The sequence below is a fragment of the Lepisosteus oculatus genome, chromosome 29 (assembly GCF_040954835.1).
Source record: "Lepisosteus oculatus isolate fLepOcu1 chromosome 29, fLepOcu1.hap2, whole genome shotgun sequence".
Classification (NCBI taxonomy): domain Eukaryota; kingdom Metazoa; phylum Chordata; class Actinopteri; order Semionotiformes; family Lepisosteidae; genus Lepisosteus; species Lepisosteus oculatus.
Window position 1 is genome coordinate 6,037,745 of NC_090724.1, and position 124,828 is coordinate 6,162,572.

The 124,828-nt window shown below is 46.1% G+C and overlaps 1 protein-coding gene across 2 annotated transcripts; it reads left to right on the plus strand.

Annotated features, from left to right (window-relative positions):
- The first annotated feature begins 9,716 nt into the window (after positions 1-9,716).
- insrb (insulin receptor b) lies at positions 9,717-111,616 on the plus strand. Of its 2 annotated transcripts, XM_015365480.2 has the most exons (22): positions 9,717-11,100; positions 40,388-40,936; positions 81,767-82,085; positions 88,462-88,601; positions 89,280-89,424; positions 90,373-90,587; positions 90,988-91,114; positions 92,094-92,344; positions 93,049-93,216; positions 94,490-94,688; positions 96,000-96,035; positions 98,851-99,131; positions 99,708-99,847; positions 100,590-100,749; positions 101,013-101,112; positions 102,018-102,085; positions 102,404-102,633; positions 103,202-103,312; positions 103,962-104,121; positions 104,527-104,656; positions 105,083-105,217; positions 105,757-111,616. In XM_015365480.2, exons 1-22 carry the CDS (start codon positions 11,022-11,024, stop codon positions 106,109-106,111), a joined length of 4,098 nt encoding a protein of 1,365 aa, XP_015220966.1. In that variant the 5' UTR covers positions 9,717-11,021; the 3' UTR covers positions 106,112-111,616. The 2 variants fall into 2 exon arrangements, with proteins under 2 accessions (XP_015220966.1, XP_015220967.1); XM_015365481.2 differs by lacking the exon at positions 96,000-96,035 and having other exon boundaries at positions 9,718-11,100.
- Positions 111,617-124,828: the final 13,212 nt, after the last annotated feature.

The following is a 124,828-nucleotide window of genomic DNA, read 5'->3' on the forward strand; positions in this document are numbered from 1 at the left end:
ACCTCGATTGTGAGTGAGCTAGAAGAGGGGTTTCAATCATGTGCGGTGTCAATTGGTGCAGGGGGGTTTGGGCTGGCTGGAGCTCGTGGGAATTCAGGAGCGCTTGCATGCTTGAGTGCGGGTCGTGACACCAGCTCATCCTGGCTTGCTCTGCTCCGGGTGCCAGGGACTCGGCCGTGTGACAGCTTATCGCGCCGGGTGTGTGCACTGTATTTTCCCACCTGACCAGGGCTTTACTGTCCTCACAGGCTGCTTGTACTTTGCTGTGCCATTAATTTCTATTTTTTTTCATGCCGTGCTTTCCCTATGGGTTCATCGTGCTGTACTGCACAGTCCTGATCGTGTCTCTTCCTCCACGGCAACCCACCCTAGCCTTTCAGAAGCATCATTACTGCTCCAGTCAGTCGGTCCCCTGCTGCTCCTACAAAGCAAACGAGGACCTGAAGTCAGACCCGATTATAAATCCTTTACTAAGAACCTGAGAGAGCTAAATCTGAGAGGGGGCAGATCCTTCACCATCAGCCCCTCTCGGGAAACCAGATCTCTGCCTGTTGATGTTGGAGAAGCAGCTGACCCCTCCTTCCTCTAATCTATCTAAAGAAACATCTGTTCTCTGTAAATTTGACCTGATATTGTTTCCTACCCGTGTCATGGTTTTTTTTTCTCTGAACGATGTATCATGGATCATTACTGGTTTCTCCTCCTGAAACACCAGGATCGCTTTTAAAATAGAGACATCACAGTGTAAATATTTAGCATATGGTATATTCAGAACATTTGTGAATTATTAATTTCCTGAACTGAATGCTTTATCGGTCTAGCGCTAACCTCTTATTTATGGATCTTTATATTCCAGTGTATGTTACTTGTTCTCTCTTTAACATGTCCACTTACAATGTTACCTGGCACAATACCCTGAAAAAGCTCTTTAAAAAACAACAACAAGTATACTGATTGGTTGGTGTTCTTTGCAGGTGAGTCGTGCAATACAAAGATTTGAAATCCCCCTCGAATAAACTGTGATTTTCAAGACCCAAGTGCCCTGCCACTAATACGTTCCTTTTATTCTGCAGACACACGACAATCTGAGGCAGACAGGATAGAAACCAGCGCTGGTCCATCACCTTCACCACTTGGCCACGACTAGTGTTGGCTTACTTGGTTCAAGTGGCTTTGTGTAGCTGGAGTTCTGAGTCTTAACCAGGAGATTGGCAGCATCAGTTATGTAAGATAATGGGTGACAAATCATGGATTGGACTCACAGGCTACCTCTGAACCAAGCACACTGCCCGCAGCTACTATGTACCCTTAGCAGGAATGTGGAGCAGCTCCAGTCATCAGCACAGGAGAGCAGCCTTCATCAAGGACTTTGTCAATAGTCTAGCAGGTCTACTATCACTGTGTTTGAGACAGCCTTTTTAACCAAGACATCTTCCTCCAGTGTTGTTTCATTTTAGAGGACTCGGGGGGGCAGCAAAGGTTTTTGAAAAAACACAAAGTGGATGGAGGTCTCAAGGGAAATGCAGAGGAACTCTATATTCGTAGGTGGGGCTCTGTCCAGAGTGACGGAAGATGCAAAGAGAGAAAGAGAGAGACCCAAGAGAGGCTCTTGTGCTTTTCTGTTCACATTGTCTTTCTCAGGGACCACCGTGAACATACAGAAACAAAGATTGCGAGGCACTGGTATTGCTTCCCGATCCTTGAGCTATCCCAAAGTCCCTGGCTTTCCTCCTACTCTGGGCTCTTAACGACGTGAAGCAGTGGTTCACTTAATTAGGTTAACACCTCCGCCATTTCCAGGTCTTTACCTACTGAGAACTAGAAGGGAGGTGAAAAGAGGCCAAAGGGTTGACTCTCAGGAATACAGTCTCAGAATTGTCGACCGCAGTTGTTTCAAAGGCAGTGCAACAGGATTTCACCCTCCTGGCCGGAACTGAAGAGATTGTGACCCAGTAGAAACCAAAAATGTTCAAACATGTTGGAGTTACCACAGGAGACAGCTAAAGAATTTCCAACGGCTTATATACAAGTAAACGGATCTCCTGGCAGATAAGGGGACGAGGCACGTATTCTGTAATTTTCCAGCTTCTCCGACCTTGGTTCTCTGACTAATGTTTTGATACCCAATAACACTTGTTCCTGCTATCTGGGTCTTGCACTGCTCCTTTATTCTTTCTCACGCACGTAATTAATTTTTACCACATAGACGCCTTTAACCCTCTGCCTCCTCAGTCTTCCTGAAACCCTTCCAAGGCACATATGACACCAGGTAAACGGCAGGACCCCCCCCCCCCCGAAAAAAAAACAGAGGTAACCGGGGCAAAGCTCGAATTATGGATGGTGATAGGTATTACACTAAGAAAGCAGAAGAAGAGGGGGGAAAAAGACGGGATGCGTTTCAATGCAAGGAAGCGGCGAAGTATACAGAAACACTGCAGGTCCTGGGAAAGGGCTGCCAGCGGCTTCTGCCAGGAAAGAGTCTTCGTTATTTTTTCTGAACGTTTCCACTTTCTTGCGCGTTTTCCTTCTACCGGTGACTCAAATGCAGCGGGTTCCCACGGAGCGGCCGGCAATTTATTGCGATCATTTCAACGCGTTCCCCGTGAGCACTATTATTGTTTTCTTATGGGTTTTTTTTTTAAAAAAAGAGAGAGGAAGCCTGGGTTTTCACGCCACGGTCGTGGCATACTGGTGGGCTTGAGAGAGGGTGGATGGAGGATGTGGCTGGCGGAGTGTGTGCGAGAGAGACTTTGGGAACACATTGTCTTCGCTTCTCTGACACCTACTGACTCAGTAGCAAAACAAAACACAGAACGCTCGAGGCTCCGGTCTTTTGTTCTCATTTTTATTACGCCTCTGTCCTTAATTGTTTAATTCTTCTTTTTTTTTCCAGCTTTCCATCGTCCAGGCACCAAGAGTGAACAATGAGCTCCGCGGCTCTCTTTATTTATTTCCCGTCTGAGACCTGACTAAGCCTCCACAGGTGTATTTCCCACTCTTCTGACGCAAGAGAACATTTGCAACGCGCTTGTGAACTTCCTTTGTTCCATTTTTTCTCAACCAACTGATGGGTGCAGGACACTTGAAATTTATATTTTTAAAAGTGAGCTGCGGTCTGCCTTAAAATGGTATAAATACGTGGCGAGGGATAACAATTTTCGACATATGCACAAACATATTACGGGCAATTAACGGGCTGCTTCCAAACCTGTTGTTTTCCTCTCTTAATTGTAACTATCTCCCCAATATTTCTGCAACAGCGCCACCCACTTTGGAATCGCCAATCATGTACATTTACAAACACCTCGACCTCACACGGCAAAAATAAGGAACCGAGGGCAGAATGGGCCGGTCCGCCCCCTCCCTCAGCCATTCAGCTTCTGACACGTCACAGGATGAGCCGCCCCGTGCAGGAGCTTCGACGTGGATTGGAGGAGAGGCACGTCCCTCACCGCGCCGCCGGCCTGTGCGTCTTGACCCGAGGGGTTGCAGGTTATACGCCATGCTGTCGCAGACCGATCCAGCTTGTAGCTGTGTGCGCATCTCGGCGAAACAAGCCTGGCTCCAACCTGGACCTGGCTCCAACCAGCCTGGAGCGGGCGAGAGCCTTTACCCGTCGACCCATACGGCACCGCCCCCCCCACGTTTCAATGTTTATTTGACACCTGGCTCACAAACAGTTAAACCCTCCATAAGCAACGTAGGTAAATCATTAGAAACGTATAAGAAAAGTGTGAAAGGGGCACGCGTGGGGAGCGCGTCCCATCCACCATGACTGGGCAGTGCAGTTGCGAGCATCACGAGAGGGTGCGTTTTTACCTTATCATGATGACGTTCAGTTTGACTGTGCCCTGGACCGAAAACACAAATCAGAAGCACGCTATGCGCCGATACCTGTCTGTTTCCGGCTGCCAGACATGGGTGACAGCGGTAGCAGATGCATCTGATGCCAGGCGGCGGTAACTGACGCTGATAACCATCACGCCTGAACCAGAGCGGTGTAGCAGGTGCGCATTGCTGGTCCTGTGCCGCCCACCCCCCGCACCTATATTACCGCACAGTGCCCCGGGACAGCAGGGAGTGCTTATCCGCGCAGCTGCTTGCGGAAGTCAGAAAACACAGCGCAACGGGCTTTGGCCGTCTGGGCTTTTGAAAGACCACATCAGAAGCTCGGTTTTGTACTTCTGTTGTTATGGTTGTCAGTCAACACCGAGCTGCAACTTTTGTTTTAAGAAAAATCAGCTCGCCTTGAACTATTTATAGATTTGTTGGGTTTTTTTAAAAAAAAAACACCACATAGCCTCTCAAAGCCTGTGTCATCTTCTGCCTGTGTCACTTCTTATTTTTGTCTCTTGTCTGAACACCCCTAAGACAGATCTCTCTGGAAGTAGGAGGATCGCATTTATCTTATTTTGAAATGTGTTTTTGTCTGGTCTGAAGAGTCTAGGCTACGATGCCTGTGGTGTGCACTAATGTTGTGTCTGCATTTCTCCCATCTGTATTCTTCATCTTATTGCCATCTTGGCCAAGGGCAGACAGCCTAACCTCTAACCCACAGGCCTGATGCTAAGCCATTACATTCTTCCAGGATTAAACTCTTACGCATTTACAGAGATCGTGCAAAAATTATGCAACATTGTACATTGTCCACATATGCACGTATATAGTATGTTATTAAACAGCGTAGTGGAAAGTTTATTTTTTGGTATGTTTGTTGAGCTAGCTGTTTAAATTTGCGCTTTTATATTGTGCATTGGTGCAGAGGTTAGGAGTGCTGCCGGGTAGCACTGGGGCCCTGGGTTCAATTCCAGACCTGAGGTGCTGTCTGTGTGGAGTCTGCATGTTCTTCCTGTGTTTTCTCCTCTGGGTGCTCTGGTTTCCTCCCTCAGTCCTGAAACATGCTGGTGAGTTCATTGGCTTCTGCGGAAATGAGCCCTGTTGTGATTGTTTGTGTGTGTGTTTGTCATACGGCCCGGTGTCCTGTCCAGGCTGTACCTTGGTTTGCACCTGTTGCTTGCCAGGATAGGCTCCGCCTCCCCGGCAACCCTGAATCGCAAGCAGCATTTAGAAAAGGGATGGATATTAGCGCTGAATTGTTCCCAGTAGCAAGCAATTCTTTCCAAATTCCTACCCCAGCAGGTATGATAGATCTTTGCAGTATCATGACTCGGGCCTAGGTATATTCAGTGAAGGCTCTCCTATGCTGCTCGTGTGGCTCCTCATCCATGAATGACCCAGTGCCCTCAGTGAGCTCACACCATGCACGTCTGGTCAGATTTAGAAAGGCAGTGGGGCTGAGGACAGTGCTTTGTGTTGTGCACATCCACAGCCTCTCTCCTTTCAACATACCGGCCCTGCAGTTGGACCCCTGTCTGCTGTAACTCTCATGATCACAAGACAAGGCCGCACAAGAAGGAGAGAAAGAATGCCGTCTGTCAGAGACAGCCTGTGTCCCTTCATAGCTGCCCAGCCCCCAAGTCAGCACGATAATTTCTGAGGCCGAGAATTGTCTTTTTTTAGCTAACCTTACTTAACCCCATTCTGTTATTCCCAGCTCAATTGCTATGATTTATCTTCTTCCACTCCACACGCCTGCTGTGCTGCGTCTTGTACTGACACCTCTTGGTGGTGGGACTTACTGCGGTAAGGGGAACACGGAGGCCTGGCTGTGCACTCCCAGGTGAAAAGGATCTGCACAGATCTTTCAGGAGCTGTCGGCACATCAGCGGAAACTGCCCTGCGAGGTTATAGATGCAGGAGAAGAAAGTTTAAACACAAAAAAGTACGTCAGATCTTTTAAAATTTCAGAAGACAAAGCCCGGGCATTATTCAATTCAAAATAGTACAAATCACATTATTATTATTATTATTATTATTATTATTATTATTATTATTACTCATAATAATTATCATCATCATCATCATCATCACAGACGGTTGGGAAATCAGTGTTATGTCCAAAAACAGCTGCAAATAATGTAAGTCAAAAGACTGTGGCCTCCAATTATCACGTCGATCTGTGGGTCATAATTATACAACTCGCGAACTGAGCCTTCCCGCTTTGAAAGAAAATTGTGTACTCTCCATTATTTGTCCTAACGTGGAGGCTTTAAACGGAGACGGTGGCACGTCCTCTTTTGACAGGCGGCGTGATGAATCAAGCTCCTGCCGTCCCTGACACAATGACGAGGGAAACCTCCTGGTGAGCTCACAGCCACCCTGTCCTTGACTTTCAGGTATTGTTGCGGTGCCCTTCAGATACCCATGGCACACGCACAGCGGACTTTAGGAATAATTGCACACTCCTGTTTATTTTGAAACAGAAACAAAGCTGCATTCTGTTATTGCACTGTAGTGATTATAGGAGCAGGTAACTAAAGACAATAAGCTTGTACACAATGTCTACCATTATCTGCTGTTATGTCAGGAACTGGGTAAATGGTGTTTTCACTACTGTCCATCATTCTTCTAAGCTGACACAATGCACGTATCTTTAAAACATGCCTTTTCAACTGTATGCCTTTTGCCTCTTGTACAGGAGAAAAGACGTGAGCCCTGTTGTTGCGATGTGGTGGTTTAGTAAATGTATCTCTCAAATTCAAAGCTTGCGCTCAGCATTCTTACCCTGGGATGTTCAGTACAGGAGGTGTATCGATCGTTACCCTCCAGGAAGACTAGCTGGTCTTGTCTGAATCACTTCTAAAACGGAGCAAAAAACAAATGCTTGCTCAAACTGCTGTCGGGCTGGATCAGAATGCAGATGTTCCCTTGTTATTTCATCACCACTTGGCACACAAAGGGTTAGGGTGATTACGTGAGGTTGGTCTCAGTGTGAAGTGGGTGTTGCTGCCAAGTGTTACCTGTGCCCAGGGGATTGTTACTAGCTCCCAACGGAAGTGGTTGAAGGATGTCTCGTGTTTAATGGCCTCAAGGCGTGAGAACATTCTTTCGGATCCTGACAAACAGACATTTAACCAGACTGGAATCATATGGAAGGACATGAGAAAAGGCAAGCCCTGCCGCGGAGTGAGCAGCGTTAATAAAGAGCAGGACTCCTAAGTGGCTCAAACAGCAGAGGCACTATTTCGGGGGGCCTCCCGAAACAGACCGTTCGCATCGGGTTCGAGTCGGGGCTGCCGAGGTGCAAAAAGGCAAATGTCTCTGACAAGGGCGAGTTTCAGAGGAGTGTCCCGACATCACAGCCCCAACGGGTGCTGTACAGAGGACTGCAGCAGGAATCTAATTCCAGATTGGTAGAATGCAAAAAAAAAAGAAAATAGCACCCTTCAGATTTCCATGAAAAGTAAAAAAAATAAAATAAAGGCTCAGTAAGATACCACACTTAGCATGCATATACTGTAAAAACTATGGTTAGAACAAAGGTTCAACATCTGCACTGCTAATTTACATTTATATAGTGTTTTTCACCCCAAAAGACTTTTAAGTTTTGGGGACCTGCACCTCTGCCACCACTGCTATGCAGGACCCCGTTCTGTGGCAATGGACTGTCCTTCTATACCAGCACCCCCAGTAATTACCCCTACTCACTTGAACGGCATCATGGGATTGTTAATGACCATGTAGTCAGCACCCCTGTTCAGCATTTCATCTGTAGGACTGCACCATGTCAGCTTAAAGAGTGCCCCCTACAGTACTACTTACAACAGCAACCTGTTTTTTAATCAGAGGTCTCTCATGCCAATACTGGCCAGCATATTTCTAACAATCAGCTTACAAGAAAATAATGCTGCTGTCACCATCATTATCTTGATACCCACAATGTGAGTTTTATTCTCCCCTGTTGTTGGTATTAAAAGTAGCAGCAGGTGCCTATTGGTTTGAAATGCCATTAAAACCTACTAAAATTTGGAACAACTCTCAAAAGCTAGAATTAGTTCTTTGTGAAGTTGTCACTTGCTTAAAAACTCCTGATGACTGTCAAAGGGCAGACAGACAACTGAGTTTAAAAAATATCTATTTGTTAAAAGGGAAATAGTGATGCGTATAGCCTGCAGGCTGTGGAGAGTAGGTCTGGGTTGTTTTGTGGTGTTGCCCATTGCAGGTGAAGATTTATTTTGTGCCAATTGGAGCAGCTGAGACAAACAGTCCAGAGAGCTGAGGCTCGCGATAATGAGAATGGAAAAATGTTTCATTTCCAACCAGCCCCTTTCCAAGCTCCCATGTAAACAGCAAAAAAAGTTATTTAAGGAAAGCAGCCTCTTATTCAAGCAACCTCTCAGCCAAAAGATCGCAAAAGCAGACACGCAGTGACCTGCTTTATTTCAGGAAAGTTCTTCTCTCACATATGAGAAACACACGGGACAGATATTGTGGAAGCGCTCTTGTTTTGCAGAACTCAAAAACAGCTTGCTGCAGGGGCCAGTTGCATATTTATCCACCAACAGAAAGAAGGAACCTTACTGATATAAATCTTATTTTGTCAATAAAAGCAAATCTACAGTGGAACACGGACTGCTATTAACGATTTGTATTTCAACAGCCCATTTAAATACAGACACACAATTAGATGTTTGGTGACGTTAACCTTCCAGCAGACAAAGGTGTTACTTACAGGCAGATCAGGTGCCACCTCCCAGCCCACTATAAATGAATTACTTTTAAACAAGGAAGTGCGTGACAGGTAGAACCATCTTCACAAGCATTTCTGTACCACTGGCAGAAGATCACACCCCTGGCAACAACAATCTGATAATCCCAGCACACCCCTTTTCTACCACGCTATCTGTGACAGTGATCGGGCACTTCTTAATTAGCGTTAAAACAAAGATCGCATCACAGACCCTTTCTCACACGATCATTTGCTGGATTTTCACAGCACTAAAAAACAGTGCCTCGCCTATCTCATTTAGTGTTCACTTTGTGTGTGTTTTCATCTGCAGGTCTGAGCCCCTCTCCTGCTGACCCGAGTGTGCCCAGCAATATGGAGTTCAGTCCCGAGAACAGAGCTGCCTTACTCCTGTTGCAGCACATAGACTAGTGTTGGCACTATGGGACTGACAACCGAAATATAGGTTTGGAAGTAGTTCAGGTGGGGAGCTGCGTCAGCTTGCGTGGTCTGCAAAGGAATCAGTAATAGGTTTATTCCATGCTGAAAAGAGAAGAGAGAGCACACAACGTTTCGCCTACAAAGCCTTCACAGCCGAAACGTTGTGTTTTCTCTCTTCCCTTTTCAGCATGGAATAGATCTATTGCTTGTTCTTTTATAGGTGTTAAAGCAGAGAATCAACACACACACACATATATATTACTTTCAGCCACAGAAATAAGAAACAACAACTAACTATCTAGCGTATGGCCAATTACCTTTGCTAAATCTATGCAAACTGGGCGCTAGAATGAGTATAGGATGTTTGGAACCCAATATCCTGCCCAAAGATGAGACGGGTCCGTTTCCGTTTTGTTTTTCAAGTGGGGCAGCCGTTCAACACACCACGAAAGTCGAGCAATTACCGGGGGGTTATGCTAATGAAACAGCATGCGTTCAGGTTGCACTGATGCACTGATGTCATTCCCCGGCGGTTCCACCCCCCTGAACATACTAAACATACACCCCCTCACCCCCCCCCCCCCCCCAACTCCCACTCGTTTCTGCTGACTCCAGGTCGTATTTTTTTTTTAGGCTGTCAAATCCAGTCCGTAGTTTGCGCCGTGCCTTGCGCCAGCTGACTGGCAGCTCTTGTTTACTGGCAGGGAGATACTGAGAGACTGAAAAAGGGGGAACTTTAGCGGAGAGAGAGAGAGGACGAGCGGTACTGCAGATTCGGGGGGGAAAAGAGAAGTTTTTTAGCTTTTTTTTCCGCAGATTCGCTTGCTGTCGACGCGTGTTTACCTTGCTGTCGCGCTTTTCGCCGTCGTCCGAAAATCTTTTCTACAGCCTGCTTTCCAAAAAAAAAAACCACGAAAGGTAAAATAACCTGTCCGGGCTCAGATTAGCCCAAAAAGACGAAGACGAAGAAGCAGAAGCAGAAGAAGAGAAAAAAACCAGTGCGGGGAGTTTTGCACACTCCAGAAGCACCGTGCGTTGTGTTTTTTTTTTTTATTTGTACTGTTAAGTAACTATCATACATTTCCATTGTTTGGGACGTGTTTTTTTTTAAGACTCTTTGGGAAACTCGCCAAAGAGTTGAAAAGGAAGCTGAGCGAGGAAGGACGTTTTTACCGAAAGGGAAAAGCAATTTTTTTCGGATTATTTCCTGCGGAGTTCCTGTGATGTTTATTTTTCTATTGGACGTTGTAACACTATTTTCCTGTGATACGGAAAGGGCAGGGAAGGAGAGGGAGGTTCGGGAGGAAATAATCGTGTATAAAACACAGTGAAACCGGGGATTAAAAACTAAACGTTTTTTTTTAATTTTCATGTCAACAGTGCGAGAGGAGGAGAATACCACGCTTTATAAAAGGACAGAAAAATAAAAGAAGATCTTTGTATTTGCAAGTCAAAATAAACAGTTGCATCTTGCAGAAAAGCAACAGCTAATCCAGGAATTTTCTTTTTTTAACCTTTTGAAGGAAACCCCAGCTTTTATGTGGGTATGAGCGACTCGCTACCCCTTAGGGTACCTCCTTATTAAAGCGGTTTGCTGGTGGGAATTATTTTCTCGACTGAAGGAGGATTTTGTCAAACAAACTTTACCCGATGAAAGTGGACGACTTGTATCACTTGATTTAAAATGAAGCTCTGGGTTCGCCAAAGTGCTGTCAGAACCCAAGACCACATTATTTGATGCAAATCTAACCTGGCGAAGTAGTAAAACAACAAAAAAAGTTAATACATATTTTGAGTATTAAAACGCGTTTAAATATTCCCTCACCCCCCTTTTTGGGGGTGGTGTGGTTTTGTTTTTTTGTTTTTTTGTTTTTGTTGTGTATGAAAACGGCTTTCAAGCAAGAATCTCTGATTTTATAAACGATTAAAGGAAAAAGTTTTACTCAATTTTTGGATTTTTTCCCCTTTTAATCTGGCATTTTTTGGTGGATTTAAGGACATCACTGGGGTCAGAATGCGGTTGGACACCCCGGTGGTTGCTTTCGTTACTTTTATCTGCGTTTTAAGCAATTGCGGGATATCGGATGGAGAAAGTAAGTAAATCAAAGCTTTATTTTCCATTTAAGGATGGCGTTGGAACTCTTTCGCTGCGACAGTGTACAAATGTGCTATTTATATCATAAATCAGTTAAATCGTTAGAGGGTTTTTTATAGGCCTCGTGTTTTGTGGAACTGCTCAGATTGTAAGAAATGCAAAATGTATATATTGTTTACACCTAATTTGAGTATTTACGTAACGTTTTAAAACGCGGTTTTTGGTGGGAGAACATTTCCCAATACCATTTTCTTACGGCGGAATAAGTCAAATTTTAAGTGTTTTTTTTTGTAACATTTTTAGTTTTTAAATATTTTTTTTAGAGAATTATTATTATACGATTATATTTTGAGGCCTGCTTGCGCATACATGAGCCCGAAGGCTAGATTAGCCTTTGTCGCGGGAAGAGGGTGGGATATAGACAGCGATTCTAAACTTAAAGGTCCGGGACTCGTCTGTCCGCCTAGGCCTGTGTTCACGTTGAACTAATAATGCAACAAATGAGATTCAGAAGTCCAGTGTTTTGTAGGATTACATGTGACCCGGGCATACACAAGATGTGGTGCGTGCTTATTTTTTTTTCTGAGCATTGTAGGAAAGCAAATAGTTTGTCGTGTTTTTATTATGGCATTTTAATGTATATTATATAGAAAACTGCGCAGAAAATGTAAAAGAGACCACCATTTTCAGTTGGTAATCTTAACCCTTTTCCCCTGTTGGTCAGGGTATAAGCCATATAAGTCTATATAAGGCACAGATTTGACCGAAGATTACCGTCATAAAATAATTAGCTCACACGCACACACTAAGTTTTGAAGAACCGCGTTCATTTTGTTTATGCATTTCATCCACTCCCGACACCCTGCTGATACACTGCACTTTGACACAAAGTACTCTGTGCGGGGGCTTAGTGTATCTCTGGGCAGTTGGTGTGGGTCATGACAGTTTCTACACTAAATTTTCATCTGCTTTTCCGACTTATTTGATATGCAAAGCAAGAGGTCGATGTATGCAGTAAGCGATTCTAGATAAATATCTTGATAAATGCATGCACGCACAAATAGGATACTTAAAGATTTTGGTAGCCTAGAACATCACGACATTATGTTCCGCTGTTCAAACAGAAAAACAAAATCTTGTACACACCGATTTCATAACCTATACTGTTCTGTCGGTCACAACCCAAAAACAGTGGAAGACTAATGCTGACTTTTCCGTCGTGTGAAGTACCCATCCTATCTAGATGTGAACGGATGAAAATGTATACAAAAAAATCACAGCAAATGAATTTCCCCCAACGTTTTTATTGAAGCTGGATTTATTTTAAAACCATAGAGAGTAAAAGTCAGCTTTTGTGCAACTTCAGGTGAATGCAAAAGTCTTTTTAAAACGTTTCATTAAATGATTCAACAAGTATTGAGGGGAGAAAAAATTAACAGGTGTCTGGTTCTCGTTTAAAAATAACCAGCTTTTAAAAGAGGAGTCGGCAAAGCAGCCAACCCTAAAGATAACTTTATAATAAAAACTTTGAACTAAAGATCGATTACTACCCCGTGTTCCAAATTGGCAATAATAGAAGTATACGTGTCTGGAGATGTTTTCATGTTTGTGCATCATTAATCGATATTGTGTCAAGATTATCACTCAAAACGAGCGTTGTTAGAATAGAAACCAGCTATTTTAACGAAGTGCACTGCTTGTTGATTTTTTTTTATATTGAAACAAACTTTCTCAAGTTCAGAAAAGGGCAAAATGTAAAGGCGGCTGTCGGTCAACTTTAAATTCCCCGCATGATTATTAGGGATCTTTTAAAAACAAATCTCTAAAAGAAAATTTGAAACTTGCACCTTTGGTCTAGTTTATCTCCCGAGTTCTCTTAAGAACGTTTCGAAAACCGCACAGCCTGTATTTTTCAGATCTCCTTGGAGTCCTGTCACAATTTGTGGCTTTCGCAAGTTAGGGAAACTGTCTCGATTCAGATAACAACGCGTGTAATTCTGAAATAAAAAGCATGTACAAAATGATTAAGTACTAATTACTCGACAGCATCGCCATGTGACATTTCTGTTTGTGGTTTCGGATGAACTATTTAACAGGCGTTTGTGTGAGGTTACTGTAGGTTAGTCCCACAAAATACTTCATCCAACCGAATTTGGCACCTCGCATTTATTGCGAGTAAAGTTGATCTTCTTTGAGAATTAAATATATGAGCAGTAATCGTTTCAAACGTATTTTAAAAAGCGCTTAGCCAGATACACCCCTCGAATTCAAACTCCTAGTATTCTTGATTTTTTTTTTCATAAAACGGTAAAATTCGTTCAGTTAGTAACTAAAAGTGTAAACACCCTTTCTAGGAGAGATTTGGGGAAAAAAAAGGAAAATATCATTTGATATGCTTCAGTAAATAAGTAATCCATCATCCTTTCAAGTTGGCGCGTTCGGGGGATTCGGTGTCTAACCGGATTAAATGTAAGTATAAATAATTACATGTAGCTGAGTGATTTTGACATAAATACACTTAAAGTATTGTTAACGCTTAGTCAGCTAAACGGTAATTCATCTAAAAGTTAGTTTCTGCAATAGAAAACTGCCTGTAGTTTCATGCAGTGTTTTCGATACATCCCCAAGACATATTGTCCGGGTCAACACCGTTATTGCATTTTAAAAGAGGGTTTGTGATGGTGTGAGCGATCGACATTTTTCTAAAGGATGAATGTTACATGCTAGAATATTTTAGGAAAAGGTCTCAGAAATGTATGCAGTCACGCCGCCTGTTTGCAGAAACGCGAGTCGCAGTTGGCGATTTGAGAGGAATTCAAACTTGTTAGCTTAACGCGAGTTAAAAACGGAGTGGTGAGGTGAAAAGGGGAAACTTTAAACCTTCTTTCAAAGGTGAATATAGTTGCTGTTTTTTTGTGGTCCTGTGCTTTTCTCTGTTCTGACAAAAGCGGGGCTTAATCCATAGAAGAATTTCAGTTCCTGCCATAACCGGATTTTATTTTAAATCCACTTCCAAAGGCGGCGGATATTATCTAGATTGATTTTCAAGCTTTCGACAAGTAAATGCCGTGTGGAAGTTCTTCCTTGCACTCCCTCAGAAGCCGTTTACTTTCAATATACATCCTTGTATTGTATATTTTCCCCCTCGTACTGTACCTGAAGTAAATTTCCCCTTTTGCAGCTCGGCTGTCTGGTTTTTGCTGTGACAGATTCAGTGGAGTACTAGGTCCAGGTTTTGTCCTGAGGTGGTGGTGGTGGGATAAATGCTGAATTTGAATCGAATTTATTTCTGACAAGCATACATCAAAGTTTTTTTTTACACGCACAGCCATTACTTTTCACAACTGACAGAAACAGTGTTGATTTTTGAAGACCCATCCTAGACTGCACTAAGACAGGCTCTGTACTGGCTTGTTGAACCCCTATTGACTGTGAACTGTTATCCCTTCGTAGCTGTACTGTCTTTGTGTCTTAAAATAAATGACCCACGTTTTTAACACTCGTACAATATTAAAAACTGATTAAATCAGTGCTTAGCCTGTTATGCAAATACTTGTATGTCTTAAGAGGTTTGGTTTGTGTGAGTCTAAATTAGCATGCCTCCTCAGCAGAGACTTGTCTTCCTCCTTGATTTTCATATGCAGCATTGCTTTTTTTGAAGGGGGAAAGTATTTATAGTACCATTGTGTGAGTTGGTGTGCTACGTTGAGCTGCACACAGGTTATTAAACCGACAGGAGGTAAGTAAAGTTGGTTTGGACTTGTGTAAATATTGTTGGAGTGACTCAGCAGCATATTGCAATAGGTGAGCTCTTAGTGAAGGTGTTTAAGATGCAGTGGCTAATGTTTGTAGCAGGCATAACTGGAATACCTGAGTGTTTTGGTCTTGACCTGTCAGGACACAGTTTCTGAGTGTAGGGTTGCTTATGTTCTGTTTGCGTTTAAGGATGCAGTTAAGATCTGGCGATTTGCATAGCTTATTTTTCATTTCCCTCTTGCACCTGGTTAAGTGGTTCAGTTTGTTCTGACAGCTTTATAGGTGCTGTACAGGCTCTGTGCAGTGTGGCCACAGAAGGTATTTTTCACAGTTGGAAGACGGGCATCTACCTCGACAGTGCTTGATTTCTCAACTGTGTGAAGCTGTCACATGATCCCCTGTTCCTCCCTTTTTCTGTGCTATGAGTCTATTGGGGAAACAAATTCTAGCAATGATTCTTGTTCTGCTCCTGTAGGTATGCCAATGGAGACAGTATTTGAACAGCATGTTGTTAGCAGCTCTGCCTGTCTCCTGCTCACCTCCACGCTCACAGGCAGGGAAGGTTTAATAAAAACAGTTGCTGAGGTTAAATGTCACCTTAGTGACATTTTAAACATGAGTGGTGAAACTTAGAATTGGGGGAAATGTTTCTGGACAGCTCTTGTCTGCCTGCTTTCTCATGGAAATTATATTAACAGGGTACCAGCTTGATCCAAAGACTCGGCACGTCAGTTGGTAGTGATCTGCTGCCAGTCTGTTTTTGTTTTTTTTAATCCTGCCATTTGTTTATGAAGTTTTTTACCCTGCTACCGTGAGAGTTTACTTATAGGTTTTCTGTCTTACTTGAGAGCTCAGGGTCATGGGGGAAGTGGCTGTAAGCATTACACAAGAGGGGGCATAATCTGTCAGGTGATGGTAAAGGGGGTTATTATAGGAAAGACTGCTGTAGCATCAGCTCTGCAGGTATGGCTAAATGTTGTCCTTGCACTCAGGAGTGAGAGCTCTTCTGCTGGGAGCCTGGAATCCGATGGGCATCAGTTTTATTTAAAACGCAGCAGAAGCCCTTTGCTATCCACATTGTGTGATAAAGACGGAGAGCAGCACTATTTACAGATTTTAACATTCAGGATGTTTCCTTTTTAAAATGTGAGAGCAGAGACACGTGCTGTCCGTCAGAAAAAAAATGTCCTTTTTCGCAGCGAAACCCAAGCTTGCAATACAATAGGATACATTGAATTATCCAGAATTACATCCAGAAAAAAATGTATTTCATAATTGTTTAAAGCTTACCAATTATTTCCAATCATCGTTTAGAGAATAAAGCCTCATGGAAAATCATTGTTGAACAGTCTTTTGGCACAGGTGTCTTTGAATAAAAAGCTTGTTTAAAAGGGAGCTTGGATTCCATCCATCTGCTTTGAAGTATAGCAGTGTGTCTGTGGATGTAAGTAAATGATTGCGCTGATATTGACACCAGATATTAAAATCCTGTTTGTGGTTTCCTTTGAAACTGATGCATAACTGAGGAAATACACTTGTATCTCACACTTATTTGGTTGTTTGTGTGTTTGTAATTCTTACGGAGTTTAATGTAGCTTTAATGGTCTTGTGCCAGTGGCTGGACCTGAACTGGGAAGTCATTTTGGCAGGATAAGGCAAGATGTTCATGTACGTTTGTAGGGAATCTGTCATCGTGAAATCCCGACAAAACCAGAATAGTTTCTCAGAGCTGCTCTCTTATAGCGTTCATATCTGTGCCTTAACGAATCAAGCTATCTTTTATCAGCAAAGAAATGTGCTATTACATTGCAGTCGTTTTGAAGAGGGCCACAGCTCAAGAGCATCTCTGCCACGTTTTGTGTTGAAAGAAAAGAGCTGTGTCATTCTTTTGAAAGCACAACGCTTTTAAAAACGAAGTGCGTAGTGTACACTCAAGTCAGCGTCAGATTGCCCCAGTGTACTGACTCTACTCGAGAGGAGCTCCTTAATTCCCAATTAAACACACCAGCAGCAGAAGAGTGTTCTGAAATGATCGTGATCTGTCATTTAGTGCGGTTATGAAGTGACGTTTGAGTATGTGCTGTTCCTTTCCTTGGGACTGAGCCATTCATATTCAGTAAATCCCAGTTAAAATGTACTGCTCGTTCCTAATGGGTATTAAGACTTTCTTTGTACCGTTAGGCTGTTTTTGTGATCGGTTATATCTGTTAAAGATATCTCTGTAAAATCTGTGTGTGTAATCTTAAAGGATCCCCTTTCTTAGATCTTGTCTAGAGAGATGTGCATGAAAGAGGCCTTCAGCTGCATCAGTAATATCTGTGCAATATCCTAAAAGTTACCCGAGTCACCTTGTGTTCTTGCAAGACTGCAGAATGAGGTCACGGAGTTAGGAATACCGTTTCTGGGAGTTTGTTCATATTAGGTCACATACAAATGCTATTTGTCTTGCCAAGTCATTGCATTTTCTCTTCTTAGCAGTTTGGGTAACATTTTCCAGTTTGACCGTTGTTTGTGCGAGAGTAACCTCTCTGTTCACAAAAGTAACTTCTTTTTCAAAAGACATCTGCATCAATGAAATCGATTAGGTTGTAGTCCCCTATTATGGCGATTAATTATTCAAAGACGCGGTCGCCGTTCATGGCCCTTTACATACAAATGCCTAACTGGTATTTGTGTTCCACCTGCTGCCTTACATGGGACAATTGATTTCTGCGTAAACGTTCATTTTTTAACCATTGAGGAAATTGTACATCAGTGAATCGATGAGTCCTCACAGTGAAATCTTTGGTTATTCCTCTCAAGAAAAACATTAATGAGTTAGACAGCCCCAGCCTTGAGTTTTGCCTCCTCGGCTTAGACGAGTTCTCTTTCTGAAATTTGCATGGCTTCACAATGCAGACTGTACAGTTAAGAATTCAATCGCCCTCCATTTGGGTTTGCAGTCCTTTTGACCTTTAAAACAGGGCAGAAATGCTAACAGGCAGGCATTCGTCAGTACGCAGCGCCATTAAACTCCTCAACCCAGACCCTCTGTTTCTTGTCTGCCTGTGATGGATTGCACAAGCTGCTCGGCTTTGTGGCTTTTAGAGAGCCGTTTACTTTCTTCAAAGGGGGCTTGAGAGTATTACTACAGAGCAACACCTTGGGCTGAAGGTTACACTTGAAATATCAAGTCGGCGAAGGAGGCGGCGTGGCTGGGTGGGGGGGGATTGAGCAAAGATATGCGGAGAGATGCAATAGCAGCTAGTGCCTGACCTTGCAGTCTGATCAGACAGAAACGCGTTGTGCCGTTGTCGGGGCTGGCCCCCTTCTCGTTCCTCCCAGGCCTCCGAGCAAGCCGAGAAGAGGGAAGTGTTCTGGGGCCTCGGCACAGGCCTCTCTCGCAGCCTGGCGCCTTGTCAGTCCCCGGCAGCGGAGACCGCGTGTTAACCCATCCCTGTGTGCACCCTGTACATCTGGATGTTTTCAGAATCAGTTCTTTCTCCTGAATACAGGGACTGCACGTGGGCTTCGAGCTGGCTGTAGTCACCCTCTGCCTACGCGTGCACACCTCCCAGTGCCATATGGGATTCCTATGGTATTCCCCTCCTTTAGAGTGTGTTCCTGTGGAACGGCTTCAGCCAACCTGGCCAGATTGGAGAAGGACTGCCGCCACACAGCACCTGACTACCCTAGGGAGGTCCCCTCCCTCCTTCTCCTGCAGTAACTCTTCTCTTTGGATGAGCTTATGCTAAAAATGGGGATCACGGAGAGCCAGGTTCAGAGACTGACAGGATACTCTTTTAGCCTGTTGTCCAGCCTCAATGTGTTTACTGTTCCCTCCAAGGTAATATTTAACCTCTTGAGTTCTAACAGTTTAGAATAGATTTTTTTAATTATCATTGGCAGTAATGTTGCTTGGTCCTCTGAAGCTTAAAAGCTTGATAAATGAGCACATTCATTAATTATGCTACATTGGATGGAAGGAGGACCTGCTCAACCTTGACCCAGCTGTGGCCTTTATTGGTCAGACCTTTTCTCCAAGGATGGAAATAGGAGCAGCTGCTCTCGAGTTGAAGCCCTAAATCACTCCCAGTGCATTCTGTCTGGCCCTTTCTGGACTGTGAGCTCTCCAGAGAAATTTCTTGATGGCCTCCTAATAAATGCATGTATCTGTGGCTTGTGTTGTCTCCTCCTGCTGAGGAAATAGGCACCAGTTATCTATAGGAGAGCAGGTTAAGGCATTCTCGTGGAGGAACAGGATGTCTTTAATCACCTCCAGTTTTTAACAGTTTCTGCCAATTCAGGGTTGTTTGGGAGCAGTAGGCACGAGGGACACTAGTCTGTCGCAGTCTTTAATTGTATGTTAATTGGTCATAGGCATATTTGCAAATTTGCTTTCAAGTATTAAAAGGTCAGAAATGATGAGTGATGATCACACCTGTACCAATTTCTCAGTTTTAGAACTAGCCTGGTTCAGGTGTGCTGCCTGAAATATAACTGGACCTATGCAGAAGGGAAAAAAAAAACTCATTGTGGGAGTATCTAATAGTTTTTTTACCACCTGTGTCTGTTCATCATTAGTTGATCAAATACTAATAAAAGTTATTTAATAAAGATTAATCTTATGTATGTGAAGAGGCTCCACAAAGTTCGTTATGCTAAAATTCGGAAAGGTGCCCCCTTGAACCAGTTTATTGTTTTAAACAAGTAACCAGTTTACCAATTAAAGTTCTCAGTTAGCACTGGGGATTTAGAGGTGTGAATGAAAATCAGCAGAGACCATGTTCCTCCAGCTGTATTGTTGTATGTATTAGAGCTGGGCCGATATGTTGATCCTTTGATTGATTGAGTAATATAAAAACCATTGCTAAACAGAATCATTTCTTATCCTTGGAGTGAGAGCAGTAGAGGATAAAACTGCAACTAGGCTTCTGGTAATGTGTTTACCCTCCTATTCTTAAATTTGATTACGGTAATTTAATATGAGGTTTAAAGACACCCCACATACTATACATACGCACATCTTCTCACTGTGCCTTTTTACCAGCAGTAGCCAGAGAGAAACATGCAGTTCAATTAAGAGTATGTAGCTTTTGAAAATGGTGATTCTGGTCTCGCTCAGTGTGCCAGCCGTTTATGATGGTCTCTGAAAGCCTCACCGACAGTCTGCACACCCAGCTTTCCGCCTTTGTATGCTGGAATCAGAAGCTGAGACGTCTGGCTCTCTTGCTCCTGGCCGGCTTTGTCAAAGCACAGTTTAAAATGGAGACAAGTCCGGTTTAAGAGCTGCAACGTTTAAAGGACGTTTTTTGCACTACTCAGTCCTCATGTGGACCCCACTTAGTTATGGGGATTAAGTTAACACTTGCATGGCTGTAGTACTGCAAGTGTTCCAATCAGTGAAGTGTCTGCTGCCACTTAACCGTTATTGATGGCAAACCTTAAGTCTTCAGTGTTCATATATCCCCCATCGGAATGGGGGGGAAAAGAGGAAAGGGGGACTTGGCACTGTGTGGTGATGAAATTCTACTGTATTGGTCTATAAATATGTTGTGTGGGGAGTTAGTAGGATGGTAATGTGCACTGTACAGGAAATGAACTATTGTGTTCTTTTCCTAAGTGTTTCCTGTAGAGGTCTAATCTCCCAGAGTGCCTTTTTCAACATCTGTAATGGTCTTAATTTATAATCTTGTATCCAAGTGTGTTAGAAAAGCTCGACAGTTAAAAATAGCCCCCTTTATTTAACTATATATCTTGGCTTAAGACAATCAGAAAAAAAGCTCAGTTTTTGGCTCTTATGACATGAGTTTGATTTGTAATTAAAAGAAAAAGTTTATATTTTGGTCAAATGAACTAAATTCTCCAAGTGCTCATCTGTGTTTACACAACTTATTCCATGGTGGGTGGGTGGGGGGTGTTCAGTCATGTCAGTTTTAGTTCCAGGTTTGTTTCTGCTTCTTCTCTTTAGGGCAAGCATGGTGGCATTTCAGCTGGACTTCCTGTGCTCCATAGAAATAAATGCATTGAAAACATACACAGTTATTGTGACATTTTGGCCACTCTAATCCCTGTATGTTAATGCACACAGGCTGTGTTTTGGATTTAAACAAATGAGTATAGTGAAATGCAATTAAATTGCTGCTAGTTATCCTCCTCTAACCTATTGATCAGATGGTTAGCAATAATTATTTAGCAGAACCTTCCCCCCCCCCCACACTGTTTGAATGAAATCAGAAGGGAGACAGGTGTGATGTTTTAAACTGTTTTGAAACTCTTGGGACACATTAAGGTTATAGAATATGAAACCCTCATTATCTGAAATCTGTTGCTTTCCAATATCAGAGTTGCAGGCGTGGATAGACACTGCAGAACAAGCTCACCTCTCAGCTTACACATCCCTTGGTTTTGGTGCAGAATTGAGTGGCCCTGAGGCAGTGCCTGATTGGTTACATTTAGATGAAGGACAGTCATATGACTGAAACATAGACCTTTGACTTAGTCTCCTCTCTAGTTAATCACTCTCTAGCTCATAGGTTTTTGCAAAGGAAAAATACAGCAATTGGAAAGGCCCGGTTGCAGACGTAGGATTGAGTAAAAGCAATTGAAAATGAAAACCATTGAGATCTTAAAAGCTCAATCATGCTGTTAGCCATATCAAAAGATTATCCATCTGAAGAGTGAGATTTGCCTTGCAGATGAGTCATTTTTGCTTTAGCAGTGGCTAATACATGCAAGGACTGTGGTATGTCTTCACTGTTCCAGTTCTCACTGCAGAAATGAATTCGGTGCAGTTAAGCAAATACAAGATTTCTTTCCTCCCTAGTCATCCTTGTGATGATGTATGAGCAGCAGCTCAGCTGTAGCTCTGAGCACTCAGTCAATAAAATCTGTATGATGCTTAGGGCTTTTGTGGTGTTAAACCTTTTGACAAGGTTAAGAGGGTGACTGTAATTTGTTTTACTTTGTAGGTGAATGTAATTAGGGTAGTGTTTATTCCCTGGTTAAAAAGGTTTTGCAGCTCATATTGGAGATAATAAGGCAAGCCCATAGGGAGATAATTACGTGAATGCATGTCAAAACTGTTACATTGTATAGCCACTTCTGAAATGATTTGATGCATGTAAGGATTTTGTTAAATGAAAGCAATGTTTCCATTTTAATATTTAAAAAGGGACTGTTGTTTTCAAGTTACTTTGTCATATTCTTGCAATATTATTTAACACTGCAGTAGTTAATGGATAGGTGTCTTTCAAAAATTGGGAAGCATGTCTTTTTAGTCAGAAGCACCTACATGAAGAGAGAGGCCTACACAGACAGTTCTGGATTTTATTAAGTGGTGCACCTAGAGAGCATAAATAAACAATACAAATCTTACAGGATGCCAATTTAAGGTTAAATGTGGAAATTAAAAGCATTAGGCAACTAGAGGCTCAACTGTTTTGGAAGGGATTTCTAAAGAATGGACAAAGAGCAAAATGAGTTCCAAACATTGTGAGAATGGTGATTCGGTTTGTGCATGGAGGAGATCGCAGTAGAAATATCTCCAATCTGCTGTTTGTGTGTCAGTGTGTTTCTCTGGCGAAGAGCTGGGTCAAGCTTGAAGCACTCCTGGGTCATAGATAAGTACTGCTGGTTTGGTGCCTTTTGACTTTGCTGTGATTTAGTTTCTGTGCGCTGCATTAGGAAATTTCTCTCGTTAGGAGCTTCAAGACTTCATTTGACATACACTCCTCTTGAAAGAAGATGTTATTGAAGGTTCCATCTCTATAACGTATCAGGAAGATTTCAGCGAAATAAAATCGTAATTCTTTGCCACCTCAAACAGTGCATAGCTTTTTCTTTTTCCTGTGTTTCACACTCTTTCCCTTCTTGGACTAACATCAATGTTTTTGCAACAAAATGCTCTTTGCCTGACCTCTTCTCTGATTAAGATGCACCAGAGATAAAAGATTCTCTTGGATTTTCTTTGTGAAGGACTTGCAAATTATTTTGAGTGCCAAAAATAGTGTGGCCAAATAATATGGGAAATAAGGGGAAGAAATGTGGTTAGCTTGACTAGCACTGGGGAGACAAAATGCTGAATAATTACTAGGCAATTTCGAAGACTTGTTTTATCTGTACCTTCTGGATAATTGAGAGGAACCTACATTGGATATGGTTTGTTGCTTGAAGAGAAGTGAAAATGATTGCTTGTGCTTGGGGCGGTGTGGTGGCTCTGTGGCTAAGGATCTGCGTCTGTGGCTAGAAGGTTACTGGTTTGTATCCTGCGGCCAGCAGAGGAATTCTACTCCGTTGGGCCCCTGAGCAAGGCCCTTCACCCCAGCTGCTCCAGGGGCGCCGTATAAATGGCTGACCCTGCGCTCTGACCCCCAGCTTCTCTTCCTGTCTGTGTGTCTCATGGAGAGCAAGCTGGGGTATGCGAAAAGACAAATTCCTAATACAAGAAATTGTATATGGCCAATAAAGTGATCTTACTGTAAAGGAACAGTCATTGCACCTGTCTCTATGTTGGATGGGTTTTGGACAGATTGCTCTTTAAACTGTGTGTGCCCGGTCCCTTTTCACTGGTTCTGTTTTCAATGTCATTGAAGAACCTTTTGAGGAAAATGGCTTTGAACGAGGCAGAGTAGCCTGTTGAACCTCGGCTCTCCCTCTGAAAGTGTTCCGAAGTGCTGGAGCCCATTTGTGGAAAAAGCCGGAGAGGAGACGAGCTGTTGACGTTTCAATGAGAGAAGAATTTATGTTTGTTTATAGAGTGCTAACCCTGGCTTGTTTGTTTACTGGCCTGTTAACTCACCAGAATGGAGCTGACCTCCTGCCTGGCCAAGATGGCTCTTTCATGTCACAGTCTGGATGTTTATGTGACAAGGTCAGGGGTCAAGGTGTCACTTCTGTCACAGCAGGGTGGCTGAGGGCAACGTAGCAGGATTCCGGCCCACTTTGGCACCTCTGCTTCAATCTGTTTTAATTACAAATACGGCTTCTTTAATGCAAAAGTGACATCATTTTTAACGATCAGCCTACGAGTTGTTTTTGATTGTTTTTCTCAGTGCCCTCCTGGTAAGTAACCGATACTTGAGTTTCTCTCTTGCCAGAGGTTTTGTTATTGACAGCCAAATCGGACTGGGGTGAGGTTTATCGCAGGTTTGTCATTCTGTACCTGGTATCAGAGGGCTTTAAAACCCATTTCGGGTTTTTCAGCTGCAACCCATCGTCTTGTCTCAAAAGTCAGAACGCGAGCAAGTCTGAGAAGCACCTGTCGAAGATGGCAAAAGCCTTCAATTAAAGACGCTCCAGAACAAGTTTTTGACAGCTTGTCTGGAAAGGGGCTGTGTTTTAAGGACTGTCTCAATTTATTCTCCTCTGAGAAGCTGATCAAGTTTCAGTGATTATGTACCAGTATACCGCAGAAGAGGGGAGGGGGACCTCCAGGAATTCTAGAAAACGAGCTTTAAACCCTCAAAGCCCATTCAAGACGAGCCCCATTAATCTCTCTTCATGAGTGTCAAAGAAATAAAACCGATGCTTGTGCGCCCTGCGAGCCCACACAGCATGCCTGCGCGGTGAGTCATTGCAAAGCCAGTCTTCCGCACGAAGACCTGAAGACACCTGGACACACCTGTCGGAGTTGTCTGGAGCCTTAGATCTGGGGGGGTGTTTCAGCTCTGGAGAATGCAAAGGATGCGTCTGATCCCTGGGTTTTGTAGGCTGTTCCAAAGACAATTCGGCTGCTATCCTTCCCAAGTGAGAAGAATAAACCTGCAGCCCCCAGTCTCTCTGGCTGGGCTCAAAGATGGAAAAGAAAATCCAGTTCGAATGCAGTTGGTCTGACTGTGCCGACTGGATTAAACACAACACGGTCGTCCTTAACAGGACTGTGAGGGGAGAAGAGAAAGAAAGCAAAGATGTTGTCATCCCAGCCGTCAAGCACAAGGCTGAATCGCTCCTTTGAGATCGCAGACGTCAAGGTGAAGGTTGACTCCTCTGCACAGGCTATTCATGTCGGCTTGATCATGATTTTCAGGAGCTCTAGTCTTACATTCAGGTGAATAGTACAACCCCTCCCCATCACTGCTAGATATCCAGGTGCACATGGGCTGAAGTTTATGCCGTTCCTATCATATGCACAACATGTACAGCCCGTGCAGAGCTGTTAATCCTTCCCCCGTACACTGTGTTTTAAAGGGCAGGCGTGAGAATGGCACTGTGCACGTTAATGGTTTTTAGAAAACAGTGGGAAAAAAAATCCCACTCTGTTCCTTTAGATATCAATTCGGGAAGCCAGGGTGAGATGCTTGTTACTGACACTTGACCTCTACGTGTTGTAGAGTGCGGGCGATTTGTTACTTCTCTGTACCTGGACAGGGGAGGCTAGGCCAAGAGCTGGGAAGTGCAGTGGGAAGCTGGATATGAATTTTCCTTTTGGAGGATCACATGGAAGCCATACAGTTTGTGGGCTCCCCAGATTCCCCAGTGCTCAGTTAGCTCAGTTGCAGATTTTTTCGCAATGTGCATCAACAGTAAAGTATATCTTAACAGCACTGCTGTTATAAACTGAACCTTTTCTCGAGGGGAAGGACTTTTTACACACCAGCTTTGCACAGCGCAGTGCTTCCAGAAATAACATGAGCTGTAGAGGCTGAGAGCAAAAAAATCCCGCTGGATGTCACGCTGCGCTTGTCAGGCGTGGTTAACAAGCACTTTTAATAAATGCATTTATTTCCTGACTTCACAGGGATCATTGCCACTTTCAGAAGGACTGCTGGTGTCGGCTGGCATCTTCTGTTTTGTTAAGCAGTCAAGTGCGTTTACGCGAAGAAGGTGGAACTTTCTACCCTTTTCTCTTAATTTCCAGGAAATAATAAATTAGTGTATAGCTTGGGGAAGGGTCTCCTTTGTTGTGGTTCCTCATTCCCTCCTCTTCTGTAGCCTGATCAGTCAGCATAAAGCCTGATTAGCCCACTGCGTGCTTGTGCATGTTGGGCAAATCATTTTGGTCCTGTTTTTCCTTGCAAAACAAATTGTCTGTTCAGGCTTCCAGCAGTGTTTTTTTGTGGGGGAGGGAGGGCAGTAAGGTTTCTCAGACCTGATCTTCGTAAACATCTGGGTCTCTCAGTGCAGTTATCATGTCTGTGTCCAGCTGCTTGGAAAGGAGTGTTGGAGGCTAACAAAATGGCACCTTTTCAAAAAAATAACTTATAGAACCAGATGTACACGGTCTAGTTGAGGACAGAGTGGCCTGTTTTCTGAAAGATAATAAGCCCGAGGTTGGTTTCTATGGCAATCTTGTCAGCTTTTCTGTCTCCTCAACAAGCCCCACTTTTTGCTAGCAGGTGAGGCTCAAAATCTCTCAGCAGAGTGACGTTATTTTTATTTTCCTGTTTTTCCTCTAAAGGGCAAAGTTTTTAAACCGCTGTGTGTTAAAACTGCAGCAGATGCAAGATATTTGATTAAACTATAGTAAGCCAAAATAACCCTCACCTTCTCGTATACACTGGTGAATGCTTCAGTCAAATTAGTTACGTTGGGTTCAGGGTATCAGGGGTTGTTCATCAGTAGAGATTGATCACCATCATATTGTTACTTGAAGACAATATAAATCAATTTCTTAAACGTGTAGAAGTGTTATATATATATAATCACCTATTTGAATTAATTGATTCATAGATATTTTAATATTAAAATGAAGATCGATGCCCCTATGTTGTCTTCTTTGCAGCTTCTGGCACCTGTGGGGAAAAAGTTTGTAACCGCGTAATGTTATTAACAGGTCTCTAAATTCAGAACTCGGCCACAGTTATTTAGATTGTAGTTTTTTGCTAAATGAAAAGTGGGTCTTAAAATCCTGTCTCACTGTGATGCAGTGTGGCGCATAACGATCTTATCCCCGTTTGACTAGCGCAGTGTTTTTTTTTTGGAGAACGACGAGTTACCCGTTAGGATTTGGGTGTAATAACATCAGTGAAGGAGTGATGCTGTTTTTGTCAAGTGTTAATAACCAAGGATTTACTGTCGGTGCGGGGAGGGGGTGATATTCAATTATTTTATAGATCCACCTAACTAGCTAGAATAAAGCAGTGGAGTGAGGAATACCTTTTTTGAGCATGTGGAAAATGTTATGTTGCGTTTTGATCATTTTGGAATGTAATGCTCTTGGATATTCACAAATAAATCCCTCCCAGTCCTTCTTGGATATCAGTCATTTAACATGATCAGAATGTTTTCTCAAAGTCTAGAAACTGACAGTTCATAAAGTGTGTTCATTTTTTTTAAAGCATAAGGCAGTTGAAACTATTCTGTAACTAATTACTCTACACTGATAGGCTGAAAGAATTTAATCTTTTTAGTCTTGGATAAAGACTAGGATGAAATCTAACACAAGTATTCAAAATCCTTAAAAGCACTGACAAAGTCACTGAATTAACATGAAACACAAACCAGAGGACACAAGTGGGGAAAACCAAGGACAGCCAACTCTTTACTCGGAGAGTGGTGGGTGTGTGAAACAAGCAGTCCAAGCGGGTTGTTGAAGCAGGGCCTTCTTTCGAGAAACAGCTGGATGAGATCCTTGGATCTGCTAATTAAAAGGGCTGGATGGGCAAGTGTCCTCTACTTGGTAAATGTTCTTAACCTCAGTATGTTTTATAAACTACATTTAATTATTGCATTTTTAATGCATTGCGTCATAACGGATCTCATCTTGGACAAACGCAAAAGGAGATAAAAAGCCGGTGGTTGCTTGGAATTCAGAACCAGAGAAAGTCATGCAGAAGGGCAGAACAAAGCATTGCACTTTGTTCCTGCCTTTGTTTTTGCTCATAGCTAAAGCAAGACGTTTCTGCAAGGAGTGTGCTTAGTGGCGACTTTTCTGCAGCGAGTCAAAATACTGCAGCCTGGCAGCTGCCAAATCCGTGCCACACGCTGTGGCTGGCGCCACGCCACGGAGGGAATTGAGCTGTGGTTTACAACGCCGTCGCCGAAACACTCAATCTATTGTTGATGATAAAAACTCCATGTGTAGAGATCTGGCTGCTGCGCGGGCGCTGCTGCTCCTCCTGGGGTGGCTGTTCTCCGCCGAGACGGTTGGGACAGAGCGGCGGGCACGCTGTTCACCCGCCACGCGCCAGCCTCCAGGGGGCGCTGATGATGATCTTGACGGCTGTCACGCCGTCGGAGGCAGTGCCCCAAAGCTGATCCCGGCCACTTTAATTTGCGAGCTTTTAAAAAAAAAAAAAGTAACGAGGCTGAGCTTCCCAAACTGCTCCTGCCTCGTCCTCCTCCTCCTCCTCTCAAGAGCTCCTCCGGTCTCCTGTTTTGTTTTGTGTCGTGCTGCAGTCAGGAACGACCTGCTGTACTTTTCTGAGAAAAGCAAGTAAATAAATAAATAATAAAAAAAAAGCTTAAAGCACAAGAGGCTTGGCTATAACCTCTCTGCCCACATTCAGTTTGGCAGAGGTGCTGCGGTTGGGTTTTGACCAGATGCCGTCTTTGGAGCCTGAAAAGGTCGTCATAACCTGCACCCCCCGGGGCTGGTGGCGCAGGGCAAAACCTTTGATTGAATCTGGAATGGGAAAAGCACCCCCTAGAAAGGGCCCATTTCGGCCCCCATGGGCGTTTGCCAGGATGGAGAGTGTGAACTGGCGCTTTTCTTCATCCGGCGAGGAAGTATTGGTGCTCCGTGTGGGGAAACCAGCGGATCACTTTCTTTGAATTCTTAAAGCCACGATTCCCACATAGGGAGGAAAGGCAGAGGAAGAGTTGCGTGAGGTTCAGTTTGTTAACGCTGTGTGAGCGAGTGACCTTTGGCCCCCGGAACCAGAGACTAGGGTGAGCACCCCCTACAGGTCCCGCTGACGCCTCTTCCAGCAGCAGCCTTGGCTTTCCCAGGAGGTCTCCCACCCAGGTACTGGCCAGGCTCACACCTGCGGAGCTGTGAGTTGCAGGGTGATATACCTGCTGGCTTCTCAGAAGGGGGGGACACAATCCTGTCTTGATTCCCAGGTCTCTGTCCTTGTAGGAGACATTCAAGTGCAGGAACTGAACAGACCGAACCCGTCGTGCATTTTGGGTGCAATCCGAAAACTTTTGCAAAGGAGTGGGCGGTGGTGGGGAGAGGAACACGGGAGAAGCAGGATCTTAAGGAAATAGAGCCGGTTCCTAAATGGTGAGAGCAGCCTTAAGACTCCGACCACAGCAGGGGCAGACTGTGGCCGTGTGGCGGCTTTCCTTCAGCTGGCGGTCTCCGGACCAGACAAGAACCCCATTAAAAGCGACCTTTTATTTTTGTTTTTTTCCACGGCAGTGCTAATAAACTCCAGGCTTGGGGCTTCAGCAGCTCTTACTAATGCAAGTATTCATTCTCATGTGAGGGGCTAAAAAAAGGACTGATGCAAGAGTCCCCCCTTTTTGCTTGTCCTTCCTCATTTGTTAGCTGGAGGAGGGGGATTGCATCAGTTCAGCGGTCAGCTACTGCTTTCTTTTTGCCCCTTTAGCGCTTAACAACCTGCTATGCTGTCCTAAATGTCACTCACTGTGCAGTCCAAATGTGTTGTGCTATTTACTAATTTATTGGAGCAGTTATTTTGGATGCAGTACCTTGCTCCCAATAGCTACAATGGGCACAACTGCTGTGTCGCAAATTGGATTTAAACCTGCAGCCCTTAGAGTTACTCGCCCTGCTAGTTTTTCCCCTGCCCTTTTCGAAACTGGCCATCACTGGGTCGTCGCGTCCCTCTGTGGGATGTGCAGGCACGGCTGGGAAGCTGAAAAAGACAGGAGTAGCTTGTTTAAAAAAAAAATTTCCAAAGAATGTCCGAGAGACTGTGGTTGCAAGCATAATAGGCATGAGTTCTGTGCATGTAACTGGGCACGTGTGAACAAAGATCAGTGCAGCAGTGGAAAACTTGATTCACCGTGCAGACTGGGGATGCTCCTTCTCCCCTGCGTGTGGGAACCCAGCGTCCTGGCGTGCCGTTCCTAGAGATCTTCATGCAGTTTTATGGAGACGCCTGTAAACCTCATTACCCTGTAAGAGTGATTGATGATTGTAGCGTTTCTCAATTGTTTTCTTTTAAGAAAAAAACGTACAGACCTCTTCAGGAATCTGCAGCTGTTCCGATAGCACTCCAGTAGAAGTCAAGAAGAGACTTATGGCTTTTATTTTCAAGCACCTCTTGCTAGTCAGTGGCAATAGGCATCGGTGTGCTCAGTTTTTCTGTGGTGTGTTTAAATATTTAAGGTTCTGCAGGGCTGGGTCAGGCCTTTCTTCACTGTATTGAGATGTCAAAAAGCTGATTTGAAAGATGCTCCCCTCTCCCGCAACGTGGTTTCTGTGGGTTTGCCGTCGAAATAGGCCAGCGAGCACACCGTTGCAAATCTTCAGTTTTATCTCCTGGGTGTCTCTCCAAAGAAGTAATTGCATTGGCGGCAGTTTGCAGAAACGACAGGAGCCGCACGCCTCCCCGCTGCCTGTAGTGGTAATCTTCGGGCTGCGCTTTGTCGGAGTAAACAGCTGCTCTGGCTCGTGAGCGCTGCAGCCCTGTGCCCTGACTGTCAGCTAGCGGACACGCTGGGCTGTCCCACACCGGTCCCCTTCACCTGCGTGTGAATGGATCTTCATTCCCTTGTCCCCCACTGTAGATCCAACCTAACTGGGTTGCCAGCACGCCGGGGGAGCACTTGTGCAGCAGGCTTAGCTCTGGATTATAGTGCCTCCGCTTGCCAGCCGGTGGAATGCCTAGGGGGAGACTGGAAAGGCGGGGGCGTAGGTCAACCCAGGGCACAGAGGACAGAGGCTTCCATTGGCCCTGGCAAGTCCTTCTGGAGCAAGCCCACAGCCTGCCTCGGATTTGGCCTGGGAGCTGGCAGAGGCATGCAAGCCATCGGAAAATAGCCCCTGGATTGCAGTTCATGGGTCTGATGGCACGCAGGGTCTGATGGCCTTAAACTGACCCTCGGATGTATTCCAGCTCTTGCTGAAGGGTTTGCGGCATCCCCTAAATAAAGCACATACCCTCCTCAGCTTTTCATACTGTATTTTTTTTTTTAAGGGGGGGGGGGGTTTAGGTGTTTGAATGTTTGCCCTGTTTCCTGCACGTTACTCTGGGACTGCTCCTTTAAAATGCCAAGAGAGGGACAGAAGTATGAGGCAATCTGTAGCATCTGCAGGTGTTGGTGCCTCCTCCAGTCTCTGGCTCAGTCTCTGTTCTCTCTGGCTCAAGGCAGCTTGCAGCCTGTTTCCTGCCCCACAGAAAAGCAGGTCAGAGACCACAGTGGGCCTTCTTATTGTTCACCTAATGGCAGGAATTCAGCAGGCCAACCTCTGCTGAATGTCCAAGAGGGTAAAATCACATTTGTCATTTCTAGACTGTTTTCGCACACTTGTACTTATTTTTTTCCATGCATTTTTTAAGGAGCATTTCATTGCACCCACTGTCTGGAATCGGTTACCTGCTTCCCCTGTTTTTTTTCTATTTGCTAGCTTCTTGCTGCACTTTGTTATTGAAGGAGTTTTCTCTCCAGGTTGGGTTTTATTCTAACCAGGGGTGGGACATGGCACAGATGTGGGTTGTTCTCAGTCTGTGTGTTTTCAGCACTGTTCCTCTGTGCGCGTGTGCTGCGTTTCGGGCTCTGGCAGGGAAGAATTCTCAGAAAAGCTCAGAAATTATTCCAAGGAAGGCATAAAGGAATGAGCTGGCAAGTGATGCAATATCAGTGCCATATTAAAGAGGGAGAAGCAGAAATGTTTATTTGCACCTTTTTAGTTTTATACGGTGTCTGATGTTTGTACATTATGGTGAAGTACTTTGGGGATTATGGTGCAGGCAGCAAGGAGTATTAAATCTGATTTTAATTGGGGAAAATGTATTTTTTTCCAATTGAAATTTGAAATGTCAGTGAGCAAGGGGAATACTGCCTTTATTCTTTGGTTTCCTAAACAAACATGTGCTTCTAGATTTACTTTTTTGCCAAATGATGGGAAGTTTCCTCCTCGCCCCTCCCCATTAATGTTGTCGGAAATCCAGGGGGCAGATGCACATTGGTTTTCTGTGTCTGCCCCCTGCCTACAGTGAGTAACTGCATGCAAAAGGGAGCTCTTTATATGGATGAAAGGTGTACAAGTCAGTGTCGTGCTGTCAGTGTTCCGCTGATGGAGAAATGAAACCAGCATCACTCCTGTGATTTAATTTAGGTTGTCTCTTGGCTGAGGATCTGACAGTGAAGTCCTTGAATGTTGCTTTTTTATTGGAGCTTCAATCTGGAATATTTGGCAGGTGTCCTGTATCTGATTACTGTACTAATTATAAATAGGCTTTCCAGTGGTTTTGAATGGGAGGCTGAGTCAATGTCAAAGTGTTTGGAAACTGATGGATCTTTTTTTTTTTAATTCAACGGCACTTCTTAGATGCTGCTTAAGTTTCATTAGCGTAACTGAAAACCGAAGGCTAGAAATGTTTTGTGGCCTGCATTCTACACTCCAGAAAAGCAACATGTTTAATTTTAAATAACTGCTGGATTTTCAGTTAACTTGATTGCAAATGGAAGTTGTCTCAACCTCTTGCCCCACTTTTAATAATGCATTGTATTTACATTATTTTAAACAGCGCTTGAATTCGTTTGTAATTGATTGTAATTTGCTGCATTGTTGACTATGCCCCAAGAGTGCTTCTGAGAATTACTAATTGCAATGCGTTCCTAATTCATTGTTTCTGAAATGTAGACTGTGCTGTATCATTATATAGAATCGGTTTTCCGACTGCCTGTTTGTTTACAAACCTCACTTCTGTTTGCCGATCGGCTCAGCTCTTCTTTTGCATTAAAGAACCTGTGTGGTCTTGCCCAGATTGAGCTGCAAGAAGAACCGGACAGCTTGAGCTCGGCCATCAAAAAGCCAATTATGATCCTTAGGACATCTCATTTGCACTCAGGTTCAGTTTCATGGATATATGATGTGCTGCTACTGACCGCCCCCTCAGCCAGCTTCCTGGATCCCCCTCACGAGCTCCAGCGCCGCACTGCTTCCAGTTTTCAAGTGCCTGTTACCGGTGGCTCTGACCGTGTTAAATTCTGAATCGGGAATGCGATGCTAAAAATAGTGTTCCAGCTGAAAACGCTTGCTGTTTGCCGAAGGTGGGGCGTTTGGTGGACAGGACTGCAGACAGGGCTGTCCGTGGGCTCGGGCTGACTGGGGCTGGCCTGGTCTTTGGTCTCTGAGAGCAGCTGTACCCCCCAACTGCTAGATGAACCAACTGCTTAGGCTGTAAAGGTGGGCAGATTACAGCAGGACTAAATCGGGTCTCGTCCCTCTTGTGCGTGTTTATAGCTAAGCCCAGGATGGGCACCTGGGCTTGCACTGGACTCTTCTCATTGCTTCTTTGTCTTTCTCTCCTCCTCCCCATCTTTCCTCCTGCTTCCCCTTCTCCCCTTTTCTCCTCCTTTCCTTGTTTTCCTCCTCCACTCCTTTTCCCCCCTCGACTCCCCGATATGGAAATGCCCTCGCTCCTGAAAAGACTCGCGCTGGGGCTCAGGTTACACTGGGATTCCCATTCATGCATGTGATCTCCAACTGCCTTGGAAGCTGTTACGTGTTGCTTGGTGGGTGTGTGTGTGTGTGTGGGCGGGCGGTCATGTTACTTCAGAAATGTCCCGTTAATTTATAAGTGCCTGCGTGTAAGGGTCATTGTTTTAAAGTTGAAGCCCCCCTCCCCCCACTCTCGCCTCCTGCATCACCAGCACACTGACACTTGCCTGTGTTGAATAAAAACGTTATTTTTATAGCGGATTTTTTCTGAAGGCCACCCTTTCACAGTGACTTTTAGAAAGCCGGCTACCCTGTGCGATTTAATTTCCCCTGCAAAGATTTGTCTGTTCTTGCTGCTGCAGGTAGGTGTGGAGTTTGAAACAACTGTTTGCGCTGTGAATGCACGGCATCTGTGTGGAGATCGACGTGGCTGTTGGTGCTTCAGTACTGATCACAATGCAGAAAAGTCTAGCATTCATTCAGCTGCGAGAGGCCAAGGACTTTGTTTTCAGCCACAAAAGAGAAAATGTCCTGTTTATGGCTAGTAAGAATGATTCAGCCAGTCCCTCCCCAGCAGTGAAGAACACCTAATTAAATTCCAGTCAACATCAGTGTGTGAATATTAAATTAACTCACCCCTGTGAGACAGCTCTGTCCTTTGGCTTAAGCGCAAATGTCCCTGCTTGCGCTTGTTTGCAAAGCCGAACCGCTTTCCGGAACTGGCCTTCTGTTTACAGAAGTCATTTAAAATGAAAACAAATCCACTAAGGAACGTCGGTGCTGAATAATTGCTGCAGGTCATGTTGACACCGAATGCAGTAGGCTGTCCGAAACAACATCCCAGAAAAGCCAGTTCAGTAGCCTGTGTGGAAATGGCTCGGTTAACTGGCAAACGGTTTGTGCTCAATGCTGCTCAGTCTGATTCCAGGAGTTTTTCCCCCTCTAAAAAGATCCTTCTATTTCTGGGTCTGAGAGGCTATATACAGGGAGCAGACGGTACGCAGAGTGCATCCAGGTTTGATGTGTAAAAATAGGACCGTATTTTTCATAGAAATTTATGACCAGGATAGGGTTTCTCTGTAAGAAAATGCAACCAATGTAATTTTAAGTTGTTCACTTCACTAGCGTTTTCAACGAAGCTAGGCGGTTTTCCTAACTGCATAGAAACCACTTTTCATCTGATAATGCTAAGCAAAGGTATTTAGGTTCTGTTTCTCGGAAGTTACCCAATCCCGAATTAGGAAGGAAATGATATTGGACCTGATTACCATGTACAGTCCTTAGTCTGTTACAAGACGACCACTTAACCAAGGGCACTGTGCTAAGGCAGTGCTTTTGCCAGCTGATTCTTTTGCACTAGTAATGTCTGTTCATCCCTTGAGCAAAACCCCACCATGCATGGACCTTTTCCCAGCTTGTTGAGTTAGAGAGTTATGTTGATTTTATGTTCTTCAGAACATCATTTACACGGGAGAGAGGAGGCCCTTCAGTGTATTTTGCCCATTTGGTAGTTACAAGCTTATTGATCAGAGGATCTCAATCCAGTGCTCTCTTGAAAGAATGGGTTCTTTATGAGCTCAGTGTCCAATTTAAAATCAGCCGATTTTTCATTAGTGTGATTGTGATTACCGCTGGGCAGCATGGTGGAGCAGCGGTTAGCACTGCAGAGCTGGGGCCTTGGGTCCGATTCCAGACCTGGGCTGCTGTCTCTGTGGAGTTTGTGTGCTCTCCCTGTGAGGAGCTGACGTCCTGTCCAGGGTGTAGCCTGCCTTGCGCCTGTTGCTTTCTGCGACGGGCTCTGGTTCCCCCCCCCACATTCCTGAATTTAAAGAAAGGGGATAAAAAATGGGCGATCGGATGATTTGCCCATCCCCATCAGGAATGGGGGTGGGGTGATGGTGAGGGTTTTGGAAAGTTTACAGCTTCTGAACTGAAGGACAAGACACAGAATGTCACTGGCAGCTCCGTTTTAGCTGTTACTGATCGCTGTGTTTCTGAGTCTTCATCTGGATGGCTGCTGTGGGAGGGGAAGTCAGGGCAGGTTTGGAGCAAGGCCGCCAAGCACGTTCTTAAATTCCATTTTCCCAGCCTGAGAGACAACCCTCCCGTTTTCTATGGAATCTCTTCTGTGAGACCGTGCAAAAGCTGGAGTTAAATGCAGTGCTCTGACCCTTTAGTTTTTTCCTCTTGACCTGGGTAATGTAATTCCCCTGCCAGACCTGCCAGATTCTGGAAGGAATTTGCTTTGATTAGAAAACACTTCAGGATTCACAAAGCAAAGCTCAGTCGCTCAGCCCACGTTGCATGTGTGGTGTAAGTTCGGCTCTGAAATCAATGTTTTGGAATAGAGGAGGCTTTTGTTTTTGATTAATTAAACACAGCTGTACAAAGGGCAGCAGGTGTGGAGTTTCTATCCATTATGTGGCTTGGGGTGGCTTTTTTTATCTAACCGTTGGTGATTCCATGGCAAGGTGTGTTTCTTACATTATCTGGGAGAAGTTTTGCTTCTAACACTTAACCAGATTGCAGCGACAGGCCCCTAAATTCAGGCCAGCGTTAGCTATCTGCTGAGCAAAAACAAGCTTCAGTTTTGGTTTCATTGTCTTTTATGAGCTATTCTTGGCTCTCGGTGCTGTTTTTAGAGGCTTAATACTCTGAGTAGCACTTCTCCTTGGCTGGTGAGTGCAGCCTGTTTGACTCGGTCCCCCAGGGCGTCTCAATGCAGCGCGCGATGCAGAGGCTTGGAGCGTCAGCTCTTGTGTCTGTGGGGGAGTGGGGGGGCAGGCTGGGAAGTTGGGGACCCGAGAGAAAATAGGATGGGGGGGCATATGACCCCTTCTAGTGTAGCTTCTTGGCTGCAATTTGCATAAATCTGGAGGTCAGGTAATAAGCCAGCGCTCTCTGAACTTCAAGCCAAGTCCTCTTCTGAATCATTGAACATGATAGGCTGCTGCTCGGCCAGTGAGTGTAGATGGTGGGGCTCGGTGCCAGAGAGCACAGAGCAATGACAGAGCTGTCTAGGGAGGTCCTCCATAGGCCAGCTCCACAGGATGGGTGACTCTTGCCTCAGGTGGTCTCCCTTTATACTGGCAGCAGTTCCCCCTTTCAAGCAGTCCCTGTCGGTGACCCGCAGCTCTGACTGGTTTCAGATGTCATTTCTCAGAATACGACTGAAAAGGCAGATCCAGGAATTAAGGAATCTCTTGATTGTAGGGCTTGAATTAAGTGGTTAGGGGCTGGAGGGGGGTGATTTCATATAAGGCAGATTGTGCATGCCCAGAGTGGGTATTCCTCTGAAGTGTGCCTCTAGCTCTAAAGCCAGCTGATAGATCCTGTTCTACCTGGGCTCCTCAAACACAATGTGCAGTTCTGTAGCAATGCAATATGAACCATGTGTGGCAGGGTTAGATGTTGGCTGAACATAGATGTTCTTTGCTGGAATATTAATATGTAAGCTGACGAATGTAACTGTCACCACATTGTAGTTTTGTTTTTCATTTTCAAGAACTTTTCCTACCCTAAATAATTTAGCTAGTTTAAAATAACTCAAATATATGCATTAATCAGAATGTAGCATTGATGCTTTAATCATATGCATTATTAATATGTAATAGCCAGGGTATCGGCTTCATCCACAGGAATGGGCAGCTTGTTCCAGATCCCTACAACCCTTCGTGTACAGAAGCGGCTCCTTCTCAGTTTTCAAAGCACATCCCTGCCATTTCCACTTGTCATCTGGTTTGTGTTTCCCCGTTGATCCAGGACTTGCCTGTTGGTTTGATGTTGTCAATACCTTTGAGGGTTTCGAATTCTCCGATATGTCCCCTAACAGTCTGTTCGGCTTGTGGCTAAAGAGGTTCAGAGTTTTGATCCAAGTTGGAGCTGGAATGGAGACTGGATTTTTTTTCTATGCAATGTGCAAAAGAAACAGTACTGTTTTAAAGTATCTAACTTACTTGGTTTCACTACGATAGTTTGTGTATTTCGGGAGCACACACACTCAGATTTCTTGCTGTGGGTTGGCATGTGTGATTTAGCTGTTTTAAAGCAGACTGTCCCTTGTGAAGGGAGTCAGCACCTCACACCAGCCGAATAGATTTGCTCGAGAAGAAAAGACAGCTTTTTTTCCTCCTTCCAGACTGTGTCTATGGTAACAGCTGAGCCTTGCTAGCCCATTTAATCAAATGTTTGGTTTCTGCCGACTTTGTACTATATGCTGCATTTTATTTCCTGTGTTTTTGTCTGGTGTCTAGTTGTAAAAACACACGTATGAAATTATGCTACCGTGACCGTGAACTTTACACCTGCAGGAAGTGTTAGATTGGTTTGAGTTTTCATGGGAGGAGCAAAAAGTGATACAGCTAGTGTTTTTTTGTTTTGTTCTGTGAATTGGAAGCCCAGATATTCAGGATCATTGAAGTCAAATGAACACTGCACATGGCAAGGATCAATCTGTAAGAGGTGACCACAGGGTAGTGTAGGAAGATTCACTTTCCTGCCTCTCTCAACTGGCAAAGCCTCGTCGTTTAGTTAATTCTGCAAAAAAGTGCTGATCAACAGTTAAACCTAAAGAGCAGCCAGAAGAATTTGCATTGATTAATCGCTTCACTCAGTGTCATTTTAACCCTCACCCGGAAAATAGTCTGAATAATTTGTTCTTGCAAATCCAATGCGCTTTGGCAGCTGGGGGTGGATATTTGTTTAAATATCTAGATTGGCGTCCTTTCCTGTCGACGCCGTTGATCTGAAAAGTCAGACCTGTTCCCTGTTGTGCGTGCGCCCCCCCCTGTCCTGGAGCAATCTCTTGTCTGTTCACACTTGCCACGGCTTGTTGCCATGGAGCAGTGTTGCTCTTTTATGTTGTTTACCCGAATAAGTCTTAAGGGGCTTGATGTAACCGTATATTTGTTTTTGTAATCCAAGGCCTCGTAATTGTGAGCAATATCGTAACACCGCCATAGTCGGCTTGCGACATCATCTCCACTGTTTGATCTGCAGCCGTTGATCTACGCCGCTCCTGCTCTAGTTTAAACAGAGCAAACCTAGTTACCGATGACCGCATACAGTACGTGAAGGCGGATGACAGGCAGATCTTTGGTTGTTGCACAAACATCCCATCTGCCAAAGGCAGCGACAGACAAACATTTTCTTTCCTGTCTAAGTGGCTTTACGTCCTGCTTACAGGCTCAGTCCGCAGCCGAATTGATTCCTTGACCCAGGTAAGGTGTGCCCCAGCAAGTGGGCAGCGGTGTGGTGCGGCCAGTGAGGTTCTGGACTTGAGACCAGAATGTTGTGGGTTCGAACCCCCTGGGTCTGATACTGCCGTTGTCCCCTTGAGCAAGGTGCTTCACCCAAATGACTCCATAAAAAAATCTAGATGAAACAGATTTGGTTGCAAATGAAATTGCGTTGGATCAAAACGGCAGCCAAATAAAATAAGGAGTTAGTTGTAGTTGAAAGTGCCGTTGGGTCAAGCTGTGTCCCTGCAGGAGGTTGGAGGTGTTGTTTGTGCAGATTCAGAAATTCAGGATCATTGCTTGCTGTAGTTGCACTACGTTGCAACTTGGAGTCGGCTCAGTGTTGTGTTAGTGCTGGCAGAAGAATGCACCTGGGGAATTTGACTCTTCTTTCATAAGGCTTGATTTGTTTCACTATGAGACCGAAATCATATCTGAAAGTCCTAACGTGTTGGCGGTTTTAGTGAGCGATTGATAGGGTTAGAATAGGGCTGCCCCAACCTGACTTGTTTTTCAAGATGATCTTTCCTTGTATTAAGCCCTTCAATGGGCTTTTAGCTGGCTTAATTAGGCCCCATTGTAGCACCTGAAAAGGCTGTGAATTTGAAGATGGCTTATTGAGTTATAAGTGACTTTGTTTCTAGCCATCAAAGAGTAAAGGTTTTTTTTTCAATTAAGTAAATTAGTAGTTCACAATTAAGGTTTTTGTAAATGGCTCAAAAAAGCAGAAGGCACTGCGTGGGGTGGTGGGGGGACTGCTCACCCAGGGAGATGCTGTCTGACAGGCTGAGAGCTCCGAGACTGCAGCAGCACAGGTAGAGCTTTGGCTGGTGGGGTTGTCTCCGTGCAGTGATGGCTGTTTCCTTAGAGACCACACTGACCTGTCGGCTCCCGCCTGCAGGCATCACAGAATAATTCACTTATTAGGGGAAAGCGGCCTTTACCATAAGCACAGAATTGCTGTAAACAGCACAGCCCTGCCGTGTTAGAATGAACAGTCTCAAGGTCTAGTGTCTGTTCTGTTACCTGCAGGATCAGCCTGTCGGCGCCTGTGATTTTACTCTGGCCTTTATTACATTGCTTGACCTACATGTGCCGTCTAATTTCTTACTGACAGAAAAGTCAAATGAAGTAGCGGGGCCTGTAGTTTTTCTTTTATAAATCGTTAACCTATTTCTCTTGGGTTCCAATCAAAATAAAGAACCAATTGCAAAACGGATAATATATTTCTTAAACAAAACCCGAGTCACCACTGCTGTTTATTGGTGATCCATTGGCTGTAGCTAAGCCTGGCTGGTTTGTGTCCAGTATAAACTCTTCCCTCGAGCACGCAGAGAGGCTCTTGTTCGGTCAGGGATCATTACAGTTGATTGCTTGCTTGGGCAACGGCGTGGAGGAATGACGTATTTCTTTACGCAAAATGTTTTTGCTAGAATGCCTCCTGGAGTCAGGTGTTATCAGCCAAGTATCTCTTTTCTAACAGTGATGTACCCATAAGAGAATCCTAGAGTATGCTCGATGTATTGTTTGAGTACTGACACACAAGCTTGTGTGCATAGGTCCATGTATGGCTTTTTTAACTCTGACCTCATATTTTACAAAATGCTTCATGGGTTTTCTCAAAGTTGAAAATGGAGAGAGCTTTGGAGGGGAGTGGCGGGGTAAGATTTATACAACTTGGAATGCTTTTAGGACTGTTTGATGTTTTCATCTAAAATAATTGAAGCCTGTCCAGCCCTGTAAAGGCAACAGATTTTAACATGATTTGGCTCCTTTTTTTTCCTGCGCAGTTTGCAAGAGCATGGACATCCGCAACAACATCACCCACCTGCACGCCATCGAGAACTGCACGGTGATCGAGGGCCACCTGAAGATCCTGCTCATGTTCAAGACCAAGCCGGAGGACTTCCGGGGCCTTCGCTTCCCCAAGCTCACCATGATCACGGATTACCTGCTGCTGTTCCGCGTCTACGGCCTGGAGAGCCTGCGGGATCTCTTCCCCAACCTCACCGTGGTCCGCGGCACCAACCTCTTCTTCAACTACGCCCTGGTGCTCTTCGAGATGCTGCAGCTGAAGGAGATCGGCCTGCACAGCCTGATGAACATCACCAGGGGCGCCGTGCGCATCGAGAAGAACCCAGACCTTTGCTACCTGTCCACCCTCGACTGGTCCAAGATCCTCGACTCCGTGGAGGACAACTACATCGTCTCCAACAAAGATGACCGCGAGTGCGGGGACGTGTGCCCGGGCACCGCCAAGGGGAAGACCAGCTGCCCGCAGACCATCTTCAACGGGCACTTCAGCGAACGCTGCTGGACGCAGGACCACTGCCAGAGAAGTGAGTTGACCTGCTTTCTTGTTTTCGGTGCCCCCCACCCAGATGTGTTTGTTTTATTTACTTTAAGGCCCCCCCTGCACTATATAATGGGCAGATGGGATTTTGAGGGTCAGAGCCTAGACAGCATTGCGCTGTTGGTGAAAAAAGAGACCTTATGATTAGATTGAAATCTATACACAGAGAGTGCCAATGCTTTTTTGCTGGCATAGTCACTCCCAGCATCCTTTCTCTTAGATGAAGCCACTCTCTGGCTGTATTTAATATACAGGGGCCGTAGTTGGGTAGCAGCCAGCCCTGCTGCTCCCACGCTCTTGGAGCTTGGGATCCACTCTGGGCTCTGGTGCCTTCTGTGTGGAGTTTACACGCTCCTCTTTGGTCGTGTGGGTTGTCACCAGGGTTTCCACTCCCCTTGCACTTTCCCAGGACGCGCGGTCTAGTTCGGTTCACCTCTCTGAACACCACCTCCAGAGCACCTGGAGGAACCGTGGAGAGAACATACGAACTCCATGCGGACAGCACCCTAGGAATTGAACCCGGGGCCCCCCAGCGCTGCGAGGCAGAATGCTAACCCCCGCTTCACCAGGCCGTCCGTGTTGATACACACCTGCTTCAGTTTCCGAGCGTTAGGTTGTGTGTTGCGAATGCGTCTCTGATCCCCTTCAGCGAGTTGAGGGGCAGGGCTGTGCAGGGAGGCGGGGGGCAGAGCAGGGCAGCAGGCAGTGGCCTGGCCGTGTGCTGTCCTTCGGTCACAGAAGGGCAGGAGGCAGGTACGACCCCCCCCCGCGGCGCGTCATGTGATTAGCACTAGCTCAGTCAAGTGGTGTGTCCGAGCTGGCGCTCTCGCGGCAGAATGTGATGAAATGTTTCCCAGCCAGGGGAGGGAGGAGGCTATGCCAGTGCTCCGCTCGAGAAGAGGCTACTGAAGGGGGAAACTCTCCGCGGAGGGAACGTGCCCCCCCTCCCCTTTTACTTCAAATCACGTTGCAAGACCACCTAAAGTTATTTGCAGACGTGAAAAAAAACGGCCTCCTCGAGTCTAAATTTAGTTGAAAATCTTTACTACTTGCTGGAAGGAGTGAGTGTTCAGTGAATTTAGAAGCACAGTTGAGTTAAGTGTTTATTACGCCTCTTCTGGACTTATGGTCGCAGCGCTTCCACTGCGCTGCATGTGTTAGGATGTATATATAAATGTCTGAACACAGATGTGCATGCATAAGCACGCTGATTTATTTTGAAGTAAATGTTTGTTGGAGTTTTTGTGGGTTTTTGGACCGACCACAAAAGCACTGTACCGCCGTGATTCCTCCAAATTACTAGCTTGCAGAACGAAGACAAATAACCGCATGTTGAGCTCGTTATTGCATTTGGCTGCAGGTTAGCTCCCAGATGAAATGCTTTCTGAGATTGTCTCTGGTGTTTGTTTTTGGTTTCGCAGCGCTCTGGAAATAGCAGAGTTAGGGAAGACGAGTCCTGTAATTTAGTTTCTTCAAGAGCCTCGAGGCCGGAGAGACCACTAAGTGCTGGACAATTAGGAAAACATCACTAAACCTGCGGAGCGGGATTGTCCGAAGGGATTTGTTTTGTTTTGGTTTTCGAGTCCTTCGTTTTTCAGGACATCTTTTCAATGATCAAAGTGGAAAAAGAAGAAAATGGCAACATCTGTATTGTTTGTAGTCGGCTGCAGTGTTGCTGAGGCTTGGGTTGCGTCAGGCTGATTTCCAGGTAACACAATGTTGTAGATCTGTCTGGTTTACTAAACTGTGATACAAAGCTGTAGTTCTGTTGGGTTTTATGAGACTTGAGCCTTTGTGGCATTTCTGGTTGATTATATGGAAGTGGAAAATTCTTAGTTGGGTGTGCGCTAGTGTAATATTCTTGGTTACAAGGTTTGAAGTGGTGGGCAAATACCTTTTATAAACTATTAGGACGTGTGTGAGGGGTAGGATTTCCAGCACAGTCTCCAGGCACTTCTTAGGATAGGAACACGCGTGCAGGGAAGTGTCTCTTTGGACATCAGAAATGGTAAATAAGAATATATTGGACCAACTGGGCATACTTCAGTTTTTTTCCAGGAAGGTAAGCCAATAAATGAAATGCTCCAAAATTATGCCAGCTCTTGAACAAGAACTGTACTATCTCAATAAATGCTGCAAAGTCTTCATTTTAAAAAATTATGTACACTTCTTTGTGACGTTTTCATTAAAACCTATTAGTGTGAAGTGTTGGAGTGGATGACATCTCATTTTAAATAGATGATCCCCATCATTAATATTTGTCCCTTTCTACACATCCTTTAAGCTAAAAGGTTGCTTCTTTTGTATTGTAAAATTGAGATCCATCTAGATTTAACTCTCTTCTTAAAAAACAAATTGCTTAAATTTCATTTGGCAATCCCCAAAACATCGTTCCTGAGTTAAGAAGTAAAACTGAGTGAAAAGGACAGAATAATGCATAATGTCTGGGACTTACTGAAGTGGATATATGTCTCTCTTTGACTTTCACCTGCAAGCTTTTAAGTAACTCTAAAGCTTGAATGTTGAGCTGTTACTTTTATTCCGATTTATCACCCGTTGACGACCAAAACCCTACGCACCAGGACCGAATGTTCAAGTTTAATCCCAAAGTGTCTTTCCCATTTGGTTTGATGGCCCCTTGCTGTTGTGGCTTTCACCACTGGGACTCGGTGTTGGCAGCCCTGTCACCGTGTTAGTTACTGCTCTGCGAGAGGTGGTGGCTCTGTGGTTTGCAGGGAAATGGAGAGCACTCCACGGCTCTCAACCGACGAGCTGTTACGTGACCTCACGAACCAGCCTTCTAAAACCGTGGCAGGATGAGCCGTGACGCGAGCCGAAGGGTGAAGAAGATGAATCCGAGTCCCCTTCCTCTCGTGGAGTTTGAGCGAGAAGAAGAAAACGGACCGGTCTGATAAGAATTGGGCTTTCTCCTGCTGTGATGGCTGCCAGGTGGCTGTGGAAGCTGCATGAGAACTGTTGTAAAAATGTGGAAGAACCCCTCACAGAAACAGGAGATTTCTTCTAAATACGTAGGGAACAACCTTGGAATGACCTTTGGCTGTGATGTATTTAAGGAGACTAAAAATCCACAGTCATATTTATTTTAATGCTTGTGGTGGGGGGTATTAGTGATTACTGAAATGTGTATCGTTCACATGGCCTGATTCTAATCATTTTGAACAATGGAATTGGCACTGTGCTTCGTGCCTTTTCTTGCTTTGTTTAGCCGAAATCCCTGCCTAGTGGAGTGAACGGACAATAATCCCGGAAAAGCCAAGGGAGCGTGCACACAGTTCCCTGGGATTGGTCTTTTTCAAGAGGTTTCCCACATCCTTGACAATGAGAGGAAAAATAAAAAAGGGGGTGAGAGTACAAGAACCTGATCCCCAACCCCCCCCCCCCTTCAGGATCAGTAATATCTTTCCTCTGGCACACCAAGTGCTGTTATTGTGAAGTGGCGTTTGAGTGTGTAGACATCAGCTCTTGCGCAATGCCAAAGTTTTTCAGGTCAAAGTTCAGCTGCAGAAGGCTGTGCTTATTTTGGTGGCTTTAACTCTGTTTTCTCCGCCACACATTCCTAGGCATCTCTCAAAGTAAATGTGTTTTACTAGAAGTCTAGTCTTGGTGAAGAAAAATGACAAGTATGTACCGTTACTGCTGTTTTTAGCCCGTTATGCTCAGTCTTAGTTTTGGGAACAGTTTTCATTCTCTGTTTTAAGTAGGAGAACAGTACAGTAGCTTTGACTCACTTGTGGATTGCTCTGCAGGGTTTCTCGCTCTTTTTAAGTGGCTTGTGTCTAATTTCAGTTCACCTTCGTTTTCTTCCTTGAATCCCAGGAAACGTAAGCGATGGTAATCCCTATCCCTTGAGCCACAAATCTCAACATCATGTTTACTGCCAAAAGAAAGTATGCCAACTCTCTCTCTTCAAGGTGCAAACGGCACTGAAAAATTGCAGAAATTGGTACATGCAGAATGTTAGTTTTCTTCCAGTGCCAAGAAGCAACTGGCACTCGTGCACCAATGCATTTTGTGTAGACAACACGCCAGGGTCTGGCCACCAAGGAGAGAAGCTCGTTCACACAGCGTGCTGGTTCTTGGGTCATACCCGACCAGCACCACATGTCCAAAACGGCTTCCCGCTTCCTCTCGGGGCTGAAGTGAGCCGGGACAGGAGGCGAAAGGACATGTGTGCTGGCGATCCAGTTCACGGGACCTTCCAGGGCTGGGTCCCGAGGGGCCACCTCGACGTCTCCGCTGCGGTCATTGACATCGGCGTGCGCTTCCCCGCGAGGTCCGAGCCAGCCAATTTATGACCTTGTGCGCCAAGTGTTGGACCGTGGATTCGCTCCGCTTTCTTCCCGTTGTCAAGCAGGACGGTACGAGCGTAGATTTATGCGCGAGTCGCTGGATACAATTGTATAGCTCCAGCCGCCCATTCCTCGCTCCTTGCTTCTCGCTGTAAATCTGCAAGGCAAGAGGCCTGGTGTTCTCTCTTCCTTCCCTGCTCTATTTTTATTCCCTGTAATTAACTGCTGACATCTTCAGACTGTAGTTCAGCAGAAAACCAGGGAAATGCATCGATCTGAAAGGGGGCCAGAAAACTATCCTCTTGGGCAGGTGTACCTTTTCTCTTGGGCTTTGGCCATCTCGATATCGCCAGCTTGTGTCCGCTTGGCCACAGCTGCTTCACTGTCAGCCTTTTGCAGCAGTCAAGGCAGAAGAGGGTCAGCCCAGAACAGTTCAGGGAGCATCAAGCCGATTTAAGAGGTTTGGCTGGAGAAATCTTATTCCAGAAGCTGAGATTTTTTTTTTCCCTCGCATTCAGAATGGTTTGACTCCACGTCAACTGGCGTGAATATGGAAGACAAGTTCAAGACCGTCAACGAATATAGTCTTCAGCTTAGAACATAAGAACAGTTACAGAGGAGAGGAGCGCATCTGACCCATCTAGTCCATTTGGTAGTCAGAAGCTCGTTGGGCTGATCTCACTTATGCAGTCATTTCTAGAAAGAAGGCAGGGCGTCACCTTCCACAGCTTGTCTGGGTAGCATGTCCCGGGCTCCTGTAACCTGATGTGAGAGATGTGACTCATGGTAAACATGGTCATGTCTGGATGGCGATGCAGTGGAGCTCAGGGAATTTCTCTTGGATTTTTCTCTGCAGACCTCGGGCTAATTGCATTGACAATTACTTGAACAGTGGATGAATGGAGTTTCTGAAATAGCCTTCACTTGGAAAAATAGCACAATGCAAGTGTGTAAACCTGGAGCTGGAAACCAACAGAACCATTGTTAATGCACTAAAGAAAAAACAACTTTGCACATGGCGAAGTGTGGCAGGAGAGAGGAACTGCAGTCCTTAGGGCTCTAGAGGCTGCTTGCCTTCTGCTTCTTGACTAGTGATTGCAAAGCAGGTGCCCTTTTGGGCCTGTCTCATTCTCTCCCTCTGCCTGCTGTGGTGCACACTCTCAAAATTTGTTTTGCTAGAGATGAAAAAACAACCTCTCCCCCCCTTTCTCTCACCGATGCGCACCAAGTGTCTGGACAGAAACATGTTGTACCCTGCTCGACGCTTCTAAGAAAAAAATCTTAAGCACTGGGCTCAGGGGTTGAATTAATCCCGTTAATCAGAGTGCACATTTCCATCCCCCTTGTAAATCGGAACACTGGCTTCCCTCATCCCTGTTCTCTCAGTCAGGCACTTCACCTCTCAGCTCGAGTACTGAGATGCATGATGTTCTCGATGCAAGGTGGTGAAAATGCCGCAACAAAAAACGGAGGCTGTGTGCATGTGAGATACCTTTGTTACACCCCACGTTAGGGACACAGAAATCATAGCAGTGCAAACCCAGGGCTGAAATCCAGCGTGCTAAAATCTGTCGTCCCCTGATCGGCCCTGAATGATCGGCCGTCTTTTAAAGGTTGCAAGGCTTTGGATCAGAGGTTAGCTTCTAAATATGGGGCGTCGGTAAAATCTTCACCCCTCCTGGATTTTCATCTAGCGGGTTGGAAACTGCAGACGTGCTCAGGGGATTAATAGTTGATGGAGACGAGCAGGAAACGGCAAACTGAAGCAGGGGAGCCTCAGAACTGAAGGACCGTTGAAAGCTGTGGCCCCGATCACCATGGGGTTGCATCAGGGACCCGGGTTCGACTTCTTTTGGAAAGCCCATGTCCTAAGTTGCAAGTAGACATTATTTCCTTATAAGAAGAAAAATATCAGTCCTTTCAGCACCTTGGGGATTGTCATGCTCCTAGCGAGCGCTTCTTTGCATTTGGCAGGTATTGGCTATACTAACGACATCCCTTCCAGTGGCTTTCTGGTCCTCAGCTCTTCATCTTCGAGATACTGGAAGCGGGTACCCATGACAGGATCATGCCGTGCAGGGGCCTTGGGCTGGATGTCCGCAGGGGGCTTCCTCACCTCCGGTATGAGCTATGGCAGGAATGACAGGAATTCTGAATGTGAGCAAGTGGAGTTACTCAGGGTTCTTGTTTCGTGTCGGATCGCCTGTTGCTGAGGATTTTCATGGGCTTGTTTTTGTTCAGACTCTCCCTTACAGGATTTCAAGAGAACTTTTAAAGGCCGAAACATTAGTAATTTCATCTTGAGAGAAGTCCTGAGTAGATCAAACCAGCAATTGGAATTAATGGCGAGCGTGGGTTGCGCTGTATGACCCGGGCATCACGGGTTCCAGTCCGGATCTCGTCTGGTTGGCAGACTTGAATAATGTCACAGCAGCAATGCGGTGTTGAGGTTTAGGATATGGCTTAGTCACCCAGTGACACTTGGATCCCTGAGATGTCCTGGGGGCCTGCAGGCTTGAGGGAACTGTACGTCGCCATGGAGCTTGTAGCGTTCAGTGGAGCAGGTCTGCACTTCCTTTGGGTAGTCTGGGTCTCTTATTCATTTTAATATTATTGGTGGCAAAATATAATGCAAAACATTTCTTGAATTTGGTTATGCACATAGCCTGCCCTAGAGCTTCCCCGTTCTTTGAGAGCAGCCTTGCTGCTGAAGGTGTGCCACTGCCCAGAAGCCCTTTCCCTTCCCCAGCATTCCCTCTAAATCCCTTCTGCAGCCCCCGGGAGACGCCGGAGTGGCCTGCTGACGTGTGAGGGTCAGCTACCTTTGATCTGCACTGCCTCAGCATAGCGCAATGCTGCCTAATTGACTATTTCTGCTGAGCAGGTCTTGTTTGATCTTGTTGTGGTGTACAGCCGCTGCTGATCACTGGGGACACGGCTCTGCAGTTCACATCAGCACTCTCAACAGGTCATGTGCTTGGTATGTGTTGTGAGCAGGAAAAAAACACATCACTTTGGCTGTTAAATCATGTCTGTTCTAAACCTTTTTTTTCCCCTTTTGCCTAATAGGGGGCAAATTAAACCCTGTATCTGGAACTGCTGTTACTAATTAACCATTGGCTAATAAATTGCACATTTGTTGAGCATGCTTTTTTTTCCCTCCCATCAGTCTCTGCTTACATCCCCTCTTGTAGATGGGAATTGCCAGGCTTGGGCTGCTCCTCTGCTCCTCTTACTCATTTTGTGGATTATCGTTTATCTGTCCCTTTACTCCGAGAACAGCCCCTTCCGCCTGCCCCGCCCTGCCCGCTTCGCTGTTCGATGTTCGTGGAAATAAAAGCAGAGTTTTGTTATGGCCTCCTGGAGATGAGAGGAGAAATTCCGCTGGTAAAAACCATTTACAGCCCCAAACGTGTCATATAATGTCATTATAAAATGCCCAAGGCCACCATGTAGGTGCAGTTACCAGTGAAAGCTGTTTCACTGTCAAAATAGCTGTGTGGGATATATTGTGAAATTGAGCTGCAGCCGAATTCAAACAGGGCGCCCCTCTTTTCTGGCCTTTACTGTGAGTATTGTGAACAGTTTCTATGGAACATGCTTAACATAACATAACATCACCTTATTAGCCATATACAATTTCATTCATTAGGAATTCGTCTTTCCATGAGCCACAGACACACAGACAGGGAGAGAAGCCTGGGGTCAGAGTGCAGGGTCAGCTATTGTACAGTGCCCCTGGAGCAGCTGGGGTTAAGGGCCTTGCTCAGGGGCCCAATGGAGTAGGATTCCTCTGCCAGCTGTGGGATTTGAACCGGCAACCTTCCAGACACAGCCACAGATCCTGAGCCACAGAGCCACCGCTCCTATTTTTGCTGTCTTATTTGCAGTCGCAGGCGATGTGACTTTCAGAACTTGAAACACTTTCATGGGGATCCCCTCCACCACCACCACCACCAGTGTGTACCCCCACCTGGATGATGCACCAGTCTGCTCCCCACACACCAGCTCTCAGTGGGGAGGAGAGCAGAGTGATGAAGCCAGTTCAGTGATGGGAATCATAAGGAGGGAATCATTAATTGGTAAGGGCGAATGGGAAATTTGGCCAGGACACAGGGATCACACCCCTACTCTTTTCGAGAAACGCCCTGGGATTAATCATGGGGGCCTGCTTTGTCGTTCTTGTCCGGCAGGGTTCTGGCCTCGCTCTGCGTGAGCGTTGCTCCGGTTCCGTTTACAAGAGCCCCCTCTGCAGCCAGTCGGTTCACTTTGCCCCTTGGTGACAAACACCATGTCAAAGACGTTCTACTGAGGAGAGAGAGAACCTGCAGTAGGAGTCGGTACAGCTGGGCAGTGAAATTGAGAAATGAGCTTAGGCATCAGGGCACAACTATCAGCTGGTACAGTGCCAGGGGATTACAGCCTCTCCTCCTCCTCTTTCCCCAGCCCCTCCGTTTTGAAGTGTCCCACGCTGGAATGCCCATGTGTCCTGGAGATGGGAGTTCAGTTACGGGGCTGGTGAACTTTGACACACACTTGAAGTGTTTTCCCTCGGAGGGGGGAAGGCGGCTTTGACATGGGCCTTCTTTTCCATTTCTTTCCTCGTTTGCTGTGTTTGCTGCGTCGAAGCAGCGTCTGTGGTCGGGCCTCGTCTCGGGCCGGATTGTCCTTAGCCAGAGTCCCGCAGGACTGCGTGGAACGCCCGCAGGCCGTGCTGTTCGAGCTTGGATGTGACTGGGAGATTAATTCACGTGAAGGCTTATCTCAAATCATCTGGGGGTCATGCCGCTAATAAGAAATATTGACGTGGTGATGCGATGCTGTCGTCTTCGGAAGCTGAAGGTTAGAATTAAGGCCTTAATATTCAGAAAAGTGACCTTGGTGTGAATGGAACACTATGTCCTGTGCATTTACACTCAGTCTTGTTTATAGTTTAGACACTGCTTGCCAGGTTGCTTGTGTTGTACGCAGACTTTTTTTCTTTACTGCATTTGGAGTTTCAGTGCACAATTGCAGAAAGCAAAAAAAAAATCTGAGGCTTGCTTGCTTCCCCGGCGGCTGTTTGTGTTGGGGTTAGGAACATAGATCGTATTTGATTAGCGAGAACAGTCTTGTTTTTTTTAAGAATGGGTTTAGCAGCTGCAGTTCCCCTTCCGGTTTGCTGTGCGCTCTGCCTTGTGTGTACACTGCCAGCTTGATTGTACTGTTACAGTAGCTCCCATTCATTAGCAGCAGGAAGCCCCTGGGGCATCTGGAAGAGGCTCTGTCCTCCAGATTATCAATGGCAGCTCTTTAAAATGTTTATTTGCATAGCACAACTTGTGCTGCGTTTTCCTACTCTGCAGCGCGTAATTGGCAACTCCCTAGAGTCACATTGGAAATGGCGATCTTGTGATGCCAAAGAAAAAGAACACAGGCTGTTTTTCGGTGTTTCTTTTTTTTCTGTTTTTCCTCCCAGCAGAGTGGAGTCATGGTTAGGTCTCTAGGACCTCAGGGGAAGAAGGTCATGGGTTCAAATAACCGAGGAGGGACTGCAGATTCATTGGGTAAAATGCTCCGCTACGTTACTGGGTACTCTTCAGGTTTTCGGTTAAGTAATCTTTAAGGTTTGTGCATCTTCCAGGAGATTATTATTCCCCTAACTTTATAATACTATTAGCAGCCTGGCTTTAACCCTCATCTCCTACTTCCTACTTTCAGGGTGTTTTCTTAGACTTCTGTTCAGAGCACATGGCCAAAATCGTCACGGGGAGGCAGCAGGTTTTAACTTTCCCAAGTAGCCCGTGTGACTCAGTGGTCACTGGGGTCCTTCCCCTGTGGGGTATCAGAGTGCTGTCCGGTTTTCTGACCAACAGTGTACAGTGGGGACACGCAGAGTGACCATGACCTGGGTATCTGGCACCTGGCTGGTGACTGAGATATGAAACGGCACAACACTGAAAACAGTCTGAAATTGTCCTCTTGACTGACTGTCATGTACCCTGTAAGATTTTATATACTGGTCTTATTGCCTATTCTGGACTAGAGAGATTTAGTTCCTTTAACCTTTCTTTATCTGGCAAGCCCCTGAGTCTCAGAACCATTTTAGTTGCTCTCCTTTGAACTCTTTTGAGCACCCTGATGCGAATTACATCTTTTTGTGAGCTCTCCCTAGTGTGCTGTGAAGCTTGAGCGCGTCTTCCCTTTAAGTCCTACACGCCGTTGCAATATGAAATGCATGTGCTGACTTGTTTGTAAATGGTTCAATAGACAAAACGTCTGTATCCAGATCATCCAGAGGCGTGCTTCGGGCTGGATTTTTTAAAAAAGCCTCCAAGAACACGAGGGACTGGGATCTGCGCTACGTGGAGGAAGCCGATGCAGGGTCACCATGTTTTAAACACTGCAGACTGATGCTTCCCGCTGTGCAGAGGTTCCAGATGTCTCAGGTTTGCAAACCCGAGGGAGACTGCCCGGCAGCTAGCCTGGCTACGTGGGAAATCGTGCCGGCTTCCGTAAATCCCAGCCGGGATTTGTCTGACTTCCAGTATAACGGACGACAGGTCAGCGAGAGTCATTGCAGAGATGGTACCTCTTTTTTCTCTCTCTCATTCCTCTTCTCTCTCACTCTGTTCCAGCAGTGACCTGGCTATAATCGTGTTTTGCATTTGCCACTGGCAGTGGTGGGGTGGGGGGGGTCAGTAAATTGGCCTGGGAAATGCTGGATTTGGATGTCCTGCCAGCTCACCCAGGTTTCCTGAACCAGGGCTTCCAAGTGCAGCGCAGGGATAATTTTACGAGTGTCCCTTCCTTCGTTTCCACACCTGTCCCTTTGGTGCTCCACGCCCCCGCCCGATTGTTTTGGGTCGTAAATCCCAGCCGTGTGATTTTGGCAAGGCTGTAGAATACAACAACACCGGCAGCAACATTAATATAAAAATAATTAAAGCAGCCTTAGTAACAGACAGCTTCCGGGACACAACAAAGTTTTGGAGTCTTTGTTAAGGAGAAAAGTCAATGAACTTTAAAAACCTTTGCAAGTGCCTTTTTTTGTAACTTGAATCTAACTTTGCTCTGTCCCTTGGCTTTTTGCTGTCATTGTTTAAGCTGATTATTAGATTTTGTGTGTGATAAAGAGGCAAGACTCATTTTTGGTTTAAACATTGACTTTGTTAAGTGTACTTCACATTTTTTTTATTGTATTGTTTTTCTTTTTGTGAAGTTGGTTACTGATATTCGGTTTGGGCTAGAACAAATAAGGACTTCAGTGAAAGTGTTTTCCTCCTTTCATTGTTGAAAACGCACCTATGTTCTGGAGACCTCAATGTTTTTAGGGTTTTCATTTATACTAAGTTGTTACTGAAGTTGAAAACTGTGAACCCATGTGTTTAGTTATGTATTTGTTGTCATTTTCATCTGCTCAAATTTGGAGATTTCATTGCCTATTGTATATAATAAATGATTGTATCATAGTCAGTTTAAAGTCTTTAGCTTGTTTGTTTATGACTGCTGATTATATTAATAATAGAGTGGAAAATGACCATCTGCTTAGTTGATCTAGGCGTTGTGATGAGGTGAGGATTTAGCCATGACTGATGGTTTTTCTCTCCTTGGCAGTTGTATTGTGACATAGCTCCTCGCTGATCTCAGTGCCACCATCATTCCCCCTGAGACAGTGCCGCCTGGATACAGTACATCCTCCTGGCAAAGCAATAAAGGTGTGCGGAAAAAATGTTTCCAGGTTAAAAAATTGGGAGGAAAATAAGACATTTATAACACATTTATTGGATCTTGCCAGAAATCATAGACCTTGCAAAACTGCCGATTCCATGACCTCCAAGCCAGAATCGTAAGCCCTAATCATAAGGAATAACTGAGTGCGTGCCGGCACTGGACCACAGCTGGGTAACCTGTGCTGTCATTTAAGCTTTGGATGCACCTGCAGCCTGAGAGTCATTTTCAGTCTTCAAGGAACCCATGGGAATTGCAATATATATATATAAAACAGTCTTCCTTGCAGGTCATACACAGATGCCCAAGCTCTTGCAGTACTTGAGTAAGTAGCAATGCATTGTTTTTTTTTGGGGGGGGGGGGGGTGAGTGCTCAGGTTAAGGGTTAATAGGGAGAAATTGTTCTTTTTTTGAGCAGTTAAGAGCAGTCTTGCTGGATGACCATAGCTGTTCAAGGCCGAGGAAGGCTGAATTAGTCAGTCAAGGGGTGGGGGAAGGGAATTCAAATTGACAATGTTGTTGTCACACTGGTCCTGTGAAAAAGGAACAAGTTGTATCCAGGTCTAGGGTCTTGTGTTGGTGTGACTGAATTTCCCCTATAGAGTTTCTCCCATCCGTTCCCAAGGAATGGGAAAAGGGGTGTTTTTTGGAGCCTCTTGGCCTCTGTTCTCTCTCTCTCTCCCTTCCTAGCTGGTGCTCCGGTCTGAGACGGCCAGACGAGGAAGAGCAGTCTAGTATTAATAACCCCGGGTGCTTGTGGACAGCTCTTGTTTTCCCCTGCTGCTAGGCGACAGGGGAGCAGCCCGTGATGTGAGCTGCAGTGCGAGCGCGGGTCGTTCCCAGCACAGAGGCGCTGCCCCCGGCCCCCCCCCCGGGTTCGAGCTGCGTGCTGGAGGAAGCGCTGGCGCCAGGTCAATCTCGGCGCGCAACAATAGTTGGTCAAAAAGTTCACAGAACGTGCCTTTCGATTATTTCCTCCCATTGTTGAGCAGTTCCTACTTGCTCGTTCCGAATGGACCCACTGGGAATGTCGCTGGAGTCTGGGACTGAGACGGGGCCGAGGTGATGCTGTGTTGTGTGCGCCCCTGGGAGATTTGTGCACTGCAGGATATAAGGAGAGATTTTGGTGTTTGGGGGTTCATGCAGAAGGAGGGGTTGTGTAACGAGAAGCATGATCAAAACATGTCCCCCAGCCGGCGGGGTTAGATTTGTTTTCTTTTAAGTATCAAATGACCTGCTGTGCAAATGCTCTCACCGGTCATCAAGGGGGTCTTGTGATGGGCGCACCCGTTAAATGACTCTGCGAGTTACTAGGTCACTGCAGTTGTTTTTAAGACCAACAGATAATGCAGTAGGTCATTGGGAAGGGAAATGGTTGTTGTGCGTGTAATCATTGCATTAGAGATGGTGGCTGTCAGTCCTAGAGCGGTTTCTTTTTTTTACTTCAACTTTGTAGAGCTGGTCTGTGGCGCTCCAGGCAAGGAGCGACTGTCCATCTTTCACCAGAAAAAGACCGCACCATCCCGTTAAGAATCTGGCTCTTCATTACCAACAGCTGAGGCAAGAAATTTAGACTTCCTCCGGCAGGCAGGCTCTGTTAACATCCGGGAGCCCGGTCTTTTGACGTATTTCCACGTCCAAGGTGAGAATGCTTGAAAACATTAATGTTGCAACCTGGCTCCGCGTACCAGTAACTAGAATGAAAAGGACGCGTCGCCTTGCGTTGATAATGTGTGATCGAGCCTTTGGGTAAACGATGTCTGATGCCTAGTAGGAGGCCCATCTTTTTGTCCCTGTGGCAAAGGGATGGTTTTACACTTCCTAGCATGTTTGAAGGTAATGCGTGCAATTTGTGGAAGAGTGCTTTGAGCTGGAACATTAATGAAATACAGGGGAAATAAAAACAAACGAGAGAAGTGAGAAGTTTTGCGAGTCTTTAGATTTTGCATGGCTTTCCTACCAGGCAGTGCACACAAACATGGCATCGGTCATTGCAAACGCCCCACTCGCATATGAACGATTTAGAGGTTCTCTGCCCTTTAGGATCTCTGCTTTTCCAGCCCTCCTCCCTTCTTTTTGCATATATGTAAGTGGCAGGGAAAAATTTGCGTGCACAAAGTCGGCTCAGTTGAACTGGGGACTTTGATGAGCAAGAAACGCCTGATCAAAGCTGCTTCCAGCTGGGGAAGTGAGCTCGAGCCAGCTCTCTCATGAATAGATAGAGCCTCCTCTGCAGTTTCACGCCTTTGGAAAGGGACCCCAGCAGGCCCTGCAGCCTTCTAGAAGGTATCTGTGCAATCGGAGCCGCTGACCAGCTCCTCAAAGTGCGCAAGGCCCATAGATTGTGAAGTTACAGAGTAGAGGCAAAATCAATGTTGGGCGAATATTTACAAGGATGCAGCACACAGGAAAAAAATGCAGCTGAAGCAGCAGTATTTGAATTCTGCTGAGATAAAAATGCTTCCAAAGCAACAATTACAGCCGCTTTGATTCTTCATTTCAAAGGCTTCCAGGCTTCCTAGGCCTGATGTAAGCATTGACCTGCACTCAAACAAAAAGTACAGTTTTCCCAAGATCCCTTTTGGCATCTTTGCTTGATAATGGTGTTCAGTCACTTTAAATACAAAGCAAGAGAAAGGTCTTGGAGGATTTTAGAATGCTGGCCCTTGTTGAAGGCTTTCTGACAAGCTGGGCTTAAATGTAGCTTGTTTCAGTGTACCTGTGAGGTCTGTATTCAGGGCAAACCAGGTGTGCACTCCATCCTCTGACGTGTTGCGTTGCGCAGGGCGATAATACCCGTCCCCATACCCTACCACGTCTCCCAGCCAGCGAACCACAGGCTTCTCCAGCCTGACTGTACATGACTCGGTGACAGAAACCGTTTCAGGACAGCTGGAGCCCTCACAGGAGAGTCTGCTCCCTCACGTTGAAAAATGTGTAATTGTGGGCTCGGCACCTGACTTGAAGCGAAGGGGGGGGGGGGAAACGAGAAATACCTGAAACCTCGTCTGCGATGGGGGTCAGCTGAAATTATACCTGTAGCGAAATAAGTGTCTGCTTCTGGGTGTTCTGAGTGTTCAGGGCCGGCACGTGACCGAGTCCTTTTCTCTTTGCTCCTCCAACCGTTGTGCATAAGGGCAAAGACGATCATTAGTCAAGTTCTGCTCGTTATAATTAATCACACTTGCATAATGCTTTTCCGGACACTCAGAGCACTTTACAGGTAATGGGCAGTCCTATGTAGCCCCCACCTGGTTGATGCGGTGGCAGCCCAAGTGCTCCAGTACAGCTCCACTGCCAGAGCTGTATTCTTAATGGTTAAACTGCAGGAACCTTCATTTTGGAATCTGAAGCATTTTAAGCATTTTACTAAGCTCCTGTTGGCATCATGGGTTTGCTGCTTTTCTCTTTTAAGCTCTAGTCATTTTTGGTTTGTTTGTTCTCCTCACCCCCCAATAGGCGTTCTGAGACCTAACCCTGAGCCAGTTGCAAGTAGATCCCCCCCCGTTCCTTTTCTGTTTGTAAGTGGTGGTAGTGAATGTCGACAAGGCACCCAAGATGTCTGGTCGCTGGGCTGCAGTGTGTGCAGGTCAGCACACACCAGCACAGACTATGCTTGCCCAAACTGAGCCCATCTCTGCTGTTCAATTCCAAAAGCCCAGATCTTTGGAAAACCTGTGAAGCATGTTTACAGAAGCTTTCTTACTGCATAAGCACTGGAAAGCCAGCCTAGTCTCTTTCTTCCTGAGAGCCAATCCTCGTGTATCCCTCCATCTTCCCACTTCCTTCCCATCAGTATTTCTGTCTACAGCAGGAGGCTTTCTGTCTGAGCTGGGAGAGCACTAGCCCAGCCGGAATTCTATCAGTTGAATAGGTAGTAGATGATTAGTACAGGTGTTGCTAATCTTTAAAAACAGGTTACTCATCGGTCTTAATGGAACAGGAATCTCCTGAACCAGGGTTGGAGACCCCTGGTCTGTGTCTGTCTAAAGGTCTCTTTATATTGTAGGAGCAATTGTACATGCATTTGTAATCATGATGAAACTAGCTCCCATTCACAGCTATTAAGTGCGCTATCATTAGTTGAGTTTGGAAATGCTTTGAAGCAGAGGTTACTTTATCTTCTAGTGGAACAGAAGGCGTAAATACCACTAAATCTAAGTAACAAAATTGTGTAGTTTAGAGTTTTTAAAGAAGGGCACATAGCTTAAATGAGATGGTGTGAGGTATGACTCAGGCTTGTGCTGAGCCTGTTGAAGTGACCTCACCCCCCCTCAAAATCCAGGTGATGCAAAATCCTACCGGTCTAGTGAGGCTGAGTGACGTTGTTTGCTGTGAGCCCATGGGCAACTGACAAACTTATGGAAGAGCAAGGCAAAGTTGTGTGTGTGAGCCGGATATGGGCTTTTGTCTGTAGTTAATCCAAGTGCAAACTCTTTCCCCAGCCTGCAACAACATCCGACAAGGTTCAGAACACTGCTAATGTCTTTAATCCCTGTGCAAATGTCACTATAACATTTATTGACATCAAAGATGAGGGGAAAGTCTTCTCTTAAATATTATTTCCTGCAGTTGTCTTCTGAGATGTCAGGTCATACTGGTGGGTGGCAACATTGCTGTCCTTGCATATCCATGTCTTTCTCTCAGTCTGTATGTTGGCCTATCGATCTTTTTATCCCAGAGCCTGTACATACCAAAGGAAACTTCTTTAAAAAAATGGCATTGGAAGGGTTTGCCGCCCAGAGGTGCTTGGAACTGCACTTACAGTACGTTTGAGTGCAAACAAGGAGAAGGTTTGAGAAAACGAAGCGTCTCCTCCTTGGATCCAAGGAGGGTTAAGTGGCATCTTTCTTTCCTGGCTGCGCTGGTGTTGGGTTGCTGGGAGGTGTGTGTGTGTGTGGGTTTGGATCCCGCGCACGCAGCAGTCAGGAAGATGTGGCGCGAGTTACGTCTCGGTTCTCTAGAGAACGAGACCTTGAGCTGACCCCCCGGCCCTCCGGGGGCAAAGCGCTAAGCAGTTTCCCATCCGGTGCCGGACAGTCCGGCTTGAAAGACATTCCAAGAAACTGTCGCTGTTGGAAGGGGGGGGGGGAGGAGGAGGAGGGCAGGGCCGGCCCCTCACGTGGCAACAGAACATACTTCTGACATCCTGGAAATGAATATTTGTTTTACCAACCAAGTGCCCTCACTTGAACAATAGCCGTCCAGCAGACGAACCTCCACTGTCTTCCTAGGCTACCTCCTCTGTGACAGCCCCCTTTCCTGTACATGCCCTCTGACCTGTTCCACTTCACTGTTTCATAAATAAGATCAGAAGCCAGTCTACCCTGCTGCGATTTTCTCCGAGATATCCGTGGCAAAGAGTTTCCATGGATTTTTCCCTCCGTGGAGGGAAATGGCTGACAGACATACCCATGCTTATTGGAATGCTTCTCTGAAGAGCAGTGTGTCTTGCACAGGTGTCACCCATGTCGGTTACCCCAATGTCCAGTGAAGGATGACATTACTGTGGCAACTCTCCTGAAACAATAAGAAAAGTCTCTTTGCTTCCATAAAAAAACAAACCAGATGGGATCAGGTTAGGTCAGCGGCCTCACTGGCAGATTGGCTTTCTGAATACTAGTAGAAATGTACTGTATTTGAGCTTTTAACATGAAACTATAGAAACTTGTTTCATGATATACATCTGTCCCTTTTGACAGAGACAGTGCGTGTTGATCATGGCACCGGAGTTGTGAATTACTTTGGAACCTTGTTCTAATGAACATTTTTCCCCCCACCTAATTTCTTTCTGGCTCAAGCGTTTGCCGGTTATACGTACTAAATCACTTTCACCGGAGAGAAACCTGTGCTGTTTGGGGGTGCTCTGGCTGGGGTGTCAGGTTCGGTTGGGCACATATTGCTGTCAAGTGTGGGGACCCATCAGAAAAAAATGGCCTTTTTCACAAAACAATTGGAATTGTTTTCAAAAAACGCAGAAACGATGTGTTTTACGTCTACTTTCACCCTGTGGGACTTTTTTCATTCTGCTGGGGTCCTGAACAGGTATGAGAAGTGCGAGTAGCAATGGAAGATCCCCACTAGGACCGGAAAATGGATGTGTAGAATGAGCTCACCTTCGCTTTGCCTCTCTCTTCCTGCTCTTGCACCCTGTGTCTCTTCCTCCGTTTCTTCTCCCTCTCCCCCCCCGCCCCCCCCTCTCTCTCCCTCCCTCCCTCCCTCTTGCGCTGCGGTATGCAGACACGCTGGAATTTCTGGGCCTCGAGCATGACAGACCATACATGTCAGGCCCGGCTCATGTTACTGGGAAAGATGGCTGCTCTGTTAGTTGGGGAGGTAGGGAGGGGGGCGCTCGAATCGAAGAGAGGGCAGAGGAGGAGCGACGTGCAGGTACAGCGCCACACCGCCGCGCGCCCTGGGCCCAGTGCCTCGGGCAGGTGCGAGGCACGGTTTCGCTTCTGGGTGATAATTACGCATTCTGGCACATTCCTGCATCTCAACAGGTAGGGCTGCTGCAGACGGCCGTCTCTTCAATTGAATTCTTGAGATGACTGAGCGCTACTCCTCACCTTTGCTGGGCTGCCATTGGCCGTTCCCCAACGGGTAATGAAAGAGACGGAGAGGGGAAGGAGACAGGGTGCCGTCTCTGATCGTGATGGGTGATAGTACCTGCGGGGGCCGGGAGGGAGGGGTGAGAACGACAGGGAAGCAGAATGTCCAGGAACAACAGCTTGCGGAAGACGACGTGTTCATGTTACTTCAATTATATTTTTTTTACCTGGTGGCCACGGGCTCAATTCCGGTTCTCCCTTTGTTTGTGTGAGTCTCCCCCCGGGTGCTCCTTCCCCCACCCCACGGTCCGGAAACATACTGGTAGGTGTGCGCGCCTGGCAATGGACTGGTGCCCTGTCCCCACCTGGCATCCACTTCTTGCTGGCTTAGGGGCCAACTCCCCTGGAACCCTGAACTGGGAGAAGCGTTGAGAAAATGGAGAGAGGGTAGAAGGGTTTCCTCTTAAAATGGTATTTAACTAAGGCATTCTGAGTTGCTGCTTATTTGACAGTATTGAGGATAAAGCTGGGTCGCTGGGGACGACCTGTGAGGTGTGACACCTCTCGTCTAGAATTTACTCCTGGCATTTCCCCGGGACATCGTCACAAATGACCGGCAGAGGCTTGAGCACAAAGGAACAGAACGTCATCAAAATCCACTGGCCCGAGCCCGGTTATTCTGACACGAGATGTAGGCGTAATGTTTTCAGTCTCCCCTTCAGCTGACCAAATTTGAAACCAGTGTTACCCAAGGGGATACACCTACATCACAGTACAGGTATGCGAGTGCTAAAAGCTAATCGCACTGATCCATCCACATTAGAGGATGTGCATGACGCTCAGCTCCATATAGGTTCCTGGGCAGATGGCAAACCACCGACGCCCTGACTTTGTGAACAGTTAAGAAAAAATATTCATCTACCAGCTCTGTTCTTCTGAGCTCTCCCTGCCTGTCTGGGCCTAATCATTTATTCACAGGCGACTGACTGCCCCCCCCTTGTCATGGGCTTGGAATTTTAATTGGGAACCAGCACACGGCCGCATTCCAGTAGGCATTTGCAAGTCTTATGCCATCTTAACATGCACGCGCACACAAAAAGACGTCTCGCAAGAGTCACTTACCAGTCTTGGCTAGAGGAGCCTCGGCAAAGGCATGGGGCAGCTGAGGGAGCCGTGAACAGGCCTGGTGTAGATATTCATCATCGGGGGTCGGTCCATTCGGATCCCAGTCTTCCTCCGAGAGCCGGGAGCTGCTCTTCACTCCCTGGCCCAGCTGGCTGGAGGAGGCAGGCCTCTTGCTGGGTTTCCCGGAGGGGTACGTGCACGAAACCCCTGTCGCATTACCTTTCAATGTGGTGACGATTCTTCCTTGGTACTCTTTCCATGAAAAAAAACAGCTAATTCTTGAACCTTGCCTTAGTTGTGCGTCTGTTCCCACAAATTTGAACACTTGAAAAAGCCCATCTTTTTTTTTTTTTACCAGAGAGTCTAAAACTTCCATGTCCTTGTCACACGTCGTGCTGTTTTTCTTCTTTATTGTTTCCGGTCCCAAGTGCTGGTGCGAGTCTGTGCTCTCTCAGTTTACACTATTGTCACAAGCCCAGCAATCCCTGGGCCTTCATGTGATTATCTTCAGCCCACAATACATTAATCACATGAGGGAGGACCTGCTGGGAATTACCAGTGTCCCAGTAATGCTTAAACTTGAGGCCTGTGCACATTTACACAGTTTCCCCCCCCCAGGGAGCCCAAGACTAGAGAAAGCAACAGAAATCATGCACCGCCTTGTGACGATGAGAGCTCGGCTTCTAATTTTGGTTTTTATTTTGTTGGGCGATTTGGCACAAGCTGGGTCCCTGCCAGGAATTGTCAAGGCTGATGACAAATGCTGTTGCCAGCGTGACTGGAACAGTCTCAGTTTCTGCCCCCGGGGGCAGCAATAAAACCTCTCACTATAAGCCGTAAGTCAAGACGAGGCATGTGCACGGCAGTGGGGAGAGAGGGCTGTTTTCTTCCGCACGCAAAGGCGCAGGTTGGAAGGGAAATGTGCTGGCTCTGCCTTGGAACGCCTGGAGCTGGAAAGGTGTTCCTGCGCTTTGTCGCCTGTAGTTTGAGCTCTTGAGGGTAACAACAAAAAAAAAAGTGAGCACGGTTCGGTTAGGAAGGCTTGGCAGGTGATTGGCTGGACGCGACTGCTGACTGTCACGCAAAGTAATTGTGTAGTAGCCTCTAAAGGCCAGAGTTAGTAGTATGTTGCCGTTGTTTGTTTTTAATGAATTTTGTTTTTAAAGTTTTGCACTTTTCAGCATGCGGATTTGTCACCGGCCAGGTCTCAGGCCTGCGTTTAGGGTAAGGAGTGTGTGTCCACCACAGCGGATTCCGAAACAATTCCCATTGTGTTAGGGATTCTTAGCCTGCCGTCTTGTGGTTGTTGTCTCAACCGATCTATGGAGAAGTACTAAAAGTTTTTTAAAAAAAGCTTACTGGGGTAGAGAGGTTGAGAGAGCGGTTAGCCTGTGGATCTGATGGGCTACAGCAAATGTTTATTAAAGCGAAAAGAAAACATTTGAACGAATTGAGAATGTCATTGAAACACATTCCTTTTCAGAGGAATCTCGGCTGGGGCTCAGTTGAAGCCTCGCACGTGTAACAAAAGAAGGCGGCTGTTTGGCTGTTTGTTATGCTCCTCTTGTGCGAGAGGCTGTAAGCAAGACCGGAACAGTACTGGGCCTCTTTCCTGCTTTTCACCCGTGTTCTGCGAGAGGAAGCGTCAGGTGTGGTTGAGAAGGTGCACCTGGGACAGGTCTGGCTGGGTTTTTGTGATCCGCCTTGAAGTCCACCCCCCCCCCCCCCACCCCCTTCAGGAAGGGATAGTTAAACATTGAGGTTGTTGGCTTGACACTGCAGATAAGGACTTGTTTTGTTTCTCGGCCTGAAAGCAGCGCCGTTCTCCTGAACGAAAACAACGTGTCAGGAAAGCACAGAAAGAACAGCCTCGGCTATTGTCGTCCGCATCTGACAACTCTGTTGCGTGGCAACTGCAGTGGAGGTGATTTAGGGCTTCCCTTGAGAAGCAGTACGAGCCGTTCCACCTTTCTGTTAGACATGCTTGTTTGTTTCCTGACGTGCCCATCCTCTCCCACTCCTCCTTTTTCCCCTCTCATCTCGGGCTGCTGCTGTTGTCTGGCTGGGCTGATCCAAACGTTTCGGACAGGAAGACTGGAGAGCAGTGCGAGCACTCCTGCACCCAGCACCTCACTGTCAATCCCAATTCATCCAGGAGAGGCGCGCAGATCGTAGGTGCTTTGTGTGTGGCTAATTTGCTTCCCTACTTCCGTGCCTTGAGCGTGTTGAGCTCAATGAGTCTACAGGAAGGTCTGATGCAAATCTCTTACGTCCCTTTAGGGTACATTAACCCTGTCACTGTCCTCTGCACTTTTCCATTTTGTCATTATTTAAGTAACTCCTGCTGCGCAGGTGTGACCAATGCTGGTCGCCTTCCTTCATGCGGAACCCAGTGCTGTCAAATGCCGATAGCATTGAATTAGCTTGCGTGATTGATCTGGGGAAGACGCCGAAAAGGAAGCGTGCTCTGTGAGAAGATGCAGGCTCCCATAGTAAGCAGGGAGAGGGTTCGCTCTTCTCTGCAGCATAACCGTATTACCAGCTTAACAAGCCCTCCCTAATGAAATTTACTGTTCCATATTTGCTTCCTTATATGCTACAAGAATGTTGCTTTTTATTGATGGGAAGTGAGATGGATTCGAGTTAAAATATGAGCGTTGCAGGAAAGAAAAACAGCAGACCGCTGACCGCAGTCACGTGTGTGGACTGTCTGCCTTCAGTAGGTAGGAGGCTGATTTTTGCATGACTTCTAACTGCTCGCCAAAGGGTGTACCTGCACCCTAATACCCTACTGTTGCGTTCTGGAAATTCTCCCCTCAGTGTTTTTAAAAGGGGTGAAACTGTCAGATCTGGTCCCAGAGAGATTTACTGCCGGCGTAAGGACTCCGCATGTCGCTCATTCGGCGTTGAAGCGGTGAGATGGCTGTGGTCCTGTCCCGTCTGCCTTTCTCCGGCCTTTGCCGACGCCACAAGCACGGTCGTTCCCATAGGAAAACGTTCGCAGACAGACGCGCTCCCCCCCCCCCCCCTGCCAGAAGCGGGGCGATTAATTGTCGATTAGCACAGCGCATGGTTAATTCTGCCTTTGTAAATATCGGAGGTTGGCTGTGGCCATGCTGATCGTACCTTTCGGCTCCTGATTCCGTTCACTACACTGTCTCAGCCCACCCACCCCAAGGGCTTGAACAGTAACTCACGCAGCTTTGGTCACTCCATAGCGGTGCAGCAGCTAATGTAGTTTTAATGTATCTGTTGCAATCGCAGGCGAGCTGGACCCTAGGAATGCTCTGCTGCAAGTGTAGTCTTGGCCGGCAGCACACACTCAGCACTTTTTCTCTGAATGTTTTTAAAGAGTATTTGCCATTTCCATTACCATTGCGTGTGGGGGCGACAACGGATGTATCATTTTAGACATAAAAGCATTTCTCCGAGATGTTTGTTTTACACGGCCTTGGGGCAGAGGAGTTGATTACAAAAGATGAAAAAGTCCTAACCGGAGGGGGAAAAAAACACTACGGAAGATGGTCCTTCTTTATTTTGAAAACCTCCCCCCCCCCTTTAATGTACAGTATTGGCATTAACTTATTCGTGGTAACAATGTACAAGTGATTGAAACATCCTTCCCTTGTCCTTCCCTGCTGTTTCCCACAGTACTTTCTCAAGAAAAAAAAGGAAAGGGAAAAATTGCACTCCATCATTCGGCATGACGCATAGCTGTCGCTGTGGCGGTGTCTGCAAATAGCTCAAGCTGCACCTGCGGGACCTGGGAAGGCGGTGTGATTCGAGCCCAATCTGGTTCTGGGCTTTCCTCTTCCCCAGCGTCACTGGGCTCCTGGGTCATGCTGCGTGCGCCATTGGCCTTACCGCTTCCTTCTCGGGGCGCCACCGCGCCCTGCTCCCCTCGCGGGCTGGGCTGGCAGGATGTGGGGGGGGGGTTCGGTCGGGTAACGTCACAGTGGCTGCAGATCCGCTGACAGATGCCCATTCCGGTGCCCAGATGAAAGCCCGGTCTGGGGCAGACAGCGCGGAGAGCTTGCCTGCCAGCTTCAGCCTTCCGTCTCCGGCAGTTCTCAATAGCTGCCCTGGGACGCGGGGTGGGTTACTGTACTGCGGCCTTGTTGTCCAGCAGGCACCTCTACCCCTCACCTGCTCTGTCTGGCTGTGGCAGCAGATTCTGGGGGTTTTCTACCAAGCTCTGGAGCGTTGGAGGCCGGCAGAGGATGGTAGGATCTGCACAGGCCCTATGCAGGCCCTAACCCTAACATGCAGTGTAGCTTTGCTTTTAACTGTTGCTGTTGACCTGCTGTTTTCCATTGCTTGGGTAGCAGAAGAGGTGTTTGAAAACCAGGTTTCTGTTATGCATTAGGGTATACCATCATCATTGAGAACCTGCCTATTCCTAATGGCTGGATAACCTGTTCTCACTACCCACCCCAAAAACTTAGTGCCTCCTGTCCTGGTTGGAGGATCTCCTCCAGCCATATCTGTAACCTTTAGTACTCCCATGTGTCAGTTTGTACCTGAATGATGTCCTCTTAAACATTTTGTAATATCTTTATTAGTATAGTCAGTAGAGGCCTGGATCAGGGCTTGAATTGAGCCTAAAGTAGCTAGGTTATGGACTTCAACAACATGGCTGTGTTCTTGTCCCGGCTTCCACAGCCCAAGCTGAAGCTGTTGAAGCTGAGTTACAGTAGTTGTGGCAGGCTACCCTGGCACTGCCGTTCTTAATTCTGTCATGTCAGCCAAGGTCTCTTCAGATAATGTTTATCTTACCCAGCGTGACAACTAGTACCCCCCACCCACCCTCCCTGCCTGCTTTGAAAATCCTGCAGCACAACTGTTTTCCATCCTTCTTGAAATTATTCCTGTTGGCTGGAGAGATCCCCAGTTCCTTTGTACCAGGATAAATGACCTCTCCTACTGGGATTAACAACACAAATACTCGGGGGATAACACGTACCTGCCATGTTCAAGATCTGTAGTTTATCGCTTGCAAATTTGTCTTGTTTACTGGTTAGTAATTGCTGCTGTTTTTTATCGGACTAATAAATGTGTTTTTCAGATTTGAAAGTGATGTCCACACTCTTATGTAATCCCCTTTATTGATTTGTAAGCGCATTGCTTTAACTCAGATGTGAAAACAAAACCAAGTGCACAAGGGGGAGGGGTGCTGGCGTGCACTGCCGTTCCTGACTGCCTGCAGTTGCAAAGAAAATTTTACAGTTGGGCTAGGCCAGCCCCCCCAGTGCCGATGTGTACAGACTGTGTTCTTCCGTTGGGCCAGGGAGTGTGTACGTTTCACTGGTGAAGCTTTTCTTGGTACAACGGTAAAACAAATTCACTGGAATTTCCATTGAAGAGCTGTGTTCCTAGAACCTTGTTGTACTTTCCCTCTCTCCTTCCTGCTTGCTCTGTCCTTACTCACGCGAGGTCTGTTCCTCTGTCAGCATGTTGCCCATCTCTTCTGTCTCTTCCTCTCCCTCCCTCTCTCTCTATCCACAGGGCTTGAACAGGTCAGGTGACTGAGGGAGAAGCACTTGTTTACCAGCTCCCTGTAGGTCGGTGGGGCTGCAGTTAATCTTTAACATTGGGTGGTACAAGCTGGTGTCTGTCGGGATAGCACAGAAGGAGTGACGCTATGAGTAAAAGATTAGGTCCACGGGCTGCTTCTGTGCTGAGAGTTTTCCTCTCGACTTTCTTTCCAATTAATACGAAACATCTGGAATCCTAATTAAATTAGTTCAGACATCTATTGTGAAACAGGGGTTTTCCTCCTCTTGAGTTCATTCTTCAGGAGAAAAGGAATTGTTCAAAAGCTCTGAGTGGGTTATCATTCTCAGGCATATCACTCAGGTACACACTAGCTGCACTGTAGGTCTGCAGTAGCTTGCAGTATGGTACTTTTTACTGCAGATACTGAGCAGGAGTTTCAATATGCAGTTCCCCCTAGATTTTTAACTACATGTACAACTGTAGCCCTTGCTAAACTGCTATATGCATGAGCGCTACCCATGCCTTTTTAAATGAACAGAAAGCCTCGAGCAGTGGGTACAAAAGGGTTCTTATGTGGGCTTAGTCCTGACACATGTGCTGCCTTGTATTCCTCTGGAAATTGTTTTGTGCTGCTGGCTTGTTTCTTTTTTGATCTGAAGGACGAGAACAGAAGTAGGGAGGTCTGCCAGCACTTAATCTGCTGCACGGGTGCCCATGTCCTGTTCACTTGTTGCAGGCTGTTAGCGAGTGCCACTCAGCATCCCGAATCGCAAGAGCCTGGCTGCCGATTGGTTTTCCTGCAGCTGATAGTCATGGAAAAGATTATTTAGCCGTGTTGAAGCTGCGGACATGCTCCTTATTAACTCGTTAAGGTAGCTGAGCTGATGAAAGTGTGCCGGCAGACCTTAATGCCTCCCAGGCTTCCTCATTTCTCCATCAAGTCCTTTCAGTCAGCCGCAGCGAGAAACCCCTCCCGAGCAGGCCCCTGTGTGCTGGCAGGTATAGCTCCTCCTGTCCCCTCGCTCCATGTCCACACTGCTGTTAGAGGAGAAACTCTCACGCATGTTGCAACCGAAAACAACCTTGATCAAATACACAATGAGCTGGCTTTCCTGAGCAGCAGCAGCCTGTGGTGGGTTCCAGAATATTTTTTTGTTTTACATAGGGACACTTTATTTTAGAATGCGTTGCTGTGAAATGAAGTATTAAAAGTGGGAACTACTGTACCTTTTGTACACATAAGTACTGCTTTTTTATCACTGTTTGTTAAGTGCGAAAGCAAGTGACTAATGTTTTCCATGGAGCTAAAACACCAACTGGGCAGGATCCCATTAAATATTTTTTTCCCCTTCCCTTTTAGAGCAGAAGCAGTTCTGCATGTCAAGAAGTGCAAACTAAAAGTTCCATTTTTTTCTTCAGGTTTTGTCTCTCTGGCTTTAGGTCTGAGATTTTGTAATACCCCTCTCTCTCTGGAATTGGGAATGGCTAGTTGGTACCCGGCTCACCTTGTCCTTGTGCCTGTGTGGTTGGAGGGGAGGACTGGGCGCAGCGACCCCTGAAACATGCATTTCCTTCAGTCTTCCACCATCTAGTATCCTCTCCTGCTCTGCAGCCCTTGTGGAAACGCGGAGACGATGGGGGGGGGGGGGGGTTACCCTAGTCATCTGAAACCCACACCAGCCCCCCTGGGAGAGCTTGATCATGTGGGTGCGGTGACCTAGGTCCCCTGTTGGCAGTCAGCCCATAGCCCATGTAAGTAGTCCTGCCTCAAAGGGTGTTGATTCCCTGTGGAGTTGGCATGTTCCCCCATGTTCCTGTTTTTTAGCTCTCCTCTGGTTGGGGAAAGCCAATGGAGGAGGATGATGATGACGACCATAATAACGATTCCTTTCATTTGCATAGTTCCTTTCATCCCAAAGGATACCACTGGCCTTTTACAAACAGTAGATCGGGCAGAGATGTGAGAATGTTTGCAAATCCCGCCTGGCAAAAATCTTTTTTATACTACAGTGGGCTACATGTTGCCCTTTGGGATCGGTTAAAGTTGTGGAATGTCATCTTTGCGTGTCTACAGATAGCTAAAACGTGGACAAAGCTACATGTTTCTCAAATAACTGCTTGAGGGATCGGAAGGGGGTCACTGCGGTTATTGTGTTGTGTGGTGGTGAGTGATGCAGGATGTTGTGACAAGGCTGGAGCTCAATCGCTGACCTTTCCCGTTGGGTGCTAGAGCTTGGGACACCCACACCGCCTTCAGCAGGAACAGACCCTTGTCAGAGCTGCCAGAGCTTCTCTCTCGCCTTGTGGGCTGTCTGCAGGTCTGGACAGGGCTGGACTGGGAATGAAGGCACCTGCTGTCTCCAGGTTTGTTTTATCTAGTCCGTGCCCATGAGACAGAAGGAGCTGTGGCCATTCCCAGCCTTCTCAGAGGGTAGATAGCGACCTGTTAGACGAGTGGAATAACTAACATCCAAGCCTTCCTGCTCTTGGGACACGAACCTGGTAGCTAACAAAATGATCTCATCAGGCTTCATCAGGCAAGGGAAATGTCAGCACTTACCCCGCAGATAGCACAATTGATTTATGGAGATCAGGCCTGACCAATGTCTGAGTTTCCAACCCGAACAGCTCGATGGTGAGCTGCTTGAAACGGCAGCGTTGCTCAGCTACTGTGGATATTGGTCTGCAGGCTTTTTTTTTTTTACAGCAGTCAGAAAGGCAAAATTGAGTGAAGTAAAGGAGATTGCTCGGATGCGTGCCGCTTCGCGTTTGGGCTGCTCTGCTGATGCTTTAGCAGATGCTGGATTTACGATGAGGTCAGGGGACAGCGAGGCCTGGGGCTGGGGATTGAAATGTGGAGTAGGGGCCTGTTCTGACGGAGAACAGGAGGTAGAAGAGGAGATGAGAAAGGTTAAACGCCACGCTGAACAGGACAAACGGCAAGCTCATCTTGCGCGGGGCTCTGTCGCACAGCTGTAGAGCAGCCTATAGCTTTCGCCAAGACAGGAGCTACTGCCTTGCTGTGCTCTGCTGGCACCAAGCCACACTGTCTGCGACAGTCTGTGTTGTGAATATGAAGCAGGCCGAGCAGTCCCTCTTGAGCGCACACAGTGCCATCTCGCTGTTCCTGTGAAGAACGTGCCCAGGCTCCTGTGCTTCATACTGTTTCGCAGCGAGGGAGTGTCCTGGGCTCTGCATGATCAAGGCATCCTTCTGAGCCCCCTTGACATTTGTTCTTCTGGGCTGAGCCAACTCGAAAATGAGGGGAGCCCCTTCTGCTGCGGTGTATCCCCAAAAGCTGATCTGTACGTTTGGGGTCAAGCTGTCCTGAGGCTTTGTGAATCTGGCTCAGCCTTTCCATCTCGGGATCGAAGGGGTACCCCTTCTTCGCGTCCCCAAAACGGCACGACCCAATTCTGTCCAGAGCCGAATGTCCCGCCATTGTTCACCTCCGATGCCCTGGCAGTGCCGAGTGCCTTAGCTCGGAGTCCAAGCCGACACGTTTTTCTACCCGTTTCCCATAGCCTCAAAAGATGCTCACGCTTAAAACGGCCGCACCGTTTAATAATTGGCTGGAGTACTTACTGTGTGTGCGTTCCACAACGCTGCTTTTTTTCAGCGATGGGACATGCTAGGGGTCAGGGGTTAACAAAGTGAAGGGCACGCATTTAATTTGAAAGCGTTTCAGTCACTTCATGCAGCTGTTGATCTCTCTGGAAGCCTCATGGTATTATATGTAATGTAGTCTTTGGCTGACAAGAGATACATGCATGTCTTTTGTGTTATTTTCGTCGTCTTCATCTCTGCCTTTCATCACTTTCTGTTTGCAGCGAACAGTTTTGTGTGTTGCTATAATTGACTGTTGACCTAAACCAGCAGTGGCTAACTGAATTATACTGTACTAGGGGTCAGTTGTTTGGAGTCTTCAAAGGGCCTGTGGGCAATTCAGGCTAAAATAGGCCATCTGACACTGCGGGTAGCAGGGCTGGTCATTTTAGGAATTGCCTCTCTTGGCTGACTGCATCTATTTCTGGTGAGGCAAACGGTTTGAAGCCATTGCTGTGGCCCTGGTAAACGGAGCCAAAGGTTGAGATGGACACAAGACACTGTGTCCCGGTCACTCGCTCGTTTTTGGTGGGGGGTTTTTCTCCGAAGTGTTGGCAGATAACCGCAAATGAACTTCTCTTGTTTGTGTTAGTCCTTTTAAATGCATGTGTTTTAACTTTGTATGCAGCTGTGCAAAGGTCTTGGAAATTTTGAATAGCTCTTCTCTTTTCACTCTGTGTCTTTTCTCCTTTATGGCAATATGACCCATTTCTGATGATCTTATACTGACCTTCTGAATGCTTTATTTTTAAGATAAAAGTTAATCCGGAACTGTATTATCGTACAGAAAATTGATATTTTGCTGTATAGAAATGAAGAGCAGAGAAAGGGATTGGAATGATGAGGCGAGTTTCATATTTCATTGGTAGATGTGATGGAGAAGCTACTTAAGCACCTTATTTTGCCTTTTCATATATAGTTCTTACCTTGCTGTGAGTTTTTAAAGGTTCTTAAAGAAGAAATCTGTGAGAGTAACAGATTACTTAATGACAGGCTTGTTTTTTTTCCACCCAAACTAAGCTGCATTAATACAGTTGTTGTAGAAGTACAGAGCTCTATTGGAGTATTGAAGTAAACTTTTGCTGCATCTGCTGACTGTGTCTAAGATGTCTTAACAGTTTTACACATCAGTGTATATCACCCAGGTGTTGCCAAATCTGGCGAGATAATGAGGGACAGATGAGTCATATTTGTAAAGGGAGCAGCACAACTAGGTGCCCTAAAAACGAGCACAGTGTTTTTGAGAGAGCTGCGCCAGAGCCACACATGAGCTTTATTTACTAGAAATCAAGTGAGTGAGTGGCTTGAATTGAGATCCGGCGAGCTCCGGATTGGTCAGCTTTGCAAAAAACAGCTTCACTGTTGCGCTCACCTAAATGAACGGAGCCTGAGGACGAGTTCCTTTGTTTTTTCAGGGCAGGGGCAGTTCGGCCGAGACCTATACAGGCTACTGAAAGGGACAGCTGTGTGCTGCATTGTTGCCCTAGCAGCTTCTGTAGGGTGCGGTCTTGTGTCACCTGGCATGCTAGAGGTGACGTTAGCCGTCTGCGTGCATGACCATAGAGCTGTGATGATGTCTGATGGCAGAGGATATCGGGAATTGTAAATAATTCCAAAAACATCAGCTTGGACAATGAGTAAGAGCAAAGATGAAACACACAGCTGACAGCAAATCCTGTTACCTTTCTTTTTCAGTGGCTAATGAGTTCAGTTTCAGTTACTGGGAACTTTGGAGGAGTAATATATCCACCTATCCACCCAGATTGGTTCTGCATTTGCGGATCTTTTTGATTTTCCCTTGTGAAAAGTGGCCTGTTCCTCTAATCAAGGATGCGCATGCTCTGCCCAGCTGCAGTCACTAAGCCAGAAACCTCTGTGAAGCAACCTGCTGCTCAACGTACGTTAAGTGCTTCTTCACCCTTTCGGCTTGATGGGATTGGGCTGCATTAGAAAATCTTCCTGTTCTGCCTCCAGATTTCCCCCTCCAACAGATTCTGAAAATTGCTTAACCCGTAAACAAGTTTTCACAGAACTGCCTGCCTAATGAGAACTGATGCGTTTTGCTCCAGAAAGAAAATTTCTTCTATTTCTGCTTGTTGTGTACTGTGCTTTTCTCTAATGAAATAAAAACTGTTCGTTGCGCTCCATTTATGGTGGTTAAGACCTAAGCACCTAAGCTGGGCAGTTGCACAGTCTGCTAAATGGGACTGTGCTGATTCAGTGTACTTGATCAGTAAAACACAAAAACTATAGGAAAACAGAAATCACAGACATGTACTTAGGTATCCTGTACCTGTGTTTGTCATGAGGAAAATAAGCATTTTGTTGTACAGCTAATTAAAAGGCAGAGTAAACAGCCGGAAAGGCATGTTCTGTTGCAGTGTTTTTGTTGCTCACTTTTGTCATTTTTTTTCTTTTCTCGGTTTAATCTGTTTTATTTGTCATGCGTTTTTCCAATTGGGAGTGAGCCTCGTCGTCGTACACAGTGTTATGCGAATGAAATGTCCATCTCAGCCACTTGTTGTTGAGTTTGTTGGCAAATGCGGGAAAGAGTCTTGCAGAGACCACAGATTGAGAGGAGAAGGGTGGTATGGGTCTTGAGGTTGTTGGAGAGCAGACAGGAGGAAGAAGGTAGCTGGACAGGGAGTGAGATCTCTGGCGATCTTCGATCTCGATTGGCCAGAGCGTGGGGAGGGGACACCAGCTGGACCAGCAGAGACAGAATGTAACTGCTGGTACAGTGACCACTCTGGGATATGGAGCAAGCCACAAACTTTGGAAAGAAGCATGGGCTGCTTGTGTTATTTCAGGCTACATTTGCTGGGCAGACAGGAGGAGAGAGTAGCCCAAACTGCAGAAAGGCATTGCTGAGGTGCATTGATTTTTTTTTTTTAGAAACTCTGTAATGAGATCTAGTGGTTGTGGTTTTATGGAAGAGCTGAGGAGTAAATAATTCACAGGGCTGGAGTCCTGTGGGGGTGGGCAGGGCCAGGCAGGCCAGAGCTCTAGCACAAAAGGGGTTCCGCGTTTACGATGTCAAAGTGCGCTTCCGGGAAGGATGCCTTTCCCCAAACAAATGGCAGCTTCCCTGTCACTCTCTGGGCCCCTGGGGAACTGTGCCGGCGCTCTTTCCGCGTGCGTGCTGTTGGAGCTGTGCTGCGGAAGGGAAAAGCTGCAGTAGAGAAGAATCAGTGGGCCTCCCTAGGTGCTGTTCGCCTTTTAGCTTCAGATCCACAGTTTCTTTTAAATGTCCTGAATGGTTGTGATGTAAAGGATCTTTGCTCAGCAGTGAGGAGGAAAGGCTAGCTCCCGAATGGTCTCAGCGGTGATCATGTCCGTACCACATGCTTGACACTTGCAAGTCTGCCTCTCTCCTGCATGAAATGAGAACTGCGTCCCTTTTTTCGTCTACATCTTATTGGGCACGCTTCTTTTTATATTCGAGGAAGTCGGGAGACGCAGCCGGTCAAGAGATCAGCATTTTTACCTTTCATCCAGGCATTACGAGCTCAGAATCTCAACGAACCTAAAAGTCCAGTGACGGGAGAGGTTTCTAAGAAAACCGCCTAAGAATAATCAAGATTTAAATAAATGCCTCAAAGAATTTGCAAAGCTATTGACAAACAACCTGGAGAAGCCCCTTCCCCCTGTATAGCTTATTCAGGGGTGTAAGTGATGTGCTGATATCAGGGCTCATCCCAGGATGCGAGCCGGTCAAAGCTATCACTGACAATCAGCTCCATGTCCTGCAGTGCACGTGATCACAGATTAATAACTCTTAAAAGCACAAGACCGGAAGAGGGTGCTTTAGGGATGCAAGCTAGAAATTGTAGTAAAATTGTAGAGCTTCTGATCCACTGTCCTGGCGCCGACGTCTTTACGAGTCAGCGTTTTAACGCTCTTGTGTCTGTGCCGGAGTGGCGGGAGTGCGCGAGAGAGGAGGGGGCAGCTAGGAGGAAGTGGGTGGTCTGCTCCTAGATTCCTGGGAGTCAGGTCTCCCCAGGCAGTCCGTAATCAGATTGGAGCTCTTCGGCACTGGGAACACTTTAAAAAATATATATATATTTTGCCTGCATCTCCACATGCCCGGTTTCCCGGGCTTTGTTAAACAGACACCTACCAGGCACTAGTTTTTACTGTGTGTCTTGTTTGCACCTCAGTTCTCAGCAGCTTTCCACTTCCTCTTTTGGAATAGTGCTGTTGCTTCCCTTTATGATCTCATCCTCAACACCTGCCGGAATTTGCATCAGCGGACAGTTGCCTCCTGTGCAGCTCCACCCCTGTTTGTCATCAGACAACACCTGGTCCTGTGTCCTGAACCTTCTTTTCACCCGAGGTGAAGTGAGAAAAATGCAGACAAATCCGCTTTCCTCATCGGGTTAGTGCAAGAGCTGTTGCGTTATACTCGGTGCCGTGCTTTTTACGGGCTGGTCCTTTGCCGGTGATTCACACAATATGGCCGAGCAGTGAATTCGTCCTCTGCGGGGCATTCCTGCGATTCTCTTGGCTCGTGACCAGTAGTGTGCCAGAGCTGCTGTGGTTCTGTTCCAGAAGGGCCCTTTGCCTCCTTTTTCCATCTGTGCAATTACACATGGAAGTCAAATGCTTCGAAAGCCGCAGAAGAGATTTCTGATGACATTCAAGCTCTGAAAAGGCTTATTAATGATCCCGGAAACCGTTTTTCTATAGTGTTCTCAATTTGGTTTTCATGGTTCTTGTTGCTGAATTCCTAGTTTGTTGACCTCTCTGTTGTAAGTGGAATAAAAAAAACGTTGTTATCTCTCAGTATGTTATTCTACATGTACCTATAACTGCGTGGTATTGTGTTGGTGACACTGTTCTGTCACAGCTTTTGAGTTCTGGGATCGGTTGTAGACTAGAGCACCATCTGTGTGGAGTCTGTGTGTTCTGAGTTTTTTCCAGGTGGTTTTCTTCTCACCTTGCAAGTTCATTGGGGTCTGTAGATTGTCCCTGCGTGTGTCCTAGTGATTGACTAGTGTCTTGTCCAGGAGTGTACTCCTGCTTTGCTCTGGGAGTGGCTCTGTTTCAGTAACCTGAAAGTGCACAGACGTGCGATATTAGCACCTGGTAAGTAAAGTGGTAAGGGAAGAGTATCATGGGTAGCGCTTACGAAAGCACGCAGGGCAAGTTGAAACAGTAGATAGCTACTGTTGAGCTAAGAGAGGAGACGTCTGAGACAAAGTGAAAAAGTTTTTATATAGCCAACCGCTCAGCTCTGCTTGGGGTGCTTGGGTTTGTGAAAAGGCATTTTAACCTCCATTACCCGACTGTAATTGAGAATTGAGTGACTCGGGCACTGACGTTTTTGAATCCGGGAGAAAACCCAGATCACTCATGAAGAATCCGAAGGTGGCCTTTTCCACAGTGTAAGAAAAGGGAGATCAGGATAGTGTGTATTCACCGGGCGCCCTGTCCAGACCTGGAACATGGAGCTCTTATTCAAATTCCTGTTTAAAAATAAATGATGGATGCGTGCGTATCAAATCAAACAGGACAATACACCACTGTCAATTATTCTAAAAAAGACTAGGTTTTTGCTATCAATGCTGTGATGCACAAATTCAGATTGTTGTGTGTTGCAGCGTTCTACATAATGTTAAGTCCCCATCTCCTTAGTATTCCTCATTCCCCTGACGAAACAAGGGCAGAGCAGTAGAGGTTTTTCATTATGAATGTGTCCGCAGCAGCATGTGGCGTGAACATGACCCTGAGTGCTCTGCCCAGTGCAGACGTTACACAATTGTTCACATGCTGTCATCAAGGCCAAACGATTGAAAAAGAATGAGATCTTCAGCTGTCTGAATGCACTCTCAGGGTACTTTTGTTTATTGGGTAGACCTGTCAAATTCTGCTATTATAGTAAATATATATGCATCTATACAAAATATAAGGAGACTTATATTTGGAAGGGCTTTTTTCGGGTGTTTTATTTAACAGCTCATCTAATGGGAAGTTCATATACTGTGTGCTCCTAGTAATCCATAACTCTGTCTGCGGGCAGCAGATACTGTAAAAGTCATTACTGTGCTGGCAGTCCAAGCAGAATACAGAGGCATATAATGTAGGTGCATCTGTAAGCGAACTGGCAGTTAAACTCAACTTTTTAATTCCTTTGCTTGTTGCTGGATCAGGATTAAAGCAAAAGGCAAACAGAACAAAATAGGCTGTTGAATCACAGTCTAATAATTGACATCTGCATAATGTCACAACTTTTAATACTCTTAATTTATCCTCCCTTTAATGCATGCCTTTTTGTGCTGCTGTGTTCTCCACAGAAGGTGTGTGTTTCATGTTTGGATCGCTCTGAATGCAAACCGCTCCTGAAGCCTGTTCAAGCAAGTATGGAACTGTTACTATCTCGTTTTGGTAGCCTGCAGGAAAATTTTACTCATTGCAGCAAAAAAAAAAATGAATGCAGTGTTAGCTTGGTGGGTGCCTGTTACGGAGCAGGCTAGGCGTTCACGGAGGCTTGTGAGTCAGTGTGGTGATGTCTTCCTTAAGCACGGGCTATCTGGGCTTTCAGAGTGTACAAATGGACATCAGCAAGGGCAATCGGGACAAGAAAAGGCAAGCAGTAGTAGTGTGCATTTTTAAATTATTCAGGCTCATCTTCGACACAGTAGGAGGGATTATTTTGGTCCCTGTGGTTGTCATGGCATTTACATTGCTTTAATGTGGCTGACACTTTTATTCAAAGGGATTGTGAGTTGATCCCCTTTCCATAGCTGGGTAACTACTGGAGTAATCCTGGTGGAGTACCTTGCTCAAGGGGGCAACAGCTGTCTCGCACTCGGGATTTGAACCTGCAATCGTCCAGTTAGAACTACTGAACCCTGACTACTGCTTCACACTGCTGCCCTGCGTCTGGACGCTTATTTCATCTGTCCATATGTCCCAGTGGATAATACCACCGCCTCCTTTGTAGCGCACGTTTGCTAGTTTGAGGTACCTCAGACATGAAATTGATTCAGTGTACCTCATGCAGCATCTTGCTAGTTGTTCGTATCGTTAATTTTCCATGCTAGGTTGCTCCCTGCTCCCTCAAACGTTTTGAGTATGGGAATCCCTCCGAAGTAAGTGGGTACGCCTGTTTCCATAACACTCACCTGCACGTTCCACATGACTCCTGCTCTCATGCCAGTTTGCTCCTCATTAGCGTTTTAAAACCGGGAGTGAGACGTTGTGGGAAACCGTTGAAAATAATTGAGGGCACCCAAGGTGAGAATGGCCGAAGAGAAAAACAAGACGCTTTTGCCTTTTGCAGCATCTCGCAGCTCTAACTATGACTTGAACATCGCCAGTGTCTAGCGCCTCTTCATTTCTGCTTTTCCTGGCTTTTCATGTTTTTTCTCACTCATTTATAAAAATAGTATTATGGAGTGCTCTGAGCCAACTTCTTGTTATTGTATATACAACGCCAGACAATGCCACTGGGTTAATGAATGGCTGTTTTGTTTTTCCTACGTGTTTTTTCTTATTATTTCTTCCGTTAATGATGGCAGTCGCTTCAGCTTGAGGGGTGAGGCTCAGGTCACAGGGGTTTGATAGATCCAGGATTTTAAAAAGACAAAGATGGGGGTGGATTTTTGGATTAGGTCCCCTGTGAACCCCAGTTCTCTGTGCCATGCATGTCATGCACACACACAAATGCCACCTCCAGAGAGTCAGAATTGTCCATAGCCCCATAAATTGGCTCCAGTGCCTAGTTCTCATTGGCTGCCCATTGCAACATCTGTCCACAGCTGTCCTGTGGAGAGCAGCGAAGGGACACCCGTCCGTGCGGACTTGGCTGAGATTCAGAAGCTTTGTTTATTGGCTCTTGATTATTAATCAGCCCCCCTGATGGCGTGATCCGTTCATGGAAATATTGTCAACTGCTGTTGTGGGATTCGCGGCTTTGAAGCTCTCTTGGAGGGGCTTGCAGTGTGCTGTGGAGTGAAGCATGCATCTCCTCAGGTACCCCCTTCACGTACAGCCTGGAAGACTCTCCGAAGAAAGCATCCAAAAAGGGCTCTTTAAGGTTCCTTGCTGAATCTAGCAGGACAGTGAGCTAATCTGGTTGTGAAAATTAATTCAAGCATGGTGCAATGTTTTGTGCAAATAGTTATATATATATAATACTGTAGAGAGTCATTCGTAGACTACACTCACACAGTCTGACATAAGCAGTGTTCTGTATTTGAGGGATGATATGTGCATGATGCAGGCCATGGACTACTGTAAGCACTCCAGCATTATCTGATAGCTTCTCACTTTGGCGCCATCATGCAGGGCCTGGTGTTCATTTGGAAGGAAAGTGTTCATACTGCCTGGGCTGCAGCAAATGACGCAGTGTCACCTGTCATATCGACAGGCGCGCCTTTCTTGCACGAGTCTCCTTCTGGCCAGCAGGCCTTCGCTGCCTCCTTTCTGGGGAGAAGGGCTGAGCTGGCACATCTCAAGCAGCTGATCGGGCTGGGTTTATCTTCATCATTCCTTTCTGTGCCCTTTTTGGATGACTGTGCATTTCGAATACGGTGTTTTATCCTTTGATCTATTCTTTTTCTTCTAACTTGCAACGGTCAGCACTTCTCCATTTTTGAGGAGACCCTAGTGTAGTGTTGGGATCCATTTATCTTTTCTTTGTGGAAATAAAACCGTGGGTTCTATCTTTAATGGTCAAGTGTAAACGGATCAGTATGGCGGTTGTGTTGAACTGGCTCTAATACCTGTTGTGTAGTTGGGCAGCAATGTGACAGAGGCGAGAGCTCTGGACCTGTAAGTGGAAGGTTGAGGGTTCAACTCACAGGTGATATTTCACTTTGGATAAAAGTATCAGCTAAATTAATACGTTTGCTGTAATCAGAAATTTCTGTGCAGTATTTTCCAAAACAAAAAAAGCGCAGGTTTTTGCAGACGCAAAGGATGTTGATAAAATAATAGTGTAATGTTGCTGCTCACAGAGCACTAACCTTTAGAGGAGTGGTTTAGTGTTGCATAAACAGCTTATAGGAAAAGTGCTGGTGAAATACATTTTCCAGTATTTAATTAAGCGAAACATCCCTATCACTGAACTTGGCAAAAAGGTTATGTGCTTCCAAGAAACAGTCCAGCGGTTTGCTAAATCCCTTTAATTAAAGAAAGTGATGTGGGGGTGGCTAATGGAGTTGTTGTTGTAGAAGATATTAACAGGATTGAGAAGGAGTTTTCTTACAGATTAAAAAGAAAAATTCCCGACAGTCAGCGATAGGTGTTTTTTTGTTACAGTTTGTAACCACTTTACACAGGGAAAACAAATTAGCAGGGAGATCAAGATAATCCTTTCACTTAACTCTTGCAGTGTTTTTTCCTGTAGACAGTGTGACTCCGTGTGTGTTGTGTGTTTTGGGGGGAGGGGGTGATTTGAGCTCAGGTTCCTACTATCCGAGCAGTTTTTGCCTTCATTTATTCTTGTAACGTGCTACTGCTGCCGCTGTCTGCTCCCTGGCTGTTTTACAAAGACAGGCCCCACGCCGGCAAGGGTTAACGGCGGGCTGTTTTTTTTCCAGTGCTGAGATGGAAGAAGCCATTGAATGGGCTGCCTTCCACAGCCAGCAAATACATTGGTTAAGGGTGAGGGCGGCGCTCCTGTCAGCGCTGTGATCTGGCCTGGAGTTTTCCAGGGATCTGGAGCCCAAGTGACTGGTCACAGCTTGCAGACAGCCTTGCCTGGAGAAAAGGCTGGGAAGCATGTGGCATTTTGTTAGTGTGGTAAAAAAGAGAAAGAGGGAGAAAAAAAGAAGACAAAACAGCTCCCAGACAGAACACACGGGACCTTTTCATGAACTCTTGTCCTGATGTGCGAGTTGTGGTCTCTTTGTATTTGTTTATGGGCTTTCCCCACCCTGTCCCTCTTTCCCTCTTTCTCCCCCTCCTCCTTTAAGCTAACACCCACCCAGCCCCCTTCCTCCCCGGCTCCCTGTGATTTGCAGACAGGCAGTGCGACGGCCGTCCTCAGCTCTGGGCGAGAGGGAGAGAGGGGTCCATGTTGTTTTGCTCCTGCAGGGGCTGACCTCACGTCACATGACTGAAGGCTTTCATGACACTAACGAAGCTGAACAGATCTGTCACTGAACTGTGAGCGCGGTCTCCTGCTCCAAGGTCTCGGACTTTCAAATCAGTTGCGCACGTACAGTCCCAGGACAGGCTTTTGCATATTTCCCCACACACCTTCCTGTGTAACTTTACAAATCAGGCAGCCATCCATTCGGGTCTTGATTACTTACACCTCCATACTCAGCCCTGAGTTTGACTTCACCGTTGGGCCTCAGTGCTCTGCTCAGTGTGAGAGTGTTTCATGTAGCCAGGTAGCATGGTCCCGCCAATGACGGCGACTTCACTGTGCATCTCTGTTGTTTTTTTTGTTTGCTCTGGTCTGTTCGGACTTCTCCTCACCCCACTCATCGAAGGGTTAACCTCTCGGATGGTTTAAGAGCTGTGTTTCTTTTCTGTCCCCCTCTGCCTCTCTATAGGGCATTTCTCTTCCTACAGAGAAACCTGAGCTCAGCAGTCAGTCGAAAATATTTTTCTTTTCCTTCCTCTCCACGTTGCCAGCAAGCGTTCTGTGGTGAAGGAGATGGAACTTGCAGTTGTAGATAAGGTGTCTTACGATAAAGATAGTTCAGGTGGGGAGCTGCGTCAGCATGCGTAGGCTGCAAAGGAACAAGTAATAGGTTTATTCCATGCTGAAAGAAAACGCAACGTTTCTGCCGTGGAGCCTTCTTCAGGTGTGAAGAACACCTGAACACCAGATGTGAAGAACACCTGTGTTTTCTTTCTTTCTTTCTTTTTTTCAGCATGGAATAAACCTATTACTTGTTCCCTTACTATAAAGATGCATCGCTCTGACTCTTTAGGTCTTCATTGTTGTTGCTGTGTGCCATTTAATGACGCATTGATGACGAGTGAGCAATCTATAAAAATGGCTTCTTCAAACAGTGCTATTTAGGGACCCAACTATGGTGGGATTATTATTTTTTTTGACAAGACACGCAGGGATATTTTATCACTCTGAGCTTCTGGCCCCGTCTTGAGGTTCCACACCATAAAACCTTTTTCACAACACTGCCTTGTAACGATTGCCGTATCATCCTTACAAGCTTCATTCATTTGGAGAGTGTCAGGAAAGTGTGTGTGTGTGTGTGTGTGTGTAAGGGTTGTCAAATTGTGATGTCCGATTTGTGATCTGGACAATTGGAGGTTCCCACAGTAGGTTATGGCTGTCCTGTTCAGGTGGCCAGGGTGGTGGGCACATTTCAGGCAGTGCGTTTAAAATCTGGCAAGAAATCGCAGAAGTATGATATCATTTTTGTGCAGTGAACCAGGTAAGCGTTTGCCTGCTGGTAAACAAAAGCACTAGTGCCGAAGCTCCTGGGGCTCAACGGGGTCTGGGTGTTTTAATACACGCCTGCAGCTTCAGTATCGCAGCAAGGAGTGCTAACCTGTTTTGAGCAGATCTCAATCTTCAAAGGACCCTTGGTGACGTATGTTTTCTCTTTTACCTGCTGCAAAAGATAGCTTTTTCCTTTATAGCAAAGCCAATCAAGTCCAAGCGTCTTGTGACCAGATGGAGTTAATTCGGGGCTGTGAGCGTCTGCTGGTCAAATTAGTGTGTATGTGTGCCAAATATATAATATACATATTAGCTTTATGGATCACCATCTCATCTGCCGCATACCGATGCAAGAAATCTGCAGCTGCAGTCCCACAAGCAGTTCAGTTACATGAGCTACATCCTTATATCGCACGGTGGCGCAGTAGAAAGCATTGCTGCCTCACGGCGCAGGGGCCCTGGGTTCAATTCCGAACTTGGGGCGCTATCGATTAACTCAGGGAGGTTAATCGCACGTGATGAGTAGCCCATTTTGTTTCAGCTCCAAGAGGGCCAGCCTTGCCCGCGCCTGCAGAATTAGCTCGCGTGACGGGGCACGTAAAGATGGCCGCTTAACCTGCTTTTGTCTGTTCTCTCCTTCCTCCCAGCATGCCCCTCCAGTTGCAAGCACCGCGCCTGCACCAAGGAAGGCCAGTGCTGCCACGACGAGTGCCTGGGCAGCTGCACGGCGCCGAACGACCCCCGCAAGTGCGTGGCGTGCCGGCGCTACCTCCACCAGGGGGCGTGCGTGGACAACTGCCCGGCGGGATCCTACATCTTTGAGGGCTGGCGCTGCGTCTCCTTCAAGTTCTGCCAGGACCTGCACAACAAGTGCAAGCAGGGCACGGGCTGCGACGAGTACGTCATCCACAATGGAGAGTGCATACCCGAGTGCCCCTCCGGGTACACCACCATGAACTCCACCATGTGAGTGCTCCGCCCCTCTCCTGTGCAGGCCTTGCGTTGATCGAGTCACTCCTTTTGGGCATTAATCTATGAGGATAAACTCCCTGCGTCCACTTGGAAGAGAAGAAAGGAGACGAGCTGGCGCTCGGGAGGGTCCTGTAGTCGGTATCCGAATAGAGCCGAGACATGCGATGAGATCGTTGCTCAGTGTAAACGTAACTCTTGCTGGCACATGGTAAGATATGTTTGATAGAGAGAAAAAAAATGCACCCCCCCTCCCCCAGAAAATTGAGGTGCTGTCTGGTAAAATCAATCACTTTCTCCATTCCACAAATAATCTATTAACACTTGTTGGTGTTACAGTGTGCACAAGCCCTTGATCAGCCTTTGATTGCATATATACATCCTTGATGTATAAGGTAGGATTCTTTAATCACAAAGGGTTCCACCTCCTATCAAATTATGATTTATAAATCGTCTGAACACCCTTGTATTTAAAAAAAAAATAAAGTAAATGCGAATAAATCGTCAACAATATGAATGTTATAAAACCATTAGTTTTTCCAAATTCCAATTTCAAATTGAGTTGACTTCTTATAGAAAAGGCTTGAAATCTCATGTTCAGTCCACAAAGTGTCAAAGTATTGAGATAAGAAATCCAGCAAGTCTCCCTTGAAGCATATTCTCATTATCGCCACTCTTCCTAGAGTTGTGAACGTTTTCAGTGCTCACGCACCAATACCACCACAGGAGAGAGTCCATGATTCACATCGACATTTAATACAATTACGATGTTCAGATATTGTTTTCTAGCTGCTTTCACTGGGACTTTTTATCATATGTCATTTTTGGCTCAGGCCTTTATCAAAGTTGTCATTTACAAAGGTTGCACACAGGATAAGGCAGTGTATTATGAACCGAATATAAAACCATGCAAGTGGAATTGAGAACAGTATAGCATTTTGCATGAAGTGAATGCGGCGCGGTGGCGGTACTGGTGAGTGTAGCTCCGCTAAGATGACGGCGCAGCAGCAGTGCCATAGTTAATATGCATTAATAGTAATAGCGACTTTTTCTTGGTCTTCTCCGCAAAAGGGAATTCAGAAATTGAAGATGTTATGGTGAATCCAATGCAGGGAAACGGGCTGGCAGTCAGACTGAGAAATGCCTGGATTAGCATAATGATTTGCTTGTCAAATTTGCGATAATCTTAATCGGCTTAACGAAGGATCATCCATTTCATTTACATAATAAAAAAGTACAGCTACAACATTTGCTAATCGGTCTCAAGGACGTAATTCGGTCTTTGTTTAGGGTTGCTTAAGTTCATCTCAAAAGTAGGCTTGTGGGGTTTCTCTGTCCAAGTTCTCAAGTTTTAAAAAGTCATTGCATGCAGACATGAAGTCTTCTGAATTGTAAAGCTCAGTTTGTTTTTTTGGGTGATTAAAAATGCCTTCGCAGCCTCACCTTAAAATGTAATAAAATTTAAAGAAGAAAAAACCACCAGGCTCAGCTGGCGCATCACGTGCAGTGAGCGTCTTGTCAGTAATTCCAAATAGTTCAGCGTTAGCCGGATCACAGCAGCCGCTCAGTCAATGAGTGCAAGCGAGTGTGAACAGGAAAGATTAAGCTACTTGCTTTACCCGAGATCTTCCCAGGAAGTTATCGAACTAAACGAAGCACCTCATTGAAGCAGAGGGCAGCAGAGGAAACGAAAACAAGTGAGAAGTCAAGAAGGCTGTGAAAGGCTCTCGTCAGGGGTGATGTTGAGTTTCCTTTGGGGCACATGAGTTAACTGTCCTCTGCACTCAGATAAGTAGACAGGACACAAGGATGGCAGAAGAACGTTTTTCCATTTGCCTGCAAAGATCCTGCTTGGTTACTTGAAGGTCTCTAGCAATGAAAAGTAAGCTGAGACCACCAAGAGAGGGAGCAGATGCAAATGCAGTGTGCATTTTTAAAGTGAAACCTCTTTTTCTTTTTCCATTGGATTACCACTAACTAATAGGAGCCTAATTAAAACTGGGTATTGATAAGCTCCATATAGTGAAATTTAAATTGTTGGTTTGTTTTGTTTAAAAAAAAAAGTCAGGGAGGCATAGATGGGGATTACAAACGACATAATTCTACCACGTAATACCCTGTTTACACTGGTAATGTATGTTATATGTTCCCAATGTGTCGCACATTGCATTTTGCAGTGCATTAGATAGTTTGCAAACAAGAGGGTTTGATCAGGTGATCTCAGTCAGCCATTTCTCAAAAGAAGCCAGGGTATCGCCTTCAGTATGGCTAGGCAGCTTGTTCCACACTCTCGCCACCCGTTGTGTAAAGTAGTGCCCCCTGACCTGATTGGAGGATCTCATTCGGCCATTTATTGAGCGGAGCTTTGGCATGGACAGCACTGCTGGGCAGGTTGTTCCAGACGCCCGGCAGTTTGTACACCAAACTCGATGAACTGCATTTTAAGTACCAGGCAAACAAAATTGTTGTTTGCGTAACTTTACATAACTTCACGTAAGGGTTGTATCCTTTTCGTTTCCTGTTGTCTGTTTACAGTGAGCTTTTGTACAGGGTACGTAAAGAGCATCAGAGCAGGCGGACAGGTTCTGCGACGTGTTGCCTCGCCAGGGGTCACCAGAATTTTCAGTTTTGCATTGCAGAAACAAGGACGTGTTCTTTTTTGTGTCTTGGAACATGAGCTAGTGACTACTGAGTAGGCGTGCCGTAGATGGTTTAAAGGGAACATTGAAGATCGCCAGTGAGACACGCAAGGAGGAGATGAGCGTTTCTCAACGTCAGGCAGGCCCTACGGATCTTCCCATTTTGTTGCGAAATCCGGGCCCTCCTGGTGTAATTTATGTCTTCGTTATCGAAAACAAGACGGCGAAATTCCATTAGCAGCTGCGCAAATCACACAGGCTGTCTCGTCAGGGCAAGGGATAGGGGAAGAGCTCTGACATCTTTTACCTTTTGTCGAAATTTTTGTACACTAGACCGATATAAATAAGACTGTCAGACATTGCATCAGGACACCTCTGTTGGAATACAGCCCTCTGCTCCTAATAGCTGCTGGGAGACGTCTTTGGCAGTGGCCGCAAGTCTGCTTTCTAAACATTTTCGTGGCATCTTGCCTCTCCTTACATCCGAGACGGCAATAAAGAATTCACTCTCCTTTCCCCCAGACACATTTTGTCGAGGCACTCAGTTCAGTTTTTTTCCTCTACCAGGACTGAATCCCAGGATGAAGCTCAGATTGTAGAACCGAGCTGCAGATGTACTCACAGCTTCAAAGCGAATGGAAATCTGCCCCTTCGGTTCCGCAAATCTTTCTTTTGGGTCAAGAGTTGGTGAACACCTTTGCTCCCGTATTTTTCTCTCTTTTACCTCCTCACGTCACCTGAGGATTTAACGCTTAACTGCCAAGACTTTTGACAAGCTAAACACAGTGTTCAGGGAAAAGGGGGGGAGTTTTTCTCATGCAGAAATTGTTCACTACCCAACATTTTTGGAGCTAAAATCTTCTTTCCTTTGTGCGGCAAGTGAGCAGTAAATCAGGTAACAGGTATTCATGTGGGCAATAAATCAGGTTTGTGACAGATATTAATATCAGGTCTGTGTCAACAACGCCCCAGTTCCTGCAAGTGAAAACAAACACTTGGCAGGTGAGTTTAATACAAGAATGGCCTCATGGTAAATTTTATTGACCCTGCGACGTGGCCAAGAAAGTCAAAGAACCATCAGAAGAGAGCCGCTGCGTTTTCCTGGAGTTTTCTTTGCCCTGTGCTCCACTAAAGGTGGCAGGCAATCAGGAGCTGTTTTGATTTTCTGTTCCTCCTCTGGCACCCTGAGATGCGCGCGCCCTCGTGCAAGGCTTCATGTGTGGTTATTATTTGCACGCTTATAAACGGAGCATTAACGCGGCAAATGGGAGGCTGTGCTGGGAAACCACAGCCACATGGGAACAATAGCGGCCTTTGTCTGCCCGCGGTCGGGGCCTTTGTCTCCTGGTAATAGGCGGCTGAAAGAGTGCGCTCTGATGCCATTGTCCCCCCTCATCGAGGGGGCTGGCGTCGCCCGGCGCGCTGGGGCTCTCTCCCCGGTCCTTGGCGTTGCGGGCGTCTATAATGCTGCCTTCGACGTCGCCCTGCTCGTCTTCTCCGTCCAGCTGGGGGCGAGAGTCAACGGCGGCGCCGCCGGGTGGTTCGGGAAAGCAGTCATGCGGCAATAAGCCCAGCTTCACAACGAAAGCACCCCCTCCTTCCCTCGCTCTCTCAGGCTCTCATTCGCCCTCTCCTCCCACCCCTCCTCCTTCCTCCCCGGCCCAGTTTGGGCCACATGACCAGAATGGAGCGCATCACCAGAACAGTGCCGGCGGATTAGATAGAGCTTCCAGCAAAGGCCCTTTTCCCTTGCGTTTCAAACCCATATGTTCCCTTCAGGCTGCTGAGACTGTGGAGGGAGTCGGGGCTTGGGATTGTCTGTGTGAGAGGATAAAAAAAATCTCGTTTATGAATGAACTGTCTGCTGCCTTGTTTTTATCTCATTCCCTGGTTTTGTGAATGGATACCTGGAAGACGAGGCCTTTACCTTTTTTGCATGGTTGTTCCCCTTGAGCGGGAGCTCCCCAGCCCAACACCTGTTTGAGCCCTCAGCTACACAATCAGACCCTTCTTTGACTTAAAGGGAGGAGCTGCCGTCCCAATTTCTCAGACCGGTTCTTAAATCTTGGCAACGGAAATAAATTCATTGACGGTATCGAAACGTTGGACAAATTCAGAATAAAGCACAAAATCGTGAACTCCGTGAAAGTACTGTGTGGTCGCAGTGTTGCCATGGGCGAGCGCAAAGGTTTGTGACGTGGCCCTTCCTGCTAAGTTGTCCAGCAGGCGTTTCACCATGGAAATGTTCAGTGATCAGCATGCCGAGTTAACAAGGAGCATTTGTCGGCTAAGTCGTTTCAAAGTCGCGAGCAATATTTCTATTGGATTAAAAGAGGTGTATTCGTCGTGAGACCCTGTAACACTGGGAACTTTGCAACCTGTTTTGGTGCCATGTCCCATTCAGAGCTACACAGAGCTCTTTTCTGCAATTCAAAAATTACAGAAGCAAAAGGACTGCTTTGCTCTGTCTAGTCCTTAAACACTTTTCTTTCCATCTTAGACCCGACCTGCTTGCAACTCCTTATTGTGCATCTGAGCAGATTTCAATAAGGAGTGATGAGCAAAGTGTATAAACAAGGTCTAGCTCCTGCCCCTCTGTGGTGGCTTTTGGAAGTGAAGCTGTTTTTGCACTGTCAGACAGGGGAGCCCTTAACAGTAGCTTCCTGAGACCTTTGATCCCGGGACATGATGTGAGATGTGGCAGAACCAGACGCCAACAAAAATGGCTGTGCTTTCTTTTAATCACTAATGTGATGCACACTAGCCAGCTTGCACTGCCTTGAAGGGTTTTGTCAGTACAGCTAGGCTCTACTAGCTAGCTCTGAGAGGAAGCCATGTGTTCTCAAGTTAGTTTGGTATTTTTGCCAATCTGTGACATCAGCGTCAGACGGTTCACCCTTGGTTATTTTACCAAAGCTGCATATTTCAACAGAGGCTGAACCATTTCACTGATAGTTTATCTGCACTACCAAATGATGTGAAAAACGGAGGTATGCCTGTCATACAATTAATTCCATTCCTGTGAGGTTCAAAGAAACATTCTTGGCATTTTTATTTTATCTAGCATCAGAGGAGGAAACTATTTTATTTCTATAATTTTTTTTTCTAAGGCAAAGACAAAATGGCCATTATGTTTAGTTTTTTTTAACAAACATTTGCACTGTGACAGGCAGGCACTTTATCGGGAAGGAATGTGTTGTGCGGTTTCAAAGAAGACAAAAACAAGCCAAAAGGAAAAACAAGACGATTGTCTGCTTCTGAAGGTCAAGATGTTGTTGGGGAACAATGAGCTCTTATGTTTTTCTCTGGTACATTTCAAGCAATGTGTGAAGTTGAGGGGGATCATCCTTGATTACTCCACTCTGCCCACAAGATAAAAAGCCTTTTTTTGCTCAGCCCATTTATCTGTTAGTAGTCAAATCAATTTCCTTGGCCCCCAGTTAACATTAAATCCTATTGAAGTTACTGTACAGTTTCACTTGTCATATGTCTTGTCTGATGCATCACAGAGCTTCTTGTGTTTTATTAGAAAAGGGAACTTTTATTGGAAAAGCCACACATTTCTTTTTATCTGACTAGCTTGTGCTTTCTGAATGTCAAGCCTTCACTTAGCTTTGTTGCTCTGCCTAGCATCAGTGAATGTTTTTATAAAGTGCTCTGCGAACCCAATCGCAGTGAAAAGAAGTGCTGTTAAATGAGACCTTGGTTGATGGCTGGATTGTCTTTAATTGCAGGTTGAACTGCACCCCCTGTGCCGGCTTGTGTCCGAAGGTGTGCACAGGTGTGAAGACTGTGGACTCTGTGACAGCAGCACAGGCTCTGCGTGGGTGCACCATACTCAACGGCAGCCTGGTGATCAACATCCGTGGTGGAAGTAAGCTGGGAGCTCACTTGCTTAAGTGTCCTTAGGAAGATTGACAACAGCAATGCTGCTGACACATGAACTTGGCCAACAAGTGTCTTAGTCAACACAGGTAGTTGTGTCGAAGATTAGTGGCTCTTTATCTTTGAGATTGAACCTTGGATTTACAGTCCTGGTCCTGGAGAGTTCCAGTTCAGTTATTCTTACAGGTTATTCTTTATCGCTTGCTGTTTGAAGAATAGGAGCACTGACATAACCTATTGATCAGTTAATCAGTTAAGTAATGTTTCATTGAAGGGAGCACAGGTCTTGGAGGGCTGAAGGATTTTCTGTTTTTTGTGCCCTGTGATCTGTAAATTATTTAATTGAACACACACCACCTGTTTAATTGGCCATGGTTAAATTCATTCCCGGCCCTTAACAATTGATTTAAAGGCTGCCTCTGAAACATGCTGGACTGGTGCTCATCTGGAGCAGTAGTGGAAACCACTGGGCTCCACACAAAAACATAAAATGTTGGGTAGCTCAAGTGAAACAAAAGACCTTTGACCATGGGAGAATTAGAAGTTCCCATAGGCTTTCAGACTGAGACCTTTTGTGTTTACCTGCCTTCAGACCAGGCCAGCTGCTGACTGGTCACTCCAGTCTTTAACTCGTTCCTAATAACCATTTCTTCTGTTCCCCCTTCAGACAACATTGCGGCCGAGCTGGAAGCCAACCTGGGGCAACTGGAGGAGATCACTGGCTACCTGAAAATCCGCCGGTCCTACGCGCTCGTGTCCCTGTCCTTCTTGCGCAAGCTCAAGCTGATCCGTGGGGAGGTTCTGGAGTCGGGGTACGGGTTTGTCAGCACGGTCTCAGTTCTCATGAAGCTTTTGGGTGTCCTGCTCACTGACAGCGAAGGGGCTTTGGTTGTGATCTGGCACTGTTCCTCCAAGTGCTTTCTCAACCCATGAAGCAGTCCCTGCTTCACTAAGCCAAGCATGCATGTTGAAATGAGCAAGCCCTGGTTCGCTAAGTTTGGGATATTACTGATATGAATCTGAAGGCAGCCATTCAGACAGAGAAGGGCTGTCAGGTTGTAGACTGCGGGACAGGTTACTTTTAACCTCCTGGTGAGGTGGTTGCAGTAGTGATTCTGCTCAATATGCGAGTTAAGACTATGGGAACCTGTGCCTGACTGAGAAGCCAGTGGTGTAAAGCTCCTGGATTTTGACTGCCTCCAATTCGAAATGCCCTCTAAGAGGTAGTGCATGTTGAAGTGGGACTGTATACGTTGCACCTCTTCAGCACTACAGTATTACTACTGAACCACATTGTGGAACATATTAGAGTAATTGCTGGGATCTTTTCATATAGCCTTTGCCAAAAGGTATAGTAAGACTTTAACATGCTTTAACAGCTGCAGTAAGTAATTTCCCTTTGCAAGGTGTTAAGAGTAGATGTAATCGGACCTAATGACCTAAGGACCTAGCACTCAAAAGTGTTACCCATTTTTGTCCATGGAAGGACAGGACAAACACCCACAAACACATCATAAAACAGGACAATAGAGTGTGACAGACTTCTTTCTGACCCTGTGTACTATATATGAGAGCAGGGAAACCCTTGCAGAATTTGTTCCGCAGGGCAGATCCATTGCTCGTTGCTGTACTTATTGAGGCTCAACATAACTGAATCGGCGCAAGACAGCGTCCTGTTTCTCTCATGAAGAATTCCCACAGCACGGGATGTTCTCTTCCCGGGGATGCAGGATTGAATTTATTTCATCTGCTGCTTTCAGGAATTTCTCGTTCTATGCGCTGGACAACCAGAACCTGCGTCAGCTGTGGGACTGGTCCAAGCACAACATGACCATCCTCCAGGGCAGGATGTTCTTCCACTTCAACTCCAAGCTGTGCATGTCGGAGATCAGGAAGATGGAGGAAGTGACGGGGACCAAAGGCCGCGACATCAAGAACGACATCTCCATGAAGACCAATGGAGACCAAGCATCATGTATGTCTGCATCCTGCAGTCATGCTACCAGATACGAATGGGTTTTTGCGTCCACTGTCACAGTAGGAATATTGGAATGTCAGGGCTGATTGTTTTTAGTCTGCCCAGGCACTGTTGTTTTCATCTTTCCATTTTGCTGTCGTCTTCTGACCTGGAAGAGTGAAGACCTCATTTAACCAGTCACTAGTATAACTGAAGATGTGTGAGTGGCAGGCTCAGGAGGAACAGAGGCTGCTTTATTTCAGTGTCATTTGATATTATCCAGCACATCTTGGCTTTCCATGATGTTACTTCTCAAGAAAGAAATGCCAGTAGCTAAAAATGTAATTGTAACCTTGAGTGTCAAACGTTGTGAAGGAGCATCTTCTTCACAGCAGTGTTGTTTCTGCCTTCCTTCCAGGTGAAACCCAGGTCCTGAAATTCACCCAAATAAGAACGTTGTCTGATAAGATCATCATTAAATGGGAACCATTCTGGCCACCGGATTACAGAGATCTACTGGGTTTTATGGTCTTATACAAAGAGGCGTAAGTAGTGCAACATTCATGTAATAAACTGAACATAGAAAAGTTCTTAAAGGCAGCCCTCAATAAGGTCTGTGCACAACACCTCATTTTCAGTTCCCCTTAATCACTCAAGCATTCCTGTTCACCACTGGAATAACAGATTGAAAACATTTAGTGCCAGTAGTTTTGTAAATGGTAGAGCGTCATTGAAGTTGAATTTGCATTTTTCATCGAGGAGACATTAAAATAATAAAAAAATAATCTTTGGTGATATTTTGCTAAATTACATTGAATAGAAGTTGCTATAGACTGTGTGAAGTGCAAGCCTCATGAAAACAGTAATACAGGGTTGTCTTTGAGTATAATGTGAAGTGCTCTGTTAGCAATGTGATGGTGACAGACCTCAGACCTGTAAGATACAGCTGATGATCACCACAGGATTTCATTCTCATAAGCCATGATGTTTTTGTCAAAACTTGTTGATATGAGACGTTGCTATATCAGTGTGAGACTAAGCAGGTCTGCAGCTCAGGTTCCTTAGGATGAGTTGTTTAGTCACCATTTTAGATATCCTTGATTCTCTAACCTAGATAAGCATGGTGATATCATGTTTACGTGTCCTGCTTCCACACCTCAGACCTTGTAATGATGGTGTTGCTAACATCCACAGCACCAGGGCCCGGTACTTAACCTGAGTGCAACTGTTAGCCTGCTTTTCATTAATCGCCCCACAGCACTAATTACGTACCGAGCTGGATAAGTTTTAACACTGTCAACTATGTACAGAGACATGTAGGAGGAGATGTAGGCTGTGCAGCGCCTCACCTGAACTGCACTTCAGACCTTGTGATTGAGTCACGTCCTTTAATCACAGGCCTTTCTGTGAAAAGCTATGGTTCACCATGAGCCGAAGCTGACATGCTAACCAATTAGAGCTTGCAGAAGATGGATGAGGGTGCTGTTTATTGAGCCGGTGTTTGTTTCCTGTGTTCTTATGTAGCCCCTATCGCAACGTGACCGAGTTTGATGGGCAGGACGCGTGTGGATCCAATAGCTGGGTGATTGCTGATGTGGACCCGCCGCCTCGTGCGTCGGATGGCCGGGACCAGGTGGAGCCCGGTCACCTCATCCATCCTCTGAAGCCCTGGACCCAGTACGCCATCTTCGTCAAGACCCTGCTGTCCGCTTCCGACGAGCACCAGGTCCACGGGGCGAAGAGCGAGATCATCTACGTCCGCACCAACGCCACCAGTCAGTACTTCTCATTTCGTCCGTTGAAAGTTGAAACGACGAGCGGTCAAACCAAGAAACAGGTGGAAGGGTGAAAGGGAATCTCAAAGGGTGGCCATTATCCCCATTAAAGCTTGGCTTCCACGAGCTCCTCGTCATTGCTCAAGGTCCCAGCACAAGCTCTAAAAAAAAAGGCAATTAATCACAAACTTGCGAAATTGTATAAGATGTTTCCTCTAAGCTGAACTGACCTTCGGTGACCTGGTCTTTCTTCTCAGTTCTCCTTGAACCTCTCTTGGAACAGGTTGGTCTTACTCACAGGGCAATGAGGAGTAAGAAACCTGGCCTTCCAGGCGTCAGCTGAGACGAGTTCACATCACGCTCTTATAGGGCATCATGGTGCAGAACAGAAAAACAAGAAAGTAGTGCACCAGTAGGCCTGGAGTTGACGACGTGGTTCATCATGTGTGCAAGACGCATTGCAGCTTTGTTTAAGAGGTTGTCATTATTGATGGACTTATCCAAATCCCTGTCTGACAAGACATGCCATCGAGATTGCAAGTCCTCATGTGATTACGTCGGTTCTGAACAGGGTAACGCACTGTGGGTTCAGGGTACCCCTTCACACCAGATGAGCTGTTTGCCTAATCTCAGTCTTGAGCTCTGAGAACTGGGACCAGGCCAATACCAATACTTCTCTTTTGTTTGTTTTTGGCGCATTCCAGAGCCCTCGGTCCCACTGGATCCCATCTCGTCCTCCAACTCTTCCTCTCAGATCATGCTGAAGTGGAAGCCCCCCACAGACGCCAACGGCAACATCACCCACTACCTGGTCTTCTGTCAGCAGCAGCCCGAGGCCAGCGATCTCTACAAGTTCGACTACTGCCAGAAAGGTAGGGGGAGAAAGGCTTTTACCTCACGGACTTTGTAAAGCAAGTCTAAATACGGGCCCCTCAAAAAAAAAATGTCGCCCGAGCCGGCGGTGACAGATGTCGTGGAAAGACTGAAGCTGATTTGCCTCTTCTCAAGTGATCCTGCTTAGCCAGGGTCGCTCGCTGCATTGCGTCCTTTGTGGAACGTTGTGGAGATAGCAAGGTCGCCCTGCAGCACAGGAATGAAAAGTTCCTTCACTGCTGCCTACAGCTCCCTTTGCTTTGTCCGTTTTCCATTGCTGGCGCGAGCCGTCGCCCGGGAGCCAGGTGCAGGACTTGGGAGAGGCGCCTTTATGCCTCTGACTCTGGATCATGGAGTCAGATGAGATCGGCGGGACTGCCCGGAGCCTGGTTGTGTTGCAGTGAGCTCATTTTACAGTGTTCGTGCAAGGTGCTCACCCATATCTTGACCGTGGATTACATGAGTTACTAGGATAAAAGTACCAGATTAATGTTCACTAGGGCTCATGTGGCGTGTAGATTGATAATAATTAATAATTCTTTGCACTTATCTAGTGCTTTTCTGGACACCCCGCTCAAAGCACTTTACAGGTAATGGGGATCCCCTCCACCACCACCAGTGTGCAGCCCCACCTGGATGATGCGCCAGTCCGCTCCCCACACACCAGCTCTCAGTGGGGAGGAGAGCAGAGTGATGAAGCCAGTTCAGAGAGGGGGATTATTAGGAGGCCACGATTGGTAACAGCCAGTGGGAAATTTTAGACAGATTAGACAGGAGCAGGTTGTTCCCTTTATTGTAACGTGACTTGCTTAGTTGATCAATTGATGAAACATTTTCCTATTCTTTGAGTAACGGGTGATTTCAGTGATCTGTAAGAATAGCTGGAAGGTGATGCACCCGGACCAGGCCTGAGCCAGCGTCTTCATGTTGGTTGCCTAGAAGTTGTTTTTTGTGTTGTCAGATCACTAGTAAAATGGATAAGCAGAGGCCAGAGGAATACATCTTTGGAGGTCCTTGCTTATGCATGGACATGACACCGCTTTGTTCTACATTCTGTCCGTCTACGAACATAAGAACGTGGGAGAGGTTGAGAAGAAGAACTAGGCCCAGTTTGCTAGTTTTGATTGCTGGTGGATTATTGATCCAAATCGGCTGTTTCTGGGTGGATCCAAGGGAATTATCTTCAGCCTTTTAACAATTCGGACAGGTACGGATGTCCATGCTTTTGGGTTGATTTCAGTCTGATTTTTAAAACTTTCCTTCTCTCACCAGGGATGAAGCTACCCTCCAGGGCCCCCACGCACCAGGACACAGAAGAGGCGCAGAAGTGGAACCAGACCGACGAGCCGGGCCAGTCGGGCCGGTGCTGTTCCTGCCCCAAAACCGAGACGCAGCTGAAGCGTGAGGCAGAGGAGTCGGAGTACAGGAAGACCTTCGAGAACTACCTCCACAATGAGGTCTTCGAGATCAGGTACCTCCCCATGAGCATGTGCCTGCTGTCACTCTCGGCTCTTCAGATGCCTCTGTCCCCTTGTCACTCCTGGTCCTAATTTTATCCCAGTGTGTGTTCAGTCACCCGGCAGAGAGCAGGCCTCGATAGTCAAAACCTAAGATTGCGCGTTGGGATTTCACATTTCAAGTCGTTCTTCTTTCTTGTTTTGTTTTTCTCCTCAAATCCTCCGATTTCATTGTTAAAATCTTCCGTTTATATTTAACCTCGAAAACCAGCCCAACCAACCTGACAAAAGGGTTTTTAGAGAATTAAAAAAAGAAGGATTTTCTTTTCAATTGGAGGGTAGCTCTGGAGTTTTTCCCAAAACATCTGCAAAAGGTTGCTGATAACTGCTGCCACCCCATCTCTATCCCTGGCCTGTCAGCAGGTCCTGTCCAGAAATTTCACCTACATCTCCTGCAAACAAGACGCATCCAGTGAGAGAAACATCCTGTTAAAAATATCTGGTCCTGTTTCACATTATTTCATGGGGCGGAGCGTGGAAGGTTGCCGGTTCAAATCCCGCAGCCAGCAGAGGAATCCTACTCTGTTGGGCCCCTGAGCAAGGCCCTTAATCCCAACTGCTCCAGGGGCACTGTACAATAGCTGACCCTGCGCTCTGACCCCAGGCTTCTCTCCCTGTCTCCCTGTGTATCTATGTGTCTCATGGAGAGAAAGCTGTGGTATGCGAAAAGACGATTCCTAATGCAAGAAATGGCATAGGGCTAATAAAGTGATATTATTTTATTTCTAAAATCAATTCAGCAATAGGATCAGTCAATCCTGCGTGTACAACATGGAGGGGAAAAAGGGTTAAAGAAACATAAACTCCGAGAGAGTTCTCTGCACAACCGCAGTCTGATCAGATGAAGGTCATTCCAGGCCGTTCATGTGTTTGTGCATGTAGATGCCATCAGGCAGTGCAAATTCTTCTGTAGTGTTTTTTCCCTTTTAAAAACAAGTCCAATGACAGTTAACAGCATGTGATCTTTTTGAGTGGAGACAGCCAGACCTTGCAGTCCAGTAAGAGCAGGAATTATCTGATCTCCTGGGTATCATCCCCCTTAAAAGAGAGGCCCTCCAAGCTGAAGTTACAAGACTTTATTCAGCCCTGTTCCCCGCCTCTCCCCACTGCACGTTATCATCAGGTAGGGTTTACTTGACACCCAGTGCAGAGGCGAACGCATGTATTCAGGCCTGGTCTTCAAGTCGGTGGAGTATCTCGGTCGGGCTTGGATAGAGGTGGGAGAAACAGGTGCCCTGAATGCGGCTGGTTTCTTGTTTTCACAGAACATCTTCTGCAGGGCTGGAGACGAACGAGGATCGGTAAGCACGGCGTTGGGCAGAGACAGCACTCTTCTCGCCCTGCCGGCAAAAATAAAAGCTCTGATGACCTCTGTAATTTGGTGCCTTAATTTGGAGATTTGCTTCAGCATCCTTTCTTTTTCAAGCAGCTGATTCTCAAAAGCTTTAATGATTCTATAATAAGAAAGCTATATGGAAGCCTCTTTGCTCATGGCACTAATAGCTACACAGTGTCCCAACAATACGTGGAAGATGTCTCCACAGATGATACAGGACACAGAGCTTGTGGAACAGTGACAGAGCTAAGACCTTTACCCCTGAGTTTAAGAAAAAGGGGAAAGAAAGGTTTTAGGTGTTGAAGCAAGTCATGGTAAAATATGATCTCAATCAAAAATGTGCTTACCTTGTCAAATGTGAGTTGCTACTTTTGTCATTGCAAAAAAAAAAACCTTAATTTGTAAAATGACATGCAGTTGTTTTATTGTGCTTTAGCATTATGTGAACTGCCTTTGTTTTAGCTTCCCAGTCTTTGGCAGTTGTTAATGTGGGGAAACACTGTTGTTGGCCATGTGGTCTTGTGGGATGGTATGCCTGATTATCAGTCTTTGCTGGCACCCACTGGCGTGAGGTTCCCACATGTCGGGCCTGCCAGGGTAGTGTCGTTGGTGTGTGAAATGCAGGCCTTTCTTCCCATAACTGTACCCATGGGGCCAGTTGGCTGTGATCATTCTTGCTAATGCCAGTCTGTGTGTCTGTCATCCGGACAGCAGCCCTGCAGACCAGGACCCTGCGGGGGTTTAACCTTGTGGCAGAGGTGATGACTAGATCATCCAGCGAGAAGAGGCAAAATTTGTGCCGAATGTTGGCGCCAGTTTTTTCTCAACCTCTTTCATAGAAATCCCTAGCACACTTCAGTCTCTGTGGAAGGGTCACAAAGGGTTTTTCGTGCTTTTGTTGTCTTACACTTGGAAGTTCAGCGGGTGCAATGAAGGCATAGTGATTGGTGAAGCTGCCGCGCAGCTCTTGGGTCTCGAGTTTTTGCGAACCTGGGGCACCCCTTTGTGCAAAGTGTTTTTGTTTGTTGGTGGGTCTTTATCAGGTCCTTCCGCTACCTCCTGCCTTACAAAAGACCCGCAGATAAGGTTCACTGGGGTCAGCTGTGCCGTGATGGACTAGCAGCCTGTCCAGGGTGTAGTCGCATCTGAGTGTGAATCCATACACAGGCCCTGTGACATGGACCGGCATCACGACCAGGGTATGCTGCTGTGGTGGGCTCTGGGTTTCAGCAACCCCTGCCGAGGACGAGTGACTTTTTCTAAGAATGGATGGAAATGCAGTGACTTTCACTTTTCAATACCTGCAGCACTGTTCACAGGGTTTAAGTAATAAATAGGTAGGCGGTGTTCAGCAACCCTTGAACATAGATCCCACCTGGGACGAGTGATCAGTGCCAGAAACATCCAGCTAATTGATCTTCTGACCTATTTCATGTGCTTTAGGGTTGAAGCCACTGTTTCCATGTATCCATTTCCCCATGTGTTTCGGAGACTGAAGAGTCTGAGGTCTTGCCTCATTTAAACTGAACCTCTGTAATTCCAGGATCTAGACCAGCTTTTTGAGGTGGACTGTTTTTTCACTTTTGATTAGGCCTTTATCTTTGTGGCTTATGGGCTGTTATAGATTTCCCTGCATACTTACGGACTGAGATTTTATCATGGAAAAACCTTTGCCCAGTGCTGTCATTTTCCTTGTCGGTGCTGGATTCCGTATCTCATATCCATTCCACATGAGAATGAAAAAACAGATACTCCCTGGAATAGACTTGGGTGCCATCTAGTGGCGAAGAGACGTTCCCACACATGGTTTCTCGGAGAACCAGGCCCTCTGGTGCTGTTTGAGCCCTTCTTCGTTATTTATTAATATCCATTTGCATTTGCTTTAGAATAAGGGCTCTCCCCCTGATATATATACAAGAGCTGTTTATTAAACGACAAAAGATTTTGTTACCTTTTGAATACCTGTCATTTTTGTTTTTGGAATCATTTGGCTTAAGCGTAAGTCTCCAAGCAGTTTGATAATCTTTCAGAAACTGTTGCATACGTAGCCATGACATCCTTATGCCTTGCCATGTAATTTTATTTAGCTCCTCTGGAACTCAGCTGGAAAGTGCAGGAAAGGCAGAACAGTGTTTTGATGGTAACGTTGTAACAAGTCTCTGTTCTGTGTTTTTTCCTCTGCGCTGGTCCTTTGTCTTCCGCTTAGTCTTAGAGAAATTGCATTGAAACATGTTATTCTTTGTTCCATATGCCAGCTATTAATGCTGGTCTTGGGGGGTTAATTTTGGTGTAATCTTTGCTTGTAACCTGAATGGAAATAATCACCGATGAAGTGAAGATGCACCCAACCTCGTGATAAAAAAAAGCTGAAGCAAGAGGTTCTCAGCACCGGTGCCGGGGAACCACACACCTGCTGGTTTTTTATTGCAGCAGAGCGCACTGAAATGTGTCAGGTCAATGTGTCTCTCATCAAAGCAGCAGGTTGCTTGGTTAGGCAGGGTTTTTTTCTTCTCAGAGGATGGAGATCGGCTTTACCTAAGCACCGTAGTTACAAAGACGCCCCCTGAGTGTTTAAGTACTGAAAATGGAGCTCAGATTAGGCCTGCGATTTGGCCTATCAAGGGTTCAGTTATTTATGCAGGAGCTCAGGTGTGTGGGTCCCCAGGCCAGGGTTCAGGGATTACAAGGGTCGCAGCCTCGGGCGGCTGGGGCAGTCGGACGTCTTTCTGCGCCCCCCACACCCTCCTTTCTCACTCCCTCTGTTTTGTCTGTTGGCCCAGGCCCTCCAGGCGCAGGAGGTCGCTGGGCGCCGTGGCCAACAGCACCATCCAGCGGTTCTTCACCACGCCGTCTACCCTCCCCAACGCCTCCACGACCCGCGGGCCCGAGGAAGAGGAGGGCGCCAAGGTGGTCCTGACCGTCCACGCCAAGGAGTCCGCCGTGATCTCCAGCCTGCGCCACTTCACCAGCTACCAGATCGAGATCCACGCCTGCAACCACCCCACTGATCCCTCCCGCTGCAGCATGGCAGCCTACGTCAGTGCCCGCACCATGCCAGAGGGTACCGACCTTGCGCCATTCTCTCCTCCCTCCTCCCTCAGTGTTCCCACTGACACTGACCGTCGTGTTGCGATCGGAATTCTTTTTTTTTACAAATAACACAGGCCACGCCATTTCCGTCTCGCTCAAAAACACTTCAGCGTACTTAAGAGTTGTGCTGTCCTAACAATAAATCATTCTAAGATTCTCTGACAGAGGTCTGTTCTTTTAAGGAAAAGAGCACATCGCTTCTATCCTTATTCCGTGTGAATCATGTTCGGAAATGGACAGCATTATTAGTTTGTATGACATACAGTATAATTCAGCAGTTAACCCAGGGTTGTTTCAGGACAGGCCATCGAAGAGCACTCCAGCACAGCCTCAAGAGAAAACAAGTTAAAAATGCTACGTCTATCAGAATATTTTGTCTTTGAATCGCAGTCGGTTTTAGCACTTTTGTTTTTTAACCAGCTGTCGTGCTTTTAAGACTCATTTCCGACTTAACCCAGGCAGCGTGCATCTCGCGGACATTGTGCAGATTTTCTTGCCTGCAGCCAATTCCTCTTCCTGAGCAGGTTTGCGTCTCGTTGTCCCACAGACAAGGCCGATGATATTGTGGGCCAAGTGACTCACGAAGTGTTGACGAACACTGTTCACATCAGGTGGCAGGAGCCCAAGTCCCCCAATGGCATGATCATACTGTATGAGGTCAACTACAAGAGGCTGGGAGACTCAGAGGTAAGCGTGCCCTGGCACAGGTGTGTGTATATCTTTCCAGGTCTCTAGGAGGGCCTAGTGATTAATTGTCTTCCCGCTTGAACAGAGCGAACCTGGGAGGGTGAGGTCTGTCTCTCACACCTGTATACATACAACTTTGTCTCTGGTCCTCTGATCCATGTGGTAGTTCAAGTGTCATGGTGACGATTTTGTCTGACAACGTGTACTTTTGTTTCTGTTTCAGTGGTGAGAAGTTTTAATTGCTTGAAACTTAGAAGTATGCTTGGATTAAGTATATTACACCCCAGTTTAAAATAGAGGATTATTCTGGAGAGTTATAGTCATGCCTCTGGAAACAAAACAGCTGAATATGTGAGGTTGTGTGATAAGATTCCTGTGAACCAGACTGTCTCATCAGGCTGGCTAGCTTTTTTAAATGCATGAAATTCCAGAATGTGTTGTTTTTTCTGATCTTATTTCAAGCATTATATAATATACGTTATTTGTGGATCTTTATCGAGGTTCTCAAATTACAGTATTGATGTGATACAATTCAGCTTCTTTTGGAAATTGCTCGTTCATATTTTTTTTGACAAAACCTAGAGGTGAAATCATAAGGGACCCTAGACGACTGTATTTATCTTCTTCTATTTCTAATCAGATAATTATGAGTTACCCATAATATAGCGTTACCACTTGAATCTCTGGTAAAGATAGAGCTTAATCAATGTGGATTAAACACTTCTCCCAATTCCATTTCCAGGAGTTGCATCACTGCGTGTCCAGGAAAAGCTATTCTGTTGATCAAGGCTGTAAACTGAGAGTTCTGCACCCTGGGAACTACTCTGTCCGGATTCGTGCCACGTCTCTGGCAGGGAATGGGTCATGGACAGAGCCGACGTATTTCTACGTTCAGGACCCCAGTGAGTCTTGTGTTGAACTATTTCTTTGAGAGCAACCAGATATTTATGGTTCGGGAAAAAAAATATGGAAGCACTGCCTTGAAAAACAGTTCTAAATTAGGAGTATTACCTTGACGATTTTCCCGAACACTCCCTTCCTGTGTCTTTCACCTCTTCCACGGTCAACTGCAGTTCCCCAGGTTTAAGCTAGCTTCTTTGAGAGGGGCTCTGTCACTTGTGAGTGTTTTGTGGTTTCATGATTCCTGGCTTACACCTGTTCCCAGGAGATCCATCCAGCGTTATGAAGATTGCCATCGGCTCTGTGATCTGCATTGTCCTCATTCTTGTTGTGGCTGGCGCGGTCTTCATGGTGGTGAGGAAGAAGTGAGTGCTTTCAGACCTCTTCTCATTTGCAGGGCTTGTCTAGAATTGTGGGTAGTAGCCAAAGGAGCTGCAGAATGTTGAAGGGCAAGGGGGAGGCGAGATCACCCGGTCCTGTCGCATAAGTTTCCTTCGGTTTTCATATGTCAGTGATGAGCAGGGTTGCCCAAAAATCCCATTTTAAAACCTTTTTAAATGGGGGGGCAGGGAAGGATGAATTTGGATCTGTCCTAGGAAAGTCTTTGCTTTATAGCAATTCAGACTCTCAACGTGCAGTTATGTGTACCCCACCACCATCAGTGGGGAGCCCCTTCTCACATCCTTCCCCATCCCAGACTTCAGTCAGATTGGTGTGTCAGGGGAAATGTGATTAACTTTGCAGCCCTGGTGTTGCATTAATAACTGATCCACTGGTGTGTGCAGCACTCTGTTTTGTGGGTTCCAAGCACATGGATTGCCTCTACGCAAGACCATTTCCTGGTAGATTGTCTTTGGTTTTGAACATCACGCAGACAGACTGCAGTCCCCATGTGCTTCAGAACCTGAAGCCCTTTTGTTCTGGGTGCTGGTGATCTTTTGGATTGATCACAGCTGTCCAAGGTGGCTGTCCTCTCACATCCACAAAACAGAGCTCTGCACACAGCAGTGTATCAGTAATCAATGAAAAAGGAGGGATGCAGAGTTAATTCTATTTCCACTGACATACTAATCTGACTGGAGACTGGGGTGTGTTTGCCTGCTTTTTGGCGGTAGCAAGCCAGACAGTGGGGCGGGCAGAGTTTGGTTGAACTGGAGACACCTTTACATGGAGAAGGCTCGAGCCCTAGTCTTTCCTTTTCCCACCTCGTTTGGGACGAGGAGCTGCAGTAGCGGCTGGACCTGACAAAATGTTGCTTTTCCTGTTCCAGACAAACTGAGGGACCCACTGGACCTCTCTACGCTTCCTCCAACCCAGAATATCTGAGTGCCAACGACGGTAAGGCCACCCGTTGTCATGAATTGAGGTTCTTCACTGTTCTTTTCCTGTTTGAAAAAGGCTGTGGTAGAGAATTGATGGCCTATAAATAGAGCTGAATTCTAAACAGGGTTGTTATCATTCAGTGCTTTCAGGTTTTCCATGTAATTTGACGCCATGCCGAGAAAATTGACAAGTGTTGGCACATCTTCATTGTGACAAGCCCAGACACTGGCTCTGAAATGGCCTCTGTTTTTGCATTGCGCGATTCGGCTGTGCGACCCCTGGGGGATTGTGGGGCCCGGCTGAAACGGCGTGCGCGTCTCCCGTTGCTTGCAGTGTACGTGCCGGACGAGTGGGAGGTCCCGCGGGAGAAGATCGACGTTCTCCGAGAGCTGGGCCAGGGCTCCTTCGGGATGGTGTACGAGGGCATCGCCAAGGAGATCGTGAAGGGGGAGCCTGAGACCAGGGTGGCGGTGAAGACGGTTAACGAGTCGGCCAGCCTGCGGGAGCGCATCGAGTTCCTCAACGAGGCCTCGGTCATGAAGTCCTTCAGCTGCCACCACGTGGTAAGAGCAGGAAGCAGGCACTTTGCCTTTCTTTCTTCTGGCAGCTGTTTGATAAGCTATTTAATAGGCAACGCTTCTTTTTATCATAAGTTAATATTATATTCTTAAGTAATTGTGTGTTAAATTAATGTCAATGCCTTACCATTTTCTTAACATTTAAAATATACCAGAGAAAGTAAGTTAAGGCTTAGCTTTAGCCTTACCTGTAGGACACAGTTTACCATAATTAATGAAAATATAAAATCTCTCCAACTTTAATTTATGTGCACAGCCTTCCCAAAAGCATCCTTAATTTTAGTTAATTGAAAGTAATAGTGCTTCCCTTATTATGATGGTAATATATAGTTGCAACTTCTGATACAAACGTATGCCAGACAGAACAAAGGGTTGTCAGAGAAGCGCGGGTGTCTCTGTTGATTTCAGAGCCTGTTGCTGTGGGATTTTGGCACTTTAAAGACAGTTTGTTGGAAGAACCCTTTCCTTCACTAAGGCTCTAAACAGCGAAGAGGGAGACGGGTGGGTAAGAGGAGAACCTTCGGGGGTGGTAATGGGCTCTCTGCCGCTGTAGGTACGTCTGCTGGGAGTGGTGTCCAAGGGGCAGCCAACGCTGGTGGTGATGGAGTTGATGACCCACGGAGATCTGAAGAGCTACCTGCGCTCCCTGCGGCCTGATGCTGAGGTATGACCGACACCTGCTTTACAGCAGGGGTTCTGTGTAGTGTGTGGCTCTACAGAAAAGACTGGCGTCTCTTGAGAAAAACAGAACACGAGATTGCAAAACAGGGTGCAGGTGAGAGCAGGCTGTTCTGGCCATCCTGCTCATTTTGTTGCCAGTAGCTCATTAATCCAATTATCTCATTGATGCATTCATCCTTCCCAGTAATTCCTGTCTGGCTTCCTCTGACTGTCGCTACTGACTCTCTTACTGTTCAGAGCTTGTGTCAAGCAATCCAATGCAGCTGTGCATTCTTTTATTTTCTCAGTTTTCTCATTCAGCTCTTTCTTGAAGGAACCAGTGGAATCTGTGTTGAAAGCGTGGCTTTCCTTTCCCAGACGTTCACATTCCTTTGTGCAATGCTATCGGTCCTAAGTTCACACCCTCGTTGTCCACTCGTGTCCTCAGGTCCTTGTTTGAAATGTCAGTCCTGAAGCATTTTTCCTGGTTAACTTTTGGATTTAGTGTAGATCTGCGAAAGCAAGGTCTTCAGCTGTGCAGGCCACAGTCCTGCTGTGGCCTTGTGTCCTGGCTTGGTTGAAATTATCGGCGCGTCTGTCCTTCAGAGCAAAAAAACAATTTTGATTTTGGATCTCTATTCTTGTCTGTGCAGAATAACCCTGGCCGCCCTCCGCCCACTCTGAAGGAGATGATTCAGATGGCAGCAGAAATTGCGGATGGCATGGCATACCTGAATGCCAAGAAGTTCGTGCACAGGGACCTAGCAGCAAGAAACTGCATGGTGGCAGAGGACTTCACTGTGAAAATTGGAGGTACTGTCGAATGGCCTCGTCTGCAAACACTCTGAATGCCCTCTGATGATGAGGGGACTGCCTCGGTGATGTATGCCTTCTGGGAACAGTAGACTCCTGGAAAAACACAGATACATTGCAACTGAGACAGCACTCTTAATATGTTGCACATTGAACCTGTTGTAAGGGTTATGCAAGATAAATTGGACTGGATCCATCATTTGAGCTGGATCCTTTCTTTGTCTTGAAATAAAAAAAGACAAGCCGCATGGGTATAGCAGATCCCGTACACAACGATTGCATTCTTTCTGATAACTCCTTTCTGGCTCCCACTGATACTGCCTGTCCAAACCTTACTCTCTTACTGCTAAGTATGACCAGCAACCCAATGCAGCTCTGCATTCTTTTGTTTTCTGAATGTTTCAGACTTCGGCATGACGCGGGACATCTATGAAACGGATTATTACCGTAAAGGTGGGAAGGGCTTGCTCCCAGTCAGGTGGATGGCTCCTGAGTCCCTGAAGGACGGGGTCTTCACAGCTCATTCGGACTGCTGGTGAGTCTTCCCTCCCTTCCAGAGCGTGGAGGTGGGGGCGCGGATGTCGGTGTCTCTCCATCATTCTCACAGGTCACCCCCTGCCTTGTTAAAATGCACAGCCCGGGCTGCCACCAGGCATCGGGTTTAGAGGGCTTGGCCGGACCTGCATCCACAGCTCCGTTCAGGCAGGTGACTTTGCAGAAGGCTGGCATATGCACCACTGGAAGAAGAGAAAATCTGATAGACCCCACCCATAAATTGAGGATTCCTTTGTAATAGCACTCGGCTTTTCCTACATGCATATTTCAGTTTTACTCCACATGGTAATTCTTTGTCAGAGTCGGCGAATGTCCATCTGTTTTAAGAGGGGATTTGCATGCGTGCCGGAGCTATTAGCAAAGCTAGGAGCACTACTCCTCACCACCTGTGTGTTGCCTGTTCCAGGTCGTTTGGTGTGGTGCTGTGGGAGATCAGCACCCTGGCTGAGCAGCCCTACCAGGGGCTGTCGAACGAGCAGGTCCTCAAATTCGTCATGGATGGAGGGTATCTGGACCGACCAGACAACTGCGCAGAAAGACTGTGAGTGCATTTCATTATTGATTCTGTTTCTTTCTCATCAATGTTTTATTGGGAGATTCAAAAGGAGAAATGATTGGTAAGGAGAAAATTAACGGCCTTTTAGCACTCAACGGAGCGATCAGAAAAGTGCTTTACTTTTTTAATTTAAAGCACTTCTTTTCTGATAGGATGGTCAGTCTCTGGGGGAAATACGGTCTTTACATGTTTACCCTTTAAGCTTGGTTGCTCTATGCTGCGCATGAGCCTTTGTTAAAATAAGCATGTCCATTCTGCAGCAGTATACCACAGCTGAAGGATGTTAGAAGATATTCCTTCTGCAAATCTCTGTGTGGTCTGTCTCCTTGCTCTCTTCCACAAAATTTCAACTTCTGCTTTCCTGCATTCCTTCATCATCAAACTGCTGTGGCTTTAATCTCAAATCAGAGCTTGCCGTTTCATCGATTTGAACAAAATGCAGCCTGTTTGAAAAAAGCCGAAAGAGACCTGGGAGATGCATGCTCACTTTCCTCTGCCCTTTCTCGCACGGCTCTGCCCTGCAGACACAACCTGATGCAGATGTGCTGGCAGTACAACCCCAAGATGCGGCCCACGTTCCACGAGATCATCGAGATGCTGAAGGACGACCTTCACCCCAGTTTCCAGGAGGTGTCCTTCTTCTACAGCGAGGAGAACAAGCCTCCCGAGACCGAGGAGTTCGACATGGACTTCGAGAACATGGAGAGCATCCCCTTGGATCCCTCCTCTTACTCCCAGAGAGAGGAGAGCCTCGGCAGGGACAATGGGCCGTCGATGGGTCTGAGGGGCAACTACGAGGAGCACGTGCCCTACACACACATGAACGGTGGCAAGAAAAATGGCCGTATCTTATCCTTACCCAGATCCAGCCCTTCCTAACATTTCCTCTTCAAGTTTTACTCATTTATAATTATTTTATCATTATTGTTTTACAGAGGCCCTACAACAGATCTCAGGACTTTTTTCATTTTTTTTTCTCTCCCTCTCTTAGCTACTACAGCACGATGACACCATACGTTTTACCTTTTAATCATCCGCGTCACCTTCTCGACTTCTTTCTTCATGCGTTTTTTTTTTTTTCCCCCACAATTGCCAAGTTTCCAGACTGGTCAGTGGAATTAACTTTGAGCAGAGTAAGCTCAACCAACCAGTTAGCGAAAGGCTGCTTGAGCATAACCTCCTCGGCCTGCTTGTCCTTTCGCTTACAGCTCGAGGTTTGCGTTTTTCAGAGGAAGTGGCCTTGATATCTGTGCCCTACAAACAGAAGTGTCTATAAATACTTGTGTTCATTTCCTTTAAAACAATGACAAAATTTGGAACTGTGGGATGGCATAAACTGTCTCTTAGAACAAATATCATCTACTTTTTGAGGAACTTTTTTGTTGGCCTGTTTGTCCTGTTATATTTTTATGCAGAATTCCAAACTTCACTCAGAGCCCTTGAATCGTTGATGTTTTTTCAGTTTTTTTTCTTTTCCATTTCATTTGTGTTTTTCTCGCGTTACGGCTGAAGGATATTTAAAAGTTTTTTTTTTTAAAGAATGGACAAAAGAGTTCCTCGGATTGACCAATAGCTGCTGCTTTGATATATATTTTTTGTGGGTATAGAAGATCATATATATATTGTTTTTTTGTACATAGTTGATATTTTGGTGTTTTTATCACAGAGGCTTTGCTGATCTTAGAGGTGTTTTTACATTTCTCTCTCTCTTTGTATTGTTCCCAATTCAGAAGTCACACTAATTATTCTTTGAACCTTGGACGCCTGCAGATTACCGTCTGTTTCCAAGCCTGTGCACAGGGTCAGCATGTGTTGGGTTCTTGGGCTGCTCCTTAGCTTCCAGAGCACATGTTTTTGTTTAAGACCAAATAAAATCTTCACTTTCAGCTAAAACCCGAACCCCCTTCACAGAGAGTTCACCGGCGAGCTCGTTTTCCTGCACAGAATCACACTGCTGTTCTGGAATTCCCTCTGTTAGTCTGCATGGACTATTTACTTCAAAGTCTTGAAAACGAACAAATTGGGCTGTTTTGCTTTTTAACTAGTGATGAACCTGCACTGGTGCTGGCTAGCATTGCATTAAGAGCAGTTAGACGTGCTTATCCCATTAAGTAGCTACAGGGCAAGTTGTTTTTCATGTTTTACACAGCAGTGCATGAGATTGAGATTTTATTTGGTCTTAACGTTGAGATATCCAGTTAGGCAGCCCATGGCCTTTTTTACTTGCAAGCTCCAGTTGACTGGCTAAGCTCTCGTCGGACAGTTTGGTGAGGAAGTACGGGGTTGTGTTCCTGTGAAAAGCTCAGCTCCTGTAGCACTTCACTAATAATTTGACCGAGGCGCCGTCAGTACCTCGTTATCGTTGACCGCTGTTTTTACAGATGTTGGAGAAAGTGCTACACCCACTTAGAGAGCCCTATTGCCCTCTTAGAGCTCAGTTCAAACTGTTCTGTAGCATCCCAGGCTCTCGGTGATCAGGTTTAAGCTGTATCGCTCACATTGAGGTAGGCAATGATGGTGCCTTTTTGTGTCTCCTCATTTCTTTGGATCACCCCTGACAAGGACAAGACACATTTCCACCCTGAAATGTTGATGATTGTCAGCCACTGGGGGAGGAAGGGTCTTTTTCCTGGCCAATCCCTCAAAAAGCTGCTCATTGCTTGGTCTGTGCACGCAGCTCACAGGGGGTGGGATGGGGTGTTAGGTGTTTAAGAAGCTCCTGCTGACCTGGAGGCTTACAGAGGGTTGTGAGACCTTATGTTGGGGCAGATGGGCTGACATGAGACCGCTGTGTTGCGGGGAGCTCTGTCAGTGCCTGCTGTATCACCTGACCCCCCCCCACAGGATCAGGGCAGGTGGGAGGGTGCAGCACTTTTTCTGAGGTCTGACATTCCAGGACTTTGCGTTTGTCTGTGTTCCACTTGCTCTCTCCTTCTCACTGCTGCTACACTACACTGGTCAGACAGGAGGGCAGGAAAAAATGTAGAATTGCCCCCCCCCCCTCCCACTTTCTCACCTGCTGCAAATGTGATTGAGTTTGAACCGTCTGGACTCTGTTCATTTTCCTCCTCTTTCTGCCAGTTTGTGTCTGTCTGCCTGGTTAATTCCCTGTCAGGTCTGTCCCCGCCGGTTCCGAAATGCCAGATTATTTTTTTGTACCTCTCGTCAGATGGCGCCACTGGTTTGCTCCTGCTTCTCGCTCTCTCGGGGAGCCGCTGAAAGAAATATCGAAACACAGTTACACTACATACCTCAGGTTCAAAATGTTTGTCGCTCTCTTGCTAACCTGCACTTTCTTTCTCTTCCCGTTTCTCTCTCGGCCCACATTTCACGACGCCCGCGTATTGTCGGCCTCCGATTAAGGCTTTGGTGCTCACAGAAACAAAGGAATGACATTTGAAATGTCATTCGAACAACACAACAGTGACAGGGTGCATGCCAGGCTATGTACAGTCTCCCTCTTGCAGAAGAGAAAAGGACCCACCTGTCACATCTTTGCTGTTTTCCTTTAGAAGCCTGTGTTTTTCTGTGGAAATCTGTAGGAAACCTGTAGAAATTAATCTGGAGCAAGGAACAAAAGCTGAGCCATAGGCACATTCAGGCATGTTCCTATAGACCTTTACAGACAGAAAGACATTCCTTTGAATTTTTACCAAATGCAGATGATTTGTCTGGGAACTGTGACTTGATCGACACGTAAGCATGTAAAAAGCATACTGTAAGTCCGTAATGTGGCTACAAATACTGTATCTGGTGATCCAATCTTTGCAAACAAAATTGCCATTTAGGATTTCCACTGAAAACCGCAGGTGTTCCAACAAGGCAACAGAGTACATTTTTATTTAATCATAAGCTTTACTTTTCTGGAGGGCAGTATCTGTCCATCACTAAGTTTCACCATGAAGAAGGGACAGGCTTAGAGGGAAATGCACAGGAGCTAAGGGGAATTGAATGTAATTTTCGTTAATCAGCAATTTGAGCCATCTTTTTTTTTGTTTTGTTTGCAGCGATGTTGGCATTGCGCAGCAGACTTGATTGACACAGTGTATTTTTCTTGGGAAGTGTGTAAATACAGCAGCCTCTGAATTGTGCCTTTCTCATGTTAAGGGGCTCTTCAACTATTGAGGGATGTACCGACTGCAAGCTTTTCTTTCTTTTTTGTGTTTAAAAGAGACATTTATGTAAACGTATCTTATTTATATATATATATTAATTGAGTGGGTTTATGCCTCCTACTAGATTTGGGTTAATCTGTCTTTGAGGTAAACATCCTTCCTGCAAAGAGCTTTGAAAAATGTATTGTGATACCTTTCATCTGTAATAGAGGACTTTTCTCGATATCCAGGAGGGAGTTGTAATGTCAACTGCTCACAAGTGGAATTTCACCAGCTGGGGATGGGTACATGGAGGGGTGTGATAGTAAAGAAATTCCTCTTTTGCACCATGCAAAGCACAGATTGGAAATACTGTACCTGGGTTGTGTTTGTGTCCTGTCGTAAGGTTGATACTGCAACATTGGCTTGATGAATTTGCAGATATGGCTTGCAAATTTTAGCTACCTGTCCACAGAGGGATATCGAGAGAAACCTTTAATGTAACAAGCCATTTGCCAGGCTGATTTATTGAACCATAACTCAAGTGCAATGTGGTTGGGAGCTCTTTCACAAAAGAATTCACCGATTTGCTCAAATTGGAGGCTTACTACGTTGATGTCTCCAATACAGTGTTTGAGAAAGCTGAGCCTAGTTTCTCATCAGAGAACCTCAAGTGTTCTTGCAGCTGTCCGAACAATAAGAGATGGAAGTGATGTGAGAAAAGTAGTCTTTTTCTTTTGAGGCACTGTTCCCTGAGAAGCAAGCCTGACTTCAGTGTGTGAGAGCTATGGTTTAATAAATTTCTGAACTGGCTACTTTTTCTTTTTTAAGAAACAAATTGTCATTATTTTGGAAGCAAAAGATCATGTCTACTGCACTTTGTGGACAGAGCAAGTTTCAGGGCCACAGGTACAGAGGTAATACACAATTCATTTTTTTTGTTCTATGGCTTTGTAAATAATGTGTAATGATAATTTTATCGTGTATGGTGCCTAGTTTTAGTTCAAAAGATTAAGAAGAAAAAAGCTTTTCACTCTAAAGAAACACCCTTGCAGCTCTTCTTACACTACAACACAAAAAATTTAAAAAGAAAGTTCTCACGATTTTGTAATTCAGAGGATTGTCTTATATTTGGAAAGACAAATTAATATTTTATTTATTTTAATACGATAGAAATCACTGTACAAACCCAGTTTGCATTATATTAAAATATAAAAAAAACTAGAAAAAAGTTTTAAAAAGGTATAAAGCATGTGCATTTTTTTATAAAGTAAGGAGGAGCGATGGAGAGAGGGGGAGGTCGTGCGATGAATTTTTAGTTTCTGTCTCAGCACAGTCTACCTCAGCGTGTTGTAAGGAAGTTGTGAAAATACAGTAGAAGCGCAAAGCGTCTCTTGTGGCGTCTCACAGTATTCCGATCGAGGTCTTCTGTAAACACAGAGAGGTCCAGCTGTGGGGCTCTGTTGCTGCCCTGGACGAACAGCACTGCGAAGAGGCCATCAGAGAGCAGCTCCTCGCTCTGAAGCTCTCTCCAGATGTAGGTTTTTTTCTGGGGGGGGTGGGGGGGTGGATGGTGATACTATCTATACCTACTGGTTTGGGAGTTTTAAGCGAGGAGCTGATGAAAGCTTGGTCCCATCAGAAGATTGCTAGGGGAAATGCTTGAAATAGTCAGGCCTCGGACAGGTTTCTTTTAAGCACACTGGAACTCTTCGCAGTCCTTTCAAAAGAAGAGGGAGAGGGTAGGGGCTTAAGTCGTAAAAATGATCATGTTTACCCCTTAAGCTGGTAACTTTAGCAAAATGAGTCCTATATCGATTTAACTTTTTTTTTGCAATGTGAGCTGTTATTGCTGTAATGGTGCAAACATTCTCCTGTCCACTAAGGTCCTGTTCTCTGGATCATAAAAGGTTTCATCTGTCCTTGGAAAGCACTATGAAAAATCAAGTAGTTTCACTTTCCTGTTGCGTTTGCTGTTACTTCTGCTTTTGTTTTGTCCTAACACGTACTAATTATCTGTGATGAACGTTGCCAAACTTTTTAAAACAAACATTGCTAATTTCTGATGCTATTTTCTGCTTGGCTCATGCTTAAGAAGAGTATTCTTTTGGAATGCTCTGTGGGGCGGTTATGATGGCTTTTAAGCACAGGAAATGCAAAAGAACAGAGCCAAGGGGCAGCATTTTAAGATGCTTGGTAACTTGTTGAAATTTGCCAAGGGGCAGTATTAGAAAGCCTGGAATTACATGTATTTATACAGTAATTAAATAAAACGTTAATTTGATGTGTGCATAGTCTGGCTAAGGTGTTGTCTTGTTGGTATGATTTTTTTTAAGCGCACTATACGGTTTTGTTCTTTTAAACCCTCTTTCCCTATCCCCAACCAAAAAAAAACACGTGCATAGAGGTTGCATAATAACCCGCTCGTCTTGTGTAGCAAAGATGTGAAGCCACAGTACACAGGAGTCCCCAGACACACCATCAGGGTTTGTAAGTTTCATTACAGGGCTGCTACAGCGCGGTTGTCCATCTGTACAGAGTGCCCGAAAAACAAAAAGGTCCATCCCGACTCCTGCGCTTGTCTCGATATCCCCTTCCCCATTGCCGGACGATCATCTCCGGTTCTGCCGCGGAAAGGCCACGGGCGTTGTGCTGTCTCGCTGCGCTGGCCCAGATGGTCCTTGGCAGTCCTGGTGCCGGGGCCGTCTCTGTGAGCTGAGGAGTCATGAGGCTGCGCCTCTGGGTTTAAACTTCCCCAGTTTAAGCGGCGTGCCGCTTCCAGCTCGGAGAGCGGGCCTGGGCCGCGCTAGTTTGCAGCGCCGGGGGGGGGGATTCGAAACGGTCTCGCTGTTCCCCCCCGCGGGCCGCGTGTAACACTACGACGTGGTCTCCACGTGCTCTCCGGAGGTCCTTCCGAAACGACGGGCTGCAGGCCGCACGGTGTGCGGACGTGGGAGCACGCTGCCTTCGGGGTATTGCCAGGACTCCCCCCCCCCCCCCCCCCAGCCCCTTAGAGATCAATCGGAGTGATCCAAATTAAAGCAGCTCCCCAGCTGCTCCCATCTGCCCCATCGTCAATACGCTCCGTTCACGTCACGAACGGCTCACCTGCCCCGAACGCTGGAGAAGGGCACGAGTGGCCATACCCCTCTTGTCAAGAGTTTTGTTAGAACTGGAAGCCATACATCACGGAAATGAATAAGTCCATTTATTTTTGCCACACGGAAGGGTGGGGGGCGGGGGGGGCAGATCACGTCACTGAACCAGGGTGCGTCGTGCCACGCTGACCAACGCAGAGTGAGCCAAACGCCACTCTGTTTTTTCTCGCTTGCGAAAAGTTGCTGGGACCTGTTTTTTTTTTTTAAGCGAAAGGGAGTTTCTAGTCTCCAGGCATTCACTTTTAAGCATTTCAAGTAACTTAACTGTCAGAAAAAAAGAAAAGACTTATCATGCTCCGGTCAATCTCGTAGAGTGTCGCACGATGCACCCCCACCTGTATGACTCATGTTTCAGTGGACAAAAATTAGGCATCTAAAGTTGCATTGGCAAAATGGAGGAAAAAATTGACTCTCTCAAGAGGAGCCCTTTGATGCGCGATACAAGAAAGGCAACGCTCTTGTTTGGTTTTTGTCTGTTTTCTAGTTGACTTTTAATTTATGCCTTTTAACTGTGAAGATACCAAGAGCTACCAGGCACTTAACACTGAGGTGGTTGGATTTCTCTGTCAGAATCTGCATGGCCTCCCTTAATTGCTGAAGACTGGAGCAAAGTTATTTCTGAGACCGTTGTGCCCGGACAGTCTCATGGGCCATAAAAAAAAAAACAGCTACAGGATCGCAGGTTAAACTGCTGCAGGGCACTTCAAGGAGGCTCTGCAGAAGGAGCTCTGTCTGGCTGAGTCTTGGGTCGATGCCTGTTCCTGCCCTTCTCTCATTCTTAATAACCAGCGTACTTTTTGCTACCTACTGGTAGGTCTTAGTAATGAAAAACATGTTGCAAAATTACAGATGTGGAGCACTAGGCAAAAATAATTTGAAACTGTGACTGTGAGTTGGAATATCCAACGCTCAGGATTCCCAGGATTGGGTGCAACTCATCCCTCCTTTTGGAATTAACGTGTTTGCGGAAGTGCTGGAGTATTAAGATGTGATTTAAAAAAAAAAAAGATTTCTTTATATGTACTTAAAAAAGGCCAATTGTAGGGTAGTCTTGTTTTTTTTCTGCTTGGCTCCTTGTTACTGTATGTGGATATGTGAATGATTTTCAAGGTGAAAAAGGAGCAGAATCTGTCTCTACTTGGCTTAACCTGGCTTGCTTTGTGTTTCCAATCCAGGATATTTCTGAATTCTTTGTCTTTTAACTGGCACTTAGCTGATATGTTTCATCCTCACTTAAGTTTTATGCACAATCTTACCCCCTGCCATCATCTCCAGCAGCACAAGTCTTAATCTACACTGTTCAGTAATGACTGGAAGCCGTCTTGATTTTGGGCAGCATTTCGATGACAAAATGTCCACATGGTGTAAATATAGAATCCACAAAGAGCACTTTGATCCCAAGTTTTATACGACTGCCTGCCAAATAAAGACAACTTGACAAAGCAAGCTAGAATTTTAGCACAGGTGGAGATCAAGGGATTCTTTTATTGTTCAGAAATGAGTATTACTTTTACAGATGTTAATTTCTATTTTTTTTTAGCCAAAATAGGGAAACCGAATTAAAGTACGTTTCTGACTGTAAAACATGTTTCTGACTTTGTACATGATTAAATTTAACAATGTTAACGATGTTATAGAAGTTTTTCGAAATAAGCCAAGTAGATGTCCCTTGCTTGTGTTTCCCCACTGTTCCTTCAACTCCCTGGGGGAAAAAAAGGTAACAGCAGAATTTGGTGGAACAGTTACCTGTGCAAGGAGTATGGTACCTTCTTCCTCGCGTTTGTAAGCACTTATCCCACGTTGAAAGATCACAGATTCTGAATTTGTTTTCCAGAAAGCAAATATCCAACCGCTCTTTGTCAAATCGTCCAGGATTCAAGTTCTTATGCGAATTTACAGCAAAAACAAAATGGTTACAATACTCCTCAATCCCAAGACTTGATTCCTGAAAAGGTTTACAACGTTTTTACATGTGAAACTGGAACAAGACCACCTTTTTTTTTAAAAAGTTAAAAAATACATTACGTACCAGTGAGACCTTAACCAGAAGTATCAAAACTTTGAGGTTTCTCCCCAACTGAACTTGGAGGTTTTGATATTAATGGTGGCCCTTGAGTTACTCTATAAACACATACTTAAATGAAATTATGCAAACACACTGGTGTATATCCAGTATATACACTTGAAATGCTTGTTGTAAATATACTTCTTATGGGTTCAATGTAAATTATGAAAAAATGTTTCCAGTGTGTTAAGCACAATGTCTTATTGGTTTGTGAATTTAACAGCTGTGCATATTGGGTATTTCGCTAAAATATACTGCTATTTCAACTGAATGGTCTGTTTCAACAGAAACATATTTCTTGTGAAATGCTACAGTCTGAACGAGGGCAGAGTAGTGTCATTGCAGTAAGGGTGTGTGACAGATCATGCTTAATCTAGCCATGGCTGTGTCCTTATTAAACCTGTAATGAGTACTGCCTGAGCCTGACAGTGTGATCCGGCAGCAGGCCAGTGTCTGTAGTGCTGTAGTGATCAGGGCGCTTGGTCACCTGGTATTCTCAGTGGTCTGCTCCAGTTTACACGTGTATAGCAATGGGCTTCAAGCCCTGTGTGGTTGCGTTATTGGTTAAGGTTTGCAATAGTTTCACTTTTTATCTGTCTTTTATCATTTTGCTGCTTATTTTCTTCTCTGTGCACAAAGCTGGTCCCAGAGTATGTGCGTAGTCTCGCAGGATACTTCTTGTTTAACTTATATATATATGTATATGTATGTGCGTGCATATATACATATATATACAGGATCAAAAACCGCCATGATTAATTATCGCTTGACAAATTTTTTTCTACGTTTTCGAGCAGAACCAAGCAGTGACATGTACAGAACATGTTGGAATGAAATGAAAATAAATCTTGCTGTGTGTAAATTATTCAATAATTAACTGTTTATATTAAAATTATGAATAAAATTATCGGAGAGTACTTGGCTTGTGATGATCCTTTCCGTGTAGTGTGTTCTCTCCGCGGGCTGTGGACACAACACAGCCCTTCTGCTGCGTCTTCTGGTGCCCAGAATCTCATCGCCTACTGGTGGAAGAAGTGGGATCCCCTTCTATATGTCCAAGGCTTCGTGATCCTTTGGAGTGAGAAGGAATTATGCACTATGCACTACTGCCTAGGTTTTTAGGCCTTTTTACTCTTCGTAATTCTGTAGCTGTCTTATTAACCATTAAACTTGTCCTATAGGAATCCAGGTCCTGAAGGATTTTCGTCTGCTGGTTTTCTTTCCGTCTGGGCACGGAATCACCTTGATCTGCTTACTTTAGACTTTTTTGTATATGAAGTTTCAAGTTTTAAAAATAACTTAAAGCACGTCATTGTAATAGTTTCACCACACAATACTTTCGTAGTGTAGTGTGTACTCCGTTCCATTTCAGTTTGAGATGACACCACTTTATTGGCCATATACAATTTCTTGTATTAGGAATTTGTCTTTTCGCATACCCCAGCTTGCTCTCCATGAGACACACAGACAGGGAGAGAAGCTGGGGGTCAGAGCGCAGGGTCAGCCATTTATGCGGCACCCCTGGAGCAGCTGGGGTTAAGGGCCTTGCTCAGGGGCCCAACGGAGTAGGATTCCTCTGCCGGCCGCGGGATACGAACCGGCAACCTTCCATCCTGAGCCACAGAGTTCCGCCCTTTAAGAAAAAGACTTGAAAGACTAAAAAGGTTCAGTTCCTACGCTGACAGGCTGAAGGATTTGAACCTTTTTAGTCCTGAACAGAGAAGATGATGAATAAACGTATTCAAAATCCTCAAAGGAGTTGACAAAGGAAATCCAGCAGATTTCTTCAGAATGAACAATGAAACATAAACCAGAGGACATGTTTGAAAGGGATCCTTGGCATCAATTAACTCCTCTTGTTCATCATCGTTGTTCTTAAGAATGCTTCCTTCTTTTTGACTTGGAAAGCTCAATCTGTTTGTAATGGGCACAGATGGGAATAATATTCCATCAATCAATCATCTTTTTTCCTTCTAGTTAAGTCCACTTGCTTACATTTCTGCTAACACCTGACCTGGCACAAAGTTGCCAATCACAAACCTAAAATAATTTAAAAAAAATAAAATATAATTAAAAATAATATAAAAATTCTAAAAAAAAATACATACGTTCTGTCGCTATCCCTTCGCTCTGTTGCGTGCAGTTAAACCTTTAAATCGAGGATTTTTTTCAGCAAGCCTGGTCTGCACGACGCCGCTGTGCCAGCGGGCTGAAACTGTGCGTTTCTGACAAAGCTCTCGTCAGCAGCCAGGACGAGAGACCTGTGCGGGATGCTGTACTTACCACAGGGGGGCGCTGCTGACAAACGCTGTTCTGCGTTCATTGTCGCATTTCTGAGAAGAGGTTAAGGTGACGCTTCGTAAAAGAACAGCGGCCGTGTGGTATTGACTGTGGTTGTGTCTTCTCGACTGCAGGGCTGCAAACTACTCTGTAGGGCGTCCCACTGCGCCGTGTTCCGCATATAAACATATATGTATGCACTTTCTTTGTTTTTTCATTTTCTTCTTGTAAAGGGAACACTGCTTTTGCTTCTGTTGATCTTTAAATGATCTTCTTTCTGATCTTTAAAAGCTCAAATAAGTTAAATGGCCTAAAAAAAGCAAATTATTTGATCCGGGCCTACAGGAAGACTGAAAGCAGTGTGACTTGGGTGTTCTAGTGCAGAATGGATTCACCTTGATGCCCCGGTGCCTAGTCTATGCCCCTGAAGTGCCTTTGTTTGCGCCCCTGACGGAAAACCAGCGGTTTTGGGGCAAAGCAGGTGGCTGACCGTCCGTTCTGAGAAGGGATGGGTCTTGTATGCATCTACGAATCCCAGACAAGTCGCGTTTCAACGGTTCGTCTCATTAGAGTTACATCACTGGTTTACTGTGTCAACCAAAGCTTCCTCTGCGGAGACGGTCTGAACTGTTTCCATGTTGACGTGTAGTGGTGTTGAAACACGCTGGAGAGAGGCCTGGTCCGCCTGACCCAGCCACTGGCTAGTTGCTTATATTGGCAGGAGCATGGTGGGTTGTTTCAGCACTGGGTGAATCCCAGCAGCATGGCCAATTAATCAATTAAGGTGCAATTAGGAAGATAAATGACTAGTTTGGAGGAAAAAGCCCATGCTGCATTTACAAAATATTTAATTTTACCTTTGCTAGGACAAACAATAGGGAAAGGTGATAAAGAAGATTTGAGGCTCCATCATCTGGCTTTTGTCTGAAATCTCTTCTGTGCATCCTATTGATGGCATTATTGATGGGGAAAACATCATGCCCTGTACTTCATTCATGTGTGACGGATGCCGTAACCTTGTGGCCCTCAGTCTCACCTCTCCTGCTTCCAGGGCCCTCCGAGAGGTTGGTAAAACATTTCACACAGTCTGGGGCTCAGTGAAACCATGGAAACCAGGCAAGCCCTGCCTCTTCCTCCACCACTTCCTTGAAGCTGGGCTGCGGAAACATCACAGAAGGCCTGTGTCAGACTTCTGGGTTCACTTGCCTGGTATAAATACCCCAAGACAGATCGGCAGAAGGAAATGGTGATGCCCTGTCACGTCAACCCGTCATTTTAGGTTGGTCTCAGGCCTAGCAGCAGCAAACAGATGGAAACCAGCTATTTCCTCTTTTCTGAAATCCCCCTGTTACTACTGTAAGCACTATGTGCTCATCTGACACTAATAATTCCATTTCGAGATGCCGAATGTTTCAAACTCTTCAGACAGACTGTGTCGCATCTCAATTCGTGTAGCCACGCTCCCTGCTACTGATAATTCTGATCCATGGTGTAACCCTGTGTGAAGTGAGACCTTAGCGTTTTTAATTCACCTTAACATTAGAAAAGGGTAAAAATCAGAGGCCATTTAGCCTGCTTGGTACTGAGTAGCTTAATGACTCAAGGACCTCATCCAGCCTGTTCTTGAAAGAAGCCAGGGTATCAGCTTCAAGAGCGTGCCTGGTTGACTTGTTCCACACTCCCACCACCCTTGCGGCAAAGAAGTGCCTCCCTTTCTCTGATTTAAACACACTTCCGTGTAGGTTCCCCTTGTTCACTGGTTTGTGGAACCCCCCCCCCCCCCCATTCCCCTTTTACAAAAAAAGGCGCTTTTAGTGTACATCTGTGTTTTTTATTTCCAGTCAATTTTAATTGCGTCTTTAAAATCCTTTTCAGAGGTATGGTCTTCAAGTCTTTATTTTCTCAAACAAAAGTCGGCGGACAGGAGTACGGAAGGAAATGATGTCGCTTGTACAGTCACAAACGTTTCATCACACCCTGCTTCACATGCCTTTTCTCTTGCAGGCTAGAGTACTCCCAGCCTCTCCCTGCTCTGGTGTGCTTTGACGGGACAGCAATGACCGATCAGCCCCATGAGCCTCCTAACCGCGAGCGACAGAAATAACGCACGCAATCATAGAAGTCATAATTTATTAGTGTCAGACAGCCATTTTGATATAGGATTCTTTTCAGTACCCACAATAGCGGGTGGACAGCAGTTAAAATGCCAACATCTGTGATCTTCTTACTGCAAGAGGATCTGAGGAGACGTGTTCTTGGACACGGTGTCCCAGGACCGTGCAGGGACCTGAGCTCTGGACTCTGTGAAGCCGGTGGGGGGGAGATTCTGAATGCTGCTCTTGCAGTGTAGGAGGTGGTTGATCTTTCGCTGGAGGGAGATTCTCCTCTTGACTGCTGTCTGACAGGCGGGGGGGCTCCCCCCAGCCCTCTGCCGGCGCCAGCCCCTGCTGCGGCCCACGATCCTCCGCTGTGTTTTCCTCCCCGTCCCCCCAGTCGATGATCTCGTCCCAGCCATCCCAGCACGCCCAGTACTTGTCGTCGGCCCAGGACACGCCGCCCAAGATGGCGGCCGCCACCTTCTTCCTGCGGAAGGGCAGCACCCCATCGTCCGCCGGCAGGGTGCTGTAACAGAGTGGCTCCCGGCCGGGCCCGCCCTCGAACGGCGCCGCGGAGGTCGCCCCCGGGCGCCAGACCCTGAGCTCCTCCCTGTCTGGTCCCCCCCCCGGCCGGCGTCTCGAGTTTCTGCCGCCCCCGCCATGGGCCGGCTTGTTCTCCGAGCGTCCCGGGAAGCCGCCGGAGTGCCCCCGGCCCTGCCCCGCGGAGGACAGGACGGCCCGGGCCGGCAGCTCTGCGCTGGCGGCGGAGTACGGTCTCCATTCCTCGCGGCGCGGCCTCGGGCCTCTGGAAGGAAAGGCCCTGGCGCCGGCCTCCCCCCTGAGCCCCTCTGCCTCCCTGCCTGCCTGCGCTCGGAAGGCCTCTCTGCTGCTGGCGCGCGGCTCTGCACGCGGTTTCTCATTCGCCGCCCCTCCGCCGCCCCTCTCCTGCTTGGTTATGGGGGCCACCCTCCTCAGTATGACAACTTTGCCCCCTTCCCCGCCTCTGACCCCCGCAGGGCCTGTGTCGGGCCCCCCTCCTCGGTCTCGCGGGTCCCCGGTCTCCTGCCCTCCAGCTGTCCCGCTCCCACAGTCCGGCTCCCCGCCGCCTCTCCTCGGGAGCACCCTGGCAGAGGGCAGAGCTCCCGTCTCGGCTGGTCTCCTCTTCTTCCTCTTGCTCGCGTAGGCCTTGAGGAAGAGCTCGTAGCTGGCGCTGTCCAGCCCCAGCCTGTCGGCGCTGCGTGCTCCTCCCTGGGGCCCGGCTGGCCGAGACTCCGGGCCGGCCATCTTGGTGAGATCCGTCCAGCAGTGCTCCCGGGCTGTGGAGCAGGAACCCGCAGGCCGGAGAGGAAGAGAAGAAACGGGAGGTGTGTTTTTTGATTGTTGGCGTTTTGACTCTATTTTGTCATTTGCAGCTTGGTTTAAACCAGAGATCTGATTCCCATGCCAGCCACAAATGACTTAAACCCTGTGCTTGATGGCTGATTTCCATTCCTCCGCAGAGCAATGTGTGATTAGGAAAAAGTTTTTTCCATAACAGGAGCCTGACACAGCAAAGACACATCAGCATAAGTGCTTTGGTCATTGTCCAAAACTATATTGCTGTTTCTAAATACTTATTCCACAGCTACTACTACTAATACATTTTTGAAAAATATTGAAACAAGGAATCAGCCATGGACAAATGTCTTGTATCTGAATATTACTTAAAAAAAGAAATTTAAAAAATTAAAAAATAGAACTTGCTTTTAAATCAAAATCTGAAAGAGCACCTATGGGCTTAAGAAGACACCTTGGCAGCAGAAAAACAGCTGATAAACCACAGGTGCGTCAGTGCAGCACGTTCAGGACCAGTGGGACAGACGTTGCTGTGGCCTCTTGGAGAGATAATTGGAGAGTCTGTTAGCTCTGTTTGCCAGTAACCTAACAGAGCTACATTTTCTGTCACTCCTTCCTGGGATTCTGTCCTCAGAATTCTATGACATCATGTATGACATCATGTAGCCATGGTGACGGTATGTTTGGATTTGGCTGCAGGGATGCTGATTTTGATTATTCAAAATACAACATTTTTCATCTCATTGACTTGTCATCAAGTACTTTTTATAATGCAACGGTGATTTTAACAAAGATAAAAATAAAGTTAAGGAACAGCATACACATTTTGAAAAGGTTTCTCCAGGGGAAAAAGTTGTGAGCTGGAGAGACATTGTAGTATTCCGTTTGTAGCATGTAAACTTAAAAATCAACTAAATAAAGCTCTTCAAGAACAAACTGAGAATCTTTTCTGTTTATATGAGCCTGTCAAAACATAATTGTAAATGATACCATATACCAGTAAAAACAGTTTGTCTTTTAGTTCAGTTCAGTTCAGTTCAAGGTGCTTTATTAGCATGACCGATAGGTACAATCAGTGTTGCCAAAGCAAACCTTTTAACCTGAAAAGGAATACTTACCTGGAGACTGATTCACTTTGGACAGCTGAGGTAGCTGTTGGTATCTATCCTTGGCCTGAGGGAGCACAGTTGTTTCCTGTCTATAACGTCTCCATGGTTACCAGATGATGATGTCCCTGTTTGATGAAGTCATAATTCATTTTCTGACAGTTTTTTTCCCCAGTTTTACACTTATTAGTCCAAAATAACTTTCTTTTTTCCTGTTGCTATAAGTTCAGTTCAGTGCAAATCGTGAACACATTTCCACTGTTCTTCATTGGGGGAAAATATATCTTTTTTGGCATCAGTTGATTAGACTGTAATGATTGTGAGCTTACTTATTTATGGACGGAGAGCATTTGCCAAATAGGGGTGTTTCTACATTCTGTCTGCAATTGCAAGAATTTATCATTGATTCAGCCAAGAACTATGCTGTAGACTGTACATGCAGATGATGAGCCTGGACTTCTCTGCTCTGTGTATCTGCACTGGAATGAAACTGATTGAGAAACCATGCCACACAGTGGGAACTCTCCTGTCCTTGCCTGCAACTGTCTCTGCCCATAATTGCAGACCTCCTCTTGAGAGTTTGGAAGTCCTGTCGTAGCCCAGAGAGATGGCAGGCACCGAAGGTTTTTTTTAAATTTTGTTTTAATGTGGAAACATTTTGGGAAATTCGAACGGACATAACTTTCCCTCCTACCCCCTCACCCCAGCTGAAGAATGCTCCGATCAGATGTGTTAGCAGACGTTGTTAAATGCCACAGAGTGGCCTACCCTCGTCGAGTTCATTCACAGCTGATGTGGAACTTAATCCTTCTTTGGTGGCTATTACTTCTGTCTGGCATCTGAGCTATGGAAACTGCCCTGTTTCGGAGATCAGTAGACACCACCTTAAAATGGAGAGTGACCACATCATTGCTCTCATTGCGTTCAGCCTAATAGGGCCACAGTTTACAAACACAGCATGCAACATGAACACTGCTCCACGTCACTGTTGCCATTACGTTTCAACACAGCCAGTTTCTACCAGCTTTCCTCCAGCAGAAAGACTCTACTGTAAGTGATACACAATCTGTTTTCTTAACATGAGCAGGAAGGCTTCTGGTAATCCGGTCTGTAGAAGGCCAGGGGGGTCTTAGCTGGGTCGCCAGGTGGGTTTCTAAGGCAGGCTTTGTCAGAAGGAGGACAGATACGGAAACGTTTTACGATTCCAGCAAGATTTCTTTTTCCTTTTTTAAAAAAAATGAAAACTCAAAAATAGCTGAAAAGACTGCTCAAAAATACATGGTTCCTCTTTGGAGAAGACGGATGTTTTGTTTTTTTTCAATAAAATTGAAGTTAAAGGAAACGTTGAGTGCACAAAGAAATGACATACGAGGGCAAAGTTCAAATATCTCAGAGTCAGTGCTGTAAAAAAACTCACAGCAGGTATAGAACACAGAAATCAATATTATCACGCATCCTTTCTGCCAAGACACTGTTTCCTATAGGATCTCTCGTTTCAAATCCTCTGTCAAATTATTTTCCAGTATACGACAGAGGACAGCAGTTGGCCCAGTTTTTTTTATTTTTTCGGTTTGGCTGTTTCTAACGCCAATAGAGAATTTTATATTTCCTTCAAATTCTCCGAGACGAGCAGTGAAACTCCGCTTCAGTCGGAACACAACGCTGGGCCTCGGCCAGGACCGTGATTGTCCACTGTGTTGTACTGCACGCATGGTTTAAACACCTCTTCTGCAAAACCCCAGACAGATTGTTGGTGATAGAATCAGGACCGCTGTTATGACCACATTTCTCTCACTTTTCTGCACCGAGTCTCACCTCCAGTTTGCATCAGGAGATAGTCGGTCCTCTCAAATGTGCTCTCGAAGAGGAGATCTGCCTATAGCCTATGAGTAAGCTGCTCGGGCTGCCTTCTTGCCAGTTTGGAGAAGTCAGCTCTAACACGAGTAGATCATGAGTATGTTTTCTGGAGCTTACAGGTACACAGTACAAAGCGAAAATGAATTAAAATTAGACTATATACAGTAGCCTGCAAGTAATGCAGCTTTATTTACTTGAAAGAAACCAAGGCGTTTTTCCTTCAGCAACATGGTTGGGCAGCTTGTTCCACCCCCCCACAACCTTTAGGGTAAGGGAGACACTCCTATTCTCAGTTTTAAGTGCACTCCTGGGTAGTTTCCCCATGTGTCTTTGGGTCCCTGTTGCTGTGGTTCTATTGACGGTCCAGTGGGTGGGCTCTGACAATGCATTCGAAGGTTCTGAATATGAATCCTGCCCCCTCACAGTCTTCTCTGTGAAAGACAAAGGCGTTTAAGCTCTTCTCTTAAACTTTGAAATGAATCAGGTTGCTCTAGTCTGGACAGACTCCTGAGCAGCAATATATTTTCTATGACAGAGCGACCACAATTGTACACAATATTCTAAATGGGGCCTTACTAGAGTCAATTACACCATGCTAATATAACATCTCTTGCTTTGGGTTTGTAGGCATTTAACTTTCCTAAAATTGTGTTTGCTTTTTTATTGTTCTGGTAAATGTAAATGATGTGACAACAAAACGTTTTCCACCAGTGACCTCCTCTAGATCCGTCTTCCCATTTTGCATTTGGAAAGTAATGTTGTTGTCAACTGCAAGCAAACCCTGTACTCATCTCTATTAAAAGTCATCTGCCCAGCGCTTCGCCCAGTCTTTATGTTTCTCCCACACGCGAATCCAGTGTGGGTGATTTAGGGATCCCCACAAACCCCCCCCGGGAAAAGCCATTCGAAAGGGACCAAAAACAATATCCAACAAAAACAAGGTCTTGGCACAGTCCCAGCTCTAGATCCGTGCGACGTTGCGCTTCTGAGCTGACTACTGAAATACGGAAACCTCACTTTCCGCTGCTGAGCTCATATCTGAAGCCGCAGATTCAGCCTGCAGAAGACAGATCGCAGCAGAGCAGGGTGGGACATTAACAACAGTGTGAAGTATGAAGTGTGTGGTGGCTGTTGAGGGAACATTTTTTTTTTAAGAAGCCCCTACAGGGTCACACTGCCAGTAATGTCAGGTGGGGGGAGAGGGGTGGTCGGGGACGGACTTTTCTCCTTGCTGTCTCATTGAATTGAGGTCAGGCTCATCCTCCCAGACGGAGGAGGCTTCTGTGCCTGCGGGGGGGGCAGGACTGGCAGCTGAAGTTGACACACCTGCCGTCACTTTAGATAAAAGGTGTCGCCTCGGACTCCCCAGTTCACCTCCCCCTCGGCGCGCTTTCAAAACTGTGAATGAGGGAAGCAGGCGGGTTTCAGCAACCAGAGATGGTTGTAGTGAGAGACGTGCTAATCCTGTATGAGCTTTCAGCGAAAGGGGTTCAGTCGTGCAAATAAATGCGTTTCCACGGTTTATCAAAGGCCGGTAGGGACACACGAGTGGGTTCATTGAAGATACACTCATGCCCTACATTCACCTCTTTAGTGTGGGAATCG

Excerpts from the sequence above, each read along its gene's own strand:
- insrb (XM_015365480.2), top strand. The coding sequence starts at position 11,022 with ATGCGGTTGGACACCCCGGTGGTTGCTTTCGTTACTTTTATCTGCGTT. Across the intron at positions 102,634-103,201 it reads CCTTCAGCTGCCACCACGTG|GTACGTCTGCTGGGAGTGGT; the intron begins GTAAGAGCAGGA and ends CTGCCGCTGTAG. Across the intron at positions 104,657-105,082 it reads ACAGCTCATTCGGACTGCTG|GTCGTTTGGTGTGGTGCTGT; the intron begins GTGAGTCTTCCC and ends TGCCTGTTCCAG.